Source organism: Durio zibethinus, chromosome 6 (assembly GCF_047325235.1).
Source record: "Durio zibethinus cultivar Kanyao isolate XHJ-2024 chromosome 6, ASM4732523v1, whole genome shotgun sequence".
In the NCBI taxonomy this organism is placed as follows: Eukaryota; Viridiplantae; Streptophyta; class Magnoliopsida; order Malvales; family Malvaceae; genus Durio; species Durio zibethinus.
In genome coordinates, this window is record NC_143167.1 from 15,360,389 (window position 1) to 15,504,567 (window position 144,179).

At 27.1% G+C, this 144,179-nt stretch overlaps 1 protein-coding gene, 1 non-coding gene and 1 pseudogene across 11 annotated transcripts; 2 read left to right on the top strand and 1 right to left on the bottom strand.

Annotated features, from left to right (window-relative positions):
- Nucleotides 1-43,712: 43,712 nt before the first annotated feature.
- On the top strand, nt 43,713-43,819 carry LOC149518467 (small nucleolar RNA R71). The gene has a single exon (XR_016343385.1). It is a non-coding gene; the product is annotated as a small nucleolar RNA R71 (small nucleolar RNA).
- A 5,427-nt stretch (nt 43,820-49,246) lies between these two features.
- Nucleotides 49,247-98,141, top strand: LOC111286003 (SH3 domain-containing protein). Of its 10 annotated transcripts, none has more exons than XR_016342862.1 (28): nt 49,247-49,373; nt 49,453-49,743; nt 49,951-50,010; nt 50,124-50,216; nt 50,339-50,567; nt 50,874-50,980; nt 54,909-54,971; nt 56,360-56,460; nt 57,231-57,325; nt 57,744-57,764; nt 60,194-60,289; nt 60,366-60,486; nt 60,614-60,748; nt 60,916-61,112; nt 67,049-67,320; nt 86,856-86,957; nt 87,994-88,170; nt 88,246-88,434; nt 91,430-91,671; nt 91,755-91,901; nt 92,068-92,263; nt 94,182-94,268; nt 94,403-94,531; nt 95,778-95,921; nt 96,839-96,901; nt 96,983-97,162; nt 97,442-97,501; nt 97,717-98,141. XR_016342862.1 is itself a non-coding variant. In XM_022875755.2 (27 exons), the coding sequence occupies exons 1-27, from the start codon at nt 49,368-49,370 to the stop codon at nt 97,789-97,791; spliced, it is 3,597 nt and encodes a 1,198-aa protein (XP_022731490.2). In that variant the 5' UTR covers nt 49,247-49,367; the 3' UTR covers nt 97,792-98,141. The 10 variants fall into 10 exon arrangements, 8 of the variants coding, with proteins under 8 accessions (XP_022731490.2, XP_022731491.2, XP_022731492.2 ...); XR_016342861.1 differs by having other exon boundaries at nt 67,046-67,320; nt 97,717-98,026; XM_022875755.2 differs by lacking the exon at nt 94,182-94,268 and having other exon boundaries at nt 67,046-67,320; nt 96,836-96,901.
- Nucleotides 80,074-81,426, bottom strand: LOC111286004 (uncharacterized; annotated as a pseudogene).
- Nucleotides 98,142-144,179: the final 46,038 nt, after the last annotated feature.

Consider the following 144,179-nt stretch of genomic DNA (forward strand, 5'->3'; position numbering starts at 1 on the left):
AAAATCTTTATTTAGAAATATTATAAAAATCTTTAAATTAAAGGATTACCTTATAATTCTCCAACATATAGATAAAATTTAAAGATAGTCTTTTTCATCTAAGATTTAACATAACATTTCCTTAAAAATAAAAATAATATTTTTTGAAAATGATAATTATTGGTGACTCTCCAATATCTAGGCAGAGTACTAAAAATTATGTTCCTCGGAATATTATTGTAAACTTATTTATTTATTTATTTTTGAAATCAATTTTCTAAAATAAGCTCTTTATGATATAAAAATGGAAAAGGTTAGAGTAAACCATAGACAACAATAATTGAAATGCATATATTTGCACAATAAGTGCAAGAAAATAAATATATGCAAACGTGTCTTAAATGATAAGGAGATTAAATTTAAGACCATTTAAGATCAGGTTTTTAAATATAAAAAGATCACCTGGACTCTCCCACTTCTAGGCAAAGTTTGAGTGTGACCTTTTATATTTAAAATCTCATTTTTTTCATTTTTTATTCTATATTCTTTATTTAATTTTATTATTTTAAAAATATAAAATTAAACAAAAATTATGAATAAAATAAAATTTTCTAAATACCCCATCATCTAAGCAACATTCAAGAATAAATTATTTGACAAAATGTTTTCATATAAACCTTTGAATATTATGATGATTTTAAGGTTTCAAATGAATTTAGGGTTTTAGGGTTTATTTAAGGTTAGGGTTTCATCTAGGGTTTCAAGGTCTCGTTTAGGGCTTTAGGGTCTTGTTTAGGGTTTTAGGGTTTAGAGTTGTTTACTTAAGATTTAAAGTTTCATTTAGGGTTTCCTTTAAGGTTCATTTTAAGGTTTCAAAACTTTACAAACCTTTATAAAAATCTCCAACTTCTATGTAAACTTTCGGAGTAAGCTCGTTTCCTATAATTTCTTTCTAAAAAATTGAATTTTTATATTTTATATATTTTATTTTTCTTTTAAATTATTATTATTACTTACTTACCCTTATCTATTTTTCTAAAAAAAATGGATTTTTTATTTTTACTTATTTTCATTAATCATTTAATCATTATTATTATTTATTGATCTTTTGTTATCTTTATTTTTATTATTTAATAATTTTTCAACATCTAGGCAAAATTATTATTATTATTATTATTATTATTATTATTATTATCATTATTATTATTTTAAAATTCAATTTTTATCCTCCTAATATCTAAGTAGGGATTTCAAAAACTTTTAGTATTTTTTATACATATTTTTATTATTTACTTTTATTATTACTTTTTTTAAAAGATGATGGAATTATTGAATTTAAAGTGCATTGGGAATAAATTACATCTAAAGTAATTTAAACATGGAAACCAAGTTACATAAAAAACTAAAATGAGCATAAAAATTTAACTAACAAAGAAATTAAACATGTATGAAAATTTACTTTCTATTTGAACAGCATAAGAAATACGTGCATGAACATAAATAGTTAAAATATGCATAAAAATAAAACAAATCAAAAAAAGATCTAAACTTCCCTACAAGTCACTGTGAGGAAAACAAACTAAAAACAAATGACATGTTTTAAGCTTTTCTAAATACATAAGATAACTGGCATGCAAGTGAAGGAGCTCTAAGCTACTACAAATGGATCATAGACAAAAGAAAGAAACCAAAAACTAAACATGGAAGTTCTGAATCTTTAAGGCTTATGCAAGGAATCTTCATGTAAAAACAAGCAAGACTCAAACTTTTAAGTTTTGTTTTTAGTTAATATTGCTCATAAGAATAGCAAAAAGAACCAGAAACTAAGAAGAGCTCTTTTCCTAAAATTCTATGACCCTTTTTTGGTTTTTTTTTTAAAAAAGCTGCCTCATGTTAACACCATAAGCAAGGAAACTATTTTTGACGAACAATCAAACACCCTCCAACTGAACCCATCCTAGGCTACTTTCAACATGCTGTTAGTTTTTAAAAAACTTTTATAACCTTTCCATTTGGTTTCTTTAAAATCTTTTTATTCTTTTATCTTTTAAAAAAAAAAATTTTTGTTGTTTTAAAAAAAAATGGTAAGCATACAAGTCATGCATTATAAAACATGAATGTGATTTAATTGAGAAAAAAGAATAAAATGCTACCTTTTTTTTTTTTTTGCTGCTAGTGTTTCTTCCTATTCTCTTTTTTTTTGGTTTTCCTTCTTCCCATTTCCTTTTTTTTCTTTGAATTTTTTGCTACCTTTCATTTTCCTATTTTATGCAGCTCCATTCTTCTTCCTTTTATTTTTTTGCTTAGGTTTTCCTATTTTGCTCTTTTGCAATGTCTCTTCTTCTGCTTAGTCATTGGTTTTCTGCTCCTTTGTTGCCTATTTTAGCTCTTTCTCCTCTCTTTTTTCATTTTATTTTTTTGCTTCTCTTTTTTCTTGGTTTGGTTTTCCTTTAATTTTATTTGCCTTTGCTAGTTTTTGCCATAGCCTTCTTTTTCCTATTCAAATTTTTTTTCAAGTAACCTTTTCCCTTCTTTTTCCTTCACATCCTCTCGCATCCTTACTTGCTTGATTCCTCCTTTCTTTTTGTTCAGTTTTTTTAAAATTTTTTTACTTCAATTTTTGCTACTAAAACTTTTTACCTGTAAATTTTCATTTTTTTGTTCTCCCAACTTTTTTCTTTTTTTTTGTTTTTCTTTTTTGCTTTTTTTCCTTAGTCCATGCCCTACTACTTTCTCTCATTAGCCAGTTTCTCTTTCTTTTTTTCTTTTCCTTTCTTTTTGATAAATGCCTTGTCTGTTTTCTCTTGAAAAATCTCTTTTTTTCTACCTCCACATGTTTTTTTTTTTAGGTTTTGTGAGACCTCCCTCTCTTTTTTTGTAGGTTTTTATTTTCTTCATGCCCTTTTTGTTTTTGGTTTTTTTTATTTATTTATTTTTTATTTCTAGTGCTGCTGATTGCTACTCTTCCACTATTGCTTTATATATTTTTCCCTAGTTTTTTCTTCCTCGTTTTTTAAAGTTGCTAGTTTTTTCTATTGCCACTACTACTCTTTTCTTTTGTTTTCTATTGTCTCCATCGATGCACCATTGCTCCTGCCTTTTTTTCTTTTCCTTGCCTCTCATAACCATCATTGCTCTTGTTAGTGAGTGGGTTGTTTTTTATGCTGTCTCTTTTTTCGTTCTTTTTTCTCTTTTCTCTTCCTCCCCATGGCCGCTTAAACTTCATTTCTTTTCTTTTGGTTTTTGGTTCTCCCCCTTATCTCCCACACACAAGCCATTTTTCACGCACGTTTTCATGCCATGCATGCAATAGTTTCTTATTCACTTCTCCCTCATGTAGTTTTTTCATTGAGCCCCCCTTACGTTGCCCTTTCGTGTCTTTGCCTTACCAAGCCTTCATGCTTTCTTTTTTTTAACATGGCTTTAACTCCTAAATAGCCCACTTATTGATCATGTTTTGGGCTTATTTCACTTTTTTTATTGGGCCTCTAGAATTTTATTAGTTTTTTTTAAACAAGCTCTATTTTATTATATATTTTTTTAAAACATATATTTTTTAAAAAAATTAAAAATTTTTATATTTTATTTTTATATATGTTTTTATATATTTTTTATATTTTTTTATTTGTCATGGTCAATAACAAGCTATTGATAGGCTTTAAGGATAACTCTTTTATTAGGCCATTTCGGCTATTATTCGGACCAATGCAATGGGCCACACTATGGGGCCCCTATTGGGCCTTATCCTTGAGCATTTAAAAATTGACCATTAATGAACTTAAAAAGTTGATGATCAAAGCCCAACTGCAAAATTGATCCTAAGTTAAAGTGATAAAATATCCCGAACAAAATTAGGTGTCTATGCCAATCATATTAATAATAGATGGTTTTAATTCAAAATTATTGGCCTAAATAGCCAACCTACTAATGCTTGGTTGAAAACCATCTAGCTAAGGGACAGCATAGTCCTTAAGTGTTCTCTGATTTCTTGTATTTGATCAGCCATAAGTGAAATAAGAGTTGTTTACTTCTTTTCCTTTTGAAACTTTTTGAATGTTTTTTCAATTTCTTTATCTAAGGGTACTAAATTAGAACTCTCAATTCTTGGCAAACAAAACAATAATAACCAAATAGGTTAAAAACAAGAAAAAAAAAATCTAAGCTAGAAGCAAAGAAATTTGTATTGATATTGTGAATACTTCTTCAACAATCCCTAGCAATGATGCCAAAAACTTGATTGGATTTCTGCAAGTGCACAGAATCGATAAGTAATATAAGGATAAGAATAAAAATATTGTCCCATAGAGATTGTGTATATGATATCACAAGTACCAAAATTGTACATCCAAAACTTTTATACCTAAAAAAATCAAATCAAAGATAATATAAACTAATCAAATAAAACCTAAAACATGCAAACTAATACAAACAAACTAAAATAAACTAAACTAATTTCAAATAATCCAAAACAAGCAAAACATAAACTATAATATGCAACTAATATTGAACTGAAATCAATTAAGCAACAATAAACTAAAATCGAAACTATATAAATTTAATTGAGCATGCGAATAATCAAAACCAAACTAGAATAAACCTAAATATCATAAACCAAATATAATTAAACAAGTAAACATGCAATATAAATCAAAAGTATAAGAACCAAACTACAAAGAACAAATTATGCAAAGCCGAATATAAACCCTAATCAAATTATCATGCAAATCATGCAACAAAAACAACTTAAACCAAAACCCTAAATATCTTTGAAACTATGCAATTAACTTAAATTAATCTTTTAAACATGCACTTAAACTAAAATAAATCAAAATAGAAACTAAACCAATATATGAAACCTTAAAATTCAAAACCCTAATCTCATTAAATTTCTTAAAACCCTAATATAAAAACCCTAACCAAATTAAACAAACCCTAAATATGCAAAACTAAACTAAAATCAATAACAAAAGTTCATTTACATCAATTACTATGGAAACCAAATTAGATATGTAAGAACTAAAGCAAATAAATCAAGATTTAAACCTAAACATACAAACTAAACCACTTAGACCGAATTAAAATCCAACCTTAAACAATATAACCAAATGTTTTAAATAAGATTTATCATGCAGTTAAATAATTAAAACCAAAATAGAATAAAAACCAAAAGGATTAAACTAAAATAAATGCAAGGATGCAATTCACAATAGCAAGAAAACAAAACCTAATCTAAAAAATTCAATCTTGAAACCAATAACACTAAAATAATTGAAAAGAACTTCAAACCAATTTTTGATTGTTTAAAAACTTAAAAGCAATGTGCTTAAACTAATCTTGAAAACTAGTAAACTAAAAAAACAATAAAAGCTTTATAACAAAAACTTAAAAACTAAAGAAAGCTTTAAGAAAACATAAAAATAAGAACCCTAAAAAATTCACTAATAAGTTGGTTTGCCCCCCTAACCCTTTAGTTACACACTATTTCTAAGACTTAAACATGTATTTATAAGCACAAGAATACAATAGGTAGGTTCGGCCAAAAGGTCTTGAAAAGAGCTTTGCATAGTTTCAGTTGGACTTGAACTTTTCAATCTAAGAATGCCTCTTGTTGTTAAATCCAACTAAAACTCTTCAAATAGAAAACTTATACTCTACTTTTGACCTTAGATCTTATCCACTATCTATCAACTCAAATCATACATAAAAGAAAGCCATGGCCAAATCTTGCTTACCGAGAATGCACATTCGACCAATATGAATCAACTTTCCTAAATGTTGCATCAAATTCTTCAATCTTGCATCATTCATGTACTCCACAGCTTGGCTTGAATTTTTGGAGAAAAATTAGAGTTTAAAACAATGAAGAACACTTCCTTAGTGCTACCCATAAAGAACAAAATTTAAATGCTTTATGTAATCCTACTCTAAGCAAAGATAAAAATACCAAATCCTAATCCATATAGGAAATCTAAATCCAAGTAGGAAAAGTAATTAGAATTGCCACATCATTATGCCATATCATCTTTCTTAACCAATAAAAAAATTCATTATGCCTTATCATCCATTAGTAATCCTATGCACGTGCACCTACATAAACTACCATGGACTTGTAATCACTTGAAATTACAATTCTAACCTTCATTATTATCGAGATAACCAACTTGAATCTTGCATGAATTTTCTTCATTTTTCTTCAAGATTGTATCATTCCTACTAAATAAAACTCCATTAAACCAATCTTGAACTTCTTTCGCATTCTTTACCTTTAAGATTTCTTAAAAAATCAAGATTCATCAACAACTTTAAAAGATTACTTCTTATGCATCAAAAATATCAAAATTGATCAAGAATCATCAAGAATCTTTAAGATTTACTCTTTTTTGAAACAAAACCTACAAAATAGAAAATTATGCCATTTAGGAGTAAAAAGAACATTATTTTACTAAGAACCAAGCAAAAATCACTCATTTAAGAACTAAAAACATGCCTAAATAACTCTATTTTATAGAGTTATCAAATGGGAAATAAGGGCCTGAACCTGGTATTGTATAAAAGATTTATTGCTAGGTTTGCAGAGCAATTTGAAGACATCCAGTTTTAGCATGTGCCTTAAGAAAAAAATCAAACAGCTAATGCTCTAGCTACATTGTCAGCAATGTTCAAACTGAATGCACATGCCAAAATTTAGCCTATCAAGATGTAGACCCTTGAATTTTCAACGTACTACACCAGTGTAGATGAAAAAACTGACGGTCAGCCTTGGTATTGTGACATTATACAATATGTTAAAAGTTAGAAATATCCTAAGCATGCATCAAAAAATAATAAGAGGATTTTAAGAAGATTGATAATAAGGTTAATAAGGCTTGGAATTGAAATTAGTGATTTTAATGCATTGAAAACTCTTATTCCACTTCAACAAAGATAAAATTATCGAAATGCCCTTCAGGGATATTTTTATAATTTGACTTTCATAAAGTTGGATTTTTGTGAAAACTTACATATCATATTTTTAAAATATCTCATATTTTTTATGAATTGAAAACCCTGATCTCACCTCGAGATATGTGAAATTTCTAAAATGATCGTAAGGGCATTTTTTGTAATTTGACTTCCTAAGGTCAAAATTTTGTAAAAAGCACCAGGTCATGATTTAATGCTATTAGATGATTTTTGGTGAATTAAAAACCTTGATCGTATCTCAAAAGGTGTGAAATTATTAAAATACCTTTTAAAGGTATTTTCGTAATTTGACCTTCTTGAGGTCAGTTTTTTATAAAAACTTTCAGATCGTGCTTTCATAATATTTAATGATTTTTGGTGCTTTGAAAACCTTGATCGCACCTTGAAAGGTATGAAATTATAAAAATACCCTTTAAAGGTATTTTCATAATTTGACATTCTCGAGGTAGATTTTTTAAGAAAACTTTCAGATCATAATTTTATATTATTTTAATTTTTTGGTAATTTAAAATCACAATAACAAATAAAGGGATCATGGTTTTCCAAGAAAATTATGTAAAAATTTGAAAACTTTCAAAAAGGCAAATTAGTCATTTCACATATTTACAACTAGATTCAGAGCCTCATTTTTTACTAGATTCATCTTGAACCATTGATCATTCAAAGGCCTTGATCCAAGGGAGAAAGTTAATTGCTTGGAAAGTAAACAAGGGAAGAATAGTAGCTTTTAGATGGAATTTTTATCAAATGGGCTATCATGCATTTGCATGGGATATGTATTCATCATTTAAGGCTAAGAATGGAAGGAGAAGGTTAGCCAAGATAGTGGCACGAAGGAGAAAAAAGAAAAAAAAAATTTTGGGAGCTTCATTGAAGGTATAATTTTTACTATTTCTTCATTGCATTTCATACCATTTCATAGCATTTTCCATAGTTTCCATATCGTCTATCCCTTTTTTTTTATTTTTTATCAGAAAACAATTTCCTCCATAGTTGTCTTCCTTCATAACTTAAAGCTTGGTCCAAAAATTCAACAAACTAATTAATAGTTTAGATTGAAACAAAAGAGATAGAGTAAAGCAAAAAAATCCACCATGAATGCCCATTTAGAGGTTTGACCAAGCTTTTGATCCTCCATGGTCGAACCTCCATGGGGTTATTTTGAATGTTTTTCTTACTTTAAATGAAGCCTATGGATGATTTCAATGATAAACTATTTGTTTTTTGCAAGATTGTTGATTATATTAGTAGTTTATGTGATATGTTTGGCTAGCATGCATGTTCTTATAGTTTCTTTTTTAGGAAATTTATTACATATTTGGTGAAATTCCTTTTATAATAAAAATGCTTTTATATTATAGTTTGATAAGTTTTTTATGCATGCTCTAGCTAAATAGAATGATTGTAGGAAGCTATGGGAGCATTTGGCCAAGCTCCCCCATGATTAGTTGAATCTCCCTTTAATGCTTAGTGGCTAAATGTGGTTCATATCAAGTGTGTTTGCTTGTGTTTTTTGTTTGTTTTTCAAGTTTTCTATGTGTTTGATGAAATCTTCAATGAATAAAAGTGTTAGATTAGAAGCATTTTGATAAATTTTATATTGTTTACATGTGTTTTAATTCAAAACAAAAATGATGGAGACATGTCTTAAATGTTTGGTACAACATTTCTCTATGAAATGGCTTGGCTGAATCTTTTTTATTTCTTCAACCTTTGTGTTTGATCCATTTTACAATGTTTATTGCATGCATGTTTAGTTTGTAATATATTTGTAAATATGCCTAATGTTGTAATATGTTTGTTTCCATAATCATTCATATTCCATGCATTAAAGGTTGCATTTTTATCAATGGCATTTTGGCAATTTTATTACATGCATTCTCCATGCAAACCCTAAACCCTAAACCTAACCCTAAACCATAAACCTAACCCTAGACCATAAACTCTAAACCTTAAACCTTAAACCCTAGACCAAATCTTAAACTCTAAACCTTAAACCAAACCTTAAACTGTAATCTAGACCCTAAACCAACCTTGAACTTGAACCTGAACCTAAACCTACCTTAAACCTTATGAACCCAAACCTTAGAACCAACTTGATCACATTCATGCATTTGCATTTCATTTTAGTTTATTGTCACATGCATTCATACTTTATCATTCATGTTTAATTATCATGCATACATTATATATTATTATGTTCATGCATATCGCATATGTTTTATAAATGGGGTTTTTATGAAAAATATTTTAAAATAAGATAATATCTCAACTTAAGATAACTTTTGAGATATGGCCTAAATATAAGGGGACTCTCAATGGTTATCATTTATGCGAGGTATTATCTCAGTTTTTTTGGAGCAATTTGAGAACCCCTAAGTTAGAAATGTTTTTTAAGATCTTCTTAAATATAGAAGGGTGAAAGATATATATATTCATACTTAAGACCTTTTCATATTGATAAAAAAAAAAATTTGCTTTTAAAAAATTAAAAATAAAAAAAAATGTTTTGTTTTTTTAAAAAAAAAAGATTCAATTTTTTGGAATAAATCATTAAAAGTAAGGAATTAATTTTAAATATTAAAATAAAACTATTTTTACCAAAATCTAAGGATAACAAGCAATCAATTTGTACCATTTTTAACAGGCACTATGGGCCACTAACCCTTCCTTATGTATAACCGACTCCTAGATGTAAATATGATTTTCACAAACTGTAAATTGTTCTTTTAATAAAATTTAAACTTGTTTTAAATGTTTTAGTAGAAGGATAAAGTTTTTAGGCGCCAACCACACCTTAAAAAGGATTGGTGATGACTCATTGTTTTGATTTTTATTGAAAATGCTTTTTAGCCCCATTTTCTTTTTAATTTTTCCCATATCTGGCGATCGGGTTTCCAAACTCGTACACTGCAACAATACATTGTCTTTGTCACAAGCATAGGTTGGCATTCTTGCACCATCTTGATCTACATGGTTCAGTTTTGGGGTTCATAGAATTATGGGATCTTTGTACCTCCAATTGTTGACCTTGATTTGCAATTTTAACTTAGTAACCTACATAAATCACAAAATAAACAAGTTTAGGGGAATTTGCATGAATTTGAAAAAGAATAAGCTAAAATTAAGTTCAAAGTGATAAAATTCATTCAATCAAGCCTAGGATAATTCTATAAAATATAGAATTATCACACCCCCAAACTTAATTTTTTGGTTGTCCTCAAGCAAAATCAAAATCAAGCTATGAGTTAATTCAACTTCTCATGATCAATTAATAATGTATGCCTTAAAAATTGCATAATGACTATAGCTTAAGGTCAATATAAACAAGCACTAATCACAAAAGTCATCATAGATCATGCATCAATTTGATTGAAGGGTGTATTGTTCTTCACATATCAATAAAGATCATCTAGATGTGAATATACAATCAAGGATTTAACAAAGTGTTAGCAAAGAGCACCTATATCTCATACGTTTACCTTTCGCATCCCTTTCTACTAATGTAGATCATCAGTAAATTAAATATCCTTAGGTCTTTTTAAACTTGTAATGTTAAGCTAGGTTAAAGGTGACAAAAAAAGACATTTTAGGTTTAAATACCCTAATCATGCATCACTAGCATAGGACCATTTTGATTTTGAAATAAAAGAGAATTTTCAAACCTATACCACTTTTCCCTAAACTTGAATTTTATTTACTTCTTTATTCTTCCACATTTTATTCTTTTTTTTTATATTCATTCTCATTTCATTTTTTTTATATTTTTTCATATATATATATATATATATATTTTTAAATAAAACCCATTCCAACATATATAACATAGCTCCCTAACTTGAAATGAATGATCCATATGCACATAGGGAAGGGACAAGAAAATGGAAAATGATACAAAGTCTATAGTTATCATGTGGGTTTATAAATAAATGAAGAATCATAAAACTCAAATAGTGTGACTAAAGATATATATATTAGAGTTAGCTTGAAAGGCTTAAACAGTCCAATGATGGCATAAATATTTTTCCTAACTCAATTATGTCTAATATTTCACCTTAAAAGCTCAAATATGAAGATGTATGAAGTAATAAAGATAGGATTCAATAAAGATAGGATTCATCACCTTGTGTGATTAAGATAGTATCTCAACTAGTCTTGATTAAGTTAACTTGAGAAGAAATCTTTGGCCAAAGTGAAATAAGAATTTAAAATTATTCTAAAGCTTATTTGTGAGTTAATGACAAAGACAAGACTTAACATGGTTAACAAGATTAAGTAGACACTAAACTATACTCGATGTTCAAACCGAGACACTAAGTGATGAAAGGATATTAATTATACACTAAGACCATTCATGGATAGGTTGTCAATCCATATTGACTTTTCTTTAGCAATTAGGGGTCATGGCAATGAAGTTAGCATCGATCATGATCTATAAACATAAGATTGGCTAATTAGAGAATTAGTGATGAAGACAAAAGGTTTGTTTCATCCATAGTCGAATATTAAGGTTTACAATGTTTATGTTTATTGCCAACATGTTAAAGAACCTATGGGTCACACACAATAGGACAATTCTGAAATATTAAAATTGGAACAAATTAAGTTATACTTAATTTGATTTTGGTACATTCGACTAGCATAGGATTAATTGTGGAAATTCACATCCAAGCATTAAACATAATGTGGATGAATGCTTCATCTATAAAAGGAACATTAAGCCATCTTTTCTTGAAAAGAACTAGAAAAAAAAAAGAATAAACCTAAGAGAAAAAGTTTAACTCAAGAAAATAAAAGAGTTTTTGCAAACATTTAGTGGCTAGAGTATGGCTTTGAGTTCTACCAAACCTTAGAGAAGGTCTTTTCATAAGAGTTTGTGTGGATCACCATTAGAGGCTAAACACTTGGGTAGTTTTTTGGCTTGAAAAACTATTTGAAAGGTCACTGAATTCAACCAAAAGAATTTTGGCATCCAAGGTAAGCACTTAAGCCGAAACCTATACATGCTTGTAAAGTTGTTGTATAATCTTATTAATTGATATTGGCTTTAGGGAATTAAAATTTTAAAAACTCTATTGCTTTAACTTTATAATGGTGCATAATTCCCTTCACATCCATCGCATTCCATCTATCCAGTCGTCTTCATTCATTCATCACATTCTGATAGTTTGTTCATCCTTGTTCATCCATACGTATATGTCTAACCGACAATTCTAGTCCATCCATCCTGCCCTATCTGTCCATACATCTTAATCCATTCGCTTCTCTGTCTAACTATCTTCATTTTTCTTGAAGTCCCCACCGGTCTAACCTTATCCCTTTATCTATCTCCATTCAACCTATCCTTCCATTCCTGTCCATCATAGTCTATCCAATCAATCTTTTCATCCTTGACCACTGACCTTGTTCGCTTTCCGTATCCATCCATCCTAATCTGTCAGTCCCTATCCAATCGATTGGTCTTTTCAATCTATCCATCCAGGCATCCTCGTCTATCTAGTCTATTATCCCAATCCATCTAGCCCTATGCGTTTATCCTGATCCATCAGCTAACCATCACGTCCATCTACCCTTATTCATTTGGCCATCTCTGACCATCTACATTTGTCCATCCATCTCTATTTGACCCATCCATCTTTTTGTTTTTTTACACATTCTCAAATTATTGCATTTGAATTCTGAAAAGTTCATTTTAAAATTCAATCTATAATTTTTTTTAAATCTTGAAAGATTTGGCTAAAAAGTTGGCAATAAAGATAGCAGCAAGTAGTGACAGCACTTGTGGAGTGTTCTCTCCTAGCTAGGCAGTTGTTCATTCTTTTCTTGATTTGATCTTGTTCATTCACTTATTTACTTAGCTAAATTTTATTTACTTGTACTTAAATTTCTATTTTTAAATACTGTTTAGCATATTTCAATTTTAGTTGCTTTGCTTTTACATTTCTCGCACTTACTTTTTGTTGAAGTTTATTGAGCTTGTTAATGGATTGATTTAGTTGATTTCTTTACTTGCATTTACTATTTACATGTTGATTTAAGTTTCTTTAGCTTAGTTCAAGTTCATTTACTTTTAATTGTTGTAGATCTAGGTTTTAAATTCAAGTACATTTAAATTTTAGCACTTAGATCAAGTTTTAGTTTCAAATACTATAAAGTTCTTACATTTATTTACAATCACTTTCAATTTCTTACATTTAAATTCATGTTAATCTAATGTTTTTAAAGTTCATTTGCATTTAAATACTTGCATTAGATTAGATTCATTTTCTTTTCAAAGTTGCATTTGCACTAGTTGCTAGTTTCAGTTTTCATATGCTCTTTTATGTTCATGCACTTAACTTTTTGTTTTTCTTTAATTCCTGCTTTGTTTTTCATGTTCTTAGTTTAGAATTGAGTTCATTTACTATTTGAATTACTTTCATTTTTTTATGCTACTATTTTACTTGTTGTTATGTTTCTTGTTCATGCTTTAGCTTACTTTTAGTTTATGCATTAAATTTTCTACTCATGTTTTACTTTTATGCTTAACTCAAAAAATTATTCAACTTTTCAATATAATTAACTATAGTAAGAGTGTGTTGATAATATGTACTTGGACTAGGTGATCAATTGCCAATCTTTGTGGGATGATAACTTAACTTTGTTACTTTATTACTTGGTATGGCCTGCAGAAATCACCAATCAATCACAAGCCATATTGGGAGACTATATGTGAAATACATGATACAAGAAGACAAATTATAGCTATACAAGATGGCAAGAAAGACAAATGCTACAAAGGCCTTATCCAAGCTAGAAATGACATGGCATTGAGTTGGCACTTTGATGCTCAAATTACTAGTGAGTTTGCATAAGGATGGAGTATGATTGATCCAACTAGTAGACATTATATGGGTTGCACTTGAGGACAAAAGGAACCACCTCCCACATATAGTGCCAAATCTACCTAAGCTAGAAGAGAATTGCTATGAGCTTTTAAGTGGTCCATTTGGACAATCTCTTTCTCATCCATGAAAAGCACATGAGCATGCTTACTTTTCTCCTAGTTGGCCACCATTTGTTAGACAATGAAGCTAAGTTGGTTAGGCATGATAAAGATGGTTCTTGAATGCCATTCAGTTGATAAATCACTTATGGGCTTCAAGTAACTTGAATCACTATTTTTTTAATTTTATTATAGGTTTTTATTACTTTGTTGCAACTTTAATTTCTGTTTGAGCTATATATTGTTGTTTGTTAGGCTATTTTATTAAGTGTATTTACTTGTTCATATCTTATTTTACTCCCATGCTTCTTATGTTTAATGTTACCTCATGGTTCTTTAAATTTTCCTAGTTATGCTTAATGTTTCATGTTATTTAAGCTTACATAGTTGCTGATTTTCTATTTTAAGTTTAGCTAGCTTTTATTGTTTATTTCATATTCTAAAATTCACATCATTTACATTTGCAATTTATTTTATAGCATTTTATACTGTCATTTTAATTTGTGTTAGTTAGTTATGTTAGTATAGATCGAATCTCACTTAATACATTTTAGGTTCATTTTCGTATTTCCTTTACATTATTCATGTAATCTCTTTTTATGTCATTTGGGTTTTTATTGCAATTTTGGTTATTCATGCATTAAACCGAGAGGCATTTAGTACATTAGGGTTAATTTTCATGCATAAATATCACATATGTCTATTTGTGTCATCGAGCTACTTAGATACTTTCATGTTTAATTAATTTTCATGTTATGCATTCTAATTTGTTTTGGTAGATAAGATGCTTATCTTAATGTTTAATCTTATATTTTTATAATTTTCATTAGGTAGTAGTTAAATTCATTTTAGTTTTGTGATAACTTTATGAAATAAAGTTATTCCAGTGCTTAAATATGTGAATTTTGCTTAGTTCTTAGCTAAATAAAGATCTTTTTACTCCTAATGTGCTTAATTTGCTATTTTGTAAGAAAACTTGAAAGCAAGATTGAATCTTGGTGAATCTTAAAGAATCTTGGAAGTTCTTGATCAATCTTGAATAATTATTGATACATTTGGATGAATCCTACATAGTTCTTAAAGTGTTTTTGTTAATTCTTTAAGTTCTTGAAAAATCTTGGAGTGAAAGTGCAAAAATTTGTGCAAGATGTGAAAGTAGCACCTTAAATTTAATAATAGTTAAATCTTGATGAAAACTTCATGAAAGTCATGCAATAATGAAGAAAATACAAGTTCGGCTATATACGGGTAGATTAAATTTTAAAGAATTGAGTGCAAGTCCATGGTGTTTTATATAGGTGCACATGTATGGGATCATTGTGGGATGACATAGCAGCAAGTCTTTTCTTATTGGCCAAGAAAGATGACTTGGATGCTTATGTCGCATGATGGCTTAGAAATTCTGTCTAAATTGAAAAAGGCCACATAACTCATAGTTTTCCTCCATTAACTTGGATTCCTACCTTTATTTGGATTTCTCTTATTCCTACTTATTGTAGGACTTTTATGAGATTTAATGATGATTGTAAAAGTATGGTCTTTCCAAGGTCATTTTTGTCTAAAAATTTTAAAATTTATGGTAATTCTTATTAAATTCCTTCTATTTTATCCATAACATGTTTAAACTCTTGTTTCATGAGGTTGGTTGAAGAATTTGAACATGCAAAGCTTATTTTGATAAAAAATGCTTGAAAGCCATAAAAAACATGCAAAGGTGACCAAAAATTCAGCCATACATGCAAGCCATGCATTCCATGTAAAGGTGACAAACATACTCAAAGACCAAGGAAGCCAACCACTAAACCTATGAAGCTTTTGGCCATGCAAGATGGGAAATTCAAAAGCCCATGCAAACATGAGAAGTCTAGAATTGATCCAAGTCGACATCCAAGCCAAACCAAGAAACCTATAATCATGCAAGCATATTCGACCAAAGTAAAAAGGATGATATATGAGGAGTCTTTTAAATTTCAAAAGAGTTTGAGCTTAAATGAAAGAAATCAAGCATGAACATGAAGGAAAATTCAAATTGGCCGAATCTCTTCCATATCTCCATTCAAAATTCAAATGCAATTGACATGGCATGGACACACAAGCAAGGATGATGCCGGCAATTGATGGTTGAGATGTTGAAGAGTAATTGCAAATAGAAAAACTCACAAAGAAGATAACTCACAAGAAATTTAATAATGGTATAATATGGTTATTGGATTAAAAGGGATAGAAGTTCACCACCTATACTAGATACTAAGGGATACAGACACACCATCCTAAGAACTCTAATCAAGGATAGAAAACTATAAAAGTTCACCACATTAGGAAATCCACCTAAGAGATCTAAAACTTGAAAATAATCTAAAAGAATGCTTAAGGATAAAATAAAACTCTATTCTGCCTTCTACTAAATAATAATAGAAAATAAATAAGCTAGGAACATCTCTCCAAATAGGGGAACTTCATAGATTAAATTGCTAAAATCGTGCCTAAAATCATGGGATTTACATGTGAACACAATAATTTGTAATGTGAATGCAATTATCTGCCCATTTATTCTTACAAATTACATGATAATGAATCTGACCATAATCCCATCCATCTTCATGCTCTTTTTTTCTAGCTAATGTGAACACAATCTTTCTATTCCAGTTTGCCTTATTTCTATGTTTATTTAGTAGATTTGAACCAAGGATAGGCTCATTTTATTTTTGGATAAGTCTTTCTTAGTCTCAGTCAAAGTTATAAGATGTGTTGACACTCCAGGGCAAATCTCTTCTGGTTGGAAAAGACTTGTCCTCAAGTCTGAATTAATCTTCTCAACATGATAGGGTGACAAATTAGCAATATTGAAGGTGGAAGATAATCCATAAGTGTCGAAAATCTCTATCTTGTAGGCATTCCCTAATGCATGGGAGAATTCTAAATGGACAATCTACCTTAGATTGTAATTTGCCAAACTTCTCTGGAAAATATCTCTCTTTTTGCAAGTTAATCCACACCAAATCACCTTTTTTAAACTCTATATGTTTTCAATGCTTGTTTGTTATCTTTTTATATTTCTTATTTTGCTATAAAATCTTAGCTCTCACTTGTTCATGCAATCATTTGATACCATTAGCCATTTTTTTACATCTCCACTAAATTGTTGATTAGTAGGGAAAAGAACTAAATCTAAATGGCTAATTGGATTCTTACCATACACCACTTCAAAAGGGCTGCAACCAGTGGTTTGGCTTGGTAAGTGGTTGTAGGCAAACTCTACTTAAGGTAAAACAAGATCCCACTACCTGATTTTCTTTCACATATAACTTCTTAAAAAGTTGCTCAAGCTATGACTTGTTACTTCTATTTGATCATCTATTTGAGGATGATGAGAATAACTATACTTGAGATTGGTGCTAAGCTTCCTACAAAAGGTGCACCAAAAATGACTAAGAAATTTGGAATCCCGATCAGATACCATGGATCTAGGAACTCCATGTAGCCTTACAATTTTCTTAAAATACAAATTAAAAACATAAAAGGCATCTATAGTTTTGGTACAAGGAATGAAATGGGTCATCTTGGAAAAATGATCCACAACCATCAAGATGGAGTCTTTGTTCCTTCAAGTTTTAAGTAGTCCAACTTTAAAGTTCAAACTAACATCCTTTCAAACAGCATTAGGTATGGGTAGTGGAGTATACAATCCAGTATTTTAACCATGACTCTTGGTAGTGATACACACTCTACATCATTCAAGGTGTTTCATCACATTCTTTTCCATTATCAGCTAATAAAACTTGTCTTACAAAAAAGTAAATGTCTTGTCCCTTTCAAAGTATCCACCTAGTACACCATCATGAGCCTCATTGATTAAGGCCTATCTCAAAGAACATGAGGGAACGTAAAGGCTATTAGCCTTGAACAGATATCCATCATGCAATAAAAACTAAGTTATGTGGTTCTTGCTTGCATTCTTCCCAAATTTGGCCAAAGTAAAAGTCTACCTTATAGAACCCTTTGATCACATCAAATCCAATAACTTTAACAGCCATAGTCCCCAATAAAGAGTGCTTTCAACTCAAAGTATCTACCACCACATTCTAAGTTCTCGATTTGTATTTGATAGTAAAATTGTAGGGTTAAAAGAACTCTACCTAAGTTGTATGCCTTTGATTGAGCTTGTGCTGGATATTGATAAACTTCAAGGCCTCATGGTTTAAATATACGACAAATGGCTTAGCAAAGAGATACTAACTCTAATGGAATAAAACTTTATATATGGTACAGAACTCCTTGTCATAAGTTGAATACTTCATCTTGGCTTCATTGAGCTTTTCACTAAAAAATATTATATGCTTTCCTCCTTAACTTAAAATAGCTCTTATTCCAGAATTGGATGCATCGCATTCCATCTCGAACACTTTATCAAAATCTAGTAAGGACAAGATAGAAGCTTCAATGATCTTAGTCACAATGAGCTCAAAGCTATGTTGGGCTTTTTTTGGTCCATTTAAAAGCTTCATTTTTCAAACAATCGAAGATAGAAGCTATAGTGAGCTAAAACTACTAAGGAACCACTTACAAAAATATGCAAGGCCATGGAAGCTTTAGATATCATGCAAAGATGCTAGTGTTGGCCAATTTAAAATTACCTCAACCTTGTTGGGATCCATCTTTATTCCTTCCTTTGACACCACAAACCTTAGAAACACAAGGCCGAAAGTAAAGAAACTACACTTTTTAAGGTTAGCATAAAGTTTTTATTCCTTCAATATGCAAAACAGTTGTTGTAGATGATTCAAGTGTCAGTCCTTATTTTTGTTCTACACCAGAATATCATCAAAATATACTACTACTGTCATAATGATTTTAGGGACTACTAAACAAATTTGAAAAACAAAAGATGGAGTTGCCACCAATTTTTTTTGGCTATATGTGATTAGCCACCTATTAAAACTTATCTCCTTAATAAAATTTTAAAATTAATTAAAATTTATTAAAAAGATAATTTTTGGGTCTACAAAAAAATAGTTTAGGTTCAGGAGTTGATTACGCATAGGGAAAGATTAACACCCCCACAATGCCCGTTTAAAATAGTATCAATTAATTATGTGTTTTTTTTAATATTAACTAAAACGGTCTTAATTTCTGGTATTTAAAATTTAATTTTTTTAGTTTTCTTTAAAAACATATTTTTAAATTTTTAGTATGCTTGAAAAATAAATAAGAACCTTATATTAAAGAATTCCTAAAAATATTTCAATATCTTGGTAATATTAAAAGAAATCATCTCATCTAAGGAATTTTTAAAAATCACTACTTAGAATTTTCAAAAATCTTATCCTCGGTGGTTCATATTTATTTCTATAAAATACAATATCTATAATTTTAAAAACAAATAATATTTTCTAAAAACTCATTTCTATGCCATTTATAAAAAACAAGAAATATTTATTGAAAATTAATCTAAATGTTCCAATACATTGGCAGCATTGTAGATAGGTTTTCTTACCTAAAGATTCCTAAAGAATCACTATTCAGATTTCTTTAGGATTTCATCCTTGAATATTTTTTGTTTGCTTTTTTTAATTATTAAAAGTTATGTAATAATATAATTATCTACAAATATATTCATTTCTAAAAACACTCTTTTATTTATTAAGAAAAACTATTCAAATTATAGGAAATAACTATAAAATGAAAATTTTTCGTATTGAAAAGAAACTTCTAAATATTCCAATACTTTGATAATTTTTAGAAGACTTTTCTTAATATAAAGCATGCATGAAAATAAATCCAAAAAAGCAAAGTACGGGATGGCTTTTAAGCTAAGCGAGATAACATAATCAATAACAAAAAGAAATGAGAAGACCCTAGTTTTTACAAGAAATCATCATACAACAAAGATTAATATTGTTTGAACACTTTAGAAATCGATCAACACAATAAAGCATCCAAAACCTGGATTGGAGATTGTACTAGAAACAACTTCCAAAACATCAAATCGAGAGAGGATATGATATTAAATAAATAAATAATAGAAAAATTTTGGTCAAGATTGAAGCATTAGGAAATGAATTATATGAACCAAAATATTGTAGCAAACCAAAAAGACTTGGAGCCATACTACATGTAAGAATGAAAAGCATGAAAAGAAACCACTGAAAACCTTTTTGCTCTTACTTATCTTTTAGAACAGAAAGCTCTCTTTTATAAAAGAAAACATTACTTTTGATACCCTAGTCAGTAAACTTAATAAGATTTTAAAATCCATAGAAGGCTAAAAGAAGATAATAATAACTAATCTACGTTTCTCCTTTTGTAACCTTAAAACACAGCCTTCTTTTCTCTTTTGTTATAAGAAACTAAGATGTCTAAACTTCTCCTAGAATGTTCTTATTTGACCCCTCAGCAATTATAAACTGAACATGGAAAGCCATAAGCTTCTATACACCAAAATGAGACTGCTTCTAAAAACTTTTACGTGAATTCAGACTTGAAAGAAAGGAAAGGGGCTTCCTTTGATTGATTAAAGGTCACTATCATGGTCCTAATAATGTGAGCCCACACCTTTAAATCCTCAAGATAGCATTAACTTAGAATGAGCCAACAAAGAGCTTGCAAAACAATGTCCACCTTATTTCAGTTTAACCAGCTCTTATTTTTCAGCAAGAAAGCAACTTTTTCTATTAGAGTTTATAAGTAAAACATAATACCCATCACATGCATGAAAACCAATGAAACTAAAAATAAAAAAGTTACCTTTCCTATGGTCTTCCGAAAGGTAGCAACTTTCACTTTTTGTTTGACCAAGTTCTTTTGTCAAGCCTTTTTCCTTTCTCATCTTCCTTTCCCTTTTTTTTTGGCAAACTCCTCCATTTCTTTTTCTTTGGCCCCATTCTTTGGTAACTCCTCTTTTAAAAATATCTTCTTTTCTTGTTGTCTATAAGCCTTTGGATCCAATCTCATCAAGGGCCAAAGTTTCTTTTTTTTTTTCAAAAAGCAAACTTTGGCCATTGGATCAAGATTAATGAGAGATCCAATGGTCTACATTATTTACTGTAAAAGTTAGATTTTTATAGCTTTTAAACCCATGAAAAGACCATTTTATCCCAAGTGCAAAGTTTTTTTATATTTAAGCCATTTTCTTAGAAACCAATGTTCCCATGCTCATTTTTTAGATTTTAAAACATCAAAAATTATGAAATATTATAAAATTAAGATCTGTAAAATTTTATTAAAATCTGAGCTTGAAAATGTCAAATTACAAAAATACTCTTATAAGGATATTTTAGTAATCTTACACTTTCCAGGGTACTACTATAATTTCAAATACATCAAAAATCATAAAATATTATGATATTAAGATCTAAAAAGTTTCATGAAAATCTGATCTCGAGAAAGTAAATTACGAAAATACCCTTATCAGGGTATTTCGATAATTTTACACTTCTTGGGGTACTTCTCTAATTTTAAATGCATCAAAAATCATAAAATATTATGAAATTAAGATCTAAAAAGTTTCATGAAAATTCAAGCTTGAGAAGGGTAAATTATGAAAATATCTTTATAAGAGTATTTTCGTAATTTCACACTTCTTGGGGTATTGCTATGATTTTAAATGTACCAAAAATTAAGAAATATTATGAAATTAAAATCTGAAAAGTTTCATTAAAATCCAAACTTGGGAAGGCAAAATTACAAAAATACCCTTTAAAAGGGCATTTTAGTATTTTTATACTTCCCCCAATGCAATAAAAACTTTTAGTGTTTTAAAAATTACCAAATTTCATTTTAAACTATATTGATTCCAATTAGGTTGTGAACTTTGAGGATTAACCCCGATTCTATTCATTTTGACCACTTTTTGTGCAATTTTGATTGAAATTGACTTTGGGGTTTATTTGCTTCATTTATTTTTTATTTTCCATGCATCCACGCAAAAAGGTGTCATCCATATAAATTTCAAGCAAAAAAGTTTGACAGTAACCATACAGGTCTTATTTTTCTTTGTTTATTATAGGCCTAAATATCAATGCATTTTGTGGGCTCTTTAAGGGGTTTTTTTTACAGGCTTCAAATGGGCTTTGTTCAACTATGCTAAAATGTTTAAGACAAAATTCAGTATCTACACCTACCTCTCTTTACATATTTCTAAGAATTAGAAATAATTCAAAGATATAGACAATAATTTTGTTCAGATGATGCTTTTGAGAGTTTTTTTTCTTTTACTTTTGTTAATGGCTTTCCCCGAACAGAGTTTTTTTTTTTTTTTTTGCTTTTGTTAATAGCTCCCTCTAAATAGAGGTTTTAAAACTTTGAAAATGGTTCCCCCTAAATAGAAGCTTTGAAACTTTTTAAAAATGGCTCTTCCTAAACATAGGCTTCAAAACTCTGAAATCTTGTCTAAAATAGCACCTCCCAAACAGAGGCTTTGAAACTTTAAAATCTTGTTTTTCTTTTCTTTCTCTCTTTTTTTTTTATTTTTCTTTATATTTTTTTGTTTTATTTTTTTTATTGTGTTTTGTTTTGTTTTGTTTTTGTTGCTTTTTTTTTTGTAATTTAACAAACTTGGCCATTTGCAAACAAATTTAAACAAAAACTCAATAACTTTTGGAAATAAAACAAGAGATCATGTCCAAAGATCTTACAAATCTCAAAATTAAAATAGATTAAGCTCAAGAGACTTACAAATCCTATTCGAAGGACTTAGAAATTATGCTTAAAGGTCTTACAAATCTCAAAATTAAAATAAATTCAGTTTGGAAGACCTACGAATCTTGCCCGGAGGATTTATAGATTATATTCGGAGGTCTTAGAGATTATGCCCAGAGGTCTTACAAATCTCAAAATTAAAATAGATTCAGCTTGAGAGACTTACGAATTTTGCTTGAAAAACTTACAGATTATGCTCGAAGTCTTAAAGATTATGCTAAGAGGTCTTATAAATCTAAAAAAATCTTTGAATGCTTCTTATAATAGAGTCATTGAAACTTTAAAATTTTAAAATGTTTTACCTGGAGGTCTTGGAAATTATTCCTAGAGGTCTTAAAAAATCTCAAAATTAAAATAGATTTAACTCGAAAGACTTATGAATCATGTCTGAAAGACTTATAGATTATGCCAAAGGTCTTAGAGATTATACTCGAAGATTTTACAAATCTCAAAATCTTTGAATGCTTCTCATAATAGAGGCATTGAAACTTTGAAAATTTAAAATGTTAAAATGTTTTTGCACGAAAGTCTTGGAAATTATGCCTAAAGTCTTACAAATCTAAAAAAACTTTGAATGATCCTCGTAATAGAGGCGTTAAAACTTTAAAAAATTAAAATGTTTTGCCCGGATGTCTTAGAAATTATATCCAAAGGTCTTAGAAATACATCTAGGTTCCAGTTTAACTAGACTTAAGTCTTATCTTGTATCATATTTTTCAACAATTACTTTACTTTTTGCATATCATTTTTCTTTTAACTTTTCAAGCCATTTTGATGTTCTGATCTCCTGTCAAACTATTTTTTCTTTGTTTCATATTTTCATGATAAACTCACTTTTTCTCTCTCTTTTTTTTCCTAATATTTTGAAAGTTGATAAACGCAATCATGTTACAAATGTCTATTCCCATCAAATGATGCAAATGGAAATGTTGATGCAAATGCAAGAATGCTAATGCTTAATGCAAATACATTTGACTTTTCCACAATGCAAATGACAATGTTCCTTTCATACAAATGCCCCTACACATACGTTTTCCTAGGATGCAGATGCCATGATGCAAACGTAAATTTCTTTCTTATGGTGCAAATACAAATGTCTTTTTCGTAATACACATATAAGTGCTAATGCAAGTGATACAAATGCAAATGTCTTTCTTGTGATGCAGATGTAAGTGATGCAAATGCAAATATTTTTTTATGATGTAGATGTGAATGCAAATGTTTTTCTCATGATGCTTATGCAAGTGCAAATGCAAGTGATGCAAATATGAATGTCTTTTTTTTTATGCAGATGCAAGCAATGCAAATGTAAATGTAGATGTGAATGCAAATGTCTTTCTCATTATGCACACATAAATACAAATACAAGTGATGCAAATGTAAATGTCTTTTTTTGTGATGCATAGCAAGTGATGCAATTGCAAATGTTTTTTTTTTTTTGTGCTGCAGATGTGAATGCAAATGACTTTCTCATGATGCAAACACAAGTATGAATGCGAGTGATACAAATGCAAATATCCTTTTTTATGATGTTAATGTAAGTGATATAAATATGAATGTCTTTTTTTATGATGCAAATGCAAGTGATACAAAAGCGAATATCCTTTTTTATGATGCAAATGCAAGTGATGCAAATGTGAATGTTTTTCTTGTGATGTAGATGCAAGCGATGTAAATGCAATTGTTTTTCCTGTGATGCAAAAACAAGTGATATAAATGCAAATGTCTTTTTTTATAATGTAGATGTGAATGCAAATGTCTTTCTTATGATGCACATGTAAGTACGAATGTGAGTGATACAAATGCAAATGTCTTTTTTTGTGATGCAAATGCGAATGTAGATATGAATACAAATGTATTTCTCAAGATGCACATGCAAGTACAAATGTGAGTGATGCAAATACAAATGTCTTTTTTTGTGATGCATATGCAAGAGATGCAAATGCGAATGTCTTTTTTTATGATGCAGATATGAATACAAATGTCTTTCTCATGATGTATATATAAGTATGAATGTGAGAGATGCAAATGCAAATGTTTTTTTTATGATGCAAATGCAAGTGATACAAATGCGAATGTCTATTTTGTGATGTAGATGCAACTGATGCAAATGCGAATGTCTTTTTTAATGTTATAGATGTAAGCGATACAAATGCGAATGTCTTTCTTGTGATGCAAATGTAAGCGATGTAAATGTGAATATTGTCTTTTTGATGTAAATGCAATCGATGTAAATGCAAATGTCTTTTTTCTGATGTAGATGTGAATGTCAATGTCTTTCTAATGATGTACACGTAAGTACGAATACGAGTGATGCAAATGTGAATGTCTTTTTTAATGATGTAGATGCAAGTGATGCAAATGCAAATGTAGATGTGTATGCAAATGTCTTTCTCATGATGCAAACACAAATACGAATGCAAGTGATGCAAATGCAAATATCTTTTTTGCGATGTATATGCAAGTGATGCAAATACAAATGTCTTTTTTCATGATATAGATGCAAGTGACACAAATGTGAATATCTTTTTGCATCTATAAATGTGAATGTCTTTCTCATGATGTAAATGCTAGTATGAATACGAGTGTCTTTCTTTTTTATTTTTGCAACATGTAGATCTAATGTCTTTCTCATAATGCACATGCAAGTATAAATGCCATTGTCTTTCCTTTTTTTTTTCCATATCAAATAACCTTCTCATGATAGAAATGTGAATGCAAGTGATGCAAATGTGAAGGCTCTTTATTGTTTTTACAACATACAGATTAAATGTCTTTTTGATGATGCACATCTAATTAATGTAAATGTGATTTTTTTAGCATGCCAGTTAAATGTCTTTTGCAATTGATGCAAATTCAAAGAATTTTTTTTTTGTTTCTTTTTTCTTCAAAAATTCTTTGTTCAAAATTTCAAGATTCACTCTTCACCAAAAATGATCTCAATATCTTGTACAAAAATGCTCAACTAATCTTCAAACTTTCCAAAGTAATCACAAAATTGTTTCACATAAAGTGTTTTGTAAATTGATGATTACTATTTGGAATGCTTATAGATGCCATGATTGGCAATTTAATTTTTTCACTAGTAGGCTTATTTCAAAAAAGGCTCGATGATTGCTATTTGGAATATTTATGGATGAGGTGATTGATAATTCAAATTTTCCACTGATGGCATATTTTAAGAAATGCTCGACAAGGGTTGCAAGGATTTCTCTTAGGCTCACAAAAGAGATAATTTTTCTAAAACACTCTTCTTTTATTAAAAACATGATACTTCAATGTGCATCAAAACTAATTAATATTTTTCAACAAGATTTGGGAAGAGAAAAGAGCTAATTTTTTATTTTCTCGCTTCGATGAAATGCAAAGTCTTTAATCGGTACTAATCTTTAAAAGGTTTTGTATCATGACTTTTTATTTCGAATATAACCTTGAAACTCTAAAATTTTTTTGGGGTCTCAAGAGTAACTGTAGCTTTAAATTACCCTTTTTGGGCTTTCACCTTAGAGATATATTTTCTAACAATGAAGAATTTGGAAAGATCTTGCCAAATAAGAGGTATATACAAATTTTCAAGGACATAGCTCTACAATTCAAGTGTCCATATTTGATCAAAATGGACTTTTCAAGGTATGTAATGTAGGCTAAGGTTCGGGGTTATAAAAGAATGGATAAATGACTCAAAATATATTATTCATGGTAATTAGGCCAAAGATCTTATGGAGCATTCGCTAAACAAGAAGTCATGTGTCTGTTTTTCTTTGCTCATCTTTTTTTTTTATTCTTTTTCTCTTATTTTCTCTTTTTTTTTTTTGGAAACATTTTTTTTTGGAAACATTATACTTCAACTTTAGCATTTTTCTTTCTTGAATTCTATCTTTTTTTTTTTACTTAGGATTTTAACTGAACCCTCATTCACATTTTACCTTGGATTCTCGTTTTCAATGTGCATGCCTTTCTTTCTTTGCTATTTCTCTCCTTTTCTTTTTTTTTTCTTTTTTTTTTCTTTTTCATTTTTTTGAAATATTTGACTTTATTTTTAGCATTCTTCTTTTTTGAATTCTATCTCCTTTTTTTCTTTGGGATTCTAATTAAAACCTTATTTGCTTTTTGCCTTAGACTCCCATCAATAAGGTGCATGCCTTTCTTTCTTTGCTCCTTTTTTTCTTCTCCTCTTTTGTTTTCTCTTTTTTATTGAAATATTTGACTTCAATTTTAGCATTCTACTTTTTTCAATTCTATTTTCTTAAAGCTTCATCCACTTTTTACTCTAGATTCTCATTTCCAATGTGTATTTCTTTTTTTCTTTGCTTTCCCCCCTCTTTTTTTCTGGAACATTTGACTTCATATTTAGCAATCAACTTTTTGAATTCTATTTTCCTGAAGCTTCATTCACTTTTTACCCATACTCTTATTTTCAAAGTGCATTTCTTTCTTTGCTCTTTTCTTTTTAAATATTTGATTTCATCTTTAAAAATATACTTTTTTAAATTCTTAGGATTTCAACTAAAGCCACATTTACTTTTTATCTCGAACTCTCATCTTCGAGGTGCATGTTAGACGTTCTTAATGTCAGACACTTTCTTTGAAGTTGAGCTTTTAAAGATATCCTTATTTTTGCCCTCCAATTTAAAAGATGATCCTTGGCGAGGCTTCATTTTGAGAACTATAAATTTAATAAGCTTAAATAGGTAGCAAGTGGATAATTTTTTTCATAAGCAAAGGATAGAGAAAGATGGCCATTCATCATTTCAAATATGATCACTTAGAAAAGCAAATTACTTGAAAAAATAGATAAAAGGTTTTTTTTCATTTTTTTGTTTTTTTTTTTGTTGTTTTGTTTTGTTGTTTTTTTTTTGTGTTATAACCACCATTCGGTTTTTTTGTAATTGATACCCCATCTAGTTTTCCACTCAAGGTTCTTATCAAGTTGTTTGGGATGTCCTAAATTTGATCACACAATTCATAAAATGGCTTATTTTGGTTCCAAATGTCCGGTATTTTTGGTAAAATGAAGGAAAAGGTATTTATACTCGAAACAAATTGTCTTTAGGTGAGAAGGAATTTTGCTTCTTTTTGTCAATATGCCTTAAGACGTGAAACAACAGCTATTTAAGAAAGAAAGTTCAAGCATGTTTTATCTTTATGGTCATTGAAAGAATATGGATGGTTCAATTATATTGACAAAATTTGACACATATTAAATTACTAATTAAAAAAATTAAAATAGTAACGTGCCTGATTTTCAAAATGAATTTTTCAAAATTGGCCTATTTTGTTCATTGCCCAAGAAAATATTATTATCTCAATATATCAAAGGATGATAAGGTTTGCAAATTGAAATTCATATCCCTTAAAGAAATATGACTGCTGATTGGGGTTATTCAAAAAGAATGAAGCGTGGGAGCGATCAAGAAAAGGTGTGAAAGTATTGGATGAGTTTTTTTTTATAGTAATCACTGATTATTTTGATATTCTTGCTATTTAAAAAGCGTATTTCCCTTTGAAAAGACTTATTTTTTCAAAAAATTTTGAATATCTTGAAAACTACTTAAATGGGACTTTATTCTCAAACAATTGCAAATAAATTTTTTTTAATTTACCTCACTCAATATTTACAAATCAAATTTGATCAATCAATATGTTATTATTTACAAAAGTCTAAAAACTAAAAGCCCTTATTTTTTGAAAAACAACAATCTATTTTCAAGAATTGATAAAACTAGAAGGCCAAATGTTGTTTATGATCATTAACCATGTTTTTCCACAATGTTATTTTTCATCTTAGGCTTTTTCACTTCGAGATGCCCAATCATTTCCTATATTCAATCTTTTGACACTCTTGCTAAATTTAGATGAAAAGAAGAATAATTTCAAAAAAAAAAAAACCTGGACTTCATCATGACTTTTCTTGCAACAACTTTAGGACATTGAACTCTTTTTTTTTTAAACCAATAGGGTACACTTTTTATTCACTGAATGATGGGATGTTATGAGAATACATGAATGGCATGATGTTTTCATGATGAATTTGTGAATGTATAAAGCCTACCTCACTACAATGCAATGCTTGCACCATTAAAGGTCGATGAGAATCATATTTTTCATGCATGTTCACCAAGCTACAAGACATGTTTGCATGAATTGAAATATATTTATAATGTGAGTACAATGGGAATCATATCATTTTTCGAGTGTATGTAATGACCCAGTGTATGAGTGATGAGACACATTTATATGGAATGCACTATATGTACAATAGAAAACATGTGAATTAAGTAATACTAAATCAACCAACATGCAATAGACCATAAACCAAAATCAATTAAACAACAAAACATGCAATATAAATCAAAAGCATAAGAAACAAAACTTATATAACCCGATTAACATGAACTAATTGGAATTAAACTAAATAACATGCGACATTAAACAAAAGAATAAAAACTAAAATCAATAAAGCAATAAAAATCAAAACTCAAATATAAACTCTAAACAATTATCATGCAATACATGCAATTCAATAAAATAGAAACCTTAATTATCTTTATAACTATACAATAGACCTAAATGAATCATTAAACATGTAACTGAACCAAAATAAATAAAAACAAAAACTAAATTAAACCAATAAACAAGAACTAAAAATAATAAAACCCTAATATAAAAATCCTAAACCAAATTAAATGAAACCTAAATATGCAATAATAAACTAAAATCAATTAACATATCTAAAATAGAACTTGATTAATTTGATTAACAATTAAACCAAATAGAACATGCAAGAACTTAAACAATTAAATCAAGATTTAAAACTAAACATGCAATCTAAACAACTTAAGCTAAAACCCGAATTTAAAATCACTCCTAAACAATATAATCGAAAACCTTTTAACAAGATTTAACATGCAATTAAATAAATTAAACCAAAACAAAACATTAACCGAATAGGTCTAAACAAAAAAAATAAGAAACATAATTTATAAAAGCAAGAAAGCAAAACCTAATGAAAAGATTCAATCTTTAAACTAAAAACAATAAACCAAGTTGAAAAGAAACTTAAAACCCAATTTTGATTGCTTGAAAACTTAAAAACAATGTACTAAAACTAATCTTGAAAACCAAAAAATTAAAAGAACATAAAAGCTTTAAAATAGAAACTTGAATACTAAAGAAAACTTAGAAACAAGGAAACTAAATCACAAATAAGTTGTTCCTGATTGGCAACATGCAAAAGTTTAATTGAACTTGGTTTCTTGAATCCAAGAATGCTTCCAGTAGTTGAATCCAACTAGAACTTTTCAAAAAGAAATCTTGTAAACTATTGTTGACTTCTAGATCATACACATCATATATCAACTTAAATTATGTATAAAAAACTTAAAACCAAATCTTGCTTGCCAAGAAAAATGCATTCAGCCATGGTGAATCAATTTTCCAAAAACTTGCATCAAATTCTTCAATCTTGCACTCTTCTTTGTAACACATGGCTTGAATTGAATTCTTGGAGAAAAAAAAAAGTTTGACTTCAACACAAAGCCTTCTTTCATATTTCATAATGAATAATATTTATAGCCCACATAAATTCTACTCGAGGTACAATTAGGAATACTACCTTAGTATAAATAAAAAATCCAAATCCAAGTAGGAATAAAAAAAAAAGAATTGCCACATCATATTTCTTAACCAATAAGAAAACTTTTCATGCCATATCATCTATTAGTAATCCCATGCACGTACACCTATTTAAGCTACCATGGACTTGCATTCACTTGAAAGTACAATTCTGCCATTCATTATTGCTTAGATTCTTACATCAATTTTTGCATGAATTTTTTTTTCATTTTTCTTCAAGATTGGATAATTTCAACTCCATTAAACTTGCCAAAACCAATCTTGAACTTTTTTCTCATTCTTTAAATCTAGATTTCAGGAACTTCCAAAAACATTCCAAACATCCATCTTATGATTAAGAATCATCCAATATTTGTCAAGAAATGCCAAGATTCATTCTTTTCTTTAAAAAAACCTACAAAACATAAAATTATGCTATTTAAGATTAAAAAGAACACTATTTTGCCAAGAACCATGCAAAAATCAATCATTTAAGCACCAAAAACAAGTCTAAATAATTTTATTTTATAAAGTTATCAATAATTTAAGAGAAAATCATAAAGATAACTTAAATACAAAATGTATTCAAGAGTTAGCTACCTTTTAGTTGAAATTTTTTGTGTGTGTGTGTATAATCTAGCACATATCAATGCAAGACATTAAATAAAACTTATGCAAACATGAATTAACAAATCACCTTAAAACATGCATAAATTTTATAAGTTTGCTTTTCACACTCTCTCCACTAATGTAGACTTACACATTTAACCAAAATGAATAAGTCTTTATTTAAGCTTGTAATGTAAAGTTAAGGTCAAAATCTCTATACATGTATAACGTAGGATCTTCTTATTGTAATTGAAAGCTTTCAAGAGAATTGTACACCCTCAAACTTTCAAGAGAATTGTACACACTCAAACTTAGATTTTTCTTTCTTTCTTCCACTTTTTCTTTACTTTTTTTCTTTTTCTTTTTCAATCAATATGCATTTAAAAATAAAGCATTCTTTTCTTTTGTTTTAAGCTATTTTTTAACTTTTTGATTGCTCAAATAGAATTTACACACTATTTTTTTTCTTTTCAACCTTTACTCTTCATTCCTAATGTAACACAGCTCTAATATTTTTGGCTTTGATTAATTTATATGCACATAGGGTAAGGTAAAAAGATAGAGAAAATATTTCAAAGGGTGGCTAACTCATGTAGACGAAAACAAAAAAAGTATTCATACACATTTAAATGAGGTGACTGAGGATAAACATAATAAAGGCTCAAACAATGAAAAAAACTACCTAAATCATCTCACTAGTTAAGTGTAATCTTACGATTTTGCCTCAATAAATGCTCAACCAAATTCTAAAATTATAACATAACTTTAAAGTTCAATGCAAACTCAATATCCACATAGGCTTTAACTAAACATGCATGCATCTCTATGATCAAGATTAAAAGCTCAAGAATATGAAAATATCACAACTAAATATAAACTAAATCAAGAACTCATCGCATGCTTTCACTACTTGATTCTTTTTCTAATAAGCTATAATCAAAGTCAATCAAAGTTTAACATGGATTATGAGAAAATAATCAAAGCTATATAATGATTCAAAGCATGACAATTTAAGCTCAAAATAGATAATTAGATAATTTTTTAAAAATAATTACCTAAATTCTCTCCCTCAAACTTGAGTGACAGATTGTTCTTAATGTATAAATCTAATCAATATAGTATAAAAAGAAAAGAGATACTCTACTAAACTTTCAATAACAGATTCTATCTTTCGTTAAAATGATATTTATGCCACACATCAGCCATAGCTTCTTTTTTTCTAGCTTTCGTAAGTTATTCATACAAAATAAAATCAAATAAATTAAAGCATTTACCTAGCCCAATGAAAAAAGAAATAAAGAAATCCAAACCTAAGTATGCCAAACTTGAAATTTAAAATTTGGGTTACCCTCAAGTAGTGCTAGTTATAATCAAGCTTGACTACTACCAACCAATTATTCAACTCTTTAAATTCATTATGCCCCTTTGTTGCTACCCTTTAGAAGTACCGTAAATGTATGAGTCGTAAAAGTAATAAAGATAGGAAGTATTCAGATATCGTCTCTTTAGGGATTGGAAGTTCTAAACTAAGGGTAAGTACCAATTTTGACAATTCAAAAATATCTGATTCTATATAAATTTTCAAGTGAACTAACTAGACTAATTAAATCTAATAAAATTACAAAGTAAATTAAACCTAATTCAACTACAAATTATGAAAAATAAAGCATTAAATGGACAGTTACTAAAAATGATATTTTCTAAAAATAGAAAAGTTACTAAACATAGAAAATTACAAAACCATAAATTAAACTAAACAAAGTTAAAGGCATAAAATGAAATTGCATCTAAAAAGAGAAGGGATAAAAATTAAAACTTGGAAGGTAGCAATTAAAATAGAAAATTAAACCTAACAAAATATAAAAAAAAAATTTAGCATTTTTAAATTAAAAATTAACTTAAAATCCTAACCTAACCTAAAATGCATAACATGCAAAGAACAAAATTTAAACATGAAAATGACACTGGAATACATAAAAAAATGTCCTAAAAGCAAAAATTAAAGACTACCTTAAACCTAAGTTAAAATTGAACAAAAATTATGCAAATGCTCTTTAAGGCATTTTATTGAACACCTAGTATACTACATGCAAAACTCTAAAACTATATCATACTATAAAAGTTAATTGAACTGCCTTAATATGGACATAAAAATTGCCTAAAATGATGCATGAAAGCTATTCCCAAAATGAACAAAAAATGTAAAATATTTAAGTGCAAACCATGACATGTAAAATGCAAATACACTAGACCTCGATAACTCTATAAAATAAAGTTATTTACGCTTATTTTTAGTGCTTAAATGAGTATTTTGCTTAGTTCTTGGTAAACTAATGTTCTTTTTACTCCTAAATGGCATAATTTTCTGTTTTATAGGTTTTCTTGAAAAAAAAAGTAAATCTTGAAGATTCTTAATGATTTTTTATCAATCTTGATGATTTTTTATGCATAAGATAGATGTTTGTGATATTCTTGTAAGTTTTTTATTTTTTTGAAAATATTGAAGTTAAAAATGGGAAAGAAGTTTAAGTTTGATTTTGGCAAGTTTAATTGAATAAGAATGATGCAATTTTGAAGAAAAATGCTGAAAATTCATACATACAAGAATTAAGATAGAAATTTCATTTATAATGAAGGGCAGAATTGTAATTTTAAGTGAATTCAAGTCCATGACAGCTTATGTAGGTGTAAATGGGATTACTAATGGATGACATGGTATAAAGAGTTTTCTTATTAGTTAAAAAAGATGATGTGGCATGATAATGTGGCAATTCTAATTACTTTTCCTACTAGGATTTGGATTTCCTATATGGATTAGGAGTTGGTATTCTTATTACTACCTAGAGTAGGATTACATGAAGCACTTAATTTTATTCACTATAAGTGGCATTAACGAAGTGTTCTACACGGTTTAAAACTCTAATTTCTTTCTCTAAGAATTCAAGTCAAGTCATGGAATACATGAAGGATATAAGATCAAGGAAATTTCAAACAACATTCAAGAAGATTGATTCATGTTGGTCGAATACAATTTTTGTGGCAAGCAAAATTTAGTTATTGTATTATTTTATGCATGATTTGATTTGATATATGATGGATATGATCTATAAGTCAATAATAGTCACTTTTTTTAAAGATTTCTAATTATTCAACCATAAGAAGCATTATTGGAGTGAAGAGTTTAAGTCCAATCGAAACACAAGTGCAAGCTCTCTTGGAGATCCTTCTTGGTTGAATACTCTAGGGTTTTTCTTAGCTTATAAATACATCATTAAGTCTTAAAATAAATGGTGTAAGGGGTTATGGTGACAAACCAACTTATTAGTGATTTTAGTTTTCTTGTTTTAAAGTTTTTATTAGTTTTAAAGTTTTTTTTTTTTACGATTTATTGTTTTTTTAATTTTTTTCATTTTCAAGATTAGTTCTACTACATTGGTTTTAAGTTTTCAAGCAATTAAATTCTAGTTAAGTTTCTTTTCAATTTAGTTTAAAGATTGAAATTTTCATTTGGTTTTGCAATCTTGCTTTTATAAGTTGTGTTTCTTGCTTTATTTTGATTTAATCTATTTAGGTTAATGTTTTGTTTTGGTTTAATTTATTCAATTGCAATTTAAATCTTGTTTAAGTGTTTTAGTTATTAAGTTTAAGGCTGATTTAAATTCAATTTTAGCTTATTTTAGTTAGATTGCATGTTTAGGTTTTAATCTTGATTTATTTGTTTATAATCTTATATATTCTATTATGTTTAAGTGTTTTCCAATTTAATCAGTTTCTATTTTTGATATTTCAATTGATTTTAGTTTAGTATTACATATTTAGAGTTTGTTTGATTTAGCTTAGGGTTTTTATTATTAAGGTTTTAAGAAATTGCATGAGATTAGGGTTTTGTTATTTTTGGTTTATGCATATATTGGTTTAATTAAGTTTCTGTTTTGATTTTTTTGGTTCTATTGTATGTTTAAAAGTTGATTCAAGTTTATTGCATGATTTTAAAAGTATTTGAGCATAAAATGTCATTTATCATATGTTGATGCTAGCCTCAAATCATAAGCTTATTAAAGTCCTAAATGGTTCTTGGTTATGTGTTTATCTACATTAATGGAGAGAGATGTGATAAGTAAACATATGAAACTTAAGCATACTTTATTGCTCTTTGTTTTTGAATTTTCATGTTTTGCATATCATTACTAGATTTCATGCAAGGATGTGTGAGAGTATTGCTTGCTTTTGGAACCATCATTAGGAATGAGCTTAGCCTAGGTTGATTTTTGTATATTAGCATATGTTCATGATTTTACTTTGGTTATATTCATTGATCAATCCATAAGGCATTCATGTTGAATAAGGCATTGAAAGTATATGATGATTTTTGCTCAATCCTATTTTGTTTGAGGACAAACAAAAGCTTAAGTTTGGAGGTTTGATTATACTAAAATGTTAGTATTTTTTTACTCATTTTTAGTGTAATTTCTCCTATACTTTGGTTTGTTACATGTGATTCTTGGCAAAAATACTCCTAAATACATAATTATTTCATGTGTAAATTTGGATCATTTGGACACAATTTGAAGGATTTGTGATGGTAAAAGCCTAGCAAAAACCACAACTAGTGTAATTATGCTTCATTGCCTTTTAAGAGAGTTCTTTTTACCCTTTTCTTTTATGACTTGTAAAGCTCAAATGAACTTTATGAAACCTTATTTTAAGCCTTAATTCTCATAATTTTTAGTTGAAATTATCTTTCTTAACTCAATTATGCATTGATACCTTTCTAGTTTCTTTATGCATTTTTACGTAATGCTAAAAGTACTATTTTTGTTTCTAAACCTATTATGATGACTAAATAACATCTTTTATAGATTGTAGACTCAAGGGTCATAGACCATGTAGCATGAGTCAAGAATGTGTTCACGGATTTTTGTCAGATTCTACATAAAACAAAATGTATTTATGTAGGAAATAATTCACAGATTGATGTAAAGGGAATTGGCACATGCAAGCTACACATGTGTGGTGAAAAAACCCTTATCCTATATTATGTACTTTTTACTTCCAATATTTGATGAAATTTAGTTTCTGTCACCTTTTTTCTTTGTTTAGGATTTGTTTTGAATTTCAATAATATAGGTTTAAGTTTGTATTTTGATTCAACTTATTATGGATCTAGATTTTTGTCAAATGGTTTTATTATGTTAAATATTGCTCTGTACAATTATCTAAGATTTTTTCTTATGATTGATTCTGATGCGAATATTGATGTGAATATTTGGCATGCTAGACTTGGTTATATAGGTCAACAAAGAATGGATAGATTAGCAAAAAAGGGATTACTAGGCCTTATTCAGAAAGTTAATTTACCATTATGTGAAAGTTGTTTGTAAGGAAAAATGATAAAAAAACCATTTAGTAAAAGAACTAGAGCTGAAGTTCTATTATAGTTAATACATTCCAACATTTATGGCTCGATAAATGTTAAGTCACAGAAAGAAGGTCACTATTTCATCACATTCATCGATAATTTTACATGTTTCAAGTTCATCTATTTGATTACTCACAAGTCTAAAAAATTAGGGTGCTTTAAAAAATATGTGACCTTGGTAGAGAATAAATTAGACAAAAACATTAAAATGTTAAGAACGGACTAATGACGTGAATATTTGTCTAATTAGTTCAGACAATTATATGTTGAAAAAGGTATTGATGGCAGTTGACCATTCCTAGGACTTCACAACAAAATGATGTTGTGGAAAGAAGAAATAGGACTTTTATGGAAATAATGAGGTTTATGATGGCCCAAGCAAATTTGTCAATTACCTTTTAGGGTGATGCATTATTAACTATTGCCTATATACTCAATACAGTACCTTTCAAATTGGTTACGTTCACCCTTTATCAATCATAGATTGGGAAAAAACTTGATCTTAATAATTTGAGACCTTAGGTTGTACTATCTATGTACATAAGATTGTTTATCCACATGGCAAGCTAGGCCTTTTAGGCAAAAAGAGTACATTTTTCATATACTCAAAGTATTCAAAGGGATACATATTTATAGGTGAATAATCAAGTGGGAGTATAACTGAATTTGTGTCTCAAGATGCCACTTTTTTTTTAAAGTGAATTTCCAATGAGAGGTGAGATAGATCAGGAAATGTCTCTTTATGAGATTAAGAAAGCAAATGATTTATTAGTTCCAAATCAATTATGTATGTTTCTGATCAAAAACCAATAGTAACTCATCTAAGTGAAACATGACTAAATATGATGAATTTGGTGAATTAATTTCCCAAGAATCACAAGTCAGACAAAGTAATCATGGAAATATTCTTCAACGTCATTTTGACATAGAATGGGAAGCATTTTTTATTACCCCACATGATGAAAAAGAGCCAAGAAATGTTAAAAAAGCTCTCTCATCTTTCAAAAAAAATGGATGAAAGCAATGAAAGCTAAGATAAAGCCTACAAGATCAAATTATGTTTGGGAAACGATTGATTTTTCTAAAGGATACAAAATGATTAGGAACAAATAGGTTCTTAAGATTAAGTGTAAGTCAGATGAGACAATTGAAAAATATAAAGCCCATCTAGTAGTGAAGGGCTATACTCAACAAGAAGGAATTAATTATAAAAAAGCTTCATCTCCTATTGTGAAATTTACCTTAATACGCTTAATACTAGTCATTGTAAACAGTTTAGATTTGGAGTTACATCAAATGTATGTGAAAACTACTTTTCTAAATAAAGGACTAGAAGAAGAATTCTATATGGAACAACCTATAGATTTCATTGACAAAGGTCAAGAGCACAAAGTGGAAAGGCTATTAAAATTGATTTGCAGCCTTACACAATATTCCAAACAATGGTACATTAGATTTCATTAAGTGATAATTTTATATGATTTTGTCATAATTGATGAGGATCACTATGTGTATGTTAAAAGAGACAAAGATAAATTTGTGATCTTTTCACTTTATGTGGATAACATACTATTAACGGGTAATGATAAAGAGTATATTACTAAGGTGAAAACCTAGTTGTTCTCAAATTTTAAAATGAAAAACATGGGTGAAATGGCTTACGTACTTGGTGTAAAATTAAGAAAGATCGTTCCAAGAAGTTATTAGCTCTTTCATAAAAATAATATGTTAAAAAGTTCTAGAATGATTCAATATATAAGATTGCAAGATGATAGATGCTCCTATGGTGAAAAGTGAAGACTTTAGCTAGATAATGTATCCAAGACTACACAAAAAAGGAACAAATGGCAAAAGTTTTTACTCTAGTATTGTTAGAAGCCTTATGTATGTTATGATGTGTACAAAGTTGAACATCTACTATGCTCTAGATATGGTAAGCAAATATAAATCCATATAAGTCAACCCCATTAGAAAGCCACTAAAAAGATATTGAGATATCTAAAAAACACATGGATTATTCACTGCACTATCAAGAAAGTGATTTACATTTAATCAACTATATGGACGTTGATTAGAAAAGAGATTTAGATGAAAAAAAATCTACCTTTGGCTATGCTTTCTTACTGAATAATGGGTCTATTTCATAAAGTAGTAAGAAATAGACTTGTATAACACTATCCATAATGGAAACTAAATTTATAGTATTTTTAGTAGTAGTACAAGAGGTTGTTTGGCTTAAGAGATTATTAAATCATTTGGGATTTGAAAAGAATGAATCCAACTCAATGTTGGTGAATTATGATAATCAAGCCATAATCACATTCATTAAGGATCCCACTATCATTCTTAGACCAACATATAGATACTAAGTATAACTATGTAAGAGACATGGTAGCCCAAAAAAGTTAACATACAGTACATTTCAACACATAAGATGATCACAAATCCAATTTTTAAGCCTATACCTAGAGATGTGTTTAATAGTCACATGAGATCTCTAAGATTGCATAAATGTTAAAGCATACGTACTAATTGAATAGTTTTCATTGTTACTTTTCGTATAAAGCCTGTAAGTACATAAATCAAGTAATAAAGTAAAGTATTTTGATATCATCTCCACAAAGATTATAAAATGTAATATTAGGTAGTTCACAAGTACAAAAAGCAAAAGAATGAGATCCTATATCTAAACAAATGAATATTTAAGGTTTTAGGGTTAAAGGGTTTAAATAGACAGGGATCAAGTAAAGATTAAAGGTGATGTTGGTAGGGTTTTAAATTTCACCAACTGTCACTTGAGAAGCAAAGATTAATGCCAACAACTAATATTAAAACCAAAACTTAAAAAATTGCAACATAAAGAATTAAAAGATTGTAAACAAAAATGTCGAATTACTTTTGAAGTAAATAAAGGTTGCATGAAAGAAATTAAAGAATAAGAAAGAACATGTAGCCGAATCTTGCAAAAAAAATAAATAAAACATAGATCAATCTTGGAAAAGAATGCTTTAGTTGAAATTAAAGAAAGCAAGAAACAAGATTTTATAAACAAGAAAACAAAAAAAGAGATCTATGAATGAAAACACTACTTGATTGAAAAAGATTTGAAAAACAAGAATCCCATAATTGGCAAATCTATCACCTAAATCAATATCTTAACCAAAAGAACTAAAGAACTGAAAAAACCTAAAAACTAGAAGCAAAAAGAGAAGTAAGGAAGGATGATGAAACAAGTGAATAGCCTTGCCTATTTATAGGTTTAGATTCAGCCAAAGAGGTGGGCTTTACAAGTGATTGAGTTTAATTCAAAAACTAGGAGATAAGTCTCTATCTTAATCCTCAAGGTTGCATATCAAAATCAAACTCTTCATTCTTGTAATGCTTTGGCCGAATGTGATGATCTTGGCCATTGATCTTTCTATGATGTTATCTTAATCAATCTCCTCCTAGGTTCAACTAAGATGAGATTTCAACAGGAGATAAATTGCATTTTATTCATACTCTTGATCTTCAAAGTGATAAAAGTCTTTATCTCATCAAAACTCTTTAAGATAAAGCAAAAGACTCATAATTGGCTTCAAACTCCCCTGGGCCAAATGAATTGAGCTTAGAAAGTCCAAATGCTTGTAATTTTTTCTTTTCTCTTACATAGCTGAATGTGATAGTGTCCTTATGCAAGTTATTCTTTTCATGGCTTATCAAATAAACATGTTTATCTTGCAAATTCATGTTGATCGATTGGATTAGGATTTAATTAAGCTTATGCATGCTTGAATTTGGACCAATGGTGGGCGACATGTAACTTGTATGGTTGGGCCAAATGTGAGCTTTGCATTAATACATACATGGCTTGCATGAAAATGAATCTTGAGCTTGAAAAACCTAAAACCATGAAAATAGCATGAAAAACATAAAAAATCATCTAAAAATTTAAATTTTAACATCATTTTGACATGTAAAATCTCTATATATTTTTATGCTTTCACACCCTCACACTTAAATCTTTGCTTGTCCTCAAGCAAAATCGTAAATCAATAAAACTAAAAAACATTATAAGCATCCTCAAAGTCAAAACTTATACAAAACTCTTAATATATACTATTGCATAATATGAAATTAAGAATAAATATAGTCACAGGAATATTTTTCACAAGCAAGCTTTTAATGACTTATGCTAATCATACATACAAATCTATTCCACCTTTAAATCATGCATATAACTCAAGCAAATAAAATGTTAAACACTTTATCACATTTTCATTTAAAGATAGAATAGGCTTCATATATCCACTTTTCTTATCCCTTTCCACTAATATTAGACCTACATATTCAACTTAATATTAAAAGGTCTTTTAGGCTAATAATATAAGGTTTGGGTCAAGGTAGGAAAAATGAAATTTTTAGGCTCAAAACTCTAAGCTTATTTTTTCTTTAGTTCTTGGACATCGAACAATTAGGAGCTCTTTTTTGAAACTTGACTTGTGAAGCATTCTTTATTGCTTTGTATTTTTGGTTTTTTTTAATGATAGCCATTTTTTACTTTATTAGGCTTTACCTTTCATGATTGTCGATTTTTTTTCTTTCCTTGCGCCTCTTTTCCTCTTAAATACAAGAATATGTCCATGATACATTAATAAGTATAGTGGGTTAGGACAACAAAAAAAAGGATAACAATAATCAAATAAAAGGCTTATTGGGCTTATAATATGACCAAGTAAACAAAGGAAAGAATTAGTAAATAAGCTTAAAATAATGGTACTAAGGATGCATTATCATAAGATGGGCTTGAAAAAGCTCAAACGATCTAAAAAACTAGCTAAATCATCTTTTGAGTCAAATACAGTCTAAGATTTCACCTTAAAGATTGAGTAGATGAATTTTATAGCACTTATTCAAATCTTAAATTTTATGCAAATCCATATTTCACAATCTTTCACAAAAATTATAGCATTCCATATAAAGAGAATAGAAATGCATATATAATAATCATATAAAAAAAAACAAAAATACATGTTGAAGAATTCTTTTTAAGTTCCTACTATATTCATACTTACACTCCATATCATGCTTTAGTCATTTAAGAGAATATATATAATTTTCAACTAAGTGAATATTATAATGAAGTTTAGCAAGTCAATTTGGTTTTAAAAGCATAGATGAGTTAAAATAAAAAAGTTTTCTTTTTCTTCCCTACACTTACATGATATCATATATCAAAAACTTAAAAGAAAAAGAAATACTCCCCAAAAATTTCTTAAAGGTCGAATATCCATGAGGCATCATTCTTGTTTCTTTTCATTTTTAAAAGAAAAACTTAAACAAAAATATTAAAACATATTTGTCTTAAAAAAAATAAAAAAATAAAAAATCATAACCATTAAAGTAAAACTTGGGTTACTTTCCAAGCAACGCTAAATTTAGTCAAGCTTGACTTTCTCTAAATCTATGCAGAATCATTTCATTTTTTTGGATGGAGCTTTTCTTGTTGCCTTTTTTATGGTATAACATAAACAGACATAATTTAAAGAGATGGGCTAACTCTCTTAGCAAGGATTACATAAACTAACTTGAGTTTATAGAAAGATTGACAAAATTGTAGCTAGGGTTTGCTAAGTTTTTCAAAGGGTCAAAAAGCTTTATTAATAGGTTGGACTCTTTTAGGGTTTTTTTAAATTCTTTAATTGCGCTAATACCTTTTTCATGTCGTATCACACCATACCCTGTAGATACAAATTGTATTTTCTTATATCTAAAACTAAGGGTAATGCTAGCTTCATATACATTTATCATGACTTTGGTAGTGAATAGGAAAGGTCTACTTAAGAGTAATGGAGCCTAATCATCCTTCATATTTAAAAGAACAAAATCCATAAGGAAAGCACATTTTTCAACTTCACCAAGGCATTTTTTAACGTTCTTTGCAGTAACTTAGCAAATTGATTAACAAACTTAATGTTGAATGTTGAAGGTTTTAGCTTTCCACAACCTAGCTACATAAAAACACTCATGGCATTAAATTTATACTTGAACCAAGATCATAAAAAGCATTAAAGAATTTTAATTTTTCAATCATACAAGGTATAATAAAACTTCATAGATCTTTTAACTTTTTGGATATGAGTTATTAAAGCTTAGGGCTATAATCATCTAAGAATGTGGCTTTTTTTAGTTCCTTAGGTAACTCTTTTGGAACAAGCCTTGGGGTAGGTGGATTAATATTAAAACACTGCCTATACATTCTGACAGTCATCCTTAGCATTTGCTGAACTTTCTCTTAAATCTTTATTTCTTATTCTTTAGGATCTTCTTCTTAAAGATTTTTTTCTAACATTACCTTATCTCTTTGGTTATTTTGGGCAAGCTCACCTTGGGCTATCTCTTTAGGTGGAATGCTTTCTACTAATACTTTTCCTACTTATAGCAACATTTGCCCTTCTTTAAGAGACCTTTCAATGTATTCTTTTGGATATTTCTTATAGTTTATCTTATCATTTTCTTTCTCAAGATCTTCTTCACAAGTTTCAATAGCTTCAGAAGCCTTTAATGCTATGGGGTCAAAACCATTTAAGATTACTCTACCAAGTCTTAAAAGCTTTTTATCTTTAAGAATATCTTCTTTTTCAATGAAATTCACTTTAGGTTATCTTACAAAGCTAGGTAGGTTGACCATTATGGGTTCATCATCTTTCTCATCAAAATCATCTATCCTAACATCTCTCAAAGAATATACTACATTGCATCCTTTTTTTATCTTATCTTTTTTAGTTGGTTTTAATGTTACTAGGTAAGGTACCTACTAGGCTATTTGCTGGCTTGGGCAAGTTGACCTATTTAATTTTTTAAGTTTTTTATGAATATAGCTTAGTTTTGGATGTTGGCATTGTTAGCTTGCATTAACCCAACATGTGCTCAAAGGTAGGTTTCTTTTCTTGAAAAGAGTTATAATTTGGTGGATTAGGATGGTGGTTATTGGTGGGATTGGTTCCAAGAAAAGTTAGGGTGGTTTCACCAGCTAGGATTTGAGGTATTGTTAAAGGAATTATTGCTTGATTTGTTTTGTTAGATGTAGTGAACAGGTTCTACCTTATATTAGCATCTTTTTAAGGAATGGAGTCTTTCACATAAGTCATAAGATATAAAAGGGACTTTGTATGGCATTAATAATTTTGGCTTATGTTTGATTTCCTAGGGCTTCAATCTTTTTTGTAAAGGCAACCAATTGAGAGTTAATGGATGTAATAGCATCAACTTCAAATAAACTAGTAGATTTTTGTTGACCTTTCTTTCCATATCCCACTAGTAATTATTGACAACCATATTTTCTATTAGCTTTTAGCCTCCTCAGGAGTCTTGCTCATTACAGCCCCTCAAGTAGCTAAATCTAAAATGGTTCTCATAAGTGGTGTGAGACCATTATAAAATATCTGAATTTGGAGCCACTAGGGTAAATCATGATGTGGGTATTTTTTAAACAATTTTTTAAATCTCTCACATCCATCATATAAAGTTTCACCATTAGCTTGCATAAAAGTGGTAATCTCATCCTTAGTTTTACAATATTTGTTGATGGAAAAAATTTCGCCAAAAATTTTTTAACTAAATCATCCCTTGTTGTAATTAAGCCTGGTGGTAAAGAAAATAGCTAATATTTCATATTGTCTTTATGAGAAAAAAGAAATAATCTTAGTTTAATAGCCTCACTAGAAACACTATTGCAACAAAAAATATCATAGAGTTCAAGAAAATTATAAAGATGTAAATTGGGATCATCGCTTGGTAGTCTTCCAAATTGCATAAAAGTTTGGACCATTTGTATAATCAAAGGATTTAGCTTGAAGTTATTAACTTGAATAGCTAGCCTTCTAATGGATGGCTAAAAACCATCTACATTAGGAACTGCTTAATCTTTCAAAGTTTTTTTCCCTTCATTATTTGCATTCACCATAGGAGTAAATGCTAGTGGTGTTGATTACTCTTTTTTTCTTCTTCTAAAAGTTCTATCTATCTCTTGATCAATTGAAGCTAAGTTATCACTTTTATATCTATGCATGCAAATAAGAAAAAAATAAAAAAAATAAACAAAAATAAAAAAAAAGTTTAGATTATGGGAGCTTAGGAATTCTTTATTAATATTGAAAACATTATTATAATTCTTGACAATAGTACCAAAAACTTGATTGTTGCTTTTCATATAGAGCCTGTAAGTGCACAAATCAAGTAATAAAGAGGATTATTCCAATATCGCCTCTTTAAAGATTATAGAATATAATGTTAGGTAATTCACAAGTACCAAAGGTGAAAGGTTGAGATCCTATATCTAAACAAATGAATATTCAGGGTTTTAGGGTTACAAGGTTTAAATAGACAAGGATCAAGTAAAGATTAAAGGTGTGATGTATGGTAGGGTTCTAAATTTCACCAACTATCACTTGGGAAATAAAGATTAATGTCAACAACTAATCCTAAAACCAAAACTTAAAAGATTACAAACTAATGAATTAAAAGATTGTAAACAATAATGCCGAAATGTTTTTAAAGTAAATAAAGGTTGCATGAAAAAATTAAAGAACAAGAAAGAACATGTAGCCAAATCTTGCAAAGAAAATAAATAAAACTTGGATCAATCTTTGAAAAAGAATGCTTTAGTTGAAATTAAAGAAAACAATAAACAAGATTTTGTAAACAAGAAAACAAGAAAAGAGATCTTTGAATGAAAACATTACTTCATTGAAAAAGATTTAAAGAATAAGAACTTAGTAATTGGTAAATCTATCACCTAAGCCAAAAACCTTAACTAAAAGAATTAAAAAAAAACTTAAAAACTAGAAGAAAGAAGAGAAGTGAGGAGAATGATGATGAAATAAGTGAATGGCCTTACCTATTTATAGGCTTAGGTTTGACCAAAGGGGTGGGCGTTAAAAGTGATTGAGTTTAATTCAAAAACTAAGAGATAAAGCTTTATCTTAATCCTTAAGGTTACACACAAAAATAAAACTCGTCATTCTCGAAATGCTTTGGTCGAATGTAATGATTTAGCCTTTGATCTTTATTTGATACAATCTTGATCAATTTCCTATATGTTCGAATAAGATGAGATTTCAAAAGGAGATAAATTATTTTTTATTCAAACTCTTGATCTTCAAAGTGATAAAGTCCTTATTTTGTCAAAACTCTTCAAGATAAAGTAAAAAACTTATGATTAGCTTTAAACTCTTCTTGGCTAAATGGATTGAGCTTGAAATGTCCAAATGCTTGTAATTTTTTCTTCCCTCTTGCATAACCAAAAGTGATAGTATACTTGTGTAAGCCATTCTCTTCATGGCTTATCAAAGAAACATGTTTATCTTGCAAATTGACTTTGGCCAAATGGATTAGGATTCAATTAGGCTTGTGCATGCTTGAATTTATACCAATGGTGGGTAGCATGGAGCTTGCATGGTTGGGCCAAATGTGAGATTTGCATTATCACATACATGGCTTGCATGAAAATAAGTCTTGATATTAAAAAACCTAAAGCTGTGAAAATAGCATGAAAAGCACCAAAAATCATCTAAAAGTTTATATTTTTACACCATGTTAATATGTAAAATTTTTATATATTTTGTTGCTATCAAGTTCTATATGAACAATGTATGATATTTTCTCATTTAAGTTTACTTATATTGAATACAATTAATACCAGTAAAATTTAGTACTTTATTTTGAGATACATGTACATATGTACATATATGATATGATTCAAAAAGTATGTTAGATAGATGATTGGCCTTCTTACAAAGGCAATCACTTCAATATTTTGACACCATAGAGATGAAATTAGTTTTAAGCTATGGATTAGAGTCCAAGCTTAAAATGGAATCACCTTGATAATGGATCAAGATGAGGTTATTCGATATTTAGATTTTTGATCAAAAGTGAATAAACCCATAATTCACTTTGTTTGTCTTAATATGTCAAGTGAAAGTCTTGTTAATTAAATGAAATCAAATAGAGTTGTTGATTTAAGTTAGATACTAGAAGCATTTGAACTATAACTTGTACGGTATTGATATATAAATGATGAAAGACATACACTTTTAAAAAAAAAAAAGAGTAATACCATAACATGCGTTTCATACCACATGTGTATTGTTAGAGTAATAGGGGTAATAGAAGAATAGATTTATACTTTTTATTATGTAACCTTGAAATTAGAAGATTTCATATTTAGTACCTTTAAGGACTTTCGACTATTTTTTAAAGTTTTAGTTCAATGTTAGCTATCTTGGATTGTTGCCAATAGTCATGGATAATTCAATCTAATGAAACATATCTAGATAGCAGTTGAATTGAAATTGAAAGATTCTAGAATAAGGAAAGATCATTCTGGTGTCACATTTGGCTTTATTCATAAGTTGACCAATTATGTTTGAAATGTCAAACATAAATATGAATAAATAATTATATCATGAAATATGATGAAACAGAGATCGTAAGAAACTTGAAAGTGACTAAATGGGTCTAGGTGCTGTATACTTACTCTACTTATACTTGAGAGTTACTATACATACCTAACAATTATATAAGTGATTGGATTTGATTATAAATTGCTATATGTACCTAATAATCTTATAGCAACTGAGCTTTCAAAGTATGCTATTTACACAACTTATTTCTTTATATAAACCCAATGCAAAGAATAAAGAAAAATATTCTCGAGATTATGAGAGTTTGGCACCCATTTTGTGCAAGTGAGAGATGTTGGGATAATCGCCCATAATGGGTGATTACATACCATAAACATGAAACTACCATAAATAGTTTAAAAACCAACAAATAGCATGTCACCCAAAATTTTTTTAATGAGAAAGCCATTCAGCCATTAATAAAAAAATAGAGAGGAAAAGTCTTTCACGAGAAGAAAAGAAGGAAAATGAGAGAAAGAAATAGTCGGACAAGCATTTGAACAATTTTTAGTAAGGAATTCTTACATTTGGTATGAAAGATTTATGTTGTGGAATCCAACAATTTAAATATGATCCAATGTCAAGTTAATTTGGAGAATGAGTTATTATTTACCCATTTATAGCCTAAGGATTTAAATCTAAATTTTATAAAAAAAATAAAATTGATCAATTATGTTCTAATATTTTTTTTATGTTTATTAATTTTTATTTAAAGGTATAATTAAATTTATGAAATCACATTAAAATATATTAATTAAAGATTAATAAAATGGAATATAGTTATTTTTAAATAATTTAAAATATAACAAAAACTTTTATTAAATAAATATTAACTTCAAATAATTAACAAAAAATAAAAAATATAAAAATATAATTAATTAATTATTACATTTTTATTAAAAATTTTTAAATTCATATCATAAAATCAACTAGATATATATTTTTTTTATTAAAAAAAGATTAACTTCAGAAATATACCATATGATTAAGGTCGAAATGAAAGTACTCACTGAGGATTATAACGTGAAACTTAACTACCCTATGATTTTGTTTTATTGTTTTTTTACCAACACCGTTACTTTTTTTTATTACTTTTTATTTTTTTATTTTTTCTCTTACTCTTCATCTAAATTCGTACTTTCTCTTTAAAAATTTATTTTCTCTCTCTAACACCAAACTAAATCTCTATTTAAATCCAAACCAATCCACAAACAATAACTTTAAGTCACCAAAATCTACAAACTACCACCACCATTAAGTCATTTCTAATAGATAAACACTACTTATATCCCTACATCCTAGTCTCCATAACACCCTAAAGTGCTTAAAGTCCAAGTCTACCTTCTAAGATTTGATAACTTGAATTGCTTTCCACCTTATATCATTTGTTTTCGTGGGGTTTGTAGATGGCAATGCTTAGACAACTAGAGCTACTTTCATCACTAGCATCATTGCTAGTGCTCATTTTATTAGTAATTAGTGAACCTAAAATCAACAATTAACCAAACCTAAAAAAAACCCATTTAGTAGTGCAAAATTAACAATCATTCATTGGCAAGCAATCATATATACAAATTAGTAGTAAAACACCCACAAAATAATAGAAAACAAAATAAAAAATTTTCATTATAAGAGTTTTCGATTTTTTTTGTTGTGGAGCTTTTTTCTTTGGGGTTTTAAAATAAAATAAAAAAAAATAATGTTTTAGGGTTCTTAAGTGGTGAACAATGACAGTGACGATTTGAAAGGTTTTGGGTTTTAGTCTATATCTTGGAGTGGTCAAATAAAGATGAAGGTAACGATAGCTTTTCTTAGATATTGAACTTTTGTTGGGTATTGAATAGATAAGAAAAAAGAGGAAATGTGCCATACCGAAGAGGAAATAGGCCAAGATTAACAATCAATGGCAAAGCAAATAGTGATTTTTTAATTGATTTTTGGGTTTTGTTCTTGAGTTTAAAATTGGTAAAGAGAAGTTGGAGAATGCTTAAGGGATTTGGTTTGGTTAGAGAGAGAAGTTAGAGACAAAATTAGTTTGGTTTTAGAAAGAGATAATGAAATTTGAGACTGAGAATATGAATTTTTAGAAAAATAGTATTAATTTAGATAAAAAATAAAAACAAAACAGAAAAGGTAACAATTTTGGATAAAAAATAATAAAACAAATTATAAAGTAATTAAGTATCATGTTTTAAATTTTAGGAGCATTTTTATTTTGATCTTAATTATAAAATATATTTTTAAAGTTAAGCATTAAAAATATTAATTTATACTTTGAAATAAAAAGTTTAACCAGCGTAGCTGGGCACTTCTACTATCTTTATATAAAATCTACCCAAATTAAAAATGGTTAAGCCGATCTACCCGATTTAATAATAAGGGTTAAGCCTTAATTAATTGGGTAATGGTTAAGCCATAATTAATTTCTATACCCAATTTTCAACCCAACAAAATGGTGTAAATTACTTTTGACTTCCTCTGTGAAAGAATAATAGCATTTTATTTAATTATATTTCTTTCATTTTGTAATATCATGATTTTGGCCTCTTTTATGTCTTAGTGAGTTTTTTTTCGCATAGCGGTGGTTGTTATCTCTGCATCGCTCTGTGTTGTGTGTAGAATTGCATATCACACTTCATTTCAGTTTTAAGCAAACATGGTGGTAAGCTGTTTTACAACACGCTCCGGATTTTCTAGTCTAGAAAAAAGAAAAAAATATTATACTTTACTTTTTCTTGAAGGACTCTTCGGGGACGACGCTCATGGATCTGATAACGGCAGACCCTGCGCCGGTTCCGGCGGCATCATCCTCATCGTCTTCTTTATCTACATCATCGACGACAGCGACAGCGTCCCCTTCTGCCATGCAGCAACAGCATCTGTCGACGAAGACCACATTGGGCGAGAAGAAGTCCAAGAGAGCGGCTCTGATGCAGATCCAAAATGATACCATTTCTGTGGCTAAGGCAGCTCTTAACCCCGTCCGTTCTAACATTATTCCTCACCAGAAGCAGAAGCAGAAGCAGAAGAAGGTAAGGCATCTCTCTCACTCTCGATCTCTCTTAGTTAGGGTTCTGAATCGATCTGTTTTGTTTCTTTTTTTAAATTTTAAATTCGGTAATCATAGACTTTGAGACGCCAATAAGTTAGTTTTAAAGCTAAGTTTTATTGTTAAATTTAATTTTCTGGTGTTTAGTAGGGCTTTTATAGTTCAATGCAATTTGTGTGTGATTTTTCAGCCTGTATCGTATGCACAACTTGCGAGGAGTATTCATGAGCTTGCTGCTGCGTCTGATCAAGTAAACATTGGATGCTTTTCCTTTTTTTTTTTTTTTTGCCTTTTCTTTTCTTGGTTTATTTTGGAGATTCTCTTGGTAATATATTGGTTTTCCCCTCATAATTTTGATAATAGAAAAGTTCTCAGAAGCAGCTGGTGCATCATGTGTTTCCCAAACTTGCTGTGTACAATTCTGTTGACCCTTCTTTGGCACCATCTCTTCTCATGGTATGTGTTTCTTTTATCTTCCATTCTCTAGTGTTATACATTCTTCTTGGGCATTTTAATCAAACAATGTATTGATACAATGAAGCTTTGTTTCTCGATGTCATTTCTTCTTCATCATACAGCTTGATCAACAGTGTGAGGATAGGACTGTCCTGCGCTATGTCTATTATTACTTGGCCAGAATTTTAGCAGATTCTGGTTCCCAGGGTCTAAATCCAGGCGGTGGAATCCCCACACCAAACTGGGATGCTTTGGCTGACATTGATGCTGTTGGAGGGGTAACCAGGGCCGATGTTGTACCACGAATAGTTAATCAGCTTACAACAGAGGCCACAAACACTGATGTTGAATGTAAAGATTCTCTTTTCCAAGCTTGATTCACCACGTGCATTGGCTATAGTGCATAATTTTAGATTGTTTAAATCCTTGATACTCCATTTTGTTTGTTCATGATGAAATGCTTTATTAGTGTTTTCCTTTAAAAGGAAGTGAAAAGAACAAATGATCTTCTACTTGTTTGCTTTATGGACCATTTTTATTGTTGTTTCATAAAAAACTTGCTTTTCTGCAAATTAACCAGTTGTTTCCTGTTGAAAGTAGAAGCATTATTTTTTTATCTTCCTTATGTTTGACCTTTATTGTCTACCATTTTTGAAGTTCATGCGAGAAGACTGCAAGCTCTAAAGGCTCTTACTTATGCTCCTCCAAGCAACATTGAGGTTTTGTCCAGATTGTATGAAATTGTGTTTGGCATTCTTGATAAGGTGCGTCCATTGGTTTCTTCATGAATATCTGCATAGTACCGCACCATTTCTTTTTGTTATACGCTAGACATGGACATTTGAATTCCCCAAGAAATTTGAAATTTCTGTTTCTGGTTAAAAGGGAAGAGGGGTGAGTTGTAGGGTTGTCGATCTGTAGTGATTTACCAAATTGATGCTCTAAGCAAATGTGCTACAAGAAAAGGGAAGCGTGCTTGGCTGGCTGTATGATATGCTTTGTGGCCAGGGTTTTGAGGATTTGGTTTGGGGGGGGGGGGGGGGGGGAAGGAATGGGTAGTAGCTACTTGATTTGTAGGAGTGGCTATCAAACAACTTGACTTTTGGAGATGCCAAGTTGGTTTTGGTTGGATTCCAAATGCCATAATTATGAGTTCAAGAGAGCCGTTCTTATTGTAATTCAATTACTGATATTTGCTTTTCTTTCAAAGATATTCATATATGTTGTTAATGTCTTATTTACTTTCCTATGAGTTTGATGCCAGTCTTGAATAGATTAGAAAGTAAAAAGGTACTATTCAACTAATCAATGTAGAGCTGTCGTCTAATCCATCCTAAATTGAATAGTAATGATAACTTTATTCTTCCTCTTTTCTTAAAATAAACATATAAGAAGGTTTGCAGGGTGTCGTCTTTGTCCCAAAGAAAGTGATAACAAATCACAAATATCAGTTTATTGTCTTTTTTTTTTGGTCCATCCATACGCTCCACAATAGTTTTTCTTTTTTTTTTTTTTTGGCCAATCACAAATATCAGTTCATTCCTTTCAACCGGGGTGCATTTGTTTGATGTGAATGCCATTACCATAAAATATTATTTTTTTTTCTAAAATTTTGAAATTGAGCAGTTGATGCAGCTTGTTCAATGGAAAGTATTTTTTCATGTTTTCTTTATCTTTCAACTTTCTTTCCCATTTTGCTTGAAAACAAACACAACAACAATTTTATTTTTTAGAGAATAATACTTTCATTCTCATTTTTCAAAAGACATTTTCTCTTCATAACCCCCAAGCAGTTTTTCTCTATCTCTTTTTATGAAAATGAAAATTATGTATTTTTTGTAAAAGAAACACATGCCAGCTTACTTGTAACTAGGTAAGTGGCTTTAACTGAGTGTGGAATGAAGGGTGATTAAAATTTGGTTGACTTATGGTACCCTAGTGTGTAAGAGAAATTCTATCCATGTGGGAAAATGAAAACTAGAGTTAGACCACAGCATGCAGGGTTGAAGATTTGGCTTCTTGGATCCTTCATAGGATATGCCCTTGCTTGTTGGAATGGAATCAACTGGATTTATGTGACCAACCCCAACTAGATTGAAATTATGTCTTAGTTGACTAGGACTACAACTTTATCGCATCAAGAAACTAGGCAAACTACCTAAGGTTCACACATGGGTTCCTTGATTGCATCACAAAACCAAGAAGAAAGAAATTAAGCATCATACCTAGGGTTCCTTAGGATTGCATCACACAATCACTGTAGCTATAATGCTGAAAAATTTCTTATCATAATAATCTGTCTTTAAAAGAAAGAGTATATGGATATTTATATAGGTTACTACCAACCCTAATATGTAAAGAACTAGAGCTCGAATTCCTAGTAGGACTTTAAAAAAAATAGTTAAGACTCCTAATAAGAAATCTGATAAACTTTACTTAAAAACAAAACTTAAAAGAATAAGAAAATGACAACAATACTAAACCCTAATATACATGTAAAATACTAAATATAATCCTAGACCTATAAAATTCTACAATTAAGCTCCATAATACGAGTAACAAAATAAAATCTTAAGTAATCTAATCCCTCAATTAGCTTATTAGCATTCTATCTTCTCAAAGAGAGATGACAAGTTAATTTCTATTTTATCATTTTTCATAAATTACTATTATATTGAAAGTAAACTTTTTTATTAAAGTGATTTAATGTATTTAAAACTCTTCCTTGTTTATAATACAGATCCTATTATTAATTAATAATTATATTTAACAAAAATTAATATAAAATGACAGTTTAGAGATATAATCTATAAGGATGGACTTCTGTGTCCAAAAAAGCTTTTATACAAATCCGTACTTATCTATACCACTTATAAACCTTTGATTGAGTCTGGAGTCATGAGTCAAGTTACACAAAAAAATAAATAAAATTATTATAAAAAATATAAAATTAAGGATGCATATGTCTCTTCACTTTAAAAAAATACCCATAATTTTTTTTAACTTATTATTCTCTTCCAAAACACTTTTTTTTTTGTTTCGTTTCAGAACACCATTTGCCCAATTCTAGTATATGTATATATATCATGCTTCATCCATTTCATCCTACCAACTATACCTGATATAAAGATGTTCTATAAAAATTCAAGACAACAAGAAAGGAAGAAAATGACAACAAGGTTTGGGAGCTTCATGGGGGGGAAAGAAGTATACACACACACATACATGTACACACATAAATATTCCATTTTGGATTAATCTTCTTTCTATTAATACTTTTTTTTTAAAAATTTTTTTCTCTAATCTCAGCAAAAGTAACTTTGCTCTTTTGATTTTTTCTACTTTTCTTTTTCATTTTTTTGCAGTTAGTGATTTATTCCTCTTGTTTGTGTTTAACTATATCCAATATCTTTTAGACCTTGTATTCTTCTTTCTACCATTCATGAGATACAATGCTAAAATTGCATGTTGTCATTAACTTTTCTTTGCAGAATTAACAAATAAGATTTAGTTAGGGTTTTCAAATTTGAATGTGGTAGTTTTAATGATAAAGCAACAAGACATTAGTAGTGCTTGGTGGCATTTGTGGCTAAGTTTGGTTTTTTTTTTTTTTAAATTTTGTTTGTAATTTTTTATTAAGTTGAATTAGTATTAAATTTTTTTTATTTAGTTTAATTGAGATTAAAGTTTAGATCTTTTAATTAGTTTAATTAAGATTAAAGTGTAGATGTTTTGGTTACTTTTTAAAGGATGCTAGTGACACATCTCTAATGTGATCATTTGTATTATTAGTTGGACTTGGTTAACCTAAAACTAAAGTTGGAAGGTTTAATTAAACCCAATAAGACAGAGGGTTTTATTGCACAATGGTTAAAGTTAATGACTTGTTTTACTTTTTTTGAGTGATGTGATACCTTTATCTAAATGAAAACGTTTACATGGATGATGTTACTATTGTTGTCCTTGTAAAAGACTTGTTGCACATGTTTTGCCTTTTTCTTTGTCAATGTAAACTATAGCATCTTTTATGCACCTTTGCCAGTTGAAAGACGTGGGTTAGGTGCCAAAGGCAAGCACCTCATTTAGGACCTCCCTTAGAGGTGGCTGCGAGGTGTTTTTACAGATTTTTTTTTGTTAGGATATGAAGCCAAGTCTGGCCTAGGTTCATGGAGATTTAACACAAACTTGAAACTTAACAAACTAGAAATTTTGTGTGAACTAGAATCATGATCTTGTCATTGATTTGTAATTGTTTTGAAATGAAACTTTGTTGGGAAGAATGATATGGGTTATAAGCAAAATATCTAGTGGTTTTTAGGGCTTAGGATGTGATAGCGTGGTGATTAAATATTAATGCCTAGTATTAGATGCTATCATTTTGAAGGAATGTCCATGATATTTGTTTTCCTTTCCGTGCAATCTCCATCATATTTCTTGTCGGAATTTCATATATATTGGGGAATTAAATGTCAATAATTTCTTATTTTTCTGGTTTGCTTAATTTAAGGTTTTTGAATTAAGCTTGCAATACATTCATAGAGTTGACAGAGGTTTATCTTGTTCACTCTTAATAGAAAATGTTGTTTATTCTTGCTTTTTGGCATGTGAAAATTTATAATATTGCAAATTTGCTTTGTAGGATAATTTGGTTAGTTTTTGAATGGTTCTACAAATTTTTATGTTCTTTTTTAGGTTGCTGATGTCCCACACAAACGTAAGAAAGGTATTTTTGGTGCTAAAGGTGGTGATAAAGAGGTAAGAATATCTGCTTGTGGTTGTGCTTAGTGCTAAAATTCTGAATGCATGTTGTTAACAATATGCTTTGCTACATTCTGTACCAAGTGATGGGCCTTTGTCTATATCCTTTATTGGTACATCTGTCTTGGTTTCTTGCATAACAGTGATGTTCACTTTTAGATCCATGAGCCTTTATCTTACTGTTTTCATTCTCTCACCCTTTGATTGTATGAAGGGTAGTGTACTCTACTTTTTACCTTGTTTATGATACAGTTTAATGGAATGGGAGCAAACTGGAGATGTCCATGTACCCTTCGTTAAAGCCCTCCAAATTTTGGAAGATTTGGAGGGCAATAATTCTACCTTACAATTTATTATACAGACAAAATTGCTTGATATAGTTGTAAAGGAATATGGTAATGCCATCATTCCTTCCAGTTTCACTCCTTAACAAGTTTGGTAGCATTTTACAGTAGTATATTATCAGTTTAATTGAGTTTTGGTGTCTAGGAGTGCATTATCAATTTCCTGTTTGGCTAGAAAGGGCTTCAGTCATTGAATACTGTGTCGTATTTTGGGTTTAGTTTAGTTATTGGAGTTGTTCTCTAGTCCTTACTTTATATTTGTTTTAGCCTTTGTACTAATTCTAATGGTTTTAGAAATCCTAGTCTGAGGAGGGTTAGTGAGTTTTTATCTTTTCTGTATCTTTGAATTGCTGGAATTGGTAGATTTATTTTTAAAAAAGCATTTAATTTTTGCGAATTGTTGAGAGTTTGTGATTGAATGATTTGACTTTTCTGTACCTTTCTCTCTTGGGATGGTGTTCTTGGCTACTATTCAGAGCTTCAAAACGGCAGCCATAATTCAGCTATATTCTATTTCTACTGCTTTCCGAAATACCCAGCAACATTTCCCTGGCTTTCTCATGCTTTTTTAGACCAAAATCTCAGCTAAATCATACCCTAGTTTTCCTCAGCCTAACCATAATTTATACATAGCCATAAGCCCTAAATCACCAAAATTTCGAACCTTAGGTTAGTGTAAAGCCCAGGTAGGCAGACTTGCCCACATCTGTAGTAAACATTTCATCTTTTATAGAGGACCAATTGGAGCCTATGATTTCTGGGTTTGTCCTTCCTTTACTGAAAAATGTTTGCACTGTGTTGATTTAGGGGTAGATTCTTATTTATGCTGCATAAATTGTTGAAAAATATGTTTTGACTTTGATTAACAGGTTATGTAGTTTGCACTTATTATGTTCCTTTCTTCTCTTTGCATGCATTTTTATGGTTATACTCTTGTAACTTGTTTATTACATTGAGCCACAACTGTATGCTTGCTTAAATAAGATTTTTCTTGACAATTTTTTTTGTTTATTTATTTATTCTGCGACATTGACTTTTCAGTCTATCATCCGAAGTAATCTACAATATGCTGCTCTAAGTGCTCTGAGAAGACTTCCTTTGGATCCAGGAAATCCGGCATTTTTGCATCGTGCTGTGCAGGGGTAATTTTCTGTTCATTCTAGTCTCCAGTTTTTGTTAAAGTCTGTAAATTGCATAAGTGTGTTAGCTATTGGTTCCATTTAACTGCCTTCTGTAGCATGTGAGTACTCAAGTATTTGAGTGATATGAGTTTTGTCCTGCAATGTTCATAAGCTGGTTTCTTTGTTGAAATGAGACTTTGGGTTTATTTATTTATTTATTTTTTGTGAAAAGTTATTATTTGGTCGCAATTTGGTCTAATAGGGGTGGTTTTAGCTGCTGACATGAGAAGTTAGTTTACAATTTCTTTTGTAGCTTCAGAAACATAAAATGGTTTTTACTCTACATATACCTGTGTTCTTATTTGAATTTGGGGTAATACTAATACATTATTCAACATTAACATTTTTCCTATTTCTTGTTTCCTTGGTTTTTTGTTCAATTATTCAACTTAGAATTTGTGGCCTTCTTTTTGTTTTTTGAGCTAGCATATTGGTTAAGTTAGTATAGTTGTTCGATTACATTCTGTTGGTGTTTGATTTCCAATTTCATGTTTTTTGTTGATAAAAGTTTATCTTCCCCTTTCATCGACTTTTTTTGTTACTAGATTTATCAGTTTGGTCCCAAAATCTGTCGAAATATATTCTGCTTGTGTAAATATTGGTTTTAATTGTGGGAGTCTCGAGCTTGCAAAATTTTGAATGAGATGCCTCTTATATTTGGTATATTATTTTTGATTATGTTGTAGTTCTGGTATCATTTGATGTTGAAATTTCTTAACTCTTCATTGCAGGATTTCATTTGCTGATCCTGTAGCTGTGAGGCACTCTTTGGAAATCATCTCTGAATTGGCCATAAGAGACCCTTATGCAGTTGCAATGGCTTTAGGTGAGGTTAAATTCTTAAACATTTCTTTTGCAGTTACTGTTATAGGAATTTATAAAAAGGAAACTGATAGAAGAATTATAAATTATTTAATAATTCTTTTTATTATTCTATTATGTTTTATGGGTGTTAGTGCTATTTCTAGTATGGGTACTTTAGGGTTATATTTGGTATTTGTATTTGTCTTAGGGTTTTAGTTTTAGCTTGTTAGTTGTTAGTACCAATATAATTTCAGTTTCAAGTAGCTTTTTGCTGATTGTGATATCGAGTTTTCTGATTCTGATAGTTGAAATTTCATATTTTTTTCTTAGTGTTTACTTTGGGATTATTGGTGCTACCTTATGAAAATGTAGGTCTTCAAGTTCTTGTGTGAAGTTTGTTGCCTTTATGAGTGCCTAACACGTGTTTCACATATATGCAGGAAAGCTTGTTGCTCCAGGAGGTATTCATTCCGATCATTCTTCTCCATAATGTCATTATTTTCTTCCTTGCTATGCTGAGTGTTTTATCTTATACTATTTTGAAAATTTTGATGTTTACGGATTATGAGTCTATTCAAGAGAAACTGAAAGGAAAATATTGGTTAAACTATTTGGCCTTAAATAATTAGAAAAACTTTAGTTCTTCAGAGATAAGAAATAGTAATAGATAATAGCTTAAAATGAGAACTGAAAGTTATTGATAGAGATATTTATTTCATGTAAAGTTTACAATGATAAAGTTATTTCGATAAGTTTTGATGTTTAATTTAATAGGTACTAGTATTTTGCCTAAGTGATTTCTGTGGGACATTTTTTAAATTCTTAAAAATACTTATATTAATGTATCTTACTACATTTTGATAAAGTAATTTGATCTGTTTATGGCTAAGTTGAGCAAAGTTGTGTTTGGTTGACTTATTTTTAATTTCCATAGAATTTTGAAATAATGGAAATTGAAATGCATTATTCAAATTTAAAATTTCTAGAATTATTGTGTATTATTGCTCCAAAGAATAGAATTTTATCTAGTCTCATATATATATATATATTTAAATTCTCTTCCATGGAAGTATTCCATTTCACCGTTGCTACTAGTGACCACCATCATCTTTGACTCAAATTCACAATGGTACTGGATATGGCAGTCCTGGCTGTTTTAGAGGTGGCATAAATTTGGGGTGGTAGACAGATGATTGCTGAGGTGCTGAAGTATGATGGTTGGCAAGTGTTATTGTGGTATTGGTTGTGGGGTGCAACAAAGATACCTTTTAGAATGGATTTTGGAGATTATACCTATTGAGGTGTAATATAAAAAGTCTACCAATGTGGTAGACTACTATGTATTTGATACAATTATAAGAATCATTAATTGATTTATCCTTTCATTAAATCCTTAAGACTGCCCATCAAACTGGAGCACATATATTATCATATGTATGCCCAACTTGTTACAAAACTCTTCTTGAATATTAACAAAAGTGGTTGAAGACTATTTTTAACTCCTCAGAAATGTACTTGAATTCAGAAGGATATTCAGTAATAGATCTATTACTTTTTTGAGCTAAAAAAATGTAAGGGATAGATCACACGAGTTAGATGACTAGTACAAATCAACTTAAGACACTCTCATACCAACATACATGTACCAAGGTGCGTACACATATTTCCTACTCTCGGTTCTATAGAATTCCATGAGGAATAATGAACTTGAGCATTTGCTTGTACACATTATTCTGACTTCTCAACAGAATCTTGAAAGGACTAAGCAAGAGTGAAATACTTTCCTAGGTCTGTCAAATACACTTTAATTGCCTTGAGTCTGTTTATTTAATGTACCAGTCAGTGTTTTGGTGTATATTTGAACAGTTACCATTAGAAAGTTGATTCACCACCTCAAGTGCTACAGATATATATATATATATCATGGCATAGGTTCATCATAGAAAAAAAACAGAAGTTTGCATAACAGAGAGGGATTTGATGCTCATTAAAGAACCAGATAGCATGTTGTTAAGAGATGATGTGGGTCCGAAAGTACTGATGGGAGAAGGTGAGCAATAGGGATGCAATTGACTGAGGAAAGGGCTTGGCTTGCTTTCCTTGGTTCGTTGAAGAACATGTAGTTCAGCAGATCAGCTGCATAAGTTTGAAAATGCTGAAATCATTCAGAAATTAGATAATGTTTGTTTTAAACCTTGAACCATGATTCTTTTTTTTTTTCTTTCTGAAAAATTGACCTCAAACACCCACAAATTCTAACATTGATTGAATGATTTTGATGAATGATGGGTTGCACTCTTACTGGTAATGTTATTTGACCCTACCTGGAAGTTGATGTCATGATGATGCTGGCATTTTGTTTTTGAAGAAAAGGTTAATTTTGAAGGGCAAGGTTAAGGCAGTAGCAAAGGTGGTTGCTTTGATACCTTGTTAACATTGAGAACAGAGTGATGAGAAGTAGAGAGTCTGCCAAAGTGGTACCCTCCTCTGTGTTTATATTTAGATAATAAAGAGCAGAGAGAACTATATTTACTTTAAGTCCATTGTGAAAGGTATTTGGATTCCCAAATCCCTGCTAAATTACCAATGAATTTTGAAAATACCTTTTCTTAAATTGCCAACTTGAAAAAATTGGTTATTGGAATTTTAAGTCCCTCCTTAAAAGGAAATCCTTTATAAAACTATCTCATCCAAACATGCTCTTTGTCTGCTAGGATTCACTTCATAAACAACTTTAAATATTGAATCTTGTCTTCCGTTTGTCTGTTGAAAAAAGTTGTCATTGGCAGTTTAAGGTTTTATTTATATCCTTTATTCTGCTTTATGCCCCCTGCTTATCACATTTTCTTGGTACTGCTGTTATGATTTTTTCGGGTATTACATGAATCAGGGGCATTGCTGGATGTTCTCCATTTGCATGATGTGCTTGCTAGAGTTTCACTGGCCAGGTTGTGCTATGCAATATCGAGAGCTCGATCATTAGATGGTAAGTGCATTGGACAAAGTCTGCTTGCATTTATTAAATGCTTTAGATGACTGGTTTCACAACTGTGTTTGCATAGAGAGGTCTGACATCAAATCTCAGTTCAACTCTGTGCTCTATCAACTCCTGCTGGATCCCAGTGAAAGAGTCTGTTTTGAGGCGATTTTATGTATATTGGGTAAACATGATAATGCTGAAACGTATGCTCTTTATCTTATTTTTCTTCTTGACCTATCTTTGTTCCATTGTCATCATTTTTTTAGATGGCTGTAGTTGCTTAAATACATTATTATCACAAGTTTCTGGTCTTTCATTTATTTACTACAGGACAGAAGAGCGGGCTGCAGGGTGGTACCGTTTAACTAGGGAGATTTTAAAGTTACCAGAGGCACCATCAAATTCCAAAGACAAATCTCAAAAGACAAGGCGCTCGCAGCCCCTTATTAAACTTGTAATGAGAAGGTTTATAAATCTCTTTCCCCCTTCCACCTATTTCTATGGTTGAACTTAATATCTTTATGTGGTTTGATTGTTTTGAAAGATTTTGCTATTTGAAGAATGGCATAATAGTTGTTACTGTCCCCATTTGTTATCCACCTTTCATGGTTTTCACATTCCATCTTAATCAGGTTGGAGAGTTCTTTCCGTAGTTTCTCTAGACCAGTACTCCATGCTGCTGCTAGAGTGGTTCAGGAGATGGGAAAAAGCAGAGCTGCAGCATACGCTGTAGGCTTACAAGATCTTGATGAAGGAGCTTATGTGAGTAGATTTGTTGACACTGCAGATTCTCTTGATTCAGATATGAATGACAACTCTCATCCAGAAGGTAATGTTATTTATTCATTAATCTATTAATTTTTTTTTTTTGTTTTTACTTTGTTTTGGTTCATATCTATCATGTGGTCTTTCATGTAATATTTAAGGTACCTTAATGATTGATTTTGGTGTTCTTGATTGTTTGCATCAGTAAATTGAATTTTCTTTTCAGATTACTATAAGCAAAACAAGAATTTTTATTTTGAGGTTGCATATTTAGCTGCTTTCAAATCTGATTTATGCTTGAACTCTTTTTGGTTTGTTTGAACCGATCAGTTATGGTCTGTTTGGTACCCTGAAATTGGGTTGGGTGAATTTGAATTTTCGTCTCCAATTGAAATCTATCTTTTTGTTTTGGTAAACAGCATTGTTTTGAACTTGGGTTAAATCCACAAAGAATTTGAGGAGCCGAAATCCATGTACTTTAATAAACACCCATTGAACCTGTGCATGTGCAATTAAATGCATTTTGAGTCCTCAATAACTTGTTCATTGCTTCTTTTGTCTCCTTCTCTGTCCCTACACTTTCTCATACATACTGGCAGCTCTGATGAGCCTGCACTGAAAACTCTAGCATCACCATTGTTTGAGGCATTTCCCTACGGTGATCACTTGCCATGAGAAGCCATATTTGTTCCTTTGATTCCTTTCTCTCTTGAGTTTGCCTTTGCTTTCTTCCTGTAAGATTTTCAACTGTTTTGAAGGAAAATTAATGCCATGAGGAAAGTGGGGGGAAATGATTGGCAGAAATTGGCATCTTATTTGGTTGAGGAAAAAAGAAAAAAATAAAGGAAAAGTGTAGAAAACTTAAAGAACAATTGTCCTTGTTTCTTCTTATTCTATCTACAATGAGGGAGTACATCTAAACAAATAGGAATAGTGAAGTTCTTTATTAGGAAACAACTTACATGAAACAGAAAACCAAAAATAATAAAAGGAAAGAGAATTATTCTATTATAAAATAGAAACAAATCTCAAAAACTTGACAATCAAAATAGTTGACTAAATCAGAAGAGTAAATGAGAAATATTCCCAAAATAAATTAGGAAATCAAGCTGCACTAATGTAAGAGAATTAGATATGCACTACTGTAGGTGAATCAGATTTTTACACTCTCCCTCAAGTTGGGTTATGACTGTTAATCATACTCAGCTTGGATTTCAATCCATCAAAAATGCTTCTAGGAAGAGTTTTAGTCAGAATATTTGCAATTTGTGAACTTGTAAGGATATACGCTAGTTTGACCGACCCATTTTCTATCTTTTCCTTTATGAAATGTCGGTCCATTTCTATGTGCTTGGTCCTATCATGATAAACAGGATTTTTTGCAATAATTGTAGTAGCCTTATTGTTACAAAACAGTGTCATAGATGTCACAGTCTAAACTTTTAATTCTCCAAGTAACCTCATCAGCCAAATTCCTTCACAAATACCATGGGACATTGCTCTAAACTCAACCTTAGCACTGCTCCTAGCTATAATAGCTTGCTTTTTTCTTCTGCAAATGACCAAATTACCCTAAACATAAGTGTAATATCCAATAATGAACCTTCTATCTGTTATTGATCTAGCCCAGTCAGCATCTGTGTACAACTCGACTGCCTTATCTATTGACTTCTTAAAATATAAACCTTCGCTAGGACTCTTCTTTAAGTACTGTAGGATGTGATGAACAGCCTTGAGATGCTCCTTGATTGGATTATTCATGTATCTACTCACTATCTTTATTGCAAACCCGATACAGGTCGTGTGTGGGAGAGGTAAATAAGCTTCCCAACTAGTCTTTTGTATCGCCCTTTGTCCGTGAGAGAGCTTCCATTTTCACTTCCAATATTATTAGTTGAGTCCATGGGTGTATTGGCAGGTTTGCATCCAATCATGTCGGTTTCTTTAAGTAGATCAAGTACATACTTAATGCTGAGATATTGATATTCCATTATTAGACTGAGCCACTTCCATTCCAAGGAAATATTTAAGGAACCCCAAGTCTTTTATTTCAAACTCCTTTGCAAAGAGCTTCTTCAAGTCATCTATTCCTTCCTCGTGGTCTTCGGTGATTATGATATCATCCACATAAACAATAAGAATAACTCTTTTTCCTTCATTAGTGAACTTAACAAACATAGTATGGTCAGATTAACATTACAGGAATCCATACCTCTTCATTGCCTTGGTCAATCGTTCAAACCAAGCTTGAGGAGATTGTTTAAGTCCATATAAAGATTTTCGGGGTTTGCACACTTTGCCCATGTTGTCTAGCCTTTTGAAACCAGGGGGAATTTCTATGTAGACATCTTCCTCCAAGTCACCATTTAAGAATGCATTCTTGATATCAAGTTGGTGAAGAGGCCAATCCAAGTTGGCTACTAGTTACAACAGAAATCTAATTGAATTGAGTTTGGCTATTGGAGCAAATGTCTCTTCATAGTCTATCCTATAGGATTGAGTGAACCCTTTTGCAACAAGTCTAGCTTTGAAGCTGTTTATACTTCCATCTAGATTGTACTTTATTGTGAAGATCCCCTTACATCCAACCAAGTTTTTCCCTTTGGGCAAATCTGAAATTTCCCATGTCCCATTTTTCTCTAATGCCTTGATTTCTTCAAGAATTGCTGCCTTTCAATCTGGTTCATTGAGGGCTTCCTAAGTAATTTTTTGGAATCCGCACATTGTCAAGATTAGTAGTAAAGGCTCGAAAGTTTGGATTTACCCTGTCATATGAGATGTACTTGCAGATAAGTTACCGGGTGCATGATCTCACACCTTTTCTTAATGCAATAGGAATGTCAAGGTCACCGGCTGGCTTACAAGTTTTAGTTTCAGATTCAATAGGGACATTACCTATGTTAGTTTCAGGTTCTTGGAGACTCGAAACAGTTTGATTTTTAGTGTTAGGTTGTGTACAGTTGTCCACTTCTTCTTGTGGTTTTTGCTTCCTTGAGTAGAATATTAGTTCTTTTGTTTTTTCTTGCATAACCTTAGGGTTTGAAGAGTTAAGAGTTGTTTGAACAGGTTGGGTTTTGGAATCTACATGGCTGATAGGTTGGGTAGGTTAAGAATCTGGTTTTGAAGGGGTTGATTGGGATATTGGCAAGTCAACAGTTAAGAATTGATATTCGTAAGTAGTATTCTCCCCCTAAATATCATTCTTGCTATAGTATGGAAGATTCTCAAAGAAGGTGACATCCATAGAGCTATAGAATTTTTCGTAATGGGTGAGTAACACCTATAGCCCTTTTGGTTTAGGGAATAACCAAGGAAGATGCATTTTAAGGCTTTGTGATCAAGCTTGTTGCGGTTTTGTTGGTTAATATGAACAAAGGCAATGCAACCAAAGAGTTTGATGAGAATGGAAGAGATTAGCCGAGTTTGTGGGCAAACAAGGAGAGTTTGACAAGGTGTTTTTTAAAGCCAAGAACTCGAGAAGGCATTTGGTTAACCAAATAAGTTGCAGTGAGGACAGCTTTTCCCTAAAAATATTTAGGCTCATTGGAAGTCAACAAGAGGGATCTGGTCACTTTTATCAAATGTCTGTTTTTGTGTTCGGCAACCCCATTTTGCTGTGGAGTGTCAACGCAGAGCTTTAATAGATAATGCCATGATTGCTAAGGTAAGGGCCGAGAATAGAGTTGAAGCATTCCCTTCCATTGTCAGTTTTAAGGACTTGGATTTTGGCTTAGAATTGGGTTTGTACCATGCTATTAAAGTTTTGAAAGATTTGGCTAACCTTGGATTTTTCTTTCATAAGGAATACCCAAGTGAGTTGAGTATGATCATCGATGAATGTAACAAATCACCTAGAACTTGTGATATTATTAACTCTTGATGGTCCCCAAATGTTACTATGAATCTTTGAGAAAGGCTGAAATGATTTATAGGAAATGTTAAGGTAGGTATTTTGAGTGTGCCTAGAAAGTTGACAAATTTCACACTAATAATCTTTAGAGATGTTATTGAATAATGAGGGAAATAGCCTTTTTAGGTATGAAATATTTGGATGTCCTAATCTAAAATGCCATAACATGATAAGGTCATCTTTACTAGTACTAAAGGCTAAGGCTGTACAAGAGTTTTGTGGCCTCTTAAGTGTATCTTCTTGATGAAGGTAGAGCCTTGCACACATCCTAGCACTGCCAATAATCCTCTTCGAGCCCAATTCCTAAAATTCACACAAGTTGGGAAAAAATTTAGTGACACAACATCTTTCGTAAGCTTACTAATAGAAAGTAGGTTACAGCTTGAATTAGGGACATGGAGGACAGAGTCAAGTGTTGTCTTTCGAAACTACAATAAAACCTATTCTTGCCACCTTTGAAAGAAAGCCATTAGCAATTTTTACAACAGCATTATCATAGCAAGGTTTATATGTGTTGAATAAGGATGCATCTCTAGTCATGTGATTTGATGCTCCTAAATCAACAATCCAAGATTGTGAATTTCCCTGTTGAACACTTGAGGCGTTTAGGAAATTACCTTTTTGTACTAGTAAATTAGTTCCGAAGGTTGCAGACTTGTTTTGAAGGGTTTGTTGGAGCATCACCTCTTTTTGACTTTCCTCTTGCCATAGCTCCGCAGAAGAAGAGTTCTCACTCCTACTAGCCATAATGGAAACTCGTGTGGCTACAATCTAATGATTTAGGCTGACTTACTCTGATACCATGTAGAAAACGTAAAGAACAATTGTCCTTATTTCTTCTTATTCTATCTACAATGAAGGAGTACATCTAAATAAATAGGAACAGCAAAGTTCTTTATTAGGAAACAACTTACATGAAACAGAAAACTAAGAATAATAAAAGGAAGGAGAATTATTCTATTCTAAAATAGAAACAAATCCCTATAAACCTTGACGATCAGAATAGTTAACTAAATCAAAAAAGTAAATGAGAAATATTCGCAAAATAAATTAGGAAATCAAGTTGCGCTAATGTAGGAGAATCAGATCTGCACTAACATAGGAGAATCAGATTTCTACAAAAAGTTGGTCATTTCTCGTATTTCCAGTATTTGCAGATGCTGCCATTCATAAACTTTTTCAGTCATTGACAGATATGGGGTCCACAAGGGTTTCTAGATCACAGCGCCCAAAAATTCTTGTGATGTTAATCCTTGATTACATAAGTAATAATTGGTGTAGTGAATACTATAAGTAGAACTGGTCAATAACTAGGAATGCTTTTAGTGTTGACTTAAACTATTGCTTTCTAAAAAAAAGAAATAATAATAATCCCCTATTCTTTCTTAAATTCATTTGTTTCATTCTTTTAAATGGGTCTATAAGTGTTGATCAAATTTCAATTAATTTGCCATCAATATATAGAAATGTGCTGTATTTTTTTGAATGATAAAAATTCTCAATCAGGCAAATTCATATTTGCATCCTCAATCCTTATATTTTATCCAAACAATGAATTTTTGACTAGGTATTTTAAATTTATACACTTCAAATACATGAATGTGGAATGCATATCCCAAATTCAAATTCGTGTTCCTAAATGTTACCTTGGTATTTTATACTTCATGGTGATTGAATTTGGTTTAACCGTTTTCTTTCTATGTCGTATAATCATTTGGTACACTTTTCTTATATTCTGGACTTCAGGTAATATGTAAATTAGATTTCTTTTTTGGGTATTGCTCAGCTTTATTCTCCTTGTAAGTGCAGCTATTATTGATCATGGTGTTATAAGCATCCCATTTGTCATATTTGTTTTACACTTTTACTAATTACATATGTGCCCTTGTTTCTTGTTTTTTCTGTATGTAAATGCTAGATGACACATATCTTAGTTTCTCCTAAACTTGTGTGTTTATTGTAGGTAGTTAAATTAATGATTGATGAATTTTGATGATCTAACTAATTTCAGAATGTGTGGAATGTTGACTTCATGATAGTTTTCTGATTACAGTTAGACAATTCTTACATTCTTTGTTCTTTTACAGTAGGTATCCGAAGAAACACCTCTATATCTAATGCAGCCGGTGGCAAGGATACAATTGCAGGTATGCTAGCTTCACTGATGGAAGTAGTTAGAACAACTGTGGCATGTGAGTGTGTTTATGTTCGGGCAATGGTAATCAAGGCATTGATTTGGATGCAAAGTCCACATGAATCATTTGATGAGCTAAAATCCATTATTGCATCGGAGCTCTCTGACCCAACTTGGCCAGCAACACTATTGAACGATGTTTTGCTGACTTTGCATGCCCGTTTTAAGGTACACAATGGACACAACTCATAATCTGCTTTTGCAGGATGAAAAACTTTTGTTAAATACTTGATCTTTAACAGATTATCTTCTTTTGATGGTTGCTGTCTTCACAACTTTATTTCTTGTTTGCAATGCGTGGCTATAATAATTAATGGCAATGAACATCTGATGTACAATTAACATCGACTAAAACAAGTCAACATTCATTAAAATGACTAAAAGAAACTGAATTGCTGAAATATTTAGTTTTTATTAATTTGCTCGTGCATAAATTATAATTTTTTTGGTGGAAGTTTATTCTCACACAACACGATTGCTGAACATCATCTTCACTCTGTTATCTCTAACAAATCAGCATATGCATTAATGTTATTTGTGATAACCTTACATTATTAGGAATGCATGTTAGACTTGTTTGTTTATGCATTTGCTGTATAAGAAATTGATTCTCATATCAGTATGACATATGTTAATGCTATGCAATCTTCAGAAAAAGGTCAATTGTATTGCTTCTCTTCTGAGAAAACACTTTCCATGTAGGATCATATTCAAGAATTCTTGTAACTAAAGAAGTAAGAGGATTTGGGTTTCATGCAACACTAGCATGAAAGAAAACTTGATCCATATCCTTCCTTAATATTTCAAAATCATATACTACATAATAATCACTTCAAGTACATCATTACCATTGTAATCATTATTGCAGATTTAGAATTGATAGTAGAATTCTTCGAGTCCAAAAAAATGATAGTAGAAACTCTTCTATTTGATTTAGACTTTGTAGTAAACTTGGATTCAAAGTAAAGGAATGTGTTTTTCTTTGAAATTACTTGTAGTAAAGAGTGAGATGGAGCAATGACATACTTTTTTGGAAGAGAAATTCTATTTGTAGTCACAATATTGCTTATTTTAGCCACCTTACTAAGTATAGCCATATTTCAAACTATTTCTTTTAAAAATTGCTGAATACATCCAAGTAAACATTTTTTGCATTTACATTATAGCCCTCACTGCCAAAATAATGCACCCACGCCTTAGGCACCTATGTACTTAGAAACCCACGCATGAATTGCAGCCAAAAGCATCCAAACTCTTGACATCCAAAGGTGCATTTTTTTTTTCCGAAAATTTCACTTAAAATCGCGAATGCAAGATGTTAAGATTCCTAAAATTATTCCTAAGTTTCCTATTTCAAATAGCTAGAAATTAGGGATCTGATAACTAGAAATTAAGGATTTGATCCTTTGACTTGATTTGATTTGATTGCCCCATTATTTTCATTTATTTACTTTATTTGTTTTTCCTTTGATAGACACTTTCCTGTAATTAGAGTTTTGTCTTTTGTCTATATATATTGTGTAGCTCTGTTGTAAATAATACAAGAAGGAATTTACATAGAATTTTTATATGGTATTAGACCCTTTCCTCTAGTTTCTTTTTCTCTTTTATTGTGGCCTTAATTGCCTTATACCTTTCTTCCTTCTTCTTGCCTTCATTGCAATATCTCCTTTCCCTAATAAGGCAATTGACTTGAAGATGTCAACAACCTCCACTGCCTCTTTACCTGATATGCCATCTGTGGCTATGGGTGAACCTACTGCTAATTCGTTGTCCAATGTGAATGATCATCACTTGATTGATTCAAACAATGAACTACTGAGTATGAATCCATCTTATTGTCTTGATTGGAGTCAGATTGTCTGAACCTTCCTCAAGGGATGAGGGAAGATAGGTCACTTGACTAGTGATGGCCTAAGCTTTGAAGATCCAAGTTTTAAGACATGGGTTGCTTAAGATTCTATGATTATGTCATGGTTGTGGAACTCTGTGAAAATAGAGATTAGTCGGAATGGGATGTTTCTCTCCACTGCAAGAGCCACATGGGAGACACTAAAATAGACTTAGTCTAAGAAGAAGGATATTGCACTAGTCCATGAGTTGAAAGTGCAGATTGCTTCCACTAAACAAGGAAACATGTCCATCATTGACTACTACATCAAGATGAAAGGTTTATGGCTGGAAATTGATTACTACCATGACTTGAAGATGAAAAATAGTGAAGATATTTAGATCTTCTAGGAGCTTTTGGAGCATGATAGAATGTTTGAATTCTTGGTAGGGTTGAGTGGTAAGTATGATCAAATCAGCGTGCAAATTCTTGGTAAGGATCCAATCCCAACACTTCGTGAAATTTTGTCCATTGTAAGGGCTGAAAAGAGTCGAGGAGTTATGTTGGGACGCCTTACATGTGAAGCTACTACTATGGTATCTTGAAAGATTGGAGATGGAGGAAATAAGGAACTAAGCCAAGTGATAGTAATCGGCTAGACTTGTAAAAACAATCTAACAGAGATCGGCTGTGGTGTTCATAGTGTAACAAACCATGCCGTACTTGAGATATCTGCTTCAAACTACACGGTAAGGCACAAGTTTTGGCTCGAACTGGGGGGTTTAAGGGTCATACTGAAGGCCAAGCCAACCTCACCAACAAGGAAGAGGTAAATCTGGAAACAGGTGCTCAAAACAAGGAAGAGTTAAAGGAATTTAATCGGGAGGAGATGGAAAGGCTAAGGCGCCTTTTGGAATCACTCGAAAAATCTTCAGGTTCTTACTCTCTTGCCTAAGTGGGTATGCGTCTCTTAATTGAAATTTCTAGAGCTTCAAGTACTGCACATTTGAGTTAATGGGTTGTTGATTTTGGTGCAACCTATCACATGTCCTATAGTGCTACTAATTATAAATCCACCTTTGGAAATCAAAAAATTATAGTAGCAGATAGATCTCCTATTGTTATTGTTGACGAGGGAAGTATTCGTTTGACACCTTTAATATCCCTTAAAAATGTCCTACATATCCCTAAATTATCCACTAACCTCATATCCATTCATAAGATGACAAAAGAACTTCGTTGTAAAATAACTTTTTTCTCTTCTCATTGTGTCTTTTAGGAACTAGTCTCAGGGAAAATGATTGGATTTGCTAGAGAACGTGATTGGCTATACTACATTGAAGACTTGCAAAGTTGTGGAATAGAGTACCAACCCATCTTTTACCAACCACCTTCTTTTTTGGCTTTTCTAGCTTCTTCGAATAAATCTCAAGTTTGGGCATATCATTTGCACCTTAGACATCTTTTTTTTTCTTTTGTTAAAGTCCATGTTTCCTTCTTTGTTTTAAAATTTTCCTCTTACTGATTTTCATTGTGATGTTTGTCAATTTGCAAAACATCATCATGTTTCTTTTCCTACAAAATCAATAAAGAGCAATAAACCTTTCTTTCTAATCCACTCTAATATTTGGGGTCTATAAAAAATTCCTAATGTTAATGGGGCACGATGGTTTGTCTATTTTATTGATGATTGCATTCACACAACTTGGTTGCTTCTCATGAAAGAAAAATAAGAATTTAGCACCATCTTTCCTCAATTCCACAAAATGATTTCTACACAATTTGGGGAACAAATCAAAAGAATTCGATTTGACAATGCCAGAGATTATTTTAATCTAACTCTTTTCTTATTTTTTGAAAAAGAGGGTATCATTCATGAGTAATACTATGTTGACACACCCCAACATGAAGAAATTCATGAGAATTTTATTTTGTGAATTCTTAAGAAACTTTCTAGAGTAAAAGAGTATATATATAGCTAAAACATCAAATTTGGCAAATCCTATGATATCCTAGAGATAATACAAATCATCTAAAAATCCTCTAACAATAAATGGAAACTACCAAGTAGGATTTTGGTCAATGAACCAAATCCCTTTTATTTATGAAACAACCAAAATACTAAATGAATGACAACTAATCAAATATGGTTAGGAATTGGTTTTCCACACTTTTCCTCAAGCTGGGTGGTAGATATCAATCATACCCAACTAGGACTTCAAATTCTCGAAATTGCCGCGATGAGGAGCCTTGGTGAGGATGTCGGTTGTCTGATGTTTTGTTGAGTGTAGACCAATTTGAATGCGTCTTCTTCAATCTTCTTTTTGATGAAGTGGCGATCAATCTCTGCATGTTTCATTCGTTCATGATGAACATGGTTCTTGGCAATGTTAATAGCTGTTTTTTTATCACAAAACAGTTTTATTGAATTCCTAGGTGACTTCTTCAATTCCTGTAGCATTCTCTTAATCCATATTCCTTCACAAATCCCGTGAGACATAGCCCTAAATTCAACTTCATCCCTACTTTGAGTTACCACTGCTTGTTTCTTTCTCTTCCAAGTGACCAAGTTGCCCCACGCATATATACAATACCTTATAGTTGACCTTTGGTTTGTCACAAAACCACACCCAATTTGCATCTGAGAAAATCTCCACATCTCTATTTAGTGTTTTTTTGAAGTGCAACCCTTTGCTCGGATTTTTTTTAAAGTATTGAAGGGTCCGGTATAGTACCTCCATGTGTATCTTTGTAGGATTGTTCATAAATCTGCTCACCATACTTATAGAGAAGCCAATGTCAGGTCTAGTGTGTGCCAAATAAATTAATTTTCCCACAAGTCTCTGGTATCTGTTTTGGTCTACAAGAGGACTTCCATCTCTTGTTCCCATCTTGACATTTGGGTCCATTGGAGTATCCATTGGTTTACACCCAAGCATCCCTGTCTCTTTGAGAAGATCAAGTGCATATTTTCGTTGTGAAACAGAAATACTATTTCTTGATCGAGCTACTTCCATGCCAAGAAAATATTGAAGCTGTCCCAAGTCTTTTATTTCAAACTCTTTAGCTAGAAGAGTGTTCAATCCGACTATTTGCTCTTCATAATCTCCTATGAGGACAATATCATCAACATAAACAATCATAATAGCAATCTTGCTATTTGATGAATGACAAATATAGTGTGGTCGGATTGGCATTGTAAGAACCCATTTTTTCTAATAGCCTTAGTCAAACAATCAAACTAGGCGCGAGGAGATTGTTTGAGGCCATATAAGGATTTCTAAAGCTTGCACACCTTGTCGATGTTGTCTTGGTTGTCAAAATTTGGAGGAATCTTCATGTAGACCTCTTCCACTAGATCACCATTCAGAAATGCATTTTTGATATCGAATTGGTGAAAAGGCCAATCTAGGTTTGCAGCAAGTGATAGTAACATGGATAGAATTCAATTTTGCTATAGGAGCAAATGTCTCCTCATAATCAATCCTGTAAGACTGAGTGAATCGCTTAGCCACAAGACAAGTTTTGAATCTTTTCACACTTTCGTTTGTATTGTGTTTGATAGTAAAAATTCACTTACATCCCAATAGGCTCTTTCCTTCAGGAAGATCAATAATTTTCTATGTGCCATTCTTTTCTAGTGCTTGTATTTCTTCCATTACCTCACCTTTCCACTTTGATTGTTCGGGCGCTTCTTGGATGGTATTTGGTATATGAACATCAGTTAATGACGTATCCAGTGCTCGGTAAGTAGGAAACAACCCTTCATAGGAAACAAAGTTACTAATAGGGTGCTGAGTACATGATCTCACACCTTTTCTTATAGCAATGGGCTAATCAAGATCATTAGGAAAATCATCAAAGATAGGTTTAGTAATTGTGTTCTCTGTGTGAATTTCAAAAGTCCTTGGATTTGGTTCAGAATCTCGGTTCTATGTTGGAGATGTACAAGTCGCTATCCCTTGTTGAGATTTCGGTCTCCTTGAGTATATAATCATTTCCTTAGCTTTTGTCTCTTGCACGATTTTAGGAGATTTTGGAGACTCAAGATGACTAGTTGCTTCGGAAGAAGAAGAAGAATTATTTGAAATGGGAATTTGAATTGGCAGACAAGTAGAGGAAGCATCAGATGATGGCTCAATCTCCAAAGTTGATATTCCCTAAAACTTTCCCCCTGAATATCGGCTTTGGGATAGAATGGCTAATTCTCAAAGGTGACATCCATAGAAGTGTAAAACTTTCTGGTAGTTGGTGAATAACATTTGTAGCCTTTTTGGTTAGGTGAGTAGCCAAGAAATATACACCTAAGTTATCTGGGGTCTAGATTACTGCATTGTTGTTGGTGTATATGAACTAAGGTAGTATATCTGAACACTTTGATTGGTATGGAAGAAATGATTTGGACATAAGGGTAGGTTTTGAGAAGTGTTTGATTAGGGATTTGGAATTTTAGTACTCGAAAAGGCATCCTATTGATAAGAAAAGCTGCTGTCAGGATTGCCTCTACCTAGAAATGTTTCGAGACGTGAGAGGCTAGCATAATAGATCTTGCAACTTCCATTAGGTTTTTGTTTCTTCGCTCGGCAACTTCGTTTTGTTGAGGAGTTTCAATACATGAGTTTTGATGAATAATTCCTTGATCTAATAAGATCCAAGAACTGAGTGATAGTATTCTCACCTATTATCTTTTCTAAGCACTTGAATTTTTGCTTGAAATTGAGTTTGCACCATCTTGTTGAAATTTTGAAATATTGAATTAACCTTTGACTTGTCTTCACGAGGAACAACCATGTAACTCTAGTGTGATCATCAATGAAGGTAACAAACCATCTAGAGCTTGTAATATTGTTAACCCTTGATGGTCCCTAAACATCCCTATGGATCATAGAAAAAGGATGACTTGATTTGTATGGTTGACTTGGAATGAATTGAGAGTATGTTTGGAAAACTGACAAATTTCACATTGATAAGATTCGGAATCTTTATTGAATAGATCAGGGAATAATTTTTTGAGATGCAAGAAATTTGGACGTCCTAAACGATAGTGCCATAACATGACTGCATTTTCTTTACTCTTACTAGAAGATGAAACTGAACAAGCACTTTTCCATGATCGTCTCTTAGATTCATCATCTTTAAGGAGATAGAGTCCAACACACATCCTAGCATTGTCGATCTTCTTTCCAAATCCAAGCCCTGAAATTCACACATGTTAGAAAGAAATTTAGTAACACAATTAAGATCTCTCGTAATTTTACTAATAGACAAAAGGTTGCAATCTAAATTAGGTGCATGAAGAACAGAGTCAAGTGTTATGCCCTTTGAAATAATGACTGAACTTGTCCCGGCTATCCCAGAGAGTGACCCATTTGCTATTCGAATTGTGAGGTTTTCAGAACATGGGTTGTATTTATGGAACACCGATGTATCACCAATCATGTTGTTTGATGTGCTTGAATAAAAAATCCAAGAGCTTGATTTTCCATTTTGCACAAGTAGAGCATTGAGAGAGTTGCTTTTTTGTGCAGCAGATGCTATGCTTACAACTGACCTAGTGTTCTAAAGAGATTGCTAAACAATTTTTTGAAGGAATTCCAACTGCTTTTTACTGAACAGGTTTGATTCTGGGGGTGTTGGAGTTGTCTCGGTGATGGCAGAATTTCCATGACTCTATTTCGAGTAGAATGTGGTTTGTAGTCAGTAGGTTTCCCATGTGTCCTAACTTCTAGTAGTGGTCACACCAAGGTTTGTTACCTTTCTTCTATTGATTTTCACCATCTTGGTAGGATTTTGGTCCTCATGCAGCAAGCATTGAATTTTCTGTCTCTTGTGGATTGCATGATGTCTCTAGCATCACTTTTCTTCTACTTTCTTTTTGACGGATCTCAAAGAAAACTTCTCAGATCCTGGGTAATGGTTTGATGCTAAGAATTCTCCTATGAACATCATCAAGGCTTTTGTTTAGACCAAGTAGAAAGTTATAAACTTGATACTTCTCCACTATTTTCTTGTATTGTTGGTTATCATCGGGGCACTTTCATGCTATTTCTTAAAAGATATTTAATTGCTATCAATAATGAGTTAAGGAATTAAAATATTTCGTGATAGAAGAGTCTCCTTGCCATAGGTCATGTATAATGCTTTTGATCTCGAATATTCTAGACGTATTGTCTACGTTGGAGTAGGTTTCTTTCGTAGCATCCCAAATTGCTTTGGCAGTTTTGTAGTACATGAAATTCTCACCAATCTCATTACTCATAGAATTGATCAACCACGACATTATCATGCTACTCTCTAACTTCCAGATTCAGTGCTTCGAGTCATCCTTGCTGGGTGAAATAGCCATTCTCGTGAGATAATCTTCCTTTCCTTTTCCACAGACAAACAGCATCATTGAGACCATTGGATGAAGTTTTGTCCATTGAGTTTGTGACCAGTGATAGGCAAAATAGGGGGCTTGGACACACCTGTGTTGTTGGCCATGGAGCAGATAGAAAGATAAAATGAAAAAAAAAATATATATATATATATAGGTTTTGATAATTTAGGATGAACGCTCTCATACCATGAAGAATTCATGAGAATTTTATTTTATGAATTCTTAAAAAACTTTATAGAGTATATATATATAGCTAAAACATCAAATCTGACAAATCCCATTATATCTTAGAGGTAATAATAAATCATCTAAAAATCCTCTAACAATAAATGGCTAGTACCAAGTAGGAATTTGGTCAATGAACCAAATCCCTTTTATTTAGGAAACAACTAAAATCCTAAATGAATGACACCTAATCAAATCTGGTTAAGAATCGGTTTTCTACAAAATGGGGTTGTTGAGCAAAAAAATCGCCACCTTTTAGAAGTAACTCGTGCCCTGTTATTCCAATCAAATGTCCCAAAATTTCTTTAGGGTGAAGCAGTCGTTGCAGTTGCTTATCTCATCAATTGACTTCCTTCAAAAGTTTTGGGAAATAAGAGCCCTTTATCCACCCTATTCAAACACTTTCTTGATTCTGTCTCCCTTCGAAGTCTTTCCTTAAAAGTTTTTGGTTCCATAGCCTACTTACACATTCACAAAACCAACTGGTCTAAGTTAGATCCTCGTGCTAAAAAATGTGTCTTCATTGGTTATTCCACCACTCAAAGTTATGATCCTTCTACCTATCGAATCTTTGTATCCATGGATATTACATTCCAAGAAAGTGAACCATTCTACATGCCTTTCCTACTCATCTTCAGGGGGAGAACTAATTCAGGAAGATGCGTGCTCAGGTTTTACATCTTTTCTGCAAAGTTTCTCATGTACCTATTCTGATGAAAATTCAAATATCAAAACCTATAATAGCTATTGAAAACATTGAAACTGAGACCATTCCAGTAGAAGTTCTACCTTTAGCAAATGAAATCGAGATCGTTCCTGTAGAATGTTCAAACTTACAGAGCCTTGAACCTAGTGTGGATCCAAAAAACCAGCTTTTAGAAGCTCCCATGAAGCAACGACAACAATATTCAAGGAGAGTAAAGCCCTCACAAGTATCAAAATAGATCCATGAGCCTAACTTGAGTGCAGGTAATGAAGGCATTTTAAATATACCTGTTTTTGAAGCTAATGATTCTGTTTCATGTGATAACCAGCCTATCCTAGAGAGTGACCTTGACCTTCCCATAGCCTTGAGAAAAGGGAGACGAAAGTGCACCCAACATCCCATATCCAACTTTATTTTGTCACATTATCTCTCCACGTGACACAATAGCTTTCTCTTTCTCTTGAATTCATTTTGTGGAAAAAATGAGAGTTGTGGAAAAAATGAGAGTATATTGAAAACTTGTGTTACGAATCATACAAACACCATAGATTTAAATACAACTAACTAGAGAGTAAACTAGGAAACTAAATATTCCTAAATCTAATCCTTATAATCAAAGAATTGTCTATCCTGATATTTTGTCCTTAATTCTAGAGATACAAATTTTCAATTTTAGGGATACAGATATATACATATTACAATCAACAGATTACAAAATACAACCACTTGTAACTAAATGTTTTCCCACACTCCCCCTCAAGCTGGTGAATAGGTGTTTTTCATTCCCAGTTTGGAAATAATTTCCTGAAATATTGCACTGTTGAGACCTTTAGTCAGCACATCTGCAAGTTGACCCTTAGTTGATACATATGGGGTGCAAATCAATCCACTGTCTAGTTTTTCCTTTATGAAGTGCCGGTCTACTTCAATGTGTTTTGTTCTGTCATGTTGCACAGGATTGTGTGCAATGCTTATTGCAGATTTGTTATCACAGTAAACTCTCATTGGTCCATCCCATTTGATCTTCAAGTCTTCTAGAATAATCTTTAACCATAGTAGTTCACAAATTCCTTGAGCCATTGCCCTAAACTCTGCTTCAGCACTTGATCTTGCCACCACATTCTGTTTTTTACTCCTCCAAGTTACAAGATTACCACCTAGAAAAGTACAGTAGCCTGAGGTAGATCTTTTGTCGGTTACTGAACCTACATAATCAGCATCTGTATATGCCTCTAGTACCAACCCTGAATTTTTTTTAAACAAGATACCTCTCCCAGGATTAGCCTTCAAATAGTGTAGTACACGGTAGACAGCCTGTAGGTGTACTTCTTTAGGACTATGCATAAATTGACTTATCACACTCACAGCATATGCTATGTCAGGTCTAGTATGTGAGAGATAAATAAGTCTTCCAACTAATCTCCGGTACATCCCCTTATCTACAGCAGCATCTTCATTAGCTTCTCCAAGCTTATGATTGGGATCTATAGGGGTACTTGTAGGTTTACATGCGAGCTTCCCAGTTTTCTTCAAAAGATCCATAACATATTTCTGTTGTGAGATAAAAATACCATGACGTGAGTGGGCTACTTCAATTCCTAGGAAGTACTTCAATCTCCCTAGCTCTTTTATCTCGAATTCTCTGGCCAAACACTGTTTTAGAGACTCTCTTTCTTTTTCATCATCTCCAATTACAATTATATCATCAACATATACTAATAGAACTGTGACCTTCCCTGAATCTGAGTGCTTGATAAACAATGTGTGATCCCCTTGACACTGTTTATATTCCATTCCTAGCATCACTTTGGCAAATCTCCCGAACCAGGCCCTAGGAGACTGTTTAAGGCCATATCAAGCCTTTTTCAGCTTGCATACCTTTTTTACTTCTAGATGACCACCAAATCTCGGTGGAACTTTCATATATATTTCTTCTTCCAAATCACCATGTAAAAAGGCATTCTTTACATCAAATTGTTGAAGCTGCCAATTGTAATTTGCTGCCAAGGATAATAAAATCCTAACTGTATTCATATTGGCAACTGGAGCAAAAGTTTCCTGATAATCCACTCCATAAGTTTGAGTGTAGCCTTTAGCCACCAGCCTGGCCTTGTATCTTTCAATAGTACCATCTGCCTTATACTTTATAGTGAAAACCCATTTACACCCAACTGGATGTTTTCCTGCAGGTAACTCTACCAGCTCCCATATCTTATTTTTCTCTAAGGCCTCCATTTCTATTTTCATCGCCTGCCTCCATTTCTCATTAGATAATGCCTCAGATAATGTAGTTGGAATAAAAATAGTATTTAGGCTCACAGGAAAATTCTTATGGGATGGTGAAAACTTTTCAAATGACACAAAATTAGAAATTGGGTATAATGGATGTTTAGTACATTCTGTAGTTCCTTTCCTAATGGCAATAGGTAGATCATAATCACTAATTTTAGGAGAGTCATGCTCATTTTGAGAAATAGAATTAGAGACTGTAATTACCTCATTTCCAGAGTTAGGATCAGGTTCTTGGATTTGCACTGGTTCAGGAACTGGAACTTTCTTTCTTGAGTACACCTGTAATTCTTTCACAGAATCAAGAATAGTATTATCCTTAGTCACAACTTCTATGTTTGGAATGGGTTCAGATTTAGAATCAGTGTTTGACTTGGACTCTGAAGAAATGGGTTTAGGCTCAAAAGAATTAATGGGTGAAACTGTTTTGGAGGAGGATGACAAGTCAAGCAAAAAGAAGTCTTTATCCTTATCTTCTATAAATGATGTCTCCCCCTGAAGATAAGGTTGAGTAAAAAATGGTTTACTTTCTTCAAAAGTGACATCTGCAGACACACAGAACTTTTTGGTAGGAGGATGATAGCACTTATACCCTTTCTGAGTTGATGAATACCCCACAAAGATACACCTAATTGCTCTCGGATCCAACTTTCCCCTATTATGACTGTGAACATGAACAAATGATGTACAACCGAATATCCTAGGTGCGAGGTTGTTTGTGGTATTAAGGTTGGGATAGAATTGTGAGAGTAGTTCCATAGGAGTTTTAAATCCCAAAACCTTTGAAGGTAACCTATTTATAATGTGTGTAGCAGTGAGAACAGCTTCTCCCCAGTAAGATTTAGGCACATTTGCTTGAAAAAGGAAGGCTAGGGTTGTGGCTAGTAAATGGCTGTTTTTTCTCTTTGCCACTCCATTTTGCTGTGGAGTATTAACACAAGATGACTCATGGATAATCCTCTCATTTTGGATATAGGTGGATAGACTCTGGTTGAAATAGTCTCTTGCATTATCAGACCTAAATCTCTTGATTCTCACTCCAAATTGATTTTGGATCATGTTTTGGAAGCTAAAAAACACACAATTCACATCTAATTTGGATTTAAGTAAAAAAACTCAAGAAACCCTGGTACAGTGATCTATGAATGACACAACCCATCTTGCCCCAAAAATATTAGGAACTGTAGAGGCACCCCAAATGTCACTATGAATCAAGTAAAAGGGAGTAGAACTTCTTTTGTTACTAATTGGAAAAGATACACGTCTGCAAGTTCACAAACATCACAATGAAACTCTTCAACGTTTAATCCTTTGAACAAAGAAGGAAACATGTTTTTCAAAGTTCCAAAAAAAGGGGGTCCAAGACGAAAATGATAAAGCCAGATTTTGTCTTTATTGGAAGATTGTTCAGAAAGAAATGACAAAGGTAAACTATTCTTGATATTGCTTATGTTGTTGGATGTCTCAAGATAGTATAGTCCATCCTTCTCCTTAGCAAGTCCAATCTTCTTCCCTGAACCCTGGTCCTGAAATTCACAGTAAGAGGGATAAAAAGTCACATTGCAATTCATGTCTCTAGTAAGTCTTTGTATAGATATCATATTAGTAGACAATCTAGGAACATGAAGAACATTTTTAAGAATGAATGAGGGATTAATTTGAACATCTCCTAATCTTGCCACTGTAGTAAGTGAACCATCCGCAACAGTAATTTTCTTAGTACCAGGACATAGGGTATATGTACTAAACTTTTGTGAAGAATGTGTCATGTGGTTTGTGGCTCCTGAGTCAATGACCTAAGAACTCTTAATGCATTTATCTGAGACATTTAATCCATGAGAATTAGAGACTTTACCTGCACCAGAGTCCTTACCTGAGTGTGCCAAGGAGCATACACCAGTAGCCTTTTCAAGAGTTCCCAATAGGCTTCGCAGTTTCTCAATCTCTTTTTTATCCAACTCTCCTTGTTTCTGAGACTTCTCCTGGCTTAACTCCATTGCAGTCACGTGAGCTTGTCCTTGATTTCTTGGCTGTCCTCCTTTATAACCCCATTCTTTGCTTGAAGTTGAAGGTTTTCCATGTAGTTTCCAGCAACGATCTCTGGTGTGCCTTGGCTTCTTGCAATAGGTGCACCAAAGATTGTCACGATTTGAAGTTTTAGCCGAATCACCTTTCCCATTCTCACTGACTGGTAATTGTTCTAAGCTTTGGTTCTTCCCACCATTAGAGACCATAGCAGATCCTTCTACATGCACACTGTCAAGCATCACTCCTCTTCTGCTCTAACCATGGATATCACTTCATTTAAAGAAGGCAGATCTTGTTTTCCTAGAATTTGGACTCTGACTTGATCAAACTCAACATTCAGTCCAGCAAGAAAATCATAGACTCGATCTTTTTCAATAAATTTCTTCAAAGTTGTTGCATCTTCACTGCATTTCATTTCTATGCACCGATAGTGATCCATCTCTTGCCAAAGATTTTTAAGAAGAATAGCATACTCTGTGACTGACTTATTCCCTTGTTTGAGAGCTGCAGTCTTGATCTTGACCTCATAGACTTGAGCAGCATCTTTAACTTTGGAATAGGTTTGACGAATTGATTCCCAAATGTCTTTGGCCGTGGACAAAAACATATAAGTGTCACTAATATCTGGCGTCATAGAATTCCACAGCCATGACATAACCATAGAATCCTCTTCATCCCAAGCCTCAAATTTTGGATCTCCTTTCTCAGGACCAGTGCCAAGAAGATGGCTCAATTTTCCTTTCCCTTTTAGAAAGGTTTGAACCAACTGAGACCACTTCAAGTAGTTCTTTCCATTCAACCTGTATGCAGCTTGGATATTCTATAGTTTCACTGTGGTTTGACCAGTTGTTACTTCTCCAAATCGAGTAGTAGCGGCAGATTCTGCTATTTATGACATGATTACCTTTCTCAGGACTGAAACAAGTATAGGCAATGAAGGCCAAAAAGGAACAAAATAAAAGTATGATAGATTTAACAAAATTTGGCTATGAAGGCCTAAAAAAAAAATTCGGCAATGAAGGCTGAGAAATTTTCTTCCCAATAAGAGTCTAAAGCTCTGATACCATGTGGAAAAAATGAGAGTATATTGAAAACTTGTGTTACGAATCATACAAACACCATAGATTTAAAAACAACTAACTAGAGAGTAAACTAGGAAACTAAATATTCCTAAATCTAATCCTTACAAATCAAGGAATTGTCTATCCTGATATTCTGTCCTTAATTCTAGAGATACAAATTCTCAATTTTAGGGATACAGATATATACAGATTACAATCAACAGATTACAAAATACAACCACTTGTAACTAAATGTTTTCCCACACATTTGAAATTCCAAAAAACAGTACAAGAAGCTTTAGGAGACAAAAATTGGACGTGCAATGAGGGAAGAGATGAGGGCCTTGGAAAATAATAATACTTGGAACATTGTTTCATGTCTTAAAGGCAAGAGAACAATTGTTTGCAAGTGGATTTATACTATGAAGTTTAAATCACATAGAACTCTTGAGAGATATAAAGCAAGGTTAGTTGCGAAAGGCTATACATCGACTTATGGGATAGACTATCGAGAAACCTTTGCTCCAGTAGCAAACATGAATACAGTAAGAATTCTATTGTCCCTTGCTATTCATTTTGAATGGGAACTCCAACAATTTGATACAATGGAGATTTGGAAGCAGTGTACATGGAACCCTCACCAGGATTTGAGGAAGAGTTTGGTCCTAATAAAGTCTTTAAGTTCAAAAAGGCCTTGTACAGGTTAAAACAATCACCAAGGGCGTGGTTTGAAAGGTTAACTAAAGCAATGGTGAGATTTGGCTATAGATAGAGTCAAGGTGATCACATTTTATTTATCAAACTATGGAGACTTGCACCTAACTTGCGAGGTATTGTCCACTTTGACTTGAAGGTTTCACGGTTTTGTCCCACAAAAGTTGCCTCATAAGGTTGGGTTTAGATTTCTACATATATATCATTCCTTATCTACACATTCTTCTAATGTGGGATTGAGGGCGTTACACAAACACTTGAAAGAAGACAAAATTACTATGCTTCTAGTGTATTTTGATGACATTATTGTCACTGGGAATGATGAAAAGGAGAAGAAGAGACAAAACCCAACTAGCTTGAGAGTTCGAAATCAAGGAATAGGGCAAACTCAAGTACTTTCTTAGGATTGAAGTGGCATATTCCAAATAGGGGGTATTCTTGTCTCAATGGAAATATGTGCTAGACTTGCTAAAAGAAACAAGCATTATAGGGAGTAAAGCTGCAAGTATTCCTATTGATCCAAATCATAGGCTAGGTTAAGAAAACAAAGGGGGAGTTGATAAAGGGCTTTACTAAAGGTTGGTTGGGAGATTAATCTACCTTTCTCATATTCGGCCTGGCATAGCCTATGTAGTGAGTGTGGTCAGTCAGTTTATGCATGATCTAAAAGAGGAACATCTACAGGTGGTTCACAGCATTCTACAATATTTGAAGGGTACTTCTGGAAGAGGAATTTTGTTTCAAAAAGAATTTAGACCTCTTGCATAAGGAACTTGTGAATTTATCTGGCTGAAGAGACTTTTGGGAGAATTGAAGATGATAGTTGAATACCCTATGAAATTGTATTGTGATAACAAGGTTGCTATAAGTATTGCTCATAATCTAGTGCATCATGATTGAACGAAGCATGTGGAAGTTGATAGGCATTTTATCAAAAAGATGATTGATTTGGGAGTGACCTATATGACCTATGTTCCTACAAAACAACAAGTAGCATGTATCCTAACAAAAGGACTACATAAAACAAGCTTTGAGACTCTTGTTGGCAAGTGAAAATGATAAATAGCTATTTTCCAACTTAAGGAGTGTTGACAGATTATGTATCAAATCAGGATCAATTTCTTGATTTGTTGCGATTTATATTTTTGATCTTTTATTTCTTTCTATGTTTGGATGATTATGTCTTGATTTTGTGGGTTTCTTTATATATATCAGGTCTGTTATATAGTTGGGGATTTCTTTTTGAAAAAACCAATACAGAGAACATTGTTTTTATCTCTGTTTTCACTACCTCCTTTTTTGGCATCCTCTAACTAGAAAAGATGGAGTCTAATATATATGGTTTAGGTGTTGTTGGGTTGTGAAGGTTACAAAGTAATTTTATTGGGGATAATAAAGTAATTTTGATTCAAGGGTAATTTTGTAATGAAAATTATAAATGAGAGGGACTAAATTCGCCAAGATTTTTGCTCTTTACATCCCATTTTTTTTTAATTTTTTGTAAGTGAAATTACTTAAATATCCTTTTCACAAGTTTTTTGAATATTTATAACTTTTTCGAAAATTCATTTATGAAAAATGTTTGAGTCAAATTTTAAAAAAAAATTACCAAAAAATAATTTATTAAAAGTTTTTATGAATTAGTGTAATGGAAAGTTATTATTAGAAAAAAAATTTAAAATTTTAAATTAATAAAAAAGTTATTTTTACTATTTTGATCTTAGAAAAATAATAAAATCTTATAAGGTTCTAATTAAATATTTCATGTCTCGATGTTACAAAGGATGATGAAAGCCCTATCAGATCTAATCAACATATAAAAACTGAAATTCTTTAAAATTGTACAAGTAATATTATTGAATATTACACAATTTTATTAATCTAATATACTAATTAAAGAAACTCATAGTAATAAGTAGATGGAGAGATTTCTCTAAAGAGTTCAATTTAGTTAGAGTTATAATAAAATTTTAATAATCGATAAAAAAATTAATTAAAAAATGATAAAATTTAAATTTATAAAAAATTACAGTTATTATTTTATCTTTAATTTAATTTTTTTATTCTCTTTAAAATCAAAATAAGAAATGTAATTTTTTTTATTAATCTTAAAATTTATGATTTTTTCTAGTAATAATTTTTTTCATTACACTAATTCATAAAAAATTTTAATATAAATATTTTTTGGTAATTTTTCATAAAATTTTACCCCTAACATTTATGGAAATGCATTTCCGCAAATTGTTCATTTCCAAAAGGTTATAAAATCAAAATAGTAAAAGTAAATTTTTTATTAATTTTAAAATTTATGATTTTTTTTAATAATAACTTTTTTCCTTACACTAATTCATAAAAAAATTTTAATCAATTTTTTTTTGTAAGTTTTGGTAAAATTTTACTCTTGATACTTACCAAAATGCATTTCCGAAAAGTGTTCATTTCCAAAAAGTTATAAAACTTTTTGGAAATGCATTTTTGAAAAGCCATAAAAGTTACCGAATATGAATATTCAAAAACTTGAGAAGGGTATTTAAGTAATTTCATTTAAAAAAAATTTGAAAAAAAAAAAGGATGTGAATAGTAAAAATTGTGGTGCATTTAGAAGCACACTTATAATTTTTGGTTGTAGGGAACAAAATTGTGGCTGTGAATAGAATTTCTCTTTTTGAAATTCAAGTTAAAATTTCTTACAATTAAATGAAAAAAATCCCCTCTTAGGTTCAAAATGGAGCAAATTCTAAAAGAATATTACAATAATTTGGTTATTTCTAAAAGGGATAAATCCTAAAACCAAGGGCTTGTTTGGTTTGAATATATTTTTTAACTTTCCATCTCCATTCTGTGTATATGATCAATGGAGTAACTAAATAACTAAGTTTGGAAACCCTTGTTTTTCAATTTTCTAGAAAATTAGATAATTGTTTTAAATTGTTTCAACTAGTTTAACTAAGTAAACTTTTTTTTTCCTATTTTGGAAAATTGAAATACTTATCCTATGCTATTGATATATTTGGAGTAAAAAAGGAGATGGTAAATGGAAAATATTTTCTATAACTGAATGGGCCATGGTATGTCACATGTAACCCTAGAGATGCTCTTCTTCTAATAGTAAGTTAGGGTGAGTAAAATTGAATTGTAATGAAAAACATGTGAAATGACTAGCTTGGTTAATATTTCTGTGCCATTGGGCTCACATAAGCACAAGGCTTACCAAGGTTGAAGTATGCATTTGGTCCACATAATAATATTGTAGATTTTGGTCCCTCGTTCTCTATTTTAACAAATTAAGTCTTTTTATTTTAATTAAATGTTGATTTTGGTCCCTTTGTCAATAAGCACCATTAAATTGATGACATGGACCATTCAATTGATGACATGGATTGTAGAATTGATGACATGGGCTATAAAATTGATGAATTGCTACATTTATGTTGACATGACAAGTTACAACAATTTGAGAAAATATGAGACATCTAAGTTGTACAATTAAAGAGATCAACTCATTGACAAGGAAAAGAAAAATTGTGAGCGGTGATTGGATTGATGATAAAATAGAATCTTGGGTTGCAAACAGTGATTTATGGATGGTAAAGAAAGAGAATTCTTGGTTTAGTAATCCATCTCAATGACCAAAAAAAAAAAAATGATCAAATTCTATTGAGTCAGACTCATAGTGATCATTAGTCATTTTGAGTGATCATTTATCAAAGAATGACTCTACTTATCAAATGATTGAATAACTAGGACCAATTGACTTACGATACTTGGTTGATATTCATAAAAAGTATCTAATGAATTATGAGATTCTTTTGTGGCCAATTGGACATGTGACACATCAACCTAACTGTAGAACTTGCAAACAAATTTTAGTATTATTTTAAAAACATTCTTCTGAATTGATGTGCAATGTTTCTTTTTGAAAAAAAAAAAAAAGACATGTAACTTCCCATGTTATCAATTCGATAATTCATCTCATCAATTTAATGGTGCTTATTGATTGAGGGATAAAAATTAACTGTTAATAGAAATCCATGGACTTAATTGAAATAAAAGAAAAGGGACCAAAATTCATAAATTTGTAAATTACGAGGATCAAGTCTGTACTTAAACTGTTTAAAAACCGTTTAAAAAGGTAAAACTTTCAATCTTTCTGTGCCTTTGGAAATTTCATAGGATGTTGACTGAAATTGGATTTTACACAACAATGTCTCAGGAAGCTACCCCCATTAAAAAAGTTTTAGGTCCTAGATTTGAGTTTATGCATTGGCTTGAGGTGGATGAAGGGCTGGACAGGGTTACAACCTGTTACATAATCCAAAAAGTGGTTTAGAAATTAAAATTCAATTGATTTTTTAGTGCACATGTTGTGCTGTGCCCCTAAAACTTTGAGCTCATTTAGGTTTGGTACTAATGCATAAACAGAAGATGATGGTATGGTACATTTAATGTTTTAATTCACTGCTTTACCAGGCGACACCAGATATGGCTGTCACTCTTCTTGAACTTGCCAGGATCTTTGCTACTAAAGTTCCAGGGAAGATCGATGCTGATGTTTTACAACTTCTTTGGAAAGTAAGTTTCCTTTCAATCTTCTTTGATGATAGATTTTAAACCTGTTACTTCATCTGCCGTTACTTTTTGTAGAGTAAATTGCTTGTGTTGTCCCTAGAACTTAACTCAAATATATATTCATCCTAATCGTTTAAAATGCCACATTTTTTGTACTCAAACTTTTAATTCTTATTGAAAAAATTCTTTCATCAATCTAATAGTTGAATAAGTTGTTAGCTCACAATTGGTAACACCTGTTGCTTAGCTGTAACTTCTAGTTGGCATGAAAGAGTTAGTGGATGGAAGGAGTGTTTTATACAAATTTGAAGTTTGAGGACATATGTGTGACGTTTGAGATTGTTGGGACAAAAATAATATTTGAGCCAAACTTTACAAACAATGCTATGAAATTTTCTCTATTTGTGGGTTAAGCATGTACTTGCACATATTAGTTGGATACTTGCTTTTAATTGTCTTTTATTCTTTTTACATTTAAGTTTATTTTCTTTGATTTCTTTGTTTGTGTGCTTGTAGGCTTGTAGGTAATTTTATGTTAAATAGAAGTTACAAATATATGCATTGATTTAAATCATTGTTCAACTGCTTTACCTATTTATTGTTAAAATATTATATAATCGGGGGAAATGAAACATAGCTAGGATTGGCAATGGAGCAACATGGGGGCACAAATTGCCTCATCCTCCCTCTCCCCTGCCTTTGCCTCCAGTGATTTTTTTTAATGATTTATGTAAATCATTTTAATCAAATTTTTAACAAAAAAATTATGTAATGTATTTTTATCTTAAAGTGAATAACTATAACTTTTTTTTTTTTTTGTATATCATTTAGATTAGTTTACACAATAATATTTAACATAATTTTATATTGGAATAAAAATGTCTAATACAAATTTGATATACCAAATTTAGTTTAAGTTTCAAAAGATACACATACCGCCCCATTTGGTGTGGACTGGTGTAAAATCCATGGGATGGAATGGATTGGGTTTTGCCGTCCCTAAATATATTGATTGGTTAAATTATTGTTTTGTTATTAGACATGTCTTGTTGGAGCTGGTCCTGATGGGAAACATACAGCCTTGGAAGCAGTGACAATTGTTCTTGACCTCCCACCACCACAGCCTGGATCAATGTCAGGATTTACATCAGTAGACAGGGTATCTGCATCTGATCCAAAGTCGGCTCTGGCATTACAGAGATTAGTCCAAGCAGCTGTAAGGATCTTTTTTATTCAATTGAACTATTCTTGCATTTTGAGTCAGTCCTGTGCTAAACTGAGCATCTGCCAGGTGTGGTTCCTCGGGGAAAATGCTAATTATGCTGCTTCAGAATATGCTTGGGAATCTGCGACGCCTCCTGGTACTGCATTAATGATGTTAGATGCGGATAAAATGGTTGCTGCTGCCAGCTCACGTAATCCCACTCTAGCTGGTGCATTGACTCGACTCCAGAGGTGTGCTTTCAGCGGTAGCTGGGAGGTATGAGTTTCAATTGACATGTTTCTTCTTTGGTTAAATCTTTATTGCCTGTATTTTAGGATTGCTATGGTAGTGAGATCAGAATATTATGCTGTGTCCAACTGTAATCAACATTAACTAAGGCTTGTAATTGGTGTCATGGTTTCTAAGCCACATGCTTGTATTAACTCATATGTGCTAATGCCTAAGTTAAATCATACTTCCTCTATCCCAGTTAAATTGTCATAGTTGACCTTTTTGTAGTCAAAATTTTCTAACTTTGAACTCTATTATTTTAAATAGTTTAATTAATTAAGTTTACAAAATATATATTTAAAAACTATTTTATCAAAGTTTCTGAGTTATATTTTTCATATTTTTCTCAATAATAAATATAAAAAAATAAAAGGTCAAAGTTGAAAAATTTTGACCATCAAAAGTTGAAATGGGACATGCTTTTTGCGACAAAGGGAATATTATTCTGGTGTGTAGTTGACACAGTGGATACATGCTTTTGTAGGAAGTACTCCCTATATTTTCCTTAAAATGGATATGTTAATTTATCTGTAATATGCATTGTATCCACTTTTTCCTGTAGTTCCTCTCCCTTTGGTAATCCTTTTTTTTTAATTTCTTAGGTTTGCTTGGTAAGAAAGGTAAAAGTGAAAGATAGAAAGGGAAGATTAAAAAATAAAATCAAAAGCAAGATTTCTTTTTTAATTTAAATGGGTTACTTGGTAAGAAAAAACTCATCTCTCCTTTTTTTCATACATACCATTCCCTCTCAAAACAATTTTAGCCTCAGCTTATTATGGGATCTAAGGGGAGAACGGCATCAATGGATATGGAAAGAGAGGAAAAGAGTGCAAAGGTATCTTGTTTGGATTACTAGAAAAGGAAGAGGAAATGGAAAAGGATGGTAATCTTACCGGCTTCTTTATTTTAAAGAGTTTGAAGGAAAAGAAATGATAACTTATTATGTTCCTTCAACAATTATATGCTAGAATGAATTATTAACCAGAGGAAAATTGTCTTATAGATTAAAATATTTTTGAAGTGAGGTTTAAAAAATAAAGAAGAAAATTTGAAGGGTTTTGTAGGGTTACATGTATCCTCCAAGTTCCTCCTTTTCTTTTAAATTGTTTTCTTGAGAATGAAATGAGTACTGCTTTCCCTCCTTTCCCTTCCCTTCCCTTCCCTTCTTTCTCTATCCAAAAAAAGTTTAGGGTTTTCTACATTGTTGCACAACACACTACAGTTCCTTGGTAGTATGGGGGTAATTCATGCTTATGGTTTACTAGTGTCTATTGATCCAAACAATTGTTATTGTTTTCTTGGCATCTCTAATCCTAAAACAAATAGACTCCCATTTACATTATAACTTCAACAAATATTTGGTTTGAAATAGACTTGTAGCAAAATCTAATAGGATAAAGGAACCCAAACTAAGATCTTAAAACATAATATAAATGTAAAATACCAAATATAACCATAAACCTATAAAATTTACAATTAAGCCTAATAAAATAAAATTTTAAGTAAATTAATCCCTCAATTAGCTTCTTTGTCGTGCATCAAGGACACTAGCTTGTGTGACATCAACCTAACCAATCTTCTTGGTTTTGTTAGATGCATAAACATGTCATCTTGTTTTTTCTTAATTTTTGACCATCCTAAAGCTGTGGCATGTGATACTTTTATAAGATTTACCTTGAGCTGAAAAATGGCGGCCTAACTTGAAAGATCTAACCTACCTCCCAATACTTTAATTGACCCAATTTGATTTAACTTTTAAGAGTTAACTGCTCAAATGTGAATAACCCTAAAAACTAAAGTGACCATACTTTGAAATGAACCAATCCAAATATCCCATGTTTTAATTGGCCCAAATTGAGCATTGCTAACATTTATTTCTCATTTTAAATTTTAATTTGATTGGAAATAGTAATACAAATTATTGCTATAAGTGTCTTGAATTTGATTCAAATTATTGTAGGAAAAGTGAATGATAATAATCTGAGTAACTTAAACCGAAATGGAACCAAACTCAGAATAATCTAATGCTAAGGTGAGGCAAAACTAAATGACCCGAACCTAGGAGACTCTAGCCCAAAATGACATGAAGTGAGTGTTTGAAACACAAAATAATCTAAATTTAAATGATTCAAAATGACCTAAATCCAAGACCACCTATACGATTGCCACCTCTAGACTCATTTCATAAAAAACAAAATTTTCTTTTATGCTAGATGGATTCTGGTGCACAATAAAAACAGATCTCACAAACTCTTACGCCAGAATTTAACTTCTTTCTTAGATTTAGAGCACTTATTTTTCTTTTATAATTTTACAAGTTGTATACATGTACTAGCATGGTATATGTTCTTTTTTAAAGCTCACTATGTTTGTTAAAATTGTATACTGGAAGCACTTACCTTGCTTGCTTGTTTCTGCCTCAATCTTCAATGATAATAGTGCTTTGCCTTCTTATCGAAAGTTGATGACTCTGGAAATATATATATATATATATAGTTGTTTATAATGTTTGCTAGGGTGTTGTTTTTGTCGTTGCTGTTTGCCTTAAGCTTCATCAGGTAATAAACTGTTAGGAGACAAAGGCCTGCAAAGAATGCATTAACCTGATTATCTTATCTCCAGCTTGCTCTACCCAGACTGTTGAATTCGTTACAATGATCCCCTTTTTATCTTGGAAAAGGTGCAACTTTGAGCTTGTTGATGTTTAAAAGTGAGCTGCTGTAGAGCCTAGGAGACATCATTTTCCTTTTATTGTTGTAGAGGTTGCAGTAGAAAATAAAAGTTCTATGACGTGGTGTAAAACTATTTGGTTCAAGTGTTTGTTCCATTTAATAGTTGAGCAAATGGTATATTCTTGAAGTTAACATGCATTCATTGTAAATAGTTATTTCTAGAATGTTGTAACTTTGCTGTAGTTTTGTTGATTGACATGATAATTTCTAAGTTTCTTTGTTCTGTTTGATTTGTATGTACAACTTAGGTTCGCATTGTTGCTGCTCAAGCTCTTACAACAGTAGCAATCCGGTCTGGTGAGCCTTTTAGGCTACAGATCTATGAATTTTTACATGCCTTAGCACATGGTGGTGTGCAGTCTCAGTTATCGGAAATGCCTCTCAGTAACGGAGAAGATCAAGGAGCCAGTGGTACAGGGCTTGGAGTTCTAATAACTCCGATGATCAAAGTTCTTGATGAAATGTATAGTGCACAAGATGACCTAATCAAGTATGAGTAAAAAACTTTCGTACTTCATTATAACTTTCCTTTCCTTTCATAAAGATGAATGAGTTCCTGTCAACCTTAATCAGGGAAATACGGAACCATGATAATGCAAATAAGGAATGGAAAGATGAAGAACTTAAGAAATTATACGAAACCCATGAGAGGTTGCTGGATCTTGTTTCACTGTATTGTTATGTGCCACGAGCGAAGTATCTCCCTTTGGGGCCAATAAGGTAAAAGCTTGTTACAATTTTTTTGAAGTGGGAAAGGGAAACAATATCTTTCTTGTTTGAACAACATGAAATTCATTCCATGTGCTTCTGTTTCCACTTTTCTGGTATTTCATTCTATTTTAAAGTCACAATGTTTTCTCATTTTTTTTTCTTAAATCTTGTGAAGTGCGAAACTTATCAATATATATCGCACACGGCATAATATTAGTGCATCAACTGGTTTGAGTGATCCAGCTGTTGCCACTGGAATTTCTGATCTTGTTTATGAATCTAAACCGGCCGCTGCTGAATCTGATACACTTGATGATGATCTAGTAAATGCTTGGGCAGTCAACCTTGGTGATGTCCCAGCAATGAACAGGGTAAGAAATTTAAGTTTTACATGATTTTGATTCTAGCAATGCTTCTTCTGTTTAAGAATTATGATTCTGGATTCCGATGCCTAGTGTATGTGTGTGTGCGTATGTGTGTGGTTTGGGGAGTGATACAATAGTTAGGCAGATCCATGGGAATAACAATTATTATAGGATCAATAATTTTATATTACAGTAGAGGTGTTTGACTGATCAACTAGAAGGTTATCTGAGGATAGAAATTATATTTAATATGATTGTACTCTGTTGTACAAACTGATGACTAGTATCTTGAGGAATCCACTTTGTAGTAACCAAAATATTGCTTATGAATTGATTTTCATCTAAACGATTTGTGAAGGCTCTTTTATCTCCTTGACGAGTTCTTGGTATCTCTCCTATGGACTAAGATGGTATCTGTTCATGTAATCCAGTATTATGAGCAGCAAAGAATAAGTAGAGTATCTATGGTTCACATTGAGCTCAAATAACATGATATACTCATTAGCTCTTATTTGCATCCTTGAACGGATACATTCATTTATTTATTTTAGTGTTTTACTTATGCTGCTAACGTATCAAACAAAGCAGCTTCCATTGGTTGGGCTATAATAGTTCAAAAGTAAGCATTTTGAAATGTTCCTTTGCTGGTATGTGCACAATCCTTGCTGTAAAGATCCCTCTAAGAACCGAATAACCACCTCCATCGATATGTATGATAAGACGTAAATTGGCATAAGTAATATTTCCCTGTTCATGAATTATAAACTTGGCTTTTCCTAAGTTCCAACCTATCAGAAAATTGGGTGCCAATTTGACCTGGGAGGGACTTCTTTGAAGGTACTTAATGTAGTTTAGAAATTGAAGAGGTAAATAAAATATAATTATGGCAGAAATTGATGTAGAATTGAAGTTGAAGGAGAAATACTAGTGTTGTAGTCCATGATAGGTAAAAACAAGATGGCTGCTTATTGAGCCTAAATGACTGTATATTCTAGGGCTGCAACATCTCTTTAGTTTTATCCCTTGATTACAAATAATTATAATTTAACCTTCTCCGAATATATTGGTAGGTTATGCATTAGTCATCCCACCACTTAATTAAAAGGGTAAAGTACACTTTACGCTGTCTGGTTTGTAGTTTTCCAACTTAATACCTGTCATTTTTATTTTTTTTTGCATGAAGTTTTCCCACCTAAGGCCTTGTGATTTTTTCCTTCCCACATTTGGAATCCTGTAGTTCAGTTCTCTTCCTAGAGAGGGTCATGTTAATTTCACCCAAAAAGTTAGAAAACTACATTTAAGGGTGAACCAAAAATATAAATTTTAAATGTGACGTCTTTTTGTAATTTTATTGGATGAAATTAGCAGCATAACCTCCCTTGCAAACTTAAGTGAACCAAAGGGTGCCAATGTCAAGAAAAGGAAAAAAGGTTGTTAGGTGGGAAAACTTTAAACCATATGGGTGTATAAGTATTTGTAATTTACCCTAATTGAAGTTTAAAACTTAACTACATACCATGGAATATAAAATAACATAGATAAGCGTTATATGGTTGTGCGTCACTATTGTAATCGATCTTTTGGTAGAGAGCATACTTGGTGTCTTACTTTAACTGCTTTCATGCTTCTGAACTCTGATAAGTTGGAAGCCATTTTCTAATGGTTATGGAAATGACTTTCATATCTATAGAGACTTTCATATCTATAGAGAGGCATTAACCTCCCAATCATGATAGAAGGCTATTAACTTTTATGGAGCAGCCTTCAAGCTCTATCATACTTTAAATCGCCACACCCTTGCTTTTTGTTGTTTTTGACCCTACGATTAGAGCTTGCACACTTCTTTTTTATTTTTTATCTAATTTTACCAATAAGAGGTATGGTATCTTTAGCCTTAATTATGTTTTTTTTGGTTGTGTAAAAGGTTTGAGGATGGCTTCCAACTCCAGAAGGTTTTCTTGTATCATAATGTTTATATTGAGAGAGAAGTTCCTATTGTTACTTGCCAAGAGTAATTTGAAACCTTAAGATGAGTCTTATTTGATGGTTGCAAGATTACTCTTATGCGACTTTTACCTTTTTCATTTTTAAGTTGTGAGTAATAATGTTCCAAGCGACGTTCATATCATCTCTACTTCATGCTAGGTCAATGAATTTCTTGCGGGTGCTGGAACTGATGCTCCAGATGTTGATGAGGAGAACATCATCTCTAGACCTTCTGTTAGTTATGATGATATGTGGGCCAAGACACTTTTGGAGACTACAGAAATGGAGGTATGAATTCTGCCAAATCCCTCTGAAGTTGGTTTGTATAGATTGATTGAGTGGCAAAATCTGACTAGACCCGAAAACCTGGTGCAACTGGGATTGATTGAAAAAATCAAAGACCCACAAACCAGAAAATCTAAACAAGATATTACTCGAACCTGAAACAGGCTGTCTCAACACAACTTGAACCTGTAATGACCTGAAACTCAAGATCGAACCAACTTGAAACCTATAAAACTTGGATTCTTCATTAATCATTAGTGCCCAAATGGTCAAATGTTAAAACCAATTCAACCTTATATTCATTAATTTTAAATATCATGATTATTGATTACTTATTGTTGCAAACTTTTAGTAAATTATGCAAATTAATTGATCAATATTTATTTAAGTTATTTTCTTCTTGAATGATAAATTGTCAACATGGTAAAATGTTAAAATTAAAACAATATTATCAATTAGTTCTAAATACCACGATGCTGAATTTGTTATAATTTCTAAGCGTTAAGGTTATGCCAATAAATTTACCCATTGAATGGTATTCTTCTTAATTTGGTATTTTCTTTATGAACAGTAAGTGGTACTATTTTTAATAATCTCCTCTATTCAATGCTCTAATTCAAAATTTGCCTATATTACTATATCTAATGTTAATGCTTATAATTCATGACAAAAAGGAAAAAAAAGAGAAAAAAGTTAGATATAAGAAATTCATGAAAAATTGAAATTCTATTAAAAATTATGAATAAAAAGATAAAATAAAAAGCACACAAAAATACTAATAGTGAGTGAATAGACAAAACTTGAGTGTATAGACAAAACTATACTATCATTTATATTGATACAAATATTAATCAATTTGTTTTAAATTTCAATTTTGTTCTTTTACATTTTTGTCTTATTACATAACCAATGATGTATCAAAAAAGTGATTATTAATGCATTCCAATTTATAGAAATGGCTATAGCTTATATGAATCTCAAACTCAAAACCCAACCTTGATGGGTTGAACCCAAAATGGTCCGAATATGACACACCCTAAACCCAAAAAGATCCAAATCCAAACTGAAACCAAATGGATCTGAGCTTGAATTGATCAAAACTGTGATAACCTGAACTCAGCAAACCTGACGAAGATAGCTCAATCTGAAACCCCCTAATTGCCACCTCTATATATGGAGTTGGAGTTTGAACTATGCGCATTTTGTAGTGGTTTGAGATACTCTTTCATTAGTGTTTCTTGAACTGCAGGAAGACAATGTTAGGTCATCAGGGTCATCTTCTCCAGAGTCAACGGGATCAATTGAAACTTCCATATCATCTCACTTCGGCGGAATGAGCTATCCTTCATTGTTCAGTTCAAGACCAACTACTTATGGGGCTGCACAACCCTCGGTATGTATGCAATCAATATTCTGTTTTAATAATATATGGCTTTTCAATTTAGGTGAATAATTTTCTTTTATAAGATAAATAGATAATTCAGTGATTCTTCTTACATACTGTAAGAAGTATCGTTTCATTCATACCAGTTTCTCAAAAGGGATGTGTTACTATTACGTACTAACTTGAAGCAGCAAACTGCTTGTTTTTTTTTTTTTTTTCATTGGTTGATTAAGAAGTATTGGGCATAAGTATGTCTATTTTCATTGTACTATCCTTTGATTTATAAAGTTATGCTTCCCTCTGCTATAGACTATGCCCTTAATTTGCTGGTAAGATTATTGTATTGTTTGGAAAATAAAGAAAAAAAAGGTTTTCTCCAATGCAATATAAATGGATAAAAATTAAATTGTGTATTTATTATTATGTATTGACTTTCAATGAAACCTTTGTCTTTTTCAACTATATAATCATTTTTAGACTAGGTTAAAATTCTTAAAATAAAAGATAACTGTTACATAATCAAATCGCTAGGTACCATGGAGGGATTGTTATATAATCATTTGATTTATAATGTAAGTACCATGGAGGGATAATGCATGCTTTTGCTGTTAGTTTTTCATTAATGGTGTTACAGTACAGCTGGTAGCATTGTACACATTTGAAATTTAAGGAGGCTCTCTTCCCTGTGAAAGATCCTACCTCATGGTAGTAGTCCTCTAATTAATTGTTATGAATTGCTGCTTGATATATGGTGCAAAGTTAACAAGTAAAAGATTTCTTTAGTAGTGCATGCACATGTTTCTTCAACTTTGGGCATTTGTTCTTGACACAAGAATTGTTCTCATTAATTGTTAACAAAGTGGACAGAATGTTACTATTGTTTCTTCTTATTTTCATTTTTACATTGTTTTAAATTTCTCTAGCAGGAGACATCAGGGGGAAGCAGATTTAACAATCCTTCGACAATGTATGAGGGTCTTGGTTCTCCGGTAAGTGTTCCTTGGCCCTATGCAATCTATTCTGGTATCTGCAGATTTATGTTTTGGTTCTGAGTCATCAGACATTCTCAGATTAGAGAAGAGCCTCCACCATACACATCACCTGGCATAGATCGGTATTATTCATTTGAAAACCCCTTATCTGGCCATGGGTCCCAGAGTTTTGAATCCCAGGATGATGATCAGGTGTCTTCTGGACATCCACAATTTGGGACTGCATTGTATGATTTCACTGCAGGTGGAGATGATGAGGTAAGCTGACTCTGCTTGCAGGGATTGTCTTTGAAATTAGAACGAACATTTCATTGTTCACAACAGTTTTGCTTGCATTTGTTTCAGCATTAACCACTGTTTTGATTTTTGCATATTCATAAGAAATTGTGTTAAGATTTTTTATTGTATAGACATTTTAGTCAATTAGGTTTCTTCCATATGATATATCTGATTTTAAATCTTGCTGTTATAAGCCAATTCTCTCATTGGTTTGGATGCCTATGCGTAGATGATTAATCATGGTTTCTTTGATTGCAGTTGAGTTTAACAACTGGAGAAGAGGTTGAGATTGAGTATGAAGTTGATGGATGGTTTTATGTAAGTACTAATAGAGAAGGTTGCAGTTATGACCTTGGTTAATATTAGATATCTAATATCAATTATTAGTTTGTTATGGAGTACGTGATAGGACTACATTCTGCTAAATATTTGAACTACATTCTTACCAATCCAAAACATTATATGAAGCCGACTGTCTTGCTGAGAAGTGTGTAGCGTGGCCAGTGTACTAATATCACATACATTTGTTGCAGGTGAAGAAAAAGCGGCCCGGAAGGGATGGTAAAATGGCTGGGTTGGTCCCTGTTCTTTACGTCAGTCAAACTTAAGTTGGGTATATCATAATGGAAGCTTATTCTGTCAGCTCGATAATACTGTTTGATAAACTAGTCTAATCAGGGCTCCTCCATTTGTGAAAATTTATGTTTATAAAATTTTTCCTGGAATATGATTCCCAAGCATGGAACTTGACAGAACAATCGGCAGTGTATTGATCTTTTGTTGTTTGATGTATTTTGGGTTTCGTCGACTATGGAAGCATTTGGTAATGATTTTTCTTGTGTATTTTCTTTTTTGTGGAGAGAGAAATTGGATAAACATGTTTGCTAATTTGAATTTGGAATTTCAGTTTTAGTTTAAATTATGTTATAGAAACGTGAAAACTTGATTTTCATGGTCATTTTGATTTCTACTCGGGATCTATTCTGAAATGACTGGCTTCAGTACGAAATCAAGATTGTTATTTCGTGACCATTAAGAAAAAGATAAAACTGTTAATCTTTGTGTCTTCTATTTTAGTTTTAAACATTTGAGATTTGGTATTTTAGGCATAATCTAATCATTATTAAAATATGATAATGTTAGATAGCAGAAAGATGATGTGGATTGAAAATGTAAAACACGGCTTTTACATGGCTGCCACTTGGCTTTCCTTAAAATGTTTTTCCACGTAGGCTTTTGTGAAATTATTAATCTGTTTCGTTTTTCAGTCAAATTATAATTCAGCTTATATATATATATATATATATATATATTTCTTTCCCACAAACATGTTCTCAATTTTTTTCCTGCAAACTTGAATTCTCTTCAAACAACAACAGAATGGAATTTACTAAAATCTTTCTAAATCAAGTGGGGCAAAAATATCGTTATTAACAAAAAAAAAAAAAAAAAAAAAAAAAACTAACATAAGATCTTAAGTTCCAAACCTTCCATCTTCATTCATCTGCCATCTTCCTCCTATAGGAAGAGGCCAGGGAGATAAAGGGAATAAAGGAGAGAATGCTGGATCGAAAGAAAGAGAGAGAGTGATATAAATTGCTAGTGATATCACCGGTAGTAAAGAAAGATGGGGAGATCGAGTGGGATGGGGAAAGGATGAGACAAGCATAGTTTGAAAGCTTTGGAACTTTTCAAAATTTCCTCTATTTTTTCCCTTCTTTTTAACATGGGGACAGCATCAACAAAACTGAAGCAGCAACATTAGAACACCGTTTGTTTAATGTATCTTTTCACCAATCAAAATCTAGCCTATTTTCCTTTTTTTTTTTTTGCCCACTTAGCCGATGCAATTTATATTTTAATTCAGGGATGGTAATGGATATCTAGCTATAATACATTCAATTAAGTTAGAATAAAATATCCTATAATCGGATACAAATAAGATTTAAGTGTTCAGATAGTACTTTTAGAATATCTTTTAATTGAATTTGATTATAAATAATAAATTTTTTATTTGTAAATTATTTATTATTAATGTAATACTAAATTAAATTAATTCATTAAATCTTCTAAATAATTTTTAAACTTTTAATTTATTTTTTACGAGTTTATTTTCATTTATTAATTTATTTTTAATAATAAACATTAAAATTAGTTGAAGTCAAATTTAACTTAACAAACGGGCATTTAGTATATTTGGATAGTTAATGGATATTTTCTATATCATATGGGTAGAGTTCAGGTGATAAAAATAAAAAATATTAGAGTATTTATTAAAGGACATTTTGGTAGATTGAATGGCGTGACAATTGGCTAGATTGTGTTATGGGTTTTTTTAAAGCTTCAACAGCTTACAGGCGGAGGTTCAGGATAAGCAAAAGGCTTAGGCTAAGGCGTAAAGCTAAGCAAAAGGCTTAGGCTAAGGCGTAAAGCTATTTAGGTGGCTAGGGATGGTTGAGGAAAGTTTTTGAAGGCTTGGAATGAGAAAAATGATGAGATTTCCTTAGAGCATTGGGAGGATTTCTAGGGGAAGGCTTAGAGCTTGAATTACTAAGAGAAGAATAGTTTAGGTGTGTTGAATGAAGAATAGGATTTGGGCATGTCTGGATGATAGCTTTATAAAATAAAGTTATTTTTAGTGCTTATATGAGTTAATTTTGCTTTATTCTTTGTCAACAGAGATGACTCGGATGCTGAGTTGATATAATTAGCATAGATGGTATTTAAATTATGGCTTGAGTTGAAAAGTCTAAACCTCCCTGTTATTCTAGTCAAAGAGGAAATCCTATGTTAATTTGGAATTATCTTAATTCTATTTAAACTAGAATTGAAGTGGAAAAGTTTAAAATATGCAAGAAGTTTTTGGTTATCAATTTGAAGAAAATTTCAAGAGGAAGATTAAAGAGTCACCAAACCTTTATCTTCCATCTGATAGCTTTTTGGGATGAGTATCTGAAAAACTATCAGGTGATATATCATTAGAATTATCACTTTATCCTTATCTTGAATGTGCAAGTCAACTGGCTGATTGATTGTCAATCGGCTAGATCTTTTTTTTTTTTTTTACCACAGAAGGACCAAATTTTGTCCACACTTCATTCATAACTCAAATTGGACTCTTCCTTATTGATCGACAGATGCATGTGCCGATCAATGGCGTTTTCTTAGCCCCGTTATCTTGGGTGAAATTCAATCATTGTTGGGGTTAATTGGGCCTATAGATCCACTAAATGACTATCGATCTACCAAAAAGTCTTTTATGCCAAATGTTGTTAATTTGAGAAACTAAAAAACATTGGTTAATTTAGTTGCAAAATTTAGTACTTACATTATACATTATACATGAGAGACAATTAAAGCTTTGTATGTGAAGGTGAATTTGGTAACCCCCAATCTAACTCATATTCCAAATAAGTTTGTATTTTTACCACTACATATATTGACCTTGTGGACTTGAAGTTAAACAATTAAGTCCCTAAAAGTCTAAATTTTCTTTCAACCAAGTCCAACTTGTGATTCTTGATTCCCAAATTCATTGACTCCTAAATTGAACTTTGAATCATATTCAAAATTTCATTTCACTTTGCAAATATTTAATAGTTAATTATTTCTCAAGAACAATAAGATATCACTTAGGGTGATGAATCCTATCTTGATCGTTCCTCTAACTCCATTTGATTCATAATACACCTAAAGACCACCTTATTGGCTAGGACCATTACAGGAATGATATCAAAGTATATCACTTGTCATATAAGTTGGATAATGATCTCAAGCTAAATGACCACTTATTCAGCCACCACAGGAGAATATTTTCTTACACATTCAAGTCATATAGGTAATGTTTAGTATACTTGTTCTTGTGACAAGCACCTACAAATTTAGCTCAAGTATATCCATACTTAAACTTATGAGATTGGTTGTTTACTTCCTAAGTAAGAGCATAAACATGTATCTATATCAAGTGTTTATATCAATATCTATTTCTTAATTAAGCATTGACTAGGAACAATTTTATGAACAATGCTTTGATGCAATAAAGATATCATAATTACAACTTATTTGTAATTCTCTTTGCAAAGCATATTTATTCCATGGACTTTACCTTATACGGTAAGTATATGGTTGAACATAAACAAACTTGAAGATAGAGATTGCCTTTATAAATGAAGTGTTAAATACAAGAAATTTTTATATAGTCAATCTAATTGGCCATAGGGCATATAATAATAATAATCTCCCATTTGCACTTATAGCCATTGTCGATGAATCTAATAAGCAAGTTGGTTGAGAATTTATAAGTGCATAAAACCGAAACAAGTAACATAAAGTAAGTAGATTATCATTCCCATGAGGGTTATAAATATAGTGAATTAAGTACTGAAATTGTCCCACCATTACTTATATTTGGAGAAATTAGAATAAGAACACAATTACTAAGTAAACTAATCAAAACAGAATCTAATTATTGCAATTAAACTACAAACCTACAATAACAATAAATTAAGTTGAAATTAAATCTAAACTAATGTAAACAACAAGTAACTTACGAATTAAGATGCAAGCAACTTAAATTAATCTAACCAAAACTTAAATTATGCAAGAACCTGAAATTAAACCGAAAGCATGCAAGATTACTTAAATTAAATATAGGCAACAATGTATAATAAAAACCTAGTTATGCAAAAGTAAACTAAACATATAATCATGCAAAAACACTTTAATAGCAACCTAAAGATAAATTCTATATGCTTTAAATTGAATAAAAATCGAAATAATCTAAACAACCAAAGCAGCATGCAAATTAAACAAATTAATTTAATTAAACCTTAACCAAATTCAGTTAAACCTAAGAACATGGAAATCTAACAAAACTAATCTTAACTAACTTAGATAATAGAAAATTAAATCAATACCAAAGCATTAACTTGAAAACCAAACTAAAATTGAATAATTAAAACATGCAAACATCAAATAAAAAAGAAACTTTAAAACTAAAACTTAAATTGCTTTGAAAACTAAAAAGAAACTTGTACAATCTTAAATTGTAGTAAAGAAAAGCTTAAAAGCAATAAAACTTAAAAAAAAATTGGAAGAAAGCTATTAAACTAAACATTTGACACTGGAGTACCAACACATATTACAACTTGGGCTGAGACTAAGGAGGACTTATCCAAAATAAGATAGGCCTATCCTTGCTCCAAATTAACAAAACAAATGTAGAAATAAAGTGGGCTAGAATAGAGAGATTGTATTCACACTAGTTGGAAAATGAGAGCATGAAGATGGATGAGAATTATGGTTATATTCATAGATGAACCTAGACACCAAATATTCAATATATTATCATGTGAGTTGCAAGAGTAAATGGGTAGATAATTGTGTTCACATTACAAATTATTATGTTCACATGCAAATCCCATTATTTGAGGCACCATTTCAGCATGACAAGATTGAAGTCAATCCCATCAATTTAGCAATCAAATCTCTAAAACTCTCATGCTTTGAAGGATGTTTCTAGCTTATTTATTATTGGCTATTCTTTGTAGAAGGTAGAGAATAGGGTTTTGTTTTATCCTTAAGCAATCTTTTAGATTGTTTTCAAGTTATATATCTCTTAGGTGGATTGTTTTATCCTAGAGTGGTGAACTTCTATACTTCTATATCATTGACTAGAGTTATTAGGGTAGTGTGCCTGTATCCCCTAGTGTCTAGTATTGGTGGTGAACTTTTATCCCTTTTAATCTAATAATCATATTTTTTTCATTATTCAAATTTTTGTGAGTTGTCTTCTTTGTGAGCTTTTCTGTTTGTAATTACTCTTCAACATCTCAACCATTAATTTTCAACTTCAAATTGGTATCAAAACTATGAAAGGTCATCGTTGTCAAGCACCAGCATAAGATGTTGAAGCCAACATTGATGTTGCAACAACTACAAACGTTGACCCAAAAGATGCCTTCATAGAAAAGATGCGACAACAAATCCATCAACTACAATAACATTTGCATATATAATAATAAAGAGAGGAGATAAGGTGGTAAGGAAGAAGGAACAAAAAAGATAAAGGAGAGGCCAATCCATACCATGAAAACAATAACAATTCTAACAGTAGCACTCCACCTCACCCACGACAAGTTAAAGACTATCTACGCAGAAACTAATTTTAACATAGCATATTTCATTCGAAAATAGAGATTTTTGAGTTTAAAGAGAAAATGCAACCTAAAAAGTTCTTAGATTGGCTACACACAATGGAGCACCTTTTCAAATACCATGATGCCCATGAACATTGTAAGGTGAAGCTAGTGGCCATCAAACTTAGAAAGCATACATCCTTTTGGTGGGAAAATTTGAAGAAGCAAAGGGAAAAAGAGGGCAGGAGAAAAATTGTAACTTAGGAGAAAATGAAAAGAGAGTTGAAAAGGAAGTATCTCTCAGATAACTTTTGGCAAGACGTCTTTCTTTTGTTCCATAGCTTGAGGCAATGGGATCTTTTAGTCGAAGAATATGTTCACAAGGGAAACACATCCAAAACTAGTGTTTTTACCAAACCCCCTTCAAATCTACCCTTAAAGAAGGATTGAACCATTCCCAACAAACCACAATCTAGTGGTATCAACACTCAAACCTAAAAAAACTTTAAATGCCAAGGATTTCAGCATATACATTTTGATTGTCTAAATCTTAAGATAGTTATGTTGGTTGAAGATGAAGATCTTGAAGATTAACCTATTGAAGTATCCTAGGATCTTGAAAAAGTTATTATTAGAATTAATATTAGAATTAATTATTCTAATTAATAATTAATTCATAATACTATATAATTAATATTAGACTAATATAAATATTCTATTAATTATAATTATTATATTACAATTATTATTATTACTAATTATAGTTAATAAATTTAAACATATAATATATATTAATATTAATTAATAATTATTTCATATAGTCTTAACTATTTGAACTGATTTAGCAAATGGATTTATTTTTTAAATCTCTTAATTATGAATTTTTAGACTATTATTAACTTAGTATTATTATTTTTGAATAAATTTGTATGAACAGAAATAATTGTTTTATGATAGAACAAAAAGTTATAATAATTTGAAATAGATAATTGTTCAAATAATAATAACTATTTAAACTAGTTTGGTAAATAGATTTATTTTTTAAATCTCTTAGTTATTAATTTTTGAAATATTAATAAATTAGTATTATTTTATTTTGAATAAGCTTGTATGATAAAAAAACAATTGTATTATAATAAAACAAAAGGTCATAACGATTTGAAATAAATAATTATTTAAACTAATTTGATAAACTAATTTATTTTTAAAATCTTCAACTTCTCAATTTTTGAAATAGTAATAAAGTAATATTATTTTAATTTGGATAAGTTTTATTGAATTGAAACAAATGTTTTATGATAAAACAAAATGTCATAATAATTTTAAATAGATAATTGTTCAAATAGTTATAACTATTTGAATTTATTCGATAAACAAAATTACTTTTTTAAATATCTTGCTTATTAATTTTTTGAATGTTAATAAAATTATATTATATTATTTCAAATTAGCTTGTATGTACTAAAAAATGTTTAATTAATAATTGTATTAATAATTAACAATATTATTAATGGCTATTGAATAAATTATTAATATTTTTAATAATATTATATTAATATTATTAATAATATTAATAATCCAATTAAAATTTAACATATATTAATTTTCTATTATAATTATAATAAATATTAATAATTAATTATAATTAATAAGGATTATAATTAATACAAATAAAATCTCTTATTAATACGTAATTATTTGAATTATCATATAAATTAACAAATATTAAAAAATGAGTATTTTTATCAATCAAGTTTAAATAATTATGACTATTTGAACATTTAAATATTAGTTATTTAATTATCATGGATCAAATAAATAATAGAATAAATTATATTAATTAATAAGTAATTAAATATTTTATGAGTAACAATAATATTAACTAATCGATAATTAGTTAATAAATTATAATTTTTGATCATAACAGGTATTTTTAATATAATATGTTAAATATTAATTATTAAATTTATAAACAATAAATGATTAATAATATAGAACAAGTTCAAATAGTTGTAACTATTTGAATAATTATTTATTTAAAATTGTTATGACTTTTTGTTTTGACATAAAAGAATTGTTTCAATTTATAAAAACTTATCTAGAATAAAATAATACTAATTTCTTAATATTTCCAAAATTAATAAGCAAAAGTTTAAAAAAATAAATTTGTTTATTGAAAAAATTTAAAAAGGTAATATTATTTTATTTCAAATAATAATAATAATTTTTAAAATAGAATAATTATCTAAATTATTAATATATAAATTGATATATTATAAAATTGCTTGTTAATATCGATTATTATTAATATACAAATAATTGCTTATATAATAAAATAGAGTTCTAATTATTATATAAATCGGGATTTAAATAGTTAAATTTATATTAATATTAACAATTTTATATAATTATTAAATTAAAAATTGCGTAGAGCATATATTATAATAATTATTTAATATTGTTTGTCATTTAAATGTTCATTATACAAGTTTTATAACTAAAGTATAATATTAATTTTATTTGTTTATTAATTATTTAATTATTATTGATTTTAATAATAACATTTAATTATTTATTGATTAATTTTTATTATTATGATTATTTATTATTAACAATTTAATAATCAATTGTAATTAGTATTATTATATTATTATTAAACTACTAATTAATATTGTAATTATTTAATTTATTATATTAATATTTATAATATTACTAATAATTAATATTATTATAATATAATAATTATAATATTTTTATAATATTAGTAATTTTAATATATAAATATAGTTTCTATTAATAATTACCAAATTATATATTATTAATAAGTATTAATTTTGCATATTAAATAGTATGCAAGTTTTAATTAATAATAAGTTAATCTATAAAATAATAACTATTATAACAATATACTTATAAATAATTGTTATAGTTAAATAACTTATGATAAAATAATAATTTTATCATAATATTGTTATAATAAATTTGTTTATTGAATTATAATATTTAATTATAATCTGTTTACCACAATAATTATACTATTATAATTATTTCAATAGTTATAATAATAATATTATATAACAATATTAATATAACTATTAAAACCATTGATAAAATTATTAAATATTATAAAATATAATATTATAATTAATTATAATTATAACTTATTTATAAGTTAATTTATAAATATTAGTTATAATATTTAATTATATTAATTTATTAATAATTATATATAATATAATTTATATATTATAAAACAATTGTTATATTACTTTAATATTATAAAAATAGTTTAATTAATTTAATAATTCTATATAACTTAAAGATATATTAATTTAATAATTACTTATTAATATAATTAATAAGTCTTAATATTGTTAAGACTAATAAATTAATCTATTGTGAGTTTATATTGTATTTGGAATAAACTTGTATGAATAGAAATAATTTTTTTATGACAAAACAAAACGTCATAATGATTTGAAAGAGAAAATTATTCAAATAGTCATAACTATTTCAACTTTTTCGATAAATAGATTCATTTTTTAAATCTCTTACTCATTAATTTTTGAAATACTAATAAATTAGTATCATTTTATTTCAAATAAGCCTATATGAACTTATACAATTGTTTTATGATGAAACAATTGGTCATAACGATTTGAAATAAATAAATATTCAAATAGTTAAGAGTATTTGAACTTTCTTGGTAAACATATATATTTAAAATTTTTTATTATTAATTGTCAAAATATTAATAATTAATATTATCTTAATTTGTATAAGCTTGTATGAACAAAAACAATTGTTTTATGGAAAAGCAAAAAGTTATAATGATTTGAAATAAATAATTATTCAAATAGTTATAACTATTGAACTTATTCAGTAAACAAAGTTATTTTTTAAATCTTAAACTTATTAATTTAATAATTAATCTTAAATTATTATAATTGCATTAATAAATAGTTATGACTATTTGAACAACTATCTATTTCAAATAGATATGACATTTTGTTTTATCATAAACAAATTGTTTCTATTCATACAAGCGCATTCAAAATAAAATAATATTAATTTATTAATGTTCCAAAAATTAATGAGAAAAAATTTTAAAAAATAAATATTATTTTATTTATTTCATTAATAGTATTAACTAAAATTTATAATATTAATAATAATTATTTTTTATCTTATATAACTATATTTATATTATATACTATAATAATATTATTAAATTATTGTTAAGTAATATAGTAATCATATTTAAAAAAAGAGTGGGAAAGATAATTAAATTATATATAAAAAATGAGCAGTGAAAGGAACAGTCAAAAACTTATAATTACAATTATCATAATTATAATTTATAATTATATTATGTAGTTTTTTTAATATAATTTATAATATAGTAATAAATTATATAAATTAATTATAATTATTTATAATTATTAAACGATTGTAATTATAAGTTTTGAATAAATAATTAGTTTAATTATATATTTAAATTAATTCATAAATATAATAAATATTTAATTAAATATTTTTAATAATTATTATTAAATACATTTTTACTAGTTATATTTAATACTATAATATATATTAATTTTAAATATTAAATCTAATTTATTTATATAATTAAAATTAATTAAAATTAAAATTATTTAAAATTTTTGTTTAAATTTTAACTGTATAGATTATAACTAAATAATATTTATAGTTAATAATTTAATAAATTATATAATTTAAATTATAGATTTAAATCATAAGAATTATTATTTATTTAACTATTTAAAATTATTTATAATTAAGTAAAAATATATATAATAAGAATTTATATTTAATAAATTAATAATTAAAATTATCTTTAATTCGTTTTAAATAATATAAAAGAATTAAGCCATAAGCTTAATAATAAAATAATCAAATAATTATGCTCATTTCAACAATTATCTATAGATTTGATATATAAATATCAAATAATTTATTTAGTAATATATCATATTATTATATATTAAATTATAATATTGTTAATTATAATTATATAGATTAATTAATAAGTTAATATAATACATAATAGATTATACTAAATTAATATTATTTAGTTATAATATTTTTACTAGTTATTAATTGTATAGATTAACTTTTATTAATCTATTTGATTTAATTATACAAATAAATTAGATTTAATATTTAAAATTAATATATATTATAGTATTAAATATAACTAGTAATTTTAATAATTATTTATAAATTAATTAAATATTTAATTAATTTAATAATTGTATAGATTATATAATTTAGTATAATCATTAATTAATAAATTTTATTATAAATATTTCATAACTAATAGTTACTTCGAATAATAACTGAATAATTATTATTCAATTATAATATTTTATACATATTATATTATGTATATACTAATTTAATAATTGTATTTGAATTATTAATATAATATTTAATTAACAATTAGGCTATTTATAAATTCTATTAATTATTAATATTAAATATTAAATATGAACATATAAATAATTTGTTATAATTAATAATAGAATTATATTAATATTTTTTAAATACTATTATTATTTTTATTATTAATATCAAATTATTTATATTTTTAAAATTAATAATTAATATATAATTATTTGTAACATTAAAAATATTATTTAATTATTATATGTTATAAAAATCGTATATTAATAATTTATTAATTGTTCATAAATAATTGTCTATTATCTATTTCAAATTTTTGGAATTATATTATTTTAATTATAAATCTCTATTATTTGTAAATAAATTTATGTATCATAATTTATCTATTGTTAAATAATCATTAAATTATAATTATTATGTTATAATTATTGTTATTACTAATTATAGTTAATAAATTTAAACATATGATATATGTTAATATTAATTAATAATTATTTCATATAGTCTTAACTATTGGAACTGATTTAGCAAATGGATTTATTTTTTAATTCTCTTAATTATGAATTTTCAGACTATTATTAAATTAGTTTTTTTTTAATAAATTTGTATGAACAGAAATAATTGTTTTATGATAAAACAAAATTAATACTATATAAATATTAATAATAACTAATAATTAATTAATAATTGTTAAAATTAATAATAATTAATTAACCATCAACTTTTCTTCCCCTACTTTCTTGAGCAAACAGTAGGATTAAATGATAGAGAAGAACTTATAAATATGCAGTATTTCAAATTCATTTTTCATGATGCTATTTTTATTAAATAGAAAATTAATATATGTTAAATATATAATTAATAATATTTATACATTAGTATTACATTAAATATAAATTGATAAGTATAATTTAATATAATGAAATTATATTTATTAATTTAATAATTCACAATAATTTCAAATTATAATAATTTCAGTCTTAATTATTATAATTAATTTAATAATTAATTTAAATGAATTATTAATAAACTATTAATAGTTTAAATTATTTATAACTTTCTTGTAACATTTATAATTTGAAAGCCTATTTATTATATAAATTTATTAAATTATTAGTATAATAATTATTTATTATTATAAATAATTTCTATTATTAAATTAATATTCTATGACAAAACAAAAGGTTATAACGATTTGAAGTTTACAATTGTTCAAATAGTTATATATTTGAACTAGTTTGGTAAATAGATTTATTTTTTAAATTTCTTACTTATAAATTTTAATAATTTTTATTACTAAATTAATTTTAAATTTATTTTGTTTATCAATTATTAGCCAAGCTAATAATTAAATATAATTAGTTTATTATAGTTTTTAAAATTTAATTAATTTTTATTAAATTAATAATATAAATTAAATTTATTAATATGTATTTTTAAAAATATAATGATTTAATTATTAATTAAAAATAGAATAAACTATTTGGGATATAGTTTACATATGATACTTTAACCTTTTAAATATTATTTAATTATTAACTATAATTAAAATAATAGATAAATATTAATTATTTAATATTAATATTAATTTATTATATTAATAAGTTTGTTAAATATAATTACTTGTATGGTATAGAGACTAAAATAATACTAATTTATTAATATTCTAAAAATTAATAAGTTTGAGATTTAAAAAATAAATCTATTTACTGAATAAGTTCAAATAGTCATGTCCATTTGAGCTATTATCTATTTCAAATTGTTATGATATTTTGTTTTATCGTTAAACAATTATTTCTATTCATACAAAATTATTCAGATTATTAAATATATTATTCAAATTAATAATTTTATAAATATAATATTAATTTTAAACATATAATATAATAAGAAATATATAATTTAATTATAATAATTGATAATATTTAATTATTATAATTAATTAAATAACAATTATAATAAACATAACTATATTGCTCTTGTTATATATTTACTTATAACAAATTGTTTATTAGCTTATAAATTATAATAAATTCATAATATATTATAATAATAATTGTAAATTATAATTATTATAATTATAATTATATTATTAAGTAATTATATAATTTTGCTATAAATTAATATTTATTAACAACAAATAATAGAATTTATAATTCTTATAAATTATAAATAAATATAATTATATATTAATTATTTAATTAATTATAATATTAACTTATATAAATATATTATTAAAATATTATCATTATTAATTAATAATTTATTTATATAATACTTAGAATAAATTATCATTATTATATAATATTGATTATAAAGTTTTATAACTAATATATAATTATATTATTACATATCAAATTATTAATATAGAATTAATTAATATAATATTAAATTCAAATATTGTTAATATGAAAATTTTCTTATTATTGTTTATATTATTACAAATAATAGAATTATATCAATATTAATATATAATGAATATATTATAAATTATTATAATTATAAAACTAATTATTGTTATATATTATTTATTTATATATAAATAATTTTTATATATTTATTATATAAATTACATTCATATTATAAGTTGTAATTATAATAAATAAACAAGTTAAATAATTGTATTATTTTATTTTAAAAATTAATATATTATTAAATAATAATTATTTACAATATTATAAAATGATTCTATTATAACCAATATAGATTATATTAGTTATAATAAATAATTTATATACTTTATTTTATTTTTAATTTATTTTGCTTAACTATCGAGCATATAAGTTAAGCAAAAAAATTATTATTAAAATAATATATTTATTTAATATATATTTTTACATAAAATACTAAATTATATAATAATACTATATAATAAAGTTTTTGAATATATTCAAAACTAATTTTAAAATAGAGATTATTATAACTTAATAATAATATTATTAATTAGTAGTTTAATTAAATAGTTTAATTAATATTTTATGAGTAACAATATTTTATTAATAAATAACTTATTTAGTAATAATTTTAATCTTTATTTAAATTAATTTATATAAAAATACTATTTAATAATAATTTAAGTATAATATAATTAATAAAATTAAATTCTATTAGATAATATTATTAATTAAATTATTTTATTTAATTAATAATATTAATAATAATTATTATATATATAAAATAATTAATATATCTTATATATTTAATCGTTATTATTATAACTTATAATTTATAATTTAATATAAACTCCAAGACATTTATTATAAATATAATTTTTTAAATAGATTATAATATAAATATTAAAAACAATTATATATAAATTCTAATTATTATAATATTAGTTTTTATTATAATATTAATAATTAATATATTACAGATAAAATAATTTATAATATTAATTATAATATTAAATATTAAATTAGTGTTTTCATATAAATAAATAATATTATATTTATTATATCTAATAAATTAATTATTATTTAAATAATAAGGATAGATTAAATTAAAATTAAAATTATATATTATTAAAATTATAAGAAATACTATTTTAATATTTTGATATATTTTAATAAACGGTTAATTATCTACAACATTTTATATAATTATATAAATTAGTTAATAAATTTATTAATTGATTATATTGAATATTAAAATTCACATATAAGCATATGTTATATATACTAAATTAATATTCATTATGTTCATACAAAATAATTATTCAAACTAATTATTAATTATTAATAAATATATAATAATATTAATATTATAGATAAATTATAACAGTTTATAATATAAGCAAAATTATATAATACCCTACGTATATATTACTACATATTAATCACAAAACAATTGTGATTATACTTTAAATTCAATTACTTAATAGGTTAAACTTACTTAATTAATCTAAATTTATTAAAATTATTACAATAAATAATTAATAAATATCTTATTATAAATTTTAATTGAATTATTATTTAATCTAATATTTAGATTATAATTAAATTTGGTTTAATTGGTCAATTATCATTATATATAATGATATAAATATAAATTATTATAATTAATATTTATATAACTATTAAATATTAAATTTATAACAAATATTATTAGGTATACTAATTAAGTTAAGATTAATAATATAAATAATTATCATTATTAATTAATTATTTAAATATTTGAATTTAAAATATTAGTATAATCATTAAATCAAACATTATAAATTATAATATATATTATTCAAATTATTTTGTTGTCCTAATAGTAATTATAACTATAGTTCATCTTATATAAACTATATAATTAATATAGTTATTAAATAAATTATATAACACGTTATATTAAAACTAAAAATATTAAATAAAGATTATACTTTGTTATAACGAAGTATTTAAATAAAACTATTATAATATTATATAATTATAATTACGACCTTTTGAAATAAATATTTTTTATTTATATTAAAATAATAAAATAGGTATAATCTGAATAATATAATATGTGATTATTAATAATATTTATTATTTTATTAGTATAATAATAATATAATTATTATAATTTTTACTAATTTGTAAATAATATTGTAATAATTAGTATTTGTAATAATTACTAGTTATATATAATTGAAAATATTATATCAATTTATATAAGCTTATTCAAAATAAAATAATACTAATTTATTATTAATATTATAAATAATTATAAAATTAGTTATTTAAAATATTAATTATTTTATTATTATATAGATATAATATAAGTATTATAGTAATTAACATTTATTATTATAACTAATTTAATAATTAATATTATACTAATGCTAATTAGTATTATAATTAGTTATAATTAATATTAAAGATATTATAGTAAATTGTTAATTGATAAATAGTAACTTCAGTTATAAATATAGTATATAATTTATAATTATATAATATTAACAAGTCAATATTATACTATATGATTTCCTTCATATAATTCAAATATTAATTATTATTATTATAGTCATTAATAATAATACTATCTATTAATATTTATTAATATATAAATAATATAATTGTAATTATAAATTAATAATTATAATTATAATATGTTATACAATATTATTAAATTATTAATAATAAATACATTATTTACCTAATTATATTCATATATTTTGTTTAATAACAAAAATTATAATTAAATTTTCAATTTTATATAAACAAGTAAAGCTTATTGGAATTAGTTAATTAATAATTATACTATTAAGAATTATGTTCTTGTATTATAATTATAGATATTTATAATTATTATTTATTTATTAATTTAATTCATAATAATTATTAATATAAAATTTGAATAGTATTCAAATAGTTATTATTAATATATACTATTTAAATAACAAACTTACTTAATTATTAATTTTTAAAATATTATTAGATTAGTATTATTTTATAATTAATTAACTGAATAAGCTTGTTTGAACATAAATAATTATTTTATAGTAGAACAAAAAGTTATAACGATTTGAAATAAATAATTTGTTAAATAGTCATAATATTTAATTGATTAGATAAATAGATTTATTTTTTAAATCTCTTATTAGTTTTCAAAATATTAATAGATTGATATTACTTTATTCCGAATAAACTTATATGAACAAAAACATTTGTTTTATGACAAAACAAAAAATCATAATGATTTAAAATATATAATTGTTCAAATAGTCATTATTATTTGAATTGGTTAGGTAAACAAATTTTTTTTTAAATCTCTTACTTATTAATTTTTGAAATATTAATAAATTCATTTTATTTTATTTCAAATAAGCTAGTGTGAATTGAAAATTTTGTTTTATGATAAAACAAAAAGTCATAATGTTTTGAAATAGATAATTGTTATTATAGTCTTAAATATTTAAATTGCTTTGATAAACAAATTTATTTTTAATTCTCTTAGTTATTAATTTTTAAAATATTATTAGATTAGTATTATTTTATTTCGAATAAGCTTCTATGAACAGAAATATGAAATAATTATTAAATAATATAATTATTATTAATTTATAGTATTAATTACATTATAATTTAGTTATTTAGTATAAATATTAATATATTATATGTATTATTAAATTAATTAAAAATATTATAATATTAGTAACTTATAATTATATTATAGTTATTATTTTATAAATTAATATACCTTATTTATAATTTTTATTATTTAAATAAATATTATAATCTTATAATATATAATTGATATATTAATTTTATTATTTTATAATTATAAGTAATAAATTATATAATAATTTAATTTAATTATTATATCAATTATTAAAATAATTGATATAATAATTAATTATTCCTAATAATAATATATATAAATATAAATTAATTATATTATAAATAATAGGTTTAGTTTTACAATAAATTAAATAATTATTAATATTATAATTATTAATTTATAGTATTAATTAAAATAATTAATATTGATAGATAAATAAATAAAATTATTATTATATAACAAATAGATTAATATATAATAAATATTTATATTATTAAATAACATAAATTAATTTATATTTAATATTAAAAATAAATATTAATAATAATTAAGATAATTATAATATTATAATAAAATAGTTATTTTATTTTGAATAAATTTAATAATAATTGTAATAGAAATTACTAATAAAGTTATTAATATTTAAAAAATATTAATTATTTTTAGTTTAGTAATTTAAACTTATATTATATTAATTGAATTAAATATTAATAGTAATTATTAATATCTATGATAAATTAAAATTTATAATAAATAATTAATATGTATTATTAATAAGTAATGTAAATAAATTAACTATTAGCTTAATAAATTAGAATAATTTTTAAATTAATTATTATTAAATAGAATATTAAAAACTATTTGAATGTTTTGTAACTAATATTATTATAATTATTAAAATATTTGGATAATTTATTCATATAATTGATAATTATTAAATAACTAATATTTAAATGTTCAATTAGCTTATAATAATTAATATTTAATTAAAATAAATTAAAAGTACTTAATTTATAATTTAATTAATATTAATAATTACTTAATATTATTAACATAATGATTAATACTATTAGCATAATTACATAATATTATTATATATTAAATATTTAAATATTTAAATTAAATATTTATTATAATATAATAAATAACATATAATTATGTTATTAATTTAACTATATAATAATATTAATTTTATTAAACAATTGAATAATAGTTATGTATAATTTATCAAACTAATATTTAGATAATTAATATTCTATTATATTACATAATTAATAAGAATTTATTTAATATATTAAATAAATTAAGTATTTATTTAATTAACTATTATTATTTAATAGTTATACAAATAACTATACAAAAATAATTTTATTATACAAATATTATATAATTATAATATATAATAATTAATCTTAAACAATATATTTAAAGTAATATTAATTATTAACTGTTTAATTAATATATTTAAAGTATAAATCAAATAACAAAACTATATTAAATTATGTTATTAATTTAACTATATAATAATATTAATTTTATTAAACAATTGAATAATAGTTATGTATAATTTATGAAACTAATATTTAGATAATTAATAATATTAATTAATATTCTATTATATTAATAATTAATAAGAATTTATTTAATATATCAAATTAATTAATTAATTATTTAATTAACTATTATTATTTAATAGTTATACAAATATTATATAATTATAATATAAATAATTAATCTTAAACAATATATTTAAAGTAATATTAATTATTAACTATTTAATTAATATATTTAAAGTATAAATCAAATAACAAAACTATATTAAATTATTTATTTATTTAAATTATAATTAAAATGTATACACTTATTATATAAGAATGTTAATTATTACAAATATTTTTATTTGTAATGAATAAATATATTTATTAATATTTAATAATTTTAAATTTATTAATTAATTAATTTAATTAACTATATACAATTCAAATATTTATATACAAAATATAAAATAACAAAAATTATGAAATAAATTTTTATTTACAAATAATATAATAATATCAATATTATTTAGTGTTAAAAACTTAGAAATAGATATAATAAATGCTTATAAGCAATTTTAAATTATTTTAATTTATGATATTAATTATAATTATAAATATATAATATTATTATATTAGTAATTATATAATTATTATTAATAATATTTCATTAATATACTAGAAAATTAATGAATATTAAAATTAATTATCGGTAATAATAATATATCAATATTATAATAATTATAATAATATTTAATAATATTTAGTCTTCATTTATAAATATAGTATAATAATATCTAATTTATTAGTTAAATTAGTTATAATAATATGTAAATTAAATAAAAAATAAATTTTAAAATATTATTAACTATTTTAAATAATATTTACTATATAAACAACAATTATATATTATTTATTTCAATTAATATATAGTACTATATAATTAGTAAAATTAATTTAAAATTTAAGTAATAAACAATTGTTTATTTATTCTATTAATTATCTATTTTAAATAAATTAATTATTTGATAATATAATTATCAAATATTACTAATTTAATACTATATTATTCTAATCTATTATAATTATAATATTACAAAAGGATTAAGTTATTATATTTATTATTCGAACAAGTTAATTACTAATAATTAATATTATTTAGAATAATTTAATAATATATTTGATAAATATACAATAATTGATAATATTGGTAAGATACAAAAGTAGTAATATTTGTATATCAAATAAATTAAATCTATTGTATTAAACTTGTTTGATATTATATTAATATTAATTATTTAATTTTTAGTTATCCTTATAAAAATAATTTATAAATAGTTATTAATAAAACAATTAATAAGTAAAAGATTTAAAAAATAAATCCATTTATCAAACAAATTCAAATTGCTATGACTATCTAAATAATTATTTATTTCAAATTCTTATTAATTTTTTCTTTTGTCATAAAACAATTATTTTTATCCATAAAAGCTTATTCAGATTAAAATAATATTAATTTATTAATATTTCAACAATTAATAAGTAAAATATTTTTAAAAAATAAATTTACCAAACAAGTTCAAATAGTCATGACTATTTGAATAATTATCTACTTCAAATCATTGTAACATTTTGTTTTGTAATAAAACAATTGTTTCAATTCATGTTAGCTTATTTGAAATAAAATAATACTAATTTATTAATATTCCAAAAATTAAAAAGTAAGAGAATTAAAAAAATAAATATGTTTATCAAACAAGTTCAAATAGTTATGATTATCTTAATAATTATCTATTTCAAAACATTACAAAGTTTTGTTTTGTCATAAAACAATTGGTTCTATTCATTCAAGCTTATTTCAAATAAAATAATATAAATTTATTAATGTTCCAAAAATTAATAAGTAAAAATTTTAAAAATTAATGTTCCAAAACCAATTGTTTCTATTCATACAAAATTATTCAGAATAAAATAATACTATTTTATTATTATTTTGAAAATTAATAAGAGATTTAAAAATTAAATCTCTTTACTGAACCAATTCAAATAGTTATGACTATTTGAACAATTATCTATCTCTAATTGTTATGATTTTTGTATTGTCCTAAAACATTAAATTTTATTAAGTAATATTACTTAATAATATAAATAATTTTGTAATAATTAATATTATCAATTTAGTTGTTATTAATATTAATTTATTTATTAATTAATAAAAATGATTATTTAACTAATTTAATTTGTTTATCATTAAGTTTATATAATATAATTAAATTAAATAATTTTAATTTTAATATTAAATTATTAAAATGATTTATCTATTTATTAATTATTAATTTATTTAAAAATTAATAACTATATATCATAATAAAAAATATATAATAAAAATTATTAATTATTATATTTTAAATAATATAATTCATTTTTAATTATAATAATTAATTTAACATTATATATATTAATATAAATTAAATAATTAATTTAATTTATTAATTTAAAATGCTATTTCTATTAAATTTAAAATGAATTAGATTAATATAACATATATATAATAATAAAATTCTATATTATTTTATTTATTTTAAATAATTTAACTAATTGTTTTGAAAATTATTAATTTTAAATTACAAGCATAGATAATATATAATTATTGTTTATATTTAAATAATATAAATACTATTTATATTAGCAAATATTAATTATTGATATAAAATAATTAATAATAATTAAAACTATAATTTATTAGTAATATTGATAATTTAATATTAATATTTAATTAAATTAATTAAAATATTTAACTGATAATAATATTATATTGTATATTATTAATAACTAATATTTATAATAATTATAAATATTGGATAAAAATAAATAATATAAATTTATTATCCTATAAATAAATTATCAATATAAAAATAATTATTTATTTATTTTAACATATTAAATATAATGTCATATATATAATAATAAATTATATTTGTTAATAATTTATTTAAATTATTTAAAAAATAATTATTTCATAATTTATATTAATAAATTTATTAATATATGTTAATTAAATATTTATTAATTAAATAAGAATTAAGATAATTAATTAATAGCGTAATAATAGTAAGAAAATTTTATTACTAAATATTTAATAGAATATTTAATTTAATTTAATTAATTATATTTAATAACTAAATAATACTTTAAGTAAATTAATTATAATTAAAGGTTATTAATAATTAAATATAAGATATTTAATTGATTATTTAAAGTTATTATATTAAAAAATATAATATTAATTATATTAATATTAAATATATTAAAATGTTAAATAATTATTGATAATATAATTAATTGTTTATAAATATAATTATAAATATTATTAATAGTTATTTAATTATAATTAAGTATATTATTATATACTATAATTATTTACTTTATATATTAATTATTGATATACTTTGTGAATTAAATAATTATACTTATAAATATATTATAATTAATGAATACAAATTATTTTAATTTATATTTATTATATTATTAATTATATTTCAATTGTCTAATTTAAATTAATAATAAAGGCTCCCCATTTCACTATTAATTATTTGATATAGTTAGAATATATGAATATTATAAATCAATATTAAATATTAATTTTAATATCATGACTTAATTGATTATTCTAATTTAATATTAATTATATATTAATTTAATGTTTATTTTATTTAAATCATGAATAATTATGATTAATTAAATAAATAATTTATTTTTTAAAATTTCTTATTTATTAATTTCAAAAGTATTAATAATCTAGTATTATTTTATTTCGTCTAGGCTTGTATTAACTGAAATAATTGTTTTATGACAAATCAAAATAATTAAATTATTTGGATAGCTATTTATTTAATTTTTAAATCAATTACTTAAATAGTAAAAATTAAACAATAAATTTAGTAACAAAATATTTAATAGATAATTATTAAATATTTTAATTAATAGATATAATATTGATATAGCTATTATCAATTTTTAATCAAGAAGCCAAAAAAATAATATATTATATAAATATACAATCTATTAAATAGATTTAATAATTAATAAATTATTTAAAATAATTGCAATCAGTAATAGCATAACAATATTAATAAGTATATAATATATTATTAATAATTAATAATACAAATTTAATAATTGTTTATAATTATAACTAAATTAATTACTAATATCTTATAATAATTACTATTTTGAATTATAATGTAATAATAATAATTATAGTATAATTATTAGTTAATATAGAGATTATAATATTAATAATTTAAATAGTCACTAATTTTATAATAATTAATAATTATAAGTATTATAATCTCTGTATAACAATAATTATTAATTGTATAAATTAATATAACAAACTTGTAATTAATTTAAGTTAATTCATTTATTAACTATACAAAAGTATATAAATGTAATTATATTAATTAAATTATTAATTAATACTTATTATACAATTATATTAAAATATAATATTATTATATTTAATACTATATTAATAATTGTATTTATATACAATTATTTGTATAAGTTAATTATGTTAATCTATGTTATAAATTAATATTATTTTTAATCAATGTTATTATCAATATTATAATTATAACAAATTTAAAAAGGTAAAATTATTTTATTTCAAATAATAATAATAATTTTAAAAATAGAATAATTATCTAAATTATTAATATATAAATTTATATATTATAAAATTGCTTGTTAATATCGATTATTACTAATATACAAATAATTGCTTATATAATAGAATAGAGTTCTAATTATTATATAAATCAGGATTTAAATAGTTAAATGTTATATTAATATTAACAATTTTATATAATTATTAAATTAAAAATTATCTAGTGCATATATTATAATAATTATTTAATATTGTTTGTCATTTAAATGTTCATTATACAAATTTTATAATTAAAGTATAATATTAATTTAATATAGAATTTATATAATTATATAAAGTTACTTTATTTATAATATTAGTAATATAATATTGTTATTATATTGCAATAATTTAATAATTTCTATATTAATAAATATATTTATTATATTTATTATTATTAATAAGCAATTTATAATATTATTTATTAAGTTATAATTGTTAATTTACTTATAGTTATATTAATATTATTATATTAATATGAATTAATATTATTATAAATAGTAATATTTAAAATAATAATTAACTTAATTAAATTAAGTATTAATTGATTTATAATTATTATTAATATATTATAAATAAATAGTTAATATTATATAATTTCATTTATAAAATTATAATTAACATTAATATATAAAATATTATTTAATATTTCAAATCAATTTTTTATTGTATAATTTTAATATATTAATTATATAAATAATTATATATATTAACATTAATTATAACATTAAAATATTATATTTTAAGAACCTTAAACAAGAAAAGAGTTTCGATTTCTTCCAATCTTTAATTTTAAGTTTATCCCAACTTTAATAACCTCACAAAAACAATCAAAAACAAATCCAACCACCTAGAATTTTCCTAATTTTTTATTTTTTTCATTATTAAAAATAAACACACCGAATAGATCAAGGTGTCTACAGCTACCCCTCTTTGTGTATTTTCTGTGCAATAGGAATTGTGTAAAGACGTAGACATCCCTCACATTCAATAATCATCCCAACAGATTCATTTTTTGTTTTCTTTCCCTTTTTTTGTTTTTTTATTTTCTTTTAATCAAACACTCAAACTAGCTAAGTGACACAAAACTTCTCTAAGCAAAAGTTCAACAACTTTGGAAAAATAAATAAAACGCTCCTCTAAATAGAGGCTCAACGACTTTGAAAAATAAATGCTTCTCTAAACAGAGGCACCACAACTTTGAAAAATAAAATGCTTCTCTAAATATAGGCACAACAACTTTGAAAAATAAAGGCTCATCGACTTTAATTATACTTAAAAAAAGGGATTTAAAAATTGTTATTTAAAAATTATAACAAATCTTTACTAATATGATTATTAATATAGTTATAAATTATAACTTATAATTTAATTTATAAGAATAATTATTATAAATTATAATGATATAATTATTGTTTTATATCCTTATCATGAATAGAAGGTTAATTAATGTGTTAACTATTATATTAATTTATAATTTGTGACAATAGTCAAAAATTAAAATATGGTACAGAAAATGATAAAATAATTAAAATAATTATTAATATTAAATTATAAGTTATATAATATTTCTAATTTATTGAATATATACAATTTATTATATAATTTATATAAATTATATATTTTATAATTGTCATATAATATATTAATTATATGATATACAGTAATTTATTCATATTAAAACTACAGTATTTTTAACTTAAGATAATATAAAATGAATAAAAAATGATAATCAAAATTTATTAAATATATAATAAAATAATTCAATTATATATAATTTCAAATAAATATATAATTATTTTATATAATTATAAAATTTATATAGAATAATAAATTTTAAATAAAGAATTAAAATAAATAATTAAATTAAAGTACTTATTCATATTCTACATTGTTCTTTGTCCTCAAGTCTCTTTATGAATCTAAGTAACTGATGCATTTAACTATCATAACAGGGTTCGTTAAATATAATAAATTAATCTTTAAATAATTAAATTTCCAATCTTGAAATAACATTTAAATTCATGCAAGCTTATTTAAATAGTTATCACAATGGCACCCTACTATAGTCATTGTTATTTTTAATTGTTTTATGATAAACAAAGGTTTTACTCATTATATGAACAACTATCTATTTCAAAACATTATGACATAAAAATAACATATGAGATTCATTATTAGATTTATTAATACTAATTCATTATTAAAAATAACAAATTTATTTTTAATTCTCTTTGTTATTAATTTTCAAAATATTATTATATTAGTATTATTTTATAATTAATTATTATATTTCAATTAACTATATATAATTATATATAATATATAAAATATTAGCTTATTAATTATATTTATATTATTATAAAAATATTAATTGAACTTATTATATTAATTTATTAATTAAAATAATAATTAAGCTATAATATTATAAATAAATATTATTATTCATTAATTATTTAAGCTATAAGTTAAATAGGTCATAATTAAATAAATAATTATATTTTAAAATTAATGATAATTATTATATATATAATTAAATAATAAATAACTTGATAATAATAATAGAAAAAATTAGTATTATTTATAATTATATTATATATTTTAATGAATATATGTTTATTAATTATATTTGATTAATTATCTAATAAATAATATGAATAGACAATTATTAATTATTAAATCTACTTATAATTTAAATAATAGTAATTTTTTTATAAAAATAATTAATAATATAAATATATAAAATATAGCAATAATAACTTTATATTATAATACAATAAGTATTAGTAATTATAATTACTAATTTTTAAATAGTGATAATATTATATAGTTTATATTTTGTTGCATTTCCTATCATCTTATTATTTAATTTAACCATTTAAAATTGTAATAAAATAATTACAAAATAATTTATTTTATTTAACTTATTAAATTTATAATTAATATTATAATTAATAATAAATTATGATAATTATTATATTATATAATATTGTATATTATAATATTAATTTGTTTATATTATTAAATAAATATTAATATTGTTTATAATAATAAATTAATAATTTGTTAATAAAGCAGGAAAAATACTATATATTATATTTTAATAATTATATTATTGATAATAATATTATTATTCATTTTATTGTAAGCTATTATTTATTAACTAAGTCAGTTATGTGTGGGGAAGGATTAGCACATCCACAACGCCAACAAATTTTGTACCAATTAATTATGCACTATTTGTAATTTTGGATAAAAATAGTTTTCTATATGAAATTTAATTATAATTCACTTTCTTTGTAACCCACCAAAAGTTAAATTATTTTATTTAATAGATAAAATTAAATTATAATTATAATTATAATTTAATTTATTGATAGTTTGTAATTATAATTTATATTATAATTATTAATATAAATTTAAATTATAATATATTAATTATTATTTATTATTAATTAAATTTATAAAATCATTAATAAATAATAATATAAAGACACAATTGTTATTAACAGAAATAATTGTTATAATAATTATAAATTCTTTTATTACATCTTAATCATTTTAAGATTAAATATTAATAAAAATAGTTAAAATTATTATAAAAATGAATATAATACTAATTAAATATTTAAATTTTAATGTTTATATTTTATAAATTATATATAATATTATATTTATTATTAAAACCCTAAATTAGTATTAATTTAATAATATAAAAAGATTATATCAATTATTTTATTATTAACTTGTATTATAATTTGATTATAAATTAATAATAACTTATTAATTATATAAGTCATGTTAACTTAATTTACTTATTATAATGAATCTTCTAGTAATATATATAATCAAATATATAAAAGTAATGAATCTATTGGATTCATATAGATAATTAAATATCTATTATTCCTTTTTAATATCATTTACAATAATTTTAATAAAATTATTTTATTATAATTAAAATAGTTTATTTGTTTTATCATAAAAGCTTATCCAAAATAAAATAATATTAATTTATTAATATTTCAATTATTAATTATTTAAATAAATAATAGTATATAATTTTTTACTAATATATTATATACAATTATTAAATATTAATTATTTTAATATAATAATAATTATTATTATATAATTTGTTAATTTAAGTTATATTAATAACATTTATATTAATATTATATATTAATAATAATTATAAATAATAATATTATTAAAATGAATTATAATATAATCATAATATTATAATTTGATTATAATTTAATTAATATTAACTAATAATTTACTAATAATTATTTTATATTCTTATAATTATTAGCAATAATTGATAATTAATAGATTATAATTAATAGTAATAATTATTAAACTCAATTATCAATATTTAGAACAATATTATTAACAATTATGTAATATTATTAGTTTAGCAATATTTTACTTCGAATAAGTTTATATGAATAGAAACAATTATTTTATGACAAAACAAAGATCATACCAATTTGAAATAGATAACTATTCAAATAGTCATAACTATTTGAACTGGTCTGGTAAAAAAATTTAGTTTTTAAATCTCTTATTAATTTTCAAAATATTAATAAAATAGTATTATTTTATTCTAAATAATTTTGTATGAGTAGAAACAATTGTTTTATGGCAAAACAAAATATCCTAATGATTTGAAATAAATAATAGTTTAAATGGACGTTCAGTAAACATATTTATTATTTAAATCTCCAACTTATTAATTTTTAGATTATTAATAAATTAGTATTATCTTATTTTGAGTAAACTTGTATAAATAGAAATTATTGTTTTATGAAAAATCAAAATATCATAACAATTTGAAATAAAATAATTATTTAAGTAGTCATAACTATTTGAATTTGCTGGATAAACAAATTTACTTTTTAAATCTTTAAGTTATTAATTTTTTGAATTTTAATAAATTAATATTATTTTATTCTAAATAAGCCTTTATGAATAGAAACAATTGGTGTATGACAAAAAAAGGTCATAACGATTTGAAATAGATAATTATTCAAATAATCATAACTATTTGAACGTGTTTAGAAAATAGATTTATTTTTTAAATTTTTACTTATTAATCCTTAGAATATTAGTAAATTTATATTATTTTATTCAAAATAAGCTTGTATGAACGTAAACAATTATTTTATGACAAAATAAAAGGTCTTAATGATTTAAAATAGATAATTGTTCAAATAGTCATAGCTATTTGAACTTGTTCGATAAACAGATTCATTTTTTAAATCTTTTACTCATTAATTTTTTGAATATTAATAAGTTAGTATTGTTTTATTTCAAATAAGCCTATATAAATTGATACAATTTTTTATGACTAAACAAAAGATCAAAACAATTTGAAATAAATAATTATTTAAATAGTTATTACTATTTGAATTTATTTGATAAACATAATTATTTTTTAAATCTTTTATTTATTAATTATCGAAATATTAATAAATTAATATTATTTTAATCCGAATAAGCTTTTATGAACAAAAATAATTGTTTTACGACAAAACAAAAGGTCATAAAGATTTGAAATAAATAATTATTCAAATAGTCATAAATATTTGAATTTATTCGGTAAATAGATTTGAAATAAGTTTGTATGAATAGAAAAAATTGTTTTATGACAAAACATAAGGTCATAGCAATTTGAAATAGATAATTGTTCAAATAGCCATAACTATTTGAACTTGTTCATTAAATAGATTCATTTTTTAAATCCCTTACTTGTAAATTTTTGGAATATTAATAAATTAGAATTATGTTATTTCGAATAAGCTTGTATGAACAGAAACAATTGTTTTGTGATAAAACGAAAGGTCATAACGATTTGAAATAGATATTTGTTCAAGCAATCATAACTATTTGCATTGATCAGGCTAACATATAAATTTTCTAAATACATTACTTATTAATTTTGAATTAGCATAACTTTATTCTGAATAAGACTATATGAATAGAAACAATTGTTTTATGATAAAACAAATGGTCATAATAATTTGAAATAAATAATTGTTCAAATAGTTATAACTAATTGAACTGGTTTAACAAACAGATTTATCTTTTAAATCTCTTAATAATTTTCAAGATATTAATAAATTAATATTATTTTATTCTTAACAAATTTATATGAACAAAAACACTTGTTTTATGACAAAAGGTAATAACGATTTAAAATAGATAATTGTTCAAATATTCATAATTATTTGAACTGCTTCAACTAACAAAATTATATTTTTAATCTCTTACTTATTAATTTTTGAAATATTAATACATTTGATTTATTTTATTTTGAATAAGTTAGTAAGAGCTAAAAAAATTGCTTTACAATAAAATAAAATGTCATAAGTATTTGAAATAGATAATTATTTATATAGCCTTAACCATTTGAAGTGGTTTGGCAAACAAATTTATTTTTTAAATCTTTTAGTTATTAATTGTCAAAATATTATTTGATTAGTATTATTTTATGATAAAATAAAAGGTTATGACACATTGAAATATATAATTGTTCTAATAGTTATAATTATTTGAACTGGTTCAATAAATAAAATTATTTTTTAAATCTCTTATAAATTTTTGAAATATTAATAAATTAGTTTTATTTTATTACGAATAAGCTTGTATAAGCTGAAATAATTGTTTTATAACAAAACAAAAGGTCATAACAATTTAAAATAGATAATTATTCATATAGTCTTAACTATTTAAACTGGTTCAACAAACAAATTTATTTTTTAAATCTCTTAGTTATGAATTTCTAGAATATTATTAATTTAGTATTATTTTATTTTGAATAAATTTATATGAACAAAAATTATTATTTTATGACAAAACAAAATATTATAACAATTTGATATAGATAATTATTCAAATAGTCAAAATTATTTGAACTTATTTGGTAAACATATTTATTTTTTGAATCTCATACTAATTCTTAAAATATTAATAAATTAGTATTATTTTATTTCAGATAAACTTATACATTCAAAAATAATTGTTTTATGACAAAACAAAAAGTACTAACAATCTTATTTCAACTAAGCTTGTATGTTGAAAAACAATTATTTTATGACAAAATGAAAGGTAATAATGATTTGAAATAGATAATTGTTCAAATGGCCAAAATTATTTAAACTAAGTCAGTAAAGTGATTTATTTTTTGAATCTCTTAATTTTCAAAATGTTATGAAAAGTAGTATTATTTTATTTTGGATGAACTTTTGTGAACTAAAACAATTGTTTTATGACAAAACAAAAATTCACAACGATTTTAAATAGATAATTGTTCAAATAGTCATAACTATTTGAACTTGTTCGGTAAACAAATTTAGTTTTTCAAATATCCTGCTTATTAATCTTTCAAAAGTCAATAAATTAGAATTATTTTCTTTCGTATAAGTTTGTATGAACTAAAACAATTATTTTATGATTAAACAAAAGGTAAGAATGATTTGAAATAAATAATTATTGTAATAATCTTAACTATTTGAACTGATCGATAAACACATTTATTTTTTAAATCTTTTACTTATTAATTTTCAAAATATTATTAAATTAGTATTATTTTTATCTGAATCAGCTTATATGATAAAAAATAATTGTTTTATGACAAAACAAAGATCATAACGATTTGAGACTAATATTTGTTCAAATAGTTATAACTATTAGAATTGCTTTGAAAAACAGCTTTAGTTTTTAAATCTCTTGCTTAATAATTTTTGAAATATTAATAAAGTAGTATTATTTTATTTCAAATAAGTTTTTATTAACTGAAACAATTTTTTTATGACAAAACAAAATGTCAAAATAATTTTAAACAGATAATTATTTAAATTATCATATCTATTTGAAATTGTTCAGCAAACATATTTATTTTTTAAAATCTCTTGCTTTAAATTTTTGAATGTTGATAAATTAGTATTATTTTATTCCAAATAAACTTGTATGAACTGAAATAATTATTTTATAACTAAACAAAATGATAAAATGATTTGAAAGAGATAATTATTCTAATAGTCTTAACTATTTGAACTAATTTAGCTAACATATATTTTTTTTTAAATCTTATTAATTTTTGAAATAGTTCAAATTTAAATAGTTCAAATATCTATTTGAATTGTTTTATTTCTATTTGTTGTATTTGATAATATTATTGAATGATAATACTCACCTTCAAAGGGAATTTTTGGCATATTAATAAATATTATATTTATATTTAATATTTTAGTTATTAAATATTCATTAATTAATAATTAATTAAATAATGAATATTTTATTAATCATTATTAAATAAATATTTCAATAATATAAATTATATAACATTTAATTAACATTAATGTAAACATAAAATTCATAATATTATTAATTGTATATATTATATTATTACATATCAATTATAGAATATTTATATTATATAGATACTATAATATTTATATAAATTTAGTAAACAAAAATTATATACATATAATTATTAATTAATAATATATTATTAATTATTAAACAAATTTATTATAAAATATATATTATATAATTATTATTATAATTTAATAATAGAATATATCAATTAAATTAAATTTATATAATTATTTAATTATAATGTAATATAATAATACATTTGAATACAATTATAAAAATAAATTATAATTAAATAAGCATGGAAATATAGATAAATTATAATAATTTATTATTATTTAACTAATATTAAATAATTATTCAATTATTCTGACCTTTTGTTTAATCATTATTAAGTATTTGAATTATTATATATAATTGTTATTACTATTTTATCAATCACTTTATTTGTATGATATTATAGTTTATTAATATAATAACTTAAATTAATCTTTATAAATTAATACAATAATTATATTTATTGTATTAATAATTTTATTTAATAACTATTTACTTTTAAATAAATGTATTTTATCTAATAATTGAATAATTATTAGATAAAATTATATTAAATTATTAAAAATTTAATTATTAGATAAATTATAAATATAATTAATAAAATTATTAATACAATAAATATAGTATATTATCATAAGCTATTATTATTATTTATTATTAAATATTTATAATTTAATTTATCTATTTTAATTAATTAATTATATTCAAATATAATATTTATAAATATTTATTATTAAATTATAATTATTTTAATAATTGTTATATTATTATTAAATATAATTTAATTATGATCTTCGTTTTGTCATAAAACAATTGTTTCTATTCATACAAGCTTATTTGGAGTAAAATATTGCTAAACTAATAATATTTTAAAAATTAATAAATAAGAGATTTAAAAAATCAATGTCTTTACTGAACAAATTCAAATGGTTAAGACTATTAGATTTATTATATAAGCAATGACACCTTAGTTCAAAGGGAATAATTATCAAAGGGAAATAATGTTCATATGAGATAAATTTTCATAGTCACTTTATTGTATATATTTAATAACAATTATCATAGTTTTATAGGATGATTTTTTTTTAATCATATAATAATATAAACATTATTTATTAGCCATAATTATTAATAATATAACAATTAATAATTATTTAATAATTGAATATTTTATGTAACTTAGAAAATCTATTATTAATATTATTTGGATATTATTTATTATGATATAATAATATATTAAATTATATTATTACCATGGATACTAATTAAGTAAATTATGATAATAATTTGAAATAAATAGAGATTTGTTAGCTCAAAGATTTGGAATAAACCAAGAGGGGGGTTGAATTGGTTTTAATGAAGTTTTCAAAAATAATATTCAATAAGCACAAATTTTGCTAAACAATTAAACACAATAATTGAAAGTAAATAACAAATAGGGATAGAGAATATAACACCGCGATTTATAGAGGTTCGGTCCTTCCTTAGGCATCTACATCCTCTCTTTTAGCCTCTTTTACCAAAGAGTTCAATCCACTATATGAAGAAGATTACAATCAAGCTTCTTAAAGCTTTACAAGAACTCAACTCAACACACTCTTAAAGGTTATCCTCCCTTTTAAGCTTACAAACTCACAATACAAAAATTTGAAATGTTTTGCAAACTTTAAGAACCTCACAAAGGTTGGGTGTTTGCTAATTTTAAGTACACAACAGTTTGGACAAGTAAATAGAGAAGAATTGATATGAATTCTGCACTTTTCTAACTTAGAATAGCTTTGAGTGCTTGAGCAAATTGGTAGGTGATAACAATAAGTTTTCTTGGCTCTTGTTTCTCTTGGTCTGCAGTGGAATGCTTGATTTATAGGTAAGAAGAAATTGAGAGCTATTGGATAGCATTTAATGCTTCAAACCTGTAAAAATTTTAGACAAAAAATAACCGTTGGGAGTTTTTAGCCTTCAGGGGATCGATCCCTTGTCTTACGGGATCGATTGGTTCATGTTGGAGAAGGCTTGATGTCATGCCTAAATTGCCATACCCGATCGATCCCTTTATCCAAGGGATCGATTGGTTCTTTAGGTGATCGATCCTTTATGTGGGGGGATCGATCCCTTTTCTGAAAAATTGCATGATGAACGCATTTTGTTTGAGCAACCGATTGTGCCTTTTCTGAAAAATTGTACGATGAACACTTTTTTTATGAAAAATTGATCGATCCCTTGAATGGGGGGATCGATCTGGTCATTTTGAAACCTAAACCGATCGATTCCTACATGGAGGGGATCGATTGGTTTTTGCTAAAACATGAGAAATTTTTGGTTCTGGAAGAAGACAGGATTGATCCCTTTTGTTAGGGGATTGATCTGGTAAGGAGGGGATCAATCCTTTCCCTTAGGGGATCGATCCCTTCTATCAAAACTTGCACTTTTCAGGTTTTATTCAGAGAATTTGACTTGTTTTGGTTCTCAAATGTATTTTGGCAAGATAGAAGGGTGGAAAAATATTCAATTTAAGTTTAGAAAAGATTGATTCAAGTTAGGCAAATTTTTGTTTTGTCAAATCAAAACTCTTGATCAATTCAAGGCCAACAATCTCCCCCTTTTTGATATGACAAAACTAAATGAGAAATTTGCATGAAAAACATTTTTCCTTTTGAAAAAAAAACTCCCCTTGAATTTAAGCATAAGTTTTAAGCTAACTAAACAAAATCAATATCACCAAACCAATATCATTAGGATCATCAAAGCAAGTAATTTTTTTTCAATCATACCAATATTTCTCCCCCTTTTTATCATAGAAAAAAGGATAAGATAAAGCAAAACTACAGAACAATCAATTCAAGGCCACTCATATCAGACATCAAACAACACAACAAGAGCACATGCCATATGAGAATGAAAGATGAATTTCATTGAAATAAATATCAAGTACCAACATTTATAAAACATAATGCAAAGATAGATTTTCAAAATACAATAATGTGGGAAAACATAAGTAATGGCACTAGTATAATTCATTGAGGTAAAGGTGGAGAATGGGGAGACTGATGAGGATAAGGAGAGTGAGAGGAGGGCTGTCCCATGTACGGAGGTGTAGAGTGCATTTGATCAATGTCAGCGCAAAGGTGGTGAACTTGTGCCACCAATTCATTCTGGGTTCCCTCCATAGTTTCCAATCTGGTGTTCATACTGCCAACCATGGAGTGCAAGCTGTTCATCTGAAGCAAAAGCATCTCTAAGACTCCTTGAGTGTTAAATGGTGAGGTAGAGGGTTCATCTTACGGTTCAGGCATATCCAAAGGTTTTTGCTCTTCCTCTTCTTCTTGTACAGCTCCAACATCACCCTTTTTAACATATTGTCTAGCTGTATTTTGAACATAACTCATGCTATGCAGTGTAGGAGCCTCTAGAACACTAAATGGGTCATTGAATATCATCTGCTTGTCTCCTCTGGTATTCACCTCCAAATGCCTCAAAAGGTTGCTTATTGCATACCCATATACCAAAGTAGAATCTTTATTCTAAATTATCCTCATCATGTCATGAAAAATGAAGTGCACCAAATTTGGTTTCTTTCCATTCTTGATCTTATACATCCACCAATAATCTTGTTTCCTAATGGTGGAGTATTGTGTCCCAAAATGTGCTAGAACATGAGTAACAATGAGGTGCAACAACCTATCATGCATGGATAACCTAGAGGCTTGAGTGGGAGCAACTTGTAGATTGTGATCATTAAAGATGTCTTGAGCAAGTTGCACTGTGTCACATCTAGTGTTTGTTTCCCCCTCATTATCTAACTTAAAAGCTTCAACTAGCACTTGTTGGGTAACTAGTATTTCCCTCTCCATCACATAAGTTCTGAATCTATCAAGGTAATGCCTATTTGATCATTCAATCTAAACACAACTAGCATTACTATAGAAAACTCTTACTAAATTCTCAAATAATATACCTTTCAGGAATAAATAATATAGCCAACCAAATTCTTTAAAAACATGCAGATAGGGGAAAACTATGGATTAAAGGAATGCTAACGAGATTACCCTCACAGGCTTTACTTCGTGGTGTGCAAAATGCATCTCATACCGATCATTGGCATCTAGATTGTTGAAATTCTGATTAAAGGATGGCTTCAGTGTTGAGCTTGAAGCCTCTCTTAGAGGATTTCTTTTGTCGATGGTGACTTTGGTTTTTGGGGCCATTTTGAGGGTTCTAAGGAGTAATTTCGACAAGAGCTCAAGTGGGAGTGAAGAAATTTGCAAGAAATGTTGGTAAGAAAGATCAATTTTGGGTGAGAAATGAGTGTGAGTGTTTAAGGTTTGGAGATGAGGAGTTTGGAAGGAAGATGAACCGAAAAGGAAAGTTGAAATGATCGATCAAATTGAGGGAGACCCAACTTTATCATGTCCAAAAGGCATGACCCGATGATCAGTTGAAGTAAAGGATCGATTGGTTATGGTTCTTTGCATGGATTCGATCAATCATTTTTAAATGGGATCGATCGGTTTTGCTCGTTTCAAACTTCTTGTAGCTATTGGTTGAATACTCGATCGATCTTATCCCAAGGGGATTGATCGGTTTTGCCTGGGTTTATCTAAAATTGGCTACTGCCTACACATCTGATTGATCCTATCCAAAGGGGATCGATCGGTTCCTTATGTTTTCCCTTTAATTTGGCTACAGGGTGAAGAACCAATCGATCCATTCCAAAGGGGATCAATTGGTTTTTGTTGTAGCATTTTTTTTAATTAATAGATTTAAAAACCATGCAATATGATCATTCAAGCATACAATCATGCATAAATCATAGAAAAATTTAGATAAACACATTTGATTAGTCAAGAGTGCACTATTCATCATAACATCAAGAAATTCACTTCAAGGAATATTCATCATGCTAAGTTCACCTCTAATTGCATAAAATCTATCCTTATCAAGAGGTTTTGTGAAGATATAAGCTAGTTGATGTAGGGTATCAACATATTCAAGCACAATATCACCCTTTTGAACATGATCTCTAATAAAGTGATGCCTAATTTCAATATGTTTGGTTCTAGAGTGTTGAATTGGATTTTTAGTGAGATTGATGGCACTAGTATTGTCATATTTAATGAGAATATGATCCATGGTTATTCTTAAATCCTCAAATTGTTGCTTAATTCATAAAACCTGAGCACAATAACTTTCGGCTATCATATATTCGGCTTCAATTGTAGATTGAGCAACACTGTTTTATTTCTTGGAAAACCATGATATGAGCATATTTTCAAACAATTAACAAGTACCAGAAGTGTTTTTTCTATCAATTTTGCACCCACCAAAATCCGCATCGAAATAGGCATGTAAAGTAAAAGATGAACCTTTTGGATACCATAATCCTAAATTAGAGGTGTCCTTAAGGTACCTAAAGATTCTTTTAACAACAGATAAATGTGATTCTCTAAATGAAGATTGAAATCTAGCATATAAACATACACTAAACATAATATCAGGTCTACTAGCAGTAAGATATAGCAATAAACCAATCATAAACCTATAAAGTTTAAAGTCAACACATTTACCTCTTTCATCCTTATCAAGTTCTGTTGAAGTGCTCATTGGTGTTAAGCAAGGTTTTGATTCTTCCAATCCAAACCTTATGAGCAAATCCTTAATGTATTTAGCTCGATTGATGAAGGTGCCATCTTTTGTTTGCTTTACTTGTTGTCCCAAGAAGAATGTGAGTTCTCCCATCATGCTCATTTCAAATTCACCTTGCATAATCTTAGCAAATTCTTGACAAAGAATTTCATTAGTAGCACCAAATATAATATCATCAACATAAATTTGCACTATGAGAATGTCTTTCTTTTTATTTTAATAAAAAGTGTAGCATCAACCTTCCCTTTATTAAAACTATTTTCTACCAAAAAATTTGACAATCTTTCATACCAAGCTCTAAGAGCTTGTTTTAAACCATATAATGCTTTTGTTAATTTATAAACATGATTTGGAAATTTTGGATTTTCAAAACTGAGAGGTTGCTCTACATACACTTCTTCATTTATAAAACCATTAAGAAATGCACTCTTGACATCCATTTGAAAAAGCTTGAAATCTTTAAAACATGTAAATACAAGCAACATTTTTATGGCCTTTAACTTTGCAACTGGGGCATAGGTTTCATCATAATCAATTCCCTCTTCTTGACTATACCCTTGAGCTACTAATCTAGCTTTGTTTCTAATAACATTCCCATGCTCATCCGTTTTATTTCTAAAAACTCATTTTGTGCTTATAGTAGGATGATCACTAGGCCTAGGTATAAGATTCCATACTTGGTTTCTTTCAAATTGGTTCAATTCCTCTTGCATGGCTAATATCAAATGATCATCTCCAAAGGCTTCATCTATATTTTTGGGTTCAAAATGAGATAAAAAAATAACATAATTACACACATTATAAGAGGATCTAGTTCTTACCCCTTGAGTTGGATCACCAATGATTTCATTATCTTTAACATACCTCTTTTTTCTAAAATGATTTGGCTCTTTCTTTGTGTTGTGGCTCCTCCAAGAACTCATCATCTTCTTTTTTATTGTTCTCTTCAATGTCATGAGGTGCATCATTAATCCATTCTTGAAGTATACCTACATCATCATCATCAAAAAGCACCAATGGAGCCAATCCCTTCAATTTGGCCTTTTGAGTTGTCACCAAATGTAACATCTCCTCCACTTTTAGTTTTCAAGTCTTTGAAAAATGTTTTATCCTCGGTCATGTGTTTTGAGCATCCACTATCAAGGTATCATGGATTGTTCTTGCTTGAATTGGCTTTGTAGCAATGATTATCCACCTTGGACTCATCAAGAGCCATGAGACATAGATTGGCTACTTTCCCTTCATTTGATTCATCATTAGAAAAGTCACTATCACTCTATGTTGCTACCATAGCTTTCTTCTTTGGCTTTGTCATGTTTTACTTTTTCCATAAAGGATAATCAAATTTAATGTGACCCGATTTGTTGCATTCATAGTAAATAATTTGGTCTTTTTCTCTTCTACTTGATTTTTCTTTAGTCATCTCCCTTTGTGGTCTTCTTCTGCTAGAGAACTTGTTCATCATGAATTTTTTGAATCTATTTGCAAACATGGCCATTTCTTCATCTTTATCATCTTTTTCTTGTCCAAAATTTTCTTCATCTTTTTGAAAGGTAGATTTGAGAGCAATGCCACCTTTCTTGATTGGTTCTTGTCCCCTTTTGATCTTCATTTCATAGGTGAGGAGAGAGCCCATTAGTTCATCCAAAAAAAGTGTGTGAGGGTCTTTGGACTCTTCAATAGCTGTCACTTTGGCTTTCCAGCTCTTTGGTAGACTATTGAGAATTTATTCATCATCTCTAAGTAAGTCTTTCCAAGAGCCTTTAAACCATTAATGATGTCGGTGAAATGGTTTGACATCTCACTAATGGTTTCATCTTAAATAACTCATAATCATGAGTAAGCATGCCAATTTTCATCTCTTTCACTTGATTGGTACCTTCATGAGTAACAGCTAGCTTATCCCAAATTTTTTTTTATATTTTTACATAAGAAAACTCTATTGTACTCACTTGGTCCCAATGCACAAAAGAGTGTATGCATTGTTTTGGCATTAAGTTGAGCCATCTTCATGTCATTGACATCCCATTCACTCTCTAGCTTGATCACTTCCTTACCATCCACCACCTTCATTGGAATTTGAAAATCATTTACAATAACCCTCCAGACTCCATAATCATTAGCTTGAATGAACAACCTCATCCTAGTCTTCCAATAAGGGTAGTTGTCAACAACAAAGAGAGAGGGTCTAATAATTAAATGTCCTTCACTTCCAAGAGATATTATAACTATTTCATTTGCCCTAAGACACACCTCTTGTTGGCCACTATAGTTGTTGTAGCTTGAGGATGGTTCTTTTACATTAATTACCATATTTTTTGAGCCATTTTCAGGATCACTCTTGGGCTATTAAACCTATAAAAAAAGTACTAGCTCTGATACCAATTGTTAGCTCAAAGATTTGGAATAAACCAAGAAGTAGTGAATTGGTTTTAATGAAGTTTTCAAAAACAATTTTCAATAAGCATAAATTTTGCTAAACAATTAAACACAATAATTGAAAGTAAATAAGAGATAGGGATAGAGAATATAACACCACGATTTATAAAGGTTCGATCCTTCCTTAGGCACCTACGTCCTCTCCCTTAGCTTCTCTTGCCAAGGAGTTCAATCCACTATATGAAGAAGATTACAATTAAGCTTCTTCAAGCTTTGCAAGAACTCAACTCAACACACTCTTAAGGGTTATCTTCCCTTTTAAGCTTACAAACTCATAATACAGAAATTTGAAGTGTTTTGCAAACTCTAAGAACCTCACAAAGGTTGGGTGTTTGCTAATTTTATGTACACAACAATTTGGACAAGTAAATAGAGAAGAATTGATATGAATTCTGCATTTTTCTGACTTGGAACAACTTTGAGTGCTTGAGCAAATTGGTAGGTAATAGCAATAAGTTTTCTTGGCTCTTGTTTCTCTTGGTCTGCAGTGGAATGCTTAATTTATAGGTAGGAAGAAGTTGAGAGCTGTTGATAGCTTTAATGCTTCAAACTTATAAAAATTTTAGACAAAAAATAGCCATTGAGAGTTTTTAGCCTTAAAGGGATCAATCCCTTGTCTTAGGGGATTGATTGGTTCATGTTGGAGAAGGCTCGATTTCATGCCTAAATTGCCTTACCTGATCGATCCCTTCATCCAAAGGATCGATTGGTTCTTTAGGTGATCGATCCCCTATGTAGGGGGATCAATCCCTTTTCTGGATTTTCAGATTTGGGGAGCTTTCTGTTTGAGCAACCGATCGATCCCTTGAAAAGGAGATCAATCTTTTTTCTAGAAAATTGCACAATGAACACATTCTGTTTGAGCAACCAATTGATCCCTTTTTTGGAAAATTGTATGATGAACACTTTCTGTATGAAAAAGTGATCGATCTAGTCATTTTGAAACCCCAACTGATCGATCCTTACAGGGAGGGGATCGATTGGTTTTTGCCAAAACATGAGGAATTTTCAGTTCTGGAAGAAGACAGGATCGATCCCTTTTGCTAGGGGATCGATCTGGTAGGGAGGGGATCGATCCCTTCTATCAAAACTTGCACTTTTTAGGTTTTATTCTGAGAATTTGACTTGTTTTGGTTCTCAAATGTATTTTGGTAAGATAGAAGGGTGGAAAAATATTCAATTTAAGTTTAGAAAAGATTGATTCAAGTTAGGCAAATTTTTGTTTTGTCAAATCAAAACTCTTGATCAATTCAAGGCCAACAAGATTAATTAAATATTAGTTATTTCAAATATGCTAATTTAATTAAAGATATAAAAATTAATATCTCTTACTTATTAATTTATTTGAATAATGATTATTATATCTTCAATTATTATAATGATAAACTATTTAAATATTAATAATTGTTTTGTCATAAAACAAATTAAATAAGTTTATTATTATATAATTATAATAAAACCATTTTTATTATTAATAACAATATTTTAATATTGTTAATTTAAATATACATTTTAATTAATAATTAATAATTAATTATTAATTTATTTGAAATTTTAAATATTTATAAATTATGAAATATTTCTAAGTTATAATAATTAAATTTAATTATAATTTAAATAAATTTAAATTTAAATTTAAATTAATAATTTATAACAATTAAATTTGAATTATGCCTTAAATTAAGTTAATTGATTATAATTTATAATAAGTTATTAATATTTGATTAATATAAATATTATATAATTAATTTAGTTATATAACAAACAAAATTAATAGTTAAGCATTATAGTTTCTAGTTTAATATTAGTTATTTTATATTAATCAGATTATATAAGATTATATAGATTTGTCAATTTAGTTTATAGTTTAAATAGAAAATTATTTAATTAAATTTTATTTAATTGTTACTTAAATTAAAATCTTAACTTATTATTTAAATGATAGTTATTAGTAAATATCTATTAGTTAATAATCTCTATTTTTTATTAATATTAAATTTAATTAATTTAAGTAATATAATAATTAAATAATTACTTAAAATAAATTTTAACTAATTTATTCTTTTAATAATGATAAACTAATAAATATTAATTATATATATAAATAATATATATCGTATTAGTTGCTTGATTACAAATATATTAATTTATAAAGTTAAATATTAAAGTTATTTAAAAAATTATTAATTAATATTTATTGTAATATGTATAATATTATTCATAGGTTAATATAATAAATAAAATTGATTTAATAGATTAATAAAGTTTAAAAAATATTTGATTATTATAAATATTTTTAATTATTATAATTATAACTAAGAATTATATATTTTAATCTATTTGATAATAATAATTAAGTAAAAATGCCTTGGAGCTTAGCCAATGGATAATATGTATCCATTCAACCATGTTCTTGGTATCAGTAACCTCTGAAACCAAGCTAAGATTAGAATCACATATCGATGCTTGAATATGATCCCAACTCCGATCACCATATAGAGGATCCATAGAGGTAAATGGACTAAGAACACCAAGAATTGTTAAAGGCCCTTCAAGAAAAATATCCAGATGGGAAACCAACACATGATTGATCTCTACCACTCTTTCTTTGACATCAACCTTTGTTATAGGCACATTCTTTCCATGAAGAATGGTAGGGACGTAACCACCTTGGTGCTTTTTCAAGAGATCATTCATGGAAAGTTGAAGAAGAGAAGCATGATATTGGAAAAGATGCTTCAAGAGCCAAGAAGCGTGAGAGGCGATTGTAATGAAAGAGTCTAGGATTGCAAAGATTGTGGAGTGTGGAGAGGAAATGAACATTTCGGGGCTGATTTGAAGGATTGAAATTATAATTAGTGCTTATATTTTTATTAATTATCAAAATATAATTGATTTCAAACCATAAATAATTATTATAAATATTAAGAAATTATATTCAAATTAATAATAATATGAATTATTGGTGTGTGAATTATTACATATTGTATATGGTAATTAAACTCAATTATATATAATAACTTAATTATATATAATAATATAATAATATTATATTTATTAATTTATTAAACTCAATTTATTAAGAATTTAATATATTTATGGACTAAATTATGATTTATAAATCTAATTGGTTTATAATGTCCATTTGAACAAACAATGAATTTATTATATAATATAAAATATATTAAATATAATAAATTGATTAAATATAAATTTATTAATTAACTTTATTTAATTAACTATTTTATAATGACTTGAAATATTAAATAAATTTAATATTAGATTATAATATTTAGCAATAATTTGTTATTGTTATTAATTATATCAATAATTAATATTTAATTATTTAATTAACATTAATGAATTAATATTATTTAATACTATAAAATATGATTATAATATATAATAAATATAATATTATTATAATTAATATAGTCAAATTCTATCTATTATTAATATAATTATAAATTAGCTTGAATGAATTTACAATTATAATATTATAATCATAATATTAATAATTCAAATATAATAACATGAATTAAATAAATTATTATAAATTATAATTGTTATTAATTATAACAATTATAAACAAATTAATAATAAACAATATCATTATTAATACTATAAATAGTTATAGTATAATATTTGCAAAACAAAAGGTACAATTAATATATAGTATTATATATAAATTATTATATAATTAATTAACTTATTAAATATTATATTTCTATTTATAATTAAATACTTATTATTATGTACTTAATATTTATATACAATAATTATAAACTTATTTGAATATATAATGAATATTATATATATATTCATTATTATATTATATAATTAACAATTTAATAAATAATTTCTCTAGTGATATAATTATAATTATAATTATAATACATAATCTATACTATTTTACGATTATATTTATTAAATTATAATACTATAAATTATATATTAATTTATTAAAGATAAATTTATTATATTAAAATCTATATTGTTGTACTAATAATTATACATATAATTAATTTATATTAATAAATTAATATAGTAAGTTCAATTAATATTTTTATAATTAAGAATAAGCAATTAATGTTATAATATTATTAATAAACTATATTATGTATAATTATATATATTTATTATAATTGTTAATAATTAACGATATTGTATATATTATCTAATTAAATTACTATATATAATTATTATATATATTTATTATTATTATATATATTATCTAATTAAATTACTATAATAAATAATAATATAATTATATTAGGTTAATTAATTATAACTATAATTAATAGTTATTTATAGTATTACCTATATGATAAACAAGAATTTATTAATTCTATTATTTCATAATTTTTGTTATATAATACTTAATTTTATTTATATCAATAAAATCTATAATATTTTATTATTATCATTATTATGATAAATATGACTATAAATTAATTACTAATATTAATTTTACTCATATTCATTATAAATCATTTTAATATTCATTGTTTGTTCATTGTTTATTGATTAATAAATATTGAATTGACTATCAGAATCAAATTATAAAATTAGTTATAAGCTTTATTATTTAAATAATTTAATTTATTCATAATTATTAATATATAATAATTTAACTAATAATAACTATTATTACTGAATAAAGATTATAAATTATAATCTAATTTTAAACTAAAATTACTACAATAATTTATTGTATAATTATTATCTAAAATTAGTATTATCGAATCTATTTATTAATATTAAATATAATTTATTATAATTATATTTTATAATTAAGTTTATTCAATTAAACAATTGAATAATTTCAAATAAAATTAATACTAATATTGTCAATTTAATTTTTTAATAATTTTTTTCAAAATTGGCCTAGTCGTAGCTCTATTTATAATATAACAAGAGATATTTATGGCTTTCGCCTAAAAATATCTAGGTCAATTATTTTCACAAAGCATGGTTCTAACCATTTCTTCTAAAGTCCTATTTCTCCTTTCTACTATCCCATTTTGTTTATAATTAATTTATATAATACATATTTATACAATTTTGTCATAAAATATTGTTATTCATATATTAAATATTTTTATAATTATATTAATATAATTAAATACTTAATAGATTTATTCAATTATAAGTAATACTAGTTAAATTATTATTATAATTATATATTAGTTAATAGTATAATTATTTTAATAATTTAAATAAGGAAGAGATTAAATTATACTAATTTAATATAATATTTAATTATTAAATATTAAAAATAATAATAATATTATAATTATTATTTAATAATATAATATAATATTATTATATATAATTAAATATAATCATATGAATTTAAAAATATAATAATATTATATTTATTAAATTAATACAATAATAATTGTTTATACTTTATTAATTATTATTATTATTATTTATAATAATAGTAATTTATAAATTATCTATTTCATATAATTATTAATTATAGTATTATTTATAGATACTACTATAATTATATAATACTAAATAATTAGTATTATTTTATTAATTTTTGAAAGATTAATAATTATTATTATTTTATTTCAAATAATCATGTATGATAAAAAACAATTGTTATATGACCAAACAAAAGGTGATAACAATTTGAAATAGATCATTGGTCTAATGGACATGACTATTTGAACTTGTTCAGTAAACAAATTTATTTTTTAAATATCCTACCTATTAATTTGCAAAATATTAATAAAGTAGTATTATTTTATTTTGAATAAACTTGTATGAATAGAAACTATATTTACTAAATTTATTATTTATTTGATAATAATAATTAAGTGTTTATAAATTAAAATTATTATAATCTTTAATAATTATTATATTATAAGTTACGTTATACTTATAAGTATTTAAATAATTTAATAATACTTATAGTTTATTATTAATTATCTGAATATTGATTTTAATTTAAATATTTTAATTATTAATTTTTGTTAATTAATAGATATCTAAAAAGATTTATTTTTTAGATCTATTATAATAAGTATTAATAATATTATAAATATAATTGTCACATTATAAATATTGTTTAATATTTTTTATAAATTAATTATTATAAATTAAATCTAATTTAATAGTATTATTAAAATATAAGCCAAACACCAACATCAACCTCAAACACCACAAAACAGTTTTTTCCTATCCAAAATGTCCCTTATCAAATAATATTTAACAATAAATATAGTCATGTCAATATTTTAATAACAAAATATTAATCAATTGTTTTATAAGCTATTTTTAGAAATTAATTAATAAATTTAACAATTAGAATATTAAATCTCTTACTTATATTAAACTCGTATTTTAGTTAAATTAGTTTATTTTTTAAATTTTACATATTAACTACATTTAATATGTTAATAAATTTTTATAATTTTTATAGAACCTATACCTTTTAAATCGGTTTACCGAACAAGTTTGAATAATTATGGCTATTTGAACAATTATTTATTTAAAATAATTATGACAATTTGTTTTGTCATAAAACAATTGTTTTAGTTCATAAAAGTTTATCCAAAATAAAATAATACTACTTTAGTAATATTTCAAAAATTAATAAGTAGCTAATTTAAAAGAATAAATCA

Bases quoted from the DNA above. Each gene is read 5' to 3' on its own strand.
- LOC111286003 (XM_022875755.2), top strand. The intron at 91,902-92,067 runs GTAAAAGCTTGT...AATCTTGTGAAG, and splicing joins CTCCCTTTGGGGCCAATAAG to TGCGAAACTTATCAATATAT. The intron at 95,922-96,835 runs GTATGTATGCAA...AAATTTCTCTAG, and splicing joins ATGGGGCTGCACAACCCTCG to CAGGAGACATCAGGGGGAAG.